Source organism: Aythya ferina (assembly GCF_964211825.1).
Source record: "Aythya ferina genome assembly, chromosome: 2".
Classification (NCBI taxonomy): domain Eukaryota; kingdom Metazoa; phylum Chordata; class Aves; order Anseriformes; family Anatidae; genus Aythya; species Aythya ferina.
In genome coordinates this window covers 107593166-107737344 of record NC_140297.1, presented here as the reverse complement: position 1 = coordinate 107737344, position 144179 = coordinate 107593166, and the positions used below count along the sequence as shown (strand labels likewise).

At 42.2% G+C, this 144179-nt stretch overlaps 2 protein-coding genes and 1 long non-coding RNA gene across 9 annotated transcripts in view; 2 read left to right on the top strand and 1 right to left on the bottom strand.

Annotated features, from left to right (window-relative positions):
- The window catches only part of RAB12 (RAB12, member RAS oncogene family), a 22654-nt gene extending 13472 nt beyond the window's left edge, over positions 1 to 9182 (top strand). The window contains exons 3-6 of the mRNA XM_084507829.1: positions 5579 to 5717; positions 6262 to 6351; positions 7316 to 7420; positions 7945 to 9182. Of these exons, the coding sequence (XP_084363955.1) occupies positions 5579 to 5717; positions 6262 to 6351; positions 7316 to 7420; positions 7945 to 8058 (448 nt within the window). The 3' untranslated portion in view covers positions 8059 to 9182. The remainder of the gene's footprint in view (positions 1 to 5578; positions 5718 to 6261; positions 6352 to 7315; positions 7421 to 7944) is intronic.
- Positions 9183 to 27506: 18324 nt separating this feature from the next.
- Positions 27507 to 37317, bottom strand: LOC311431018. The gene is made up of 2 exons (XR_014689190.1): positions 37082 to 37317; positions 27507 to 35480 (listed from the first exon to the last, which is right to left on the bottom strand). It is a non-coding gene; the product is annotated as an uncharacterized lncRNA (long non-coding RNA).
- Positions 35921 to 140359, top strand: MTCL1 (microtubule crosslinking factor 1). Of its 7 annotated transcripts, XM_084508116.1 has the most exons (17): positions 35921 to 37087; positions 47619 to 47847; positions 49341 to 49495; positions 87410 to 87469; positions 89547 to 89624; positions 93482 to 94807; positions 95759 to 95914; positions 104081 to 104173; positions 107420 to 107650; positions 109328 to 109516; positions 115808 to 115975; positions 122138 to 122392; positions 126600 to 126905; positions 129554 to 129585; positions 130909 to 132469; positions 136007 to 136064; positions 139089 to 139228. In XM_084508116.1, exons 1-16 carry the CDS (start codon positions 36251 to 36253, stop codon positions 136043 to 136045), a joined length of 5715 nt encoding a protein of 1904 aa, XP_084364242.1. In that variant the 5' UTR covers positions 35921 to 36250; the 3' UTR covers positions 136046 to 136064; positions 139089 to 139228. The 7 variants fall into 7 exon arrangements, with proteins under 7 accessions (XP_084364242.1, XP_084364238.1, XP_084364239.1 ...); XM_084508112.1 differs by lacking the exon at positions 136007 to 136064 and having other exon boundaries at positions 35923 to 37087; positions 89550 to 89624; positions 139089 to 140359; XM_084508117.1 differs by lacking the exon at positions 136007 to 136064 and having other exon boundaries at positions 35938 to 37087; positions 139089 to 140359.
- Positions 140360 to 144179: the final 3820 nt, after the last annotated feature.

Below are 144179 nucleotides of genomic sequence, written 5' to 3'. Positions count from 1 at the left end.
GTTGTTAGATTAAAAGAAGAAAACAATTTACGAAGTCAGGCATTTGAAATTTAGAAACACAGACTTGAGTTTGCATGGTTAATGCAGTCTCCTTTCACACCTACACAAAGGCAAGGTTGCCTCATATTTCCTGGCGGTCCTTACATACAAAGATCACAGTAACTGCTACAGAAACATGTGTTTTCAGTAAACAAATGATTTGTAAATTTTTTGCACATCTGTTTTCTAAAAATGACTACGGTTGCATTTTGAAGCATCCAAGTTTGTTTATTTTTTTTTAGTTGTGATAATTCTACTTCAAAAATCAAATAGGAACAGGTTGGGATTTTTGTTTGTTTTATTTTTGGTTTAATTTTGGTATTTCAGTACCGCCTTTTTCAGTGGTCACTCGACCTGTCTCTTCACTGACTGCCCTGCCAGCAGTGCTCTCAACAGACCTCTGCCATTTAAAGTTACGGAAAAAACAGCAGAGAACTGTGAATGTATCAGTCAACTAGGTGTGCAAGACACCCATCTGAAAGCAGCTTTCACCTGCTTGCTGTTAGTACAGCAGCATACAAATTGGTCTCCCATGTTCCTTTCCAAGTGGACACTGCGCACTTGAGGATCACGGAGGCTTCTGCTCTTGCCTCTAGCTTATTTGTTCCTATCCAATCACTCCTAACTACAGTACCTCTTCCCCTATTTCTGCCTTTCAGTCAGAAAACAACCTGCTACTCATTAGGATATAAAATAGGAGAGCAGCACTGAAGATGTTACGTAGCATCCACCTTCTCTGTTCCATCTGAAGGCAGCAGCGCCCCTTGGGCTGCCAGGAGCAGCAGGTGCAATAGTTCTGCTTCTGTGCTGCAGTTCTGGGCCGAAAGGAGTTCGTGTTCCCTGAGAAGCAGTGTGTGGTGCAGTCAGGCTGTGGGTAAAGTAACTGGAGCCATCAGCTGAGTTGGGAAGCGACTCTGAGCAGCTGAGCTTTTTCAGAGCTTGAAAACTGGAGGAAATGTAGGAAGCACACCTTGATGTGTGCCAGGGGTTGCTGAGGAGGACAGCAGGGGATCAGAGCGTGCCCTGTCCCCTGAGCCATCTGGGCACTTGCCTAAAGCAAGAATTAGCCAGCCCTGGCTACCTGTCTGAAGGCACCTGGCTGCTGGAAGCGGCGGTGCTGTGCCGCTGTGCTACGTCCTGCCAGTCTGCCAGGGGAGCTCTCTGGTAGCTCTACAAATTTACTGATTTGGCAAGAAAACTGTCCAATTTGCTTCTGAAGGTAGTTTGGGCTGCTGCGTTCTCATAAAGAGTTCTGATTCTGCCAGCTCAGGCCTTCCTAATGGGCAATTATCCTCCTGGAAAATTTCTGAGGAAAAGATCATCTGTCCTGAAACGTAACAGAATGCAGTTCCTGCTGTTTAGTACCTCTGAAATAAATTATTCCATACAATAAAAGATTGTAAATCTATATATATATGTATTAATTTATGGGAAGGAAAAGCTCAGCATGACAGGTAGAATTAACCTCTAAAAGGGCATAAAACATTCTTAAAATGTTGCCTTCAAGTTCCATAAATGCACAAAGCACGAGAAAGTGTTCTTTTTTAACTTCTGTTTAAAAATACATCCCCCTCTATCACTACTTCACACCACTACTCATTAAAAAATGAATCTAACTTCCAAGCCAAGGACAATTTTGAGTCTGTCTTTCAAGCAACTATTCTAGATAGAGAATATTTATGTAAAACAAAAATTATCCAAAAGTATCTTAATGAAGATCAGCTGTATTTGTATTGTGTTCTGTGCAGTCTGAAATAATGAGAATGCAGCAAGTCAACACTTGAAAATGGGCTTCGTGTGTTTGTTTTTTTTTAATTTGCTTTTGTTTGGTGTAACATTTGTTTGCATTTTTGGAGTGATGTCTAGTTTCTGTTACTTAAGCAGAAAAACAAGCGAGGATTTTTTTTTTTTTTTTTTTTAAATTACAGTGTGTAGTTGGTCAAGGAGTCATGTGTTGTGTGTTTGTGAGTATGATTTGGAAATATCAGTGTTTTTTCCATTAAAACAAGTCCTTGAAAAATCAATAAAAGAAAACTGGTTTTAGTATTAGGAAAAAAAAAAAAAGACTCAGCTGGTGTATTTTCTCAGTGACACCAAATCATTGATCAAGTTGTAGTAACTTATTGTTTGGACTTGTGTTTAATGACATTGGACTGAGTGATTCTTTTCTGTTGATCCTTACAGAGAAGAAACGAACTAGCAGCGCCTAGTGTCATTCACGAAATTCGTGAAGTTGAATACTGTCAGTCAGTGCAGTTACATAATTCTTGTTTTTTCTTGCAGCTTTCTATTGGTTCTTTAGTAGCTATCCTTACTAAAATGCTCTGGCTGTGGGAGTGAAGTATATTGATGAGAACAGTATAACAAACTTAATTTCTCCAGCACAGCACATGAAGGAAAGGCATTTAAGGTAGATATGCTTTTAACATCAGCTCTGCTTTTGGACTTATTTTTTTACTGAGTGCTGGAAGAATTTACTGCATATTTTTCCTTTTAAAAGAAAAGGACCATGGCACCTGGTAGAAGACAAAAGCTTCCACGTGTAAGATCAACTTGATGCTCCCTCTGCAGCTTACTCAGCCAGCTTGGGGTTGCATTCGAAATTAGCTGCCCGCTGTTGATTACTGCTTATTCCAGAGATAATTTTCCAATTTTCTCTAATACAGTGTTAAGGTAATGTTAGAGACTGCAAATTCAGCTTATTTTCTTCCAGTTTTTGAAGGAAACAAGGGTTGTAAGATCATGCTTACAGTGAGAAACCTGCTGGGGGGGGCTTCACTTAAATTTGATGCAGCGGTCAACGCGTTGGTTACGTGAAGTGTGTGGACATCTACGACTGCTAGAGCAAGGCAAGGAAAGTCAGCTATGCTCAGTACGACTGGCAGGTGACAATTAGTGGCCATCTGGCCATTTAACACATGCAGTGGGCCGCCAGGATGTCTGTGGCTTTTTGAACCAGCCACAGCCTCTTGTTTAGCCAGCAAGCCAGACTGCAAGGTGTGGGATATTTCGAGGAGTGCAGGGCCTGAGGGTACGGCAACGGAGAGGAGCAGCTGCCAGGGAATGCTATAAACATTTCAAGCACCTGAGGTTGCGGGGTGAGGAGAGGCTGATAACACCAGATAGACTTGGAGATAAAGCACTCAGCAGGCTGGGGGAACGTGGGGCTGCAGACAGGTGGAGTGGCGTTGTGTAGGTGACTTCATTGCTTACACCTCAGCTTATCTAACGTGTTGATTAGTCTCTTCAGACAGGGTAGCTGAGCATTAGTGTATTTATTTTCCCCCTGTGTTTTTCTAATGTATGAACGAGTGCCTTGGTACTTCAGAAGCAGCCCCTCTCTGATGGAATTGCTACAAGTCCTCGACGTGGGCCTGCAGGCCCAGCCAGGCCACTCTGAAACAGCTCCTCTATTTCTTTGCTCTGAAAAGGGCACACGGAAGAGGGGAAGACTGGCCAGCAAAAGAGGCAACTTTTTTCATTAGTCTGGCCACAACCAGGCTTGATGCATCCCTTCTTCCCCACGGGGAATGCCCTGCCACCTGCCAGCTGGTTATGTCTGTGCAGAGCGATGGAGCTGGAGGGATCCCATCCCTACCACACCTGGTCAGTAGGTTGGGTGAGCAGAAGCTGGCAGAGGCTGCTCCATGAGATCCTAATTCTGACAAGTCTGTGCATAAATACTGGAGCAAAATTATCCATGTGTGGAAAATCAACAGTTCGTAATAGGGTTCTCAAGTCCTTCACGGAAGGAACCTCCAAAGGGCCTGTCAAAAACAACTCTCACCATAGCAAAGAAGGGAAGAGAAAAATCAAATTACTTGCTTTGAGTAATGTTTATCTGTGTGACCTCATCTGCCAGAACTTGTATTGCTTTAATGAAAATGCTTCGTTAGTGATAAGAAAGCAACCAATTAACCATCTAAAACTGCTCTGACATGCTAAGAGCTTGGCCTTTTTGAAACAGGCTACCCGTTTTCACCTTCTGTAGGGTCCCAAAGGTTTGTTTGAATGTAATTCTTACATTTTGAGTGGAGAATGGTATATGACTAAAAATAAAACAAAACTGGATGCAATAGGAATTTGTTCTCTTCAGCCTCCCTACCCCAAGCTCCACATCACGATGATGTTGACTTGCAGTGAAGTATTAGTCAATATTTTTCCACAGGCTGTGAGGCAGACGTTTCAAACCTCTTTCTAGTAGACAGTGTTTACTTTGTGAAATGGCTAGCAAAGTTTCATTGCTATCAAGCACACTTGTGGCAATTTCAGAAGAAAGTCAAGTGCTTCATTTTTAAAGCTGCTTATCTAAGATCCTTAAAGGTTTTGTGAAGAGCAAGATAGGTTTGTGGTAGTTCATTCTACTGCTTGTTGTGCATAAACCTTAAAAGAATTCTTCAGGACAATCAGTGTGGTATTTTGTGAACATAACTTTTTTTTTTTTTTTTTTTTTTTTTTTGTAACAAGTGTTTTCAGCTCTCCATTGTTAATCTCATTCCCAAATTCATCCTCCTTTTGTCTAAAATGTGGCTGTTGAGTAGAGTTCCCTCCGAACTTTTCTCCTATCCGCTCTGAATTTCAGCCATCTTTTAACTTACTCCTACAGTAAAATTTCAAAATTACCTATTAATTCTGGGGGCTGAACTCAAGCACCGAATACTTGATCACTTTGTAGCACTGTATAACTTACTTTCCACTCATGATAGCAGTCACATTTTAAGACTTACAGTACATGCAAGCTTTTTTTTTTTTTTTTTTTTTTTTTTTTTAGTATATCTGCCAAAAATCTTCCATAATGGTGTTCAGTAAAAAATATGTTTGTATCACCTACTTTGGAATATAAACTATAGCTAGTACAAGCAAAGCGCTGTCATTGATGGAAAATAGTCTCCTGTGTAAAGTGCAACCTGATAGAAATGCCTATAATGATGAAAATGAGGACTGGAAGTGCTATTCAGACACTTCAGATGAGTAGGTCGAAGTGTGAAAGCCAGTAATCCGCTTTCAGAAGCCACGCCGTGTGGCTGCTTGCTTCTTTCATTCACTTCTGCCGGTAGCCTCTGCATTAGTCTTAGAACCATGGCTGAATTGCAGTGGTCGATCCAACAAGACCGTGAAAGCTCAAATCATAATGATCAATGCCTTGCTCATTTTATAGTTGGATGTCCAGCTGTTAGTTTGATAAGCATGTTTCCATTTCTTTTTTCATTTTTTCAGGGTTATTAAAAAATAACAACAGCAACAAAACCCACAAAAACAGCTTCATTCCATTGGACAGCTTCATTTTCAGACGCATGTAGAACTGTTTGGTGGCCTTTCTTGGTGAAGTTAGTATGGAATAAGTAGTTACGATGTGAAAACTTTTTGTGATTGAAAGTACTGCTCCATTTTTTTGCCTGAAATTCACACATATAGAAGGAGATCTTCAATATAGTGTGTAATGAGTGGGAGGGGTGTTTTTATTGAAATAGAAACAAAGTTATTGTGTACTTTGCAAATCAGTGAAATGTTTGTGCCAATGTTTGCTGCTGCTTCTTAGGGACACAGCAGGTCAGGAGAGATTCAACAGCATTACCTCAGCTTATTACAGAAGTGCCAAGGGAATTATTTTGGTGTATGATATCACCAAGAAGGAAACATTTGATGATTTACCAAAATGGATGAAAATGATTGATAAGGTAGGCTCTGTGTATTTTTTTTCTTTTTTTTTTTGTTTGTTTTGAGAAGCCTTTTCTCAAAGGAACTCTGTAAGACTTTTAACAGTGTATGTGTAGGATTATTAAACTAACAACTGCTAATTTATGTTAGATTCTTTTAGGAGGAATTTAATAATTACGTGTTTTGTTGTAAAATGGTTGTCAGTCCCTGCATCCTTGGACTGGAATTGTCCTAGTTAGAATTGCCATTGGAGATCTGAGACGTTATGCATTTGCCTATGCGCTGGAGAATGAATAAATGTTTTATTTTGGTCTGTGAAGTAAGTCACTACGTTCACTCAGACAAACTGGAACAACCATTTCTCAAGTAATGTTTTAAAATCGATATTTAAAAGTTGAAGATGAAAATTCTTGAAATAATGTTTGGGAAGTACTTTGACATAACAGACTGTGTAGAATGTATCCTTATTTAGTAAAGGAATTGCCCTTTTTGTTGTTAATATTGCATTGGCATTACAAAGTCTTACATTTATAGGTCTAGTTAACTAAAATGTTTTACTTGCAGTATGCGTCAGAAGATGCGGAGCTTCTATTAGTTGGAAATAAACTGGACTGTGAAGTTGATCGAGAGATTTCTCGACAGCAGGGAGAAAAGGTAAGAACAAGTATAAACAAATTCTGAGTTACAGCTAGAACCAAAACTGCTGTGATATTCCTGCTGAGAGTCCATGGCTGTTCTTGCTCAGACTGTTGGGTCTAAGGAACATACTGAGTGAGAGTGGTGATGTTCTGTCAAAAGCCATATGGTATTTACTACTTTATATTCAACGTGCAATTACCTTCTTTCTTATTGGAGCAGTATGGCTTTGCTGTTTAAGGAAAAAAAAATAAAAATCCTACAAATCTGGTTGTTGGGCCAGTACACAGTAGTGTAGGGGATACCTGTCTTTGGCAAATAGACTCTGATAAAGGATGTAGTAAAGATGTATGCTTTAAGTAGCAATATGCCCATTCAGAACATCTTTGTCTTCTTCCAGGGATTTGCTTTTCAGTACTATTTTAGGATAGGCAAGAGTCCTACTTGATTACTTAGCTCATCTTTGCTTCCATGTTTTTTTGATCTCTTCCAACTCCCAAAGCGGTAAGAAAACTGAAAAGAGAGTATGTTATATCATGATACGTATAGCACCATCTTGATCAAGGCACTGTTCTATGGACATATGCATTTTCCTTCAGCTACCCATCATACATTGGAAAGTTAAGAATTTTGTTAGGGAGTCAAGGCTGATTGAGTACGTCTGTACTCCCCTTTTGTGCATTTAATAATAAGGTTGAGAATGAAACTTCTCAGAAGCTATTACTCTTTGGCAATCTGCGGTAATCCATGTCAGCTGAAGACATGAATTTCTCAGATTTAAGTCTGGAAAAATGTAACATACTTTTCCTTAAACCAATTCTAAGTGAAAATTAGCTATATCTGGCAATATTTGCTATACCTTAGAGATTCAGGATTATTAATTGAATTTAAGTCCAGTCAGATTTCAAGAAAACTTTTTAAAGGCTTTATAAGGAATGTATAGTTGCTGTTTGTGTAGTTACCTTATTTTCTCTTCCATCAGTTTGCACAGCAAATAACTGGGATGCGGTTCTGTGAAGCAAGTGCCAAGGATAATTTTAATGTGGATGAAATATTTCTAAAACTTGTTGATGACATTCTGAAAAAGGTAAAATACTGAAGTGGTAGTCTCTGTGACCACATAAATGGGTCAGAGTTTAAATACTGAATCACTGATTGTATTTGTTGGGAGGACACAGGGTAAGTGCACACTGTCAGGCGAGGCTAATGTGTAGTGGGCATGATGTAGTTTGCAGACTCTGATGTATGTTTCACTTAATAAATACTGATGTTGAATTTGGTTAAAAATTGCTGCTATTTGCTGCACTTCCTACTTCCTATAACTTCACTTATATCAGTGTCTGACTGTTCATTTGCCTGCTTTCATGTGCAGGCAGTTCTGTTGTAATTTGTCTTTTATTTTTTTTACGAAAGTGACTTTATTTTGATAGGGTCCTGCAACTTCTTTCTGAAAGGAATTGTTAACACAATTTGCTCTAATGTAGTTCGCTAATTAATAAGAACCAAAAATCCTTAAGTGAAGGCTTTGGCTGGCTACGCTCTTTAAACTATCTCATCCCGCTGAGTTCTGTACAGATGATTGTTTACAGGTGATTTTTTCTTTTCTTTAAGATGCCACTGGATGTTATAAGAAATGAGTTGTCCAACAGTATCCTGTCCCTGCAACCAGAGCCAGAAATCCCACCAGAACTGCCTCCTCCAAGGCCACATGTCCGTTGCTGTTGACTTGTTGCTCCGTACAGAGTGAAAAATAGGAGTGGGAGGGTAAAGAAAGTGTCTATAGTACTCTGCACTACAATCATTTGGCAGTTTCTTGTTGCACTTTGTTATTCGAGTCAGAGCTACACACTAACTTGTAAATATGCAAATATGCAATCCTGTGTAGGATTCAGCTATATAACATTTAATTATTACCCCTCTCCCTCACAATGATGTTTCATTCATTGCCCCGGTGTTATAAATACTGTACAGTTGGTTGGGATTTACCACACTTCCAGTTGAGGAGGAGGAGAAGTTAAATCTATACTTATTCTTGACATAAATGTTGTAATAGTTCTTGTTATTATAAACAGGCAGGCAGAAGCTCTTCTGGTATGAAGATAAGTATATGGTGCTTTGCTAACTATTTTAAAGACAAATTTTTTTAAAACAGAGGACTTTATGTACAAAGCTTCCATAATCAGCATTATGTTTCATTTTAATGTAGTGAAGACATTTTTGGCTGTAGCATCCTCTGCTGACTGGATTTATTGAAAGCTAAGTTTAATTTTTGGCAGCCTTATTTATTTTGTTTAATGCTGAACCCTTTCTTTGTGTACTAAGACATCACATCTGGTGCAGATCTAAGATTGCACTCTCAAATTGCATATATAATTTTCTGCATAAGCATAAACTTAATTGCAAGAATCAATAAGTTTAAATAAAAGAATGGAGATATATTCAAGCTCTAAAAGAAGGTATAAAAAGCAATGCTGCTGTCCTAGACAAATTCTTTAAATAAAAAAAAAAAATACTAAGGTAATGCATTTTCCTGTGTTAAGGAACATATGTGTGTATTTGTCTGGACATCTGTAGGGTTGGGGGAGGGGAAACTAAGGTGAAATGATTTTCTTTCCTAATGGTGGAAAATATTCCCATCAAGCAAATACTGTGTTAGGTTTTTGTCTGATAATGAATTTGTGAATTATATCTTTGGTATATCTTTTATTAAAATGCACTGTTTAGTTTAGCTGTGGTAAATCAGTAGTTACATATTTGAATAACTTGGTGTGTCCTGAATGTTGTGGTATTGAAAAACATTGTGGTCTTTCTAAACTAATGAAGTGCAAATAAAATTTTGTATTTATGAATGACAGTGGAACTGCACCTGTTATTAGAATGGCAAGTATCAAGTTATGGGTAAAAGGTAAAATCTAGAATATGGAACGACTCTTGTTTTAATTTCTGTACTATTTAACTTTGTTTGACAGTTCCTTTAGGTCTAGTTAAAAGAGCAGCAAGCATTAGTTGTTCACCATGATACTTGCTGTCTTGGGATGACCTAGCCCAGCCGATATCTTCAAGTAGCATGTGACTGCTTGTCATGCCATCTTAGCAGGCGGTTGCAAAGCTATTAATTACACTGGCAACACAAATATTAACCAGTCTTTTTCACACTACAGCTTCTCTACTTCTCATTCTCTGGTGCTGGAACCATTTTGTCACCTTTGCCACTCCTCTAGCCAAAACACTGGCACTGAACAGTAAGCTATACCACTGCCTGAAGCAGCTTCTCTGTGTTTTGGGGAAGGAAAAAAGACACACAGAACTGTAAAAAGCATTTTAAAAAGTAATAATAAATTTTTTGATCCCTTATTTTACTGAGTGAGCTCTGACATTCTGAATACAATACCATGCAGGTCTTTAGCACATTTTGATTTATACTTACAGATTAAGGAAGCATGGTTGATATTTGTGCTTATGTCTTCTGCCACCTTGTGCCTAAACAGTTTGCTTTTTTACATAGTAAACTTATGGTTTACTATCATATTGATAAGATGAAATCAATTTCTAAAGCACTTGTAGGATTTCTGATGATACTGTGGGCAATAGCAGGGAAGGAAAATTTATGGAAATTGAGTTTTAATTTGACAACCATTCTATTTTAGCTGATTTGTTTTTATATGTACTTAGAAACTTGTGATTTTTTTTTCCTGCGGTTTTTGGATTTAATAAAAATTAAGAAATCTGACTTAGATAAACTTTCTTCTTGTAATTATGTTCTGTATGTATGTAGGTAAATTGGGATCCCAGTCTCTTGTATCAACAATGAAAAATCATTGCATTTGAGACACCTATTTATCTAAGAGTGTGTGTATGTGATTCATTGGAAATCATAAAAAGTTCAGGAAACTTGTTTGCTTCACATCCATTATGATACAATCCTGAAGTGGGTTTTGTCTCCTAATTTGATCTCTACAACTTTTACACAAGATAAAGTTAATTTACATCCTAGCAAGCTTTTGCAGTGTGGCATGGAAGGATGGGTGGGGGGGAAAATATTATTGCTGTCCATTTCCTCATACAGAAGTTCATCTGTCAGCCCAACCCTTGTAGATCTTTAATGATGGATTGCTAGAATGGCCTGCACAACCATTGAGAGATCAAAGGAGGAAGAAAAGGGGAGAACTAGCTGCAGTTGTAAATCTGTTCTAGCTTGTGCTAGCAGATCATGGTTCTTCAGGAGCCATGGTTTGGAGTAATCCATTTCTGTGCTTCTGGGTGTTTGTGGAAATGGTTTTCTTCTAATACTGAGCCCAACATGCTTTACCACTATACTTGTCCCTGGCAGTTTCTTCATGCTGACAAAAATTCACAGCAGTGTCTCTTGATAATCTAGCATAGTGATCAGAAATCAAAGAATTGTCTGAAGTAGGACAGTAACATCTGCTCCAAAGTAGCACTGGTTTCTTGATTTTCATGAAAAAATGGTAGGTAGGTCATGGCCATGTAAGGGTGTTTTGCCACTGATTTCAGTGCGGTTAGGATTTAATCCAGAAAGTGATTGAAATGGCACAACTTGAGTGGTATGTCCAATTAGCATTGTCTTCTACCAAAAATGAAATTCATCTCTATCCAGAGACTGATGTGGTATTTGCATGTTTCTGAAGAGTTTTAGATCTGCCTATAATGGGCATTCAACCAGTGGGCTGAGTTACCAGGTCATTTCTTTATAGATGAATAGAAGAAAAGTAGAAGGGCTGGAAACTTTTCTTTTGTGCAGCAGTGAGTCACAACACAGAAAAAAATGAAAACTGTTGGCTCACTAGCACATCTTGATTTACTCAGTAGGTGTCACGGCTATTTTCTGAGTACATGTACTGTCATGCTGTGTGCTGCTTGAGCAGTGACAGTTGTTTCTCCCGTTCACCAGATCTTTTGCCTCTTCAGAACAGAGATACACAACTGATTTCAGTGTTTGCAGCCTCTAAAGAAAGAGGAAGAGAAGGCAGAAGAAGAAAGGACTGGGAGTTAAAAGCCAGGGTATGGTGACTTTTTAAAGCAAATTTAGGACTGCACGTTTGTGCCATTGCTGGAGACTTCGACATTCCTTCATTTATGTCAAACGCTTAATTTATGTCACTCTGCTGAAGGGGCAGGAGTTTTTGGCAGTGAAGGCTTTGCCATAATTGGTTTGCCTTTTTGTTGTTATCATTTGTGAAAGTGATGCTGCCAACTGATCACTACTTGAAGTGCTAGATTTAAGCAAGAATGGGAATGAAGTAGGTCTGAGTATGTGAAGAATTTCTTATGAATCCAGTTAGCCTTGGAAGCCAATAGTTATCTTATGGACTACTGTTGTAAGTTGTCTAAATGGAGCTTTGTGACCCTCTTCTTCGCTGCCTTTACCCCTCGGTGTGTCAAAATCTCAGTGAAGTGGGGAGATTTATAGCAGCTCCATTTCTGAGGTGGGAAGGTAGATAGGAAAAGGGGAGTAGAGCAATGAAGCTAGTGAAGAAAGCACATGAACAGAAACTTTTGCCTGAAGAGGAATAGGGAGTGCGGACCATTTCCAGCTTGGTTGCTTTCCTCTACTGAGAACTCATTCACACAAGTTCATCTTTGCTGTTGGTGAATGAAAGAAAGGAATTGCTCCAACCAGCATGAACTTCTCCCTTCTTGTGTTTGCTTTTTATTCTTTACAAATAGTAGTAGTTGTACTGAAGCAGAGAATCCTATTCATGTCATGAAAACTGCTCATTGCCATACTATTGGCAGGTGTAGTTACTTACGGGAGAGAAGGTAGAAATCTTTGCACTCTTTCAAATTACTACTGCTGTTCATAAAGGCTCTTGATTGTGCTGATTGCAGATCTTCCTTTTAAAATGGTATAAATGGATCCATTCAAAGTGTTGATTAGACCTTAACTTTTTTTTTTTTTTTTTTTTTTTTTGGGGGGGGAAGATGTAAAACCACTGTGCTCTCGTTTTAAAAACGTTGAATTAGCCTTGTCATAACCAGTCGCCAGAATGACCCCATTAAACGTAGGATTTATTCACCTCTAACCGTATTCCTCTTTGTATTTCAAATATCCAGGGTTTGAAGGTGGTATCCTAAGAGGTACACTGGTCTTGGATGGGAGCTATAAATATGTCAAAGCGGCAGAGTTCATATTAGGCTGAAACAAGATGTTTTCAGTACTGTGTGTTTTTGCAGCGTGGCTTTGGTTTTTGTTAGGGGCAGGCGCACTGATGGAAGTTGTCCATTAGGGGTCAGTGAAGCTCCGCCAAGGAAGAAGTCAGAGACCTCTGCTGTAGGGTTAGCTGCTGCTTTCTTCCTGCTCAGTTAAGGTCTGTTGCCCAAACTCCTTTTTCAGAAGCAGCAAATGGAAAAGTACAGTAGTAGTGAATAGCTGAGGGCACTGAAAATGTGGCTAAAGAAATGCATTAGTGTTGCATTGATACCAGGAAATAATTATATGAATGATTAAAAATAGAATATTTTCTTTCTATATTCAAAGTTGTGTATGCTTAGGCATCATCTTTAATAGAAAGGATACTTTACCTAACTTCTAGTGATCTGTATGATAGATGTAATTTGCTTAGTTGTACTTCTTGAGTACCTACTTCTATAACTTCCTTAAAAATCATCAAGATTTCATACTCACTTGAGCCTTCATTTTCTAATAAATGAATTGAAATGTGCACCCTCCCCACAATGTGATTTATGCTTCTGTATTATGACTCCTACTAGAAACACACACACATACACACACACACACACACACACACACACACACACATATATATTGTTTTAGAATTGCCTCTAAAACCTGTTCTTTATGCTACTAACTTGATTAGGTGTTCTTGCATGAAATTGTTTTTACTTCCAGCTCTGACTACAATATACATGAATGTTTCTGGTGAAGAGTGTTATTCCTTAAAATCATATTTTGAGTTTTAGGGGCATTTCAGAGGTCCATTTGTTTGTTTAAGGACATTGTTCTATTGTAGAGTATCACAGGTTCAATGCTATTAAAACACATTTTTTTGTTGGTCTGGGTAGGTGCCAGCTCTAACAGAAGAATCAAGCTTCCTGTGGATCCTAACAGATAGGAAATATTTAGATCTTATTTTATTTATAATCTTAATTTTGCATTTCCTGAAGAGGATTTTGGTCTCTTAAAAATGAGGATTCCTCTTTGGTGTTGGCTATGATTTTTTTTTTCCTACGAGGAAATGAAGATGTCTTTTAGATTAAAATAGTTGTTCTCCTCTTAACCCAGAGTCCTTTATCACATTCTCTAAATGTTGCACACAGGAGCTGTAAAATCTACTACATGTATCTCAGTGCTGTAGCACTCACAATCCTCCGGACACCTTCCCTAGCTGGGTCTCTGAAAGCTGGCTAGTACTCAAGCAGCCAGTTTTCTTTCTCAGGGACAGTGATGAAAATTCCCAGTAGCTACTTGAGCACAGGCTTTATGGAATTGTACAGGCCTGCATTAAAAGCGGGGAAGAAGGCAGTAGGGCACCAAAAATCTGTTTACCTGCCAAATTATAACATGACTTTATACTACAAGCTTCTGAACATAGTCACCCCTCTGTGGAAGATGCTGCAGCTGCTGCTGATGGGGTCTCTGGTGGTGTGTAAGGAGGGGCACAAAATCCAAAGAGCTCTGATAACCACCAGAAAGAGGAGACAAACATCCATCTGCAACGAGTGGTGACCTACACATAAAAGGGAGTGGCTTCCTTTGTTCCAGTACAGTTTTGATTTTTTTTAAGAATAGGGAATTGGAAGGGATGGCTCAGACTGCTTTAACTCAGCCCCCCATGATTATAGACAAACATAAAGTTGTTGTTTTTCTTCCTCACTGCCATCCTCTAACAGACAAAGATTAAAATAAAGTACAGTTTTTTTCCCAACTGCAGAGGACAACTTGACTTTAGACTTCTGCTGTCCCTCACCAGGAGTATCTTAACAGCACAATGGATTTTTCTTCCAAGAACTGGTCTGATCAATTGCTTACAATTTTTTTAGACCCATGTGGGTTGTTGATACCTGCAATGTACTGTGATTTTACAGTGTAACTATACACTAGGGGAAAAAAAAATGCTCCTCTCTATTTTGGACCTATCGGTTTCTAATTTACTTCATTCCCCATCTTTCTCCTAGTGGAAGAAACAGTGAACAATTGTTTCCTTTTTACCTTTTCTAAGTGACCTGTAATTTTCAGATCTCTTAGCAAGTTTTTCCATCAAGTCATATCTTTTCTAGTCTTGACAAGTCATAACATCTTCAATTGTTCCTGTTACTGAAGTCATTTCATTCTTTTAAGTGTCCTTACAGCTCTCCTCTGTACAATTTTTTTTACCTTCTTTTTTCAAGAAGGCTAGGATTGCTTTCAAAAATGCGTTTTCAGCATCAATGTACACAATAACTTTTTATCATTTAATCAGGAATCTATTCAAAGGAGTACTGCTTCTTTTATCCTGTGGTGTCTTAGTATATCTAAGAGCCTTCAGGGAGGGACACGGCTTTGGTAAATCCAGGTAGGCTACATCAAGTGGATCTCCCTTTTGATGCAGTCTATGATGGCTGAATATCACAGATATTAATAGATCCCTAATATCATTTTATTACCTGTCTTCCTTGATTACAGGACTTACCAACCACCCAAAATCAGCGTCAGCCTGGTGAGCCTTAGAGAACTCAGTGGAATTTGCATGGCATTATAGACAAGGTAAAGGAAAGCACAGGCAGGTTGCACTGTTTCTGCCAGTTTAAAAAGCAGATTGAAAGTGTTTTAAAAGCAGTGCAAATCTCCATGCTGACATGTTTAAAAGTTTAAACTTACTTTTGCTGATCTTGCATGACTGACATTGTTCTAGATACAAATCCATAACAAAATTACTCACCGTCAGAGGTTCCTGTGAATTCTCTGTGTCCATACAAATTATTTGAGATAGCAACAAAAAAAATCTTAATTGTAATCAATTTGATAGTTTCAGAATCTTGTTATTGGCAAAAAGGGGAACGTACCTTATATGCAAAGCCAAGAATTTATTGTTGGTCTAATTGGAAACCTTTTTTTAAATAAAATGCAGATGTTGTGATTAGTCCAGTTACTATATTTCACTGTCCTCATCATATAACTAATTCAAAATGCATCTCTACTTTTAAAAAGTCAGTTTAAATTTGCACAAAAACACATGAGCACATGCAGACACATACGGTAGAGTGATACCAGTGCTGGGGTTTGCTCCGGTTCTTTAACAGGAGGTGTGTGATGTTGGTGACTTCTTTACCACCCTAGGTTACACTGGTGGCTGTTTTCACATTTCATACGTACTGGCACATCGTGTCCTTTCTTCACTGGTCTGCAAGTGTCTTTCAATATACAGTGCATTTTGCATGTGTTGGATTCTTCTTTACTGCTGGAACTTATTTTGTCTTTCTTATTTGTACTTCTCTTTCATTGACTAGTGGTGCATACTTACATCCTGAGCATTATCCTGAGCCCCCTCTGTCATCTGCCCAGGGCTGTGTTTGTCTAAATCACATCCAGGGCTTTCACTTCAGAGGCCTGTGCTGTCATACCTTGCCTCTGTGTAACTGCAATGTTCACTGTATTGTTACATATCAACCTTAAATAATTATTTCTACACAGAGAAGTTAGTGATATTTATTGTATAAATATCAGTATATCACATGCTTCAAATAAGCTTAAGTGCACAGATTGGGTAGTAGCTGTCAGATCACTAGAAAAGCTGTTTTGACATTTAAACAAGCTAAACTAAAGTTTCCAGTCAGGCTGAGAGAAGTTCAGCCAAAGCCTGCCAAACCTCATTTGTGATGCCTTGCAGAAAAAAGCACCCAGGAACTCTGTGAGCCTAAACAACGTGGTCTCAAAAACTATGGGAAGAAGTGCCTAGAAGAAGCATCCAAAATCCCATGCATCCCTTTTTTTCTATCCCAGAAAAAGTCTCATGTCACAAAAACTGATGTGATGATATATTAACAGGCAAAATATAAGAACTACACAGAAAAGCTCCTGAGCAGAAAAACAAAGTATGCGTGACTTACCTTAGGGAGATGATGGCTTCAGGAAATCGTAAGTCTCTTTAGCACTCACAGTTGCTCTTCAAAAACACTTGAGGATCTGAGAGGTCCTGGAAAGTTATATTCATGTCTGTCTCTGATCTTGAAAAGAATAAGAGGAGAACCTGAGTCAAGTTGACCCAAGTCAAACATCTTATTTAAGAGACAACATCATTTACAACAAAACTATCAGTGGAAAAATTGTGTTTTAGATCCTCTGTTGGTTCTTGAGAGGTGTCATCACATTAAAATAGGAGAAAGTGGTACATACTTATATATGCCATGGCTGTTATGTCAGTCTGAACAAGAATTGAGGTCTAAAGTGAGCAGATCCACATGGACTTGGTGCCTGTGGCTCTGCCCCAAGCACATTGCTAGGGAAGGGATTACTTTGCACTTGCTGTGGTCTGGCTCTGTATTTTTTTTTCTTTTTTTGTTTTAGTTTCCTGTAGAAGAAATCCATTTCCTCCAAAACAACTCTACCACGTGAACTCTAGTGCAGTAAGAGGGGATGATCCTAATCTGAATTGAAATACTCTCATAGGCATGTCTTTTATGGGATCAGAACCCTGGTGATGAAAGGTCTTAAGTGGCATTTTGTATTTCCTGGAGCATGTTCTATGAGCAAAGGGAGAAAGAAACAAAGGGGGCTGGAACCAGGAAAATAAACAAAACAAGCTGAAGAACGTGAGAAGAATATGAAGTCACATAATAAATGCACTCAGCCAAATACTGAGATGTTTCCACAAGTACCGTGATGAGATACGTAATATAGCAGTAAGAGGCCAGGGTCATCTATACTTAAATTAGATCAAGCTTAAAAATGCAAAAGCTCTGCCCAGAGGCTTGGGAAAAATACATTGAGGGTTTAATGGGAGGGAAAAAAAAAAAAAAAAGACACAATGTTAAAAGACAAGTGTCCTTAAAACTAAATCTCATTTTGCTAGCTTCAGTCCTTATTTGTAATGCCTTGATCTCTTTCACTGCAGTTGGAGCAAGTTGTGCTAGGCTATATAAAATGTAACCAAATACCTTGAATTACAACTCGGGAAGGCAGGGAGGAAAACAAGATCTGATTCTGTGGTGAAGCCATCTACCAGAACATGCTTTTCAGTGCAAAAGTAACATTTGCATGCTATTATCTGTAAACTGTAAACCTAAGCTTATGTAATATTGTAGTTATTGCCACTGTGTTCCTGATCATTTGCATTTCTTTAATTTCTGCATGTGTTCCTTTATGCATGTTCCTTTTTGCTGCTTTCTTACTTGCTGTCTGTGTGCCAATGCCTTTTTCTTAAGCATGCGGGATTATCTCTTAGCAGTATCTAGCACTGGGTGGCATTTGCATGCTACTCTTACTCAATTCAATTACTGGCTGTCCACAGGGCGGTAATTGCAGCTTCAGGAAGCTAAGGTTAATGAGTAAATTGAGTTTTATGTCTTCCTGGGTCATAAGATACTGAAAGATAAAATGTGTTTGGATAGAACAGATTGAAATTGTTGCAGTTGTGCTAGGCTGTGCTAGGAGCCTATGAAGAAAGTTTAGGTGTCTGCTGAAACTTAAAATATTGCTGATAACAGAGCTAAAAGGAGGATGAAGGAGAGATATTGAGACCAGTTAAACCTTTCTTTTCCCCATTAATGCAAACACCATGCAGTGAAGTCAGTAAGACAAGGAGGGTTACAGGTTTTCTGCAATATCACCAACTTTTGCATGCGTTGCACAGCTCTAAATAACTGGAGTAAGTCTTAATGTTTGAGGCTTACAAGAGGGTTTTGACTCAGGTGGTAGACCTGAGGTAGACCTGAGACTCAGGTGGTAGACTCCAGGTAGAACCTAGAGTTGCCTCCAGGTTCCTGCCAATATCTGAAGAGGTCAGATTGCATTTATAGAGGCACAGAATGGCTGAGGCTGGAAGGCATCTCTGGAGGTCATATCTGCCCTGATTCACCTGGGGCATTCTTTGCCTTGTGCTCTCCTTCTTCCTTTTTGGGTGGCTTCAGTGATGGTGACCAGAGGGAGCTGGGCCTGTTGTCTTCCTCCTCTGCATATGAGACACGTCTGGTCAGCCTGATCTTTGATCTCCCATGACAGCTCTTCATCAGAAAGCATGTCTCAGTCATAGCTACCACCTTGACCTCTCTCCCCAGCACGTGGCCCATTGTGTCCCCTTCTTTCTCATTTAACTCCATACTGCAAAGGAAAAGGCTTTTTCAGTGAAGGCTTGTGAGCTCAGAAACCATTTATATGTACTTGAACTGCTCAGTGTGTTTGGCCACTCTTGCTTCTTGCTCCAGGCAAGAGAATTAGAGGAGCATTTGGGGAGAAAACAAAGAGAGAATGGAGACTGGATATGAGTACATCACCAGTAGATTGAATGTAGATGAGAGTGGAATTGGGGAAGCAAAGGGAGAAGAATTGTGACTAAAGAATCAGATATTAATGAGATACTGGAACGGGAAATTGTGCTCATTAGTATTAAACCAGCATTGTCAGCCTGTCAGATCGAGCGGGGGTGATGCCTACCTTGTCAGCACGAGCTGAGCTGAGCCGAGCTCCTGGTGTGCCCAGATGAGCCATCAAAGCAGTGTCTTGCCAGTCAGCAGAGCACTGTGCAAGCTGCACACAGGCACCCTCCAGCATCTACAAAATAGGGTTCACAGGAGCCTCCAGAGCACTGGTGGATGTCAGAGCATGAGGCTTTATGGGATTTCAGCAAGGAAGGAAAGATTAGGGATTATGGGGTAGGGATAAATTAAATATAAATCTGAAAATGGTGTAAGAGGCATGTCCTGGGAATACAGAGAGGACAAAAGTGGTGAGAAAGTTCCAATGGAGCATTCTACAAGTGAAGGTCCTGTGGAGTACAACTAGGAGGTAAGCAGCCTGGGGTGGGATGAAAACCATTGAAACAGGAGGAAAAGGATTAGAAGGGATGGATAAAAAGGAAGAAAGAAGCAGACATTGAAATGGAAGAGAACCACTGGAACAAATGAAAAAGAATATGGTCTAGGTCTTGCCAACAAAATTATTAGTTTATCACTGGAAGCATCTTTCAACGAGAATTCAACTGTACTTACTTTTGTTGTTTCTGAAGCGTGTATGTAGGGCTAGACCTCTAATTTTCTTAAAACTGTGCCAGTAATGGTAGCAAAACCTCTTTTTCTAGCATTGAAATATTTAACTTGACATCCCATCTGCTGCACAAGACAACAGAACCAAAAGGGAGATGGATTAATGTAGATAAGTATTTTCTGCATGGGATAAACCTACATAATGCCATTACATTATACCTTATTATTCCTCCCCTGCAGATACACAACCACCTAAACATATGTGAAATACTGCGAAAATGTTGATGGTAATCACAAGGGCAGTGTCCTTGACCATTCACCTCTGGCAGAGGGCAGAGCCATAAGGAATTCCTCAAATTCTTCATTGGAATTATAACTGCCTTTTCTCCCATTTATTTGTATTTTATGGCACTACAACACACACACACACAAAAAAAAAAAAAAAAAAAAAAAAAAAAAGGTCTCTCTTGGCCTTTCTTTGCCCCGCCTCCCCCCCCCCTCTTTTTTTTTCTAAATTTCCAGATGATACTGTCTGTATTTCACAACTCTCCTAGCATGTGGTGAGATGAAGGTGCTCTTTCTTAGTGACTAGTAGTTATTTTCTAATAACCTTAATATTTCCATATCTCAGATGGATGTTGCTAAGGGAATGACTACATGAGTGCTTGCAGCTGTGTTCAAAACATAGTACAGCCACGCATGGCCTTGAGTATGTGTTACACACCCAAAACTCAGTTCCAAGTAGTGTTGGGGATGCATTTTAAGAGCTCATTTTAGTTTTAGACCTCTCCATGAAAACCAAAATTCTTGTTGCTGCATGACTAGTTAAGACCCAGCTGCAAGGTGCCTTTCCTCCCCCTGAAACTGTGGGTGGAGATCTGGGTTCAAAACCTTACTAACTGTTCTCTGTTCCTGGCCAAAGCAGAATGGATTGGGATTGTGATCCCGAACCTGCTAAATAACTGTTTAATAAGGTTCTGGTTTTGTTGTTATAGACACATTTCAGATCTGGGTTTCTGACGTGTGCAGAGCTCTTTCTAAGGCTATCTGTGAATGTATTCGCTCATGACTGTAGTCATGAAGAGAGTGTAATTTCATCCTCACATTTCAAAAGGTTAATCTCTTGTCATTAGCAGCAAGAGGTCACACCACACGGTTAAAAAGTAAATAAATAACATACATCTGAATTTCCTACTTGTGAGCAGTGGAAAAATGGAGTGAGAAGGAGTCAGCGCACCATACACTTAACTCATCTAAATCTGAGTGTTTAAATTGTGTTCCTACACCAAGTCCTTCTCAGGAGAGAGATTTCATATCTTTCACTGTCAGGAAAGTCAAGAGAGATTGTGTTCATAATTGATATATCAAAATATTTGATTATACCTGATTATGTATCAAGTAACTTTAAAGGGGCTGTGAGTATCTCTTCTTCTTCCCAGCCTTCAGCTTCTTAAGCTGCTAACTTACTGATCCTGCTGAACTTTCAGATGTACACCAGAATGTCTTCTCTTGGGCTCTAGATAAACCATGACCAACAAAGAAACTTCAAGAAACACAAAAAGGTGATTTTTTTCAGGAAAAAATCCAGAGCTGAAGAGAAGGAGCAGCAGGTGTGCCCTGTGTGCACAACAGGAGCTGCTGTGGGCTGAACTCTCAGCCCACGTGAACTATCAAAGCTTAATGAGCAAAACTGGCTGTGCATTTAATAAATGGGCTGAAGGACCAAAGAACAACATGAGGTTTTGAAGACTTAACTACAGACAGTCTAATTGTGGTGGAGGAAATGATTTATTTCCATGAGGGCAAGGCACAATTCTGGCAGAGCCAGGCAAGGTGCCACAGAAAGGGCTGTTGAGCCCATGGCCAAGCAGGTGCCCAGCGTTCCCTCTGGGGCTGTGAGGGACCCCATGCTGCTGCAGCTTCACTGCTGCTGGCTTCAGCAGCCCCAAGGCTGCAGAAACCTTTCATCTGGCTCTAGGTAGATGACAGCTGCTGCAAGTATACCTAGCCACGCTTGTAATGGCAGCTTGGATTACAGTACAGAAGATCTCGATGACTGAGATTGGGATGTGGTTATAAGAATTATAGGCTTTCCCCAAAGCACCAAGGAAAACAAAAACAAACCAAATGAGAAACCCATTGATCCTTCTGTTCTAATCCTGGTGACCAGCTGCATCAAAATACCTGCCAGGAGCCGGTCCACAATAAAGGAAACCCAACGCAGTGGAGGCTTACGTTCGGTGAGTCGGCAGGAGGCATCGGAAACCTTCACAGATGTGAGAAAGGAGGTAAGGAATGTGGCACTGGCCTCGTTGCTTCTCCTTTGGCAAATGACTAGCTCTCAGAAAGCATAATTAAGGTTCTGTCTTTAAAATGAGATTTCCATTTGCTCCCTAAGGTTTAAAAATAGCAAAATGATTTCAGCAATTGATTACACTCTCAGCTAAATTAAAGCATGGAGGAATTAGAAGTTGCCTGTGTTGGTTTCACTTAGTAATGGGCTGCCCTTTTCTTCTCGCCCTTGCAGCAGGACACTGCCCTCCCAGCCAGCTGCAGCGTGCCAGAGAGGCCAGCCACCCACCCGTGGCGCATGGTGCTCAGAGTAAGTTTTCTGATGCTTTTTGATTCACATAACATTTGGGACCCTTAGACCAGTTTTACCCATGGGCCTACACCTCCAGACCTTTCTTCCCTACGTGGCCTTGTGAAATGGAAACCATTTTGCCTTTATGGACATTTTTCACAGCATTTTAACTTGGCTGGCTCCAGTGGAAATCCTCTAGAGTTGCACTGCTGTGAACTGAGCCGGGCTCAGGGGATCCATGTGTGTGGGTTATGCATTGCTTCAATGTATGTGGGCAGTGTTGTCCTCTGACTCAGAAATATCTCTGTTGTGGGAAAAAAATAATGTAACAAATAATAATTCACAGACTTCACCTCTTTAATGTTGCCCAACATTTGTCTTAAAACAATGGATTGGAGATATTGATATTGGATGTACTGGATATTGACATTAAAAGATTTATCAGTTGTCTCCAGTGAAGGCCATGAATGACAAACCCATGTTTTGTTGCTGTATACTAATTGGGCATCCATGTGATTAAATGCTCCCTGACTCCAAAGCATATCACCTGCTCTTGATATGACAGCAATAACAACATATCTGTGTATGGTGATTCTGGCACAGTTTCAGCCCTTCCACAGAACTTGAATCGTGACCGTATATCCCGGTTAGCTTAGGCTTCAGGCTCTAACAGCTCACTGTGGGTAATGAGGAGAAAGCAATTTGATTAGCTGGTGGAGCTGACTACGAGGCACCTTTGTTACAAAGGAGGTAAAAAAAAAGGAATAAAGCTACACAAAAAGGATTAAAGGTATAACAGCAATAATAGTATCAAGCTGCATAACAAAGAAAAATGTTTGCCTTCAACTGAAACTAATATTTAATAGATGGCACGGTGATGTCCATGGCTTTGTATTCTTCTGTTTTAATGATCTTTACCACAGCTGGAGGTCCTTTGTCTTGTCCCCTTCTCCTGACATCAGCTGGAAGGGAGGGAGATTAAAACAAGGGTAATTTCCCCATGGTCACTGCTTGGCACTGTTTCTGCTTTGCTCAGCAGTGAAGTGAAGTTTAAAGGATGAAGTGCTGTCACTCAAACTGATTTTTCCCTCCACCCTTTCTTACCAGGGTTAACCACTCGGCCGGTCACCAAGGAGACGCGTGGCTCCCTTGCCCATCTTATTGCCACCCTACAGCCTCATATTGAGGACGTCCCCATAATCTCATTAAGGGGTTGGATTTGCCATTGAAGCTTGAATTCCCCTAACAGGAGGGGAGTGGACTAATGCAATTAAACAAATTAGCGTTTTGAGCCATTGCATGATATTTATCTAATGCCATCAGAAAAGACGAGGTAGTTTTCTTTCTCTGATGGAAATGTTAACAAAAATACAATAAAATGCCCCAATCGCTTTCCCTTATGTTACGTTCAGAGAAATACTGCAGCGCTCTCTCAGCTGTAAAGGCCTTTGCATATGTACGGATAATTATCCACTTGACTGAAATCCCGAATTGTCTCCCCCTCTTTTTCACAAGCCTCCCATCACAGTGGTTCTGGTTATTATTTTTAGCTGTGTAACATTTGTGGTGTTAAAGGTAATGTAGGTAAAAAAAGAACTTCGGAGACTTTAAATAGTATCTAAATTATACTGGTTCTGTGTCCCGGTGTGGCTTTGTGCCTCTCTTGTACGTCTCAGTGGGCGCTGGATCAGAACAAAGCTCCTGTTGGTTTTCAAACTATTTTAGGGTGAAGTGTTTTTTAAGTGCTGTGAATGACTATTTTAAAATATGCCAACTTTTCTGGAGATAAGGCAGGCATATTTAGTAATTCTGTAGAAATGTAGATTATTAAATGCCCGAGGCAGAGCTTTTCTGCCTTTTGTCGTGGGGTTTCGAGGCTAATCCCGTTCCCTCCTCCCTCCCTCTCCCTGCCAAGTAAACAAAGCAGCAAAGTGAACTGTAGCAAGAATCAGGAGCCATAAATCTTTAATATCCTGGCATGTGGGTTTCAAAGGCAACATATTTCTCTGGGAGCCTTGGGGAGGGATGGGGGCAGCCTTACCCTCCTGCAAATGCTGCTGCCGTTTCTGTTGTCGTGTCCCTTCCTGGGAAGGTGGACTGCTGAGTGACAGGGAGAGGACCCAGGAGCTTTTTATGCATATTGATTACCAAGGAGCACAGGAGGCTACACTGCTGGCTGCTTGCTGTCCTCAGCTCCCAGTAAGAAAGGCAGCAATAGCGAGTGCATTTCAGTAGATGTTATTGTGCTGTCACTCCTGTTCTCTCAAATAAATCCCAGTCTGCCACTGGGCGCTACAGGCAGGACTGTGAACATGGTTTATTACTAAATAAGGGCATTGGTTATAAGCTCTACTTCATATAAAATATGGTCTATCTATCCTAAGCTGCTTACAAAATACACATACATTATGTAGACAGCATACAGAGTCCCAAAGGATAATGTAATGTTAGTCGTCTTGCCTGAAAACACAAGTAACCTCAAGACTGAGTCAGTACTGAGAATATCTGTCACTAACTTAAAGGTGGAATACAGTACAGACAATGCTGTGGTTATCTGAGAAGCATCGTGGAGGTAAGAATTTCAGAGGTGACAAGCTCCCCAATGTTAGAGCTGAAGCACAGAAGAGAAATGTGTGTGCTAAAACAGAAAAGATGTGGCCAAGCCTTACAAACAAAATGAGCTCGCCACTATGATGACAATTACCATACAGTTTGGATTAAAGTATTTCAGTATTTATGGTATCAGATTAGATAAGGACAAAAAAGGGGGGAGGGAGGTTAATGCTTTAAAATATCTTTTCTCCTCCCAGTACCATTACAAGATAGAAATAAGGAATGAATTATTTCCCCATCTAAGTACTTACATAACATCAATATAAAGTAATCGTGTTTTGCCTATTTATTTTTTTTCCTTTTATCATGTTTGGATTTAAATGTAGCCTTAATCCTGCATATCCTGCTTTGAAAAGCTTAGATCTGTAATGTGTTGTGTAGTAGTCTTTAAAAGGTTTCGCTGTGCAGTGTGTGGTAGCCTTGACTTATCAGTATAGATTTCAGTTCTTCAGACTTGATAGTTTTGCTTTCTTCATTTCACACTATGTAGAAATGGTGAATACTAACTAAGACTGAAAAGAGATAATAATACCTTTATTTAGTATCACTCATTAGGTGAAATATGAAGTAGTAATGCAGCTTTATGGGTAAATTCACTAAAACACCAAAGATTGTAAAATAAAGCACACCATCCAGTAATGCCACGTTAAATCCTATGATTTTTTCCTGTATTCAAAAGAACATTTAGTAAGCAGTTGAGACACGGTCTGTGAACATGGGCTGTAGCTTAAGAGCTGATCTCTGAGATTGCAGGACTGTTGCAGTGGGATCAATACTACATGAGGTGAGAGCAGCAGAGCTTGAGTCCAAGCTGTCATGGCTGTGGCTGTGGTTCCCCCAGGAGCGTAGGTCACCAAAGGGACTCTGGGGCTCATCAAATGGAGCAGAACCGTCAGGTGTAGAGGGGCAAGTGGCTGACTTTGATCTCACAGTGAACATTGAAAAGTTGCCTACACTCTTGTGCTGAACCTGCCCACAGTGTCTACAATCACAGCGATTAGCCAGAAGAGCCACTAATGTCTTAGCAGAACTGCACCATGATTTCTCTCTATATATCCCATGCACTTGGTAAAATTAATACTATCTACATGGAAAGGGGATGTGTTACTCCATTGTTGCACATAATTTGAAGGCATGAAAAAAGAGGTCTCAAAAGGTGGTTTACACAGCCCACCTCAACTACAGGTCAGGCATAAAATATACACCAAAATGCAGCTTTGCAGCTGCATCTCTGCCTCCAGATGGTTTCAAACCTCATGGGCTTACAGCATCTTCCCTAACCCAAGCTGCATTTTGTGTGCTGAAGGGAGCAGAAAACATGGGTAAACCCATGAAGATGGGAGGATAAGACCTTAAAAATTATGCTGCTGGCAAGAAGTATTTGAAGAGAGCAGTGACCTGGCCCAGAGGGCAAAGGTGGTTTTGATACTCTGGATGAGCAGGAGTTAGATGTGAAGGGAGAGCAGGAAATAAAGAAAGTCACAGGCATACATAGGGGAAACAATAGTAAAAGAAGAGAAACTTTATGCCTAAAGCAAGTCTGCCTTTTTTTGCTCTGGGTGTGGATTTCTGTCATGCAGTCACATAAGCACAATAGGTGTTTGCCCACACTGCAGGATTCAGTTATATCTTTTTGATCTCTCCTGGAGTTTGTTAAAACTGTGCTTGAATTGAGATGATGAATGCTTTTCTTGAATGGAGAAAGTATGGTGTACAGAATCTATAATTAGAGCAACTAAAGAGACTTTAAAGTTACAAATGATGATAAGCTTAAAAATAATTAGTGACAAGTGCCAATTTAATAGATATTTAAGATCTTCCTCATGCTTCAAAGAACAGAAGTGTTATAAAAATTGATGTACATCTCCGGAGTGTGCTACTGCAGATTCTCAGAAAAGTCCAAAAGAAATGAGGACACAACATGTCGTGTGGCATGCAGAAGCACTGCAAGATCCCAATATGTTGCTGTTGAGAGAGAGCAGAAAGAATGAGTCAGGTGTGTATTGTTCTCCGCTCAAGAGATGGCTGTCATACTGTAGTGCTTCACATCATTGTTCCCTGCATATTACCAAAGGGAAGTGGCCCCAGTTTTAATATCAACACTTGGTCTAAATAATCCCAAATGCCTGTTTTTTGAGAGAAGCAACACTGATTCATGTAGAAAAGGCAGAAGTGACTAACAGTTAAACAGAAGAGGATTGGAAAAAAAAAAAGAAAGAAAAAAAAAGATAAAAACAATGGACAGTAAGGGATCCTTTTACAGGGAAGGCTCTATTTATGTTGCAAACGATACACAATTCTTGCCTCTGTGATGGTGGATTAAAAACGAGAGGTGGCACAAGTATAAACTTGCCGTTGTTAAAATGAAGCTGCGCTGCGGCGCTGCTCATTTACTGCCACATTAGGCTGGCAGTCCTCCAAACGCTGCTTGCCCCTACAGGGGGGGCTGGCTTCTTCACCACTTAACACAGAAAGCAGAGGGACATCCTGGGATCTGTGGGGTAGGAAGTGCTGTCCTGAGAAAGGCAGCAGCTATTGCACATGGCCATGATGTCACATAGCCTCTTGTACCCCCTTTCCTCCTCCATCCTCTCCTTCTCCTGGTTCCTTTTTGTCCACTGGGAAAAGACCTGGGAAGTACAGGTAGAGAGAGGGGTACAAGTCATTGGCAGGCTGCACTGGGATAATTTTCCAAATATACTGTAATACGAAGTATGTCCTAGACCTGGTCTGTTTTTTTATTAATCGTTGGAAGGCAATTTGATTTGTAAGCCCACTTCTCTTTTTCTTGTCCAGATTCTTTCCTTTTTCACCAGAATTTTGCACTTTGCAATGTGATGCTAAATTTACAGAAATCTAGTTTCATAGAGTTTCATAGAATATCCCAAGTTGGAAGGGACCCACAAGGATCATTGAGTCCAGCTCCTGGCACCACACAGGTCTACCCAAAAATTCAGACCATATGACTAAGCGCACAGTCCAAATGCTTCTTGAACTCTGACAGGCAGTTTATAATCCAATACTAGTTGTCTATAATGTGTGCCAAAGCAGGGTTAAAACAGATCTTTTTGAAATGAAAAAAGGTTGAACCAGTTCTTCTTTCCAAACTATTCTCAGCACACACCGTTAAGATGCCCATTAGCCCTAATGGCTGGGTTTTTAGGTATTGTTGACCAGCATAATTTTCTTTCTTTTTTAACACGTAGAATAGTTCATTTTCAAAAGGAAACTGAAGTTATGTTCTTAACTGTGGAAATCTTTCTTGGCCGTCCTGATAAAGTGACAACACTGAAGAAGCCCCAGTGATGATAGACCAAGCATTTAGGGTCCTGTAAACTCCCTGGGTTTCTCTGCATTCTTTCTCTGAGTTTCCTTTAAAAACATCATTTTTTCTAGTATCGATTCCCTTCCATTCAGTATTTACTCATGTAATTGTCTAAAGCTTATTTTGTATTTGTTAGCTTAGTTCTCCTGAGTGCTGCCAAGTTCTGATGCAGAAAATTCTGTTGAGACCAAAACATCAGAAGAAAATCTGATCCATATTCTAAGTCTTGTAATTACATCTTCTACTCTACCATACATTTCTCTTTTACTGTCCTTAATTTAGCTAATTTTAAACTTCTTTAACTAATTCTTAAACTTAAAGGAAGGGTGCTCTGGGTCTATGAGCACAGAAATCAGTTTGCATTGCTGTTTCTAGATGCCGCCAACCTGGAACTAGGAGTCAGGGCATGTGTTTTGAGGTGAAATGGCCACAACTAGCTATAAGCAATTTGTGAATTGAGAATTATTCATAACAATTATGTTAGGAATGACTGAAATAAGTAATGAATTTTGGAAAACCATAAATAGATCTTGAGCAATTCCCAAACATAAACAGAAGCTAAATATACTGAATACATTTTAGAAATAATTATTCACTCAGCTCTAGTCCCCAGTCTTGCATGGGTATAAATTTAATTTACCACAAAATTGTCTATTACCTAATTTCATTAAGGTCTTCCTACAGCCTGTCACAGTCCTGAGCTATCAGCATAACATTTTGCTATCAGCAAATTCGGTGAATGTGGACATCCACATCCTGTTATAAATTGTTAATAAATAGATTGCAAATGCCAATTATATTGTGGTAGTCCTTGACAAATTCAACAATTAACTGCTTTCCATTTTGCCAGTTATTCCTACATACTTCCCACCTTGCAGTGAGTTTTCAGCTCTTTACAAGATGAATCGTCAACAGCCCCCGGAGACAGATTTTATCAAAACTCTTCAGAAAATTTTCAGTACATTGCAGCTGCTGTTTGCCATGTACGTTGCATGTTTGCCATAAGCACTTGGTATTTAGAAGAAGGGTGGCCATTGTATGACAGCATGGTTATAAAAAAGATGGCAACATGAACTCATAGGTCCTCCCAGACCAAGCCACATATCCAAGAAACTGAGCTGTTGTTTTATTTTGTCTCTAAGGCAAGAAGATCTTCATATGAATATTGGATCAGTTATACACAGGTAAGGCACTCAAATACATTTAGCATCTTAAGACCAGTCAGTGCTGACACCATGCTGTAGCATCACTGCTTCAAATAGAGAATATTAGAGCTTTATTTCCATTACCAGGCAAGAAATTGAATGAAAAGATATTTTTTCCTTCAGAAGCTAGTGAATGGAGTCCAAACACTATTACGAGACAAGACATTCCAAAAACTGCTCTTCCTCACCTGTTTTTCCTGCACTGGCATTTCAGCATTTTTCTGAGATGAACCCTACAAAATGAGATGTGGGAATTCAATTATTTATCAGATTATATCTTATTCTTCACAAAATGTGGGCAGTTCCTTGTACTGGCTAACATATGGAGCAGCTTCAAACCAGCCAAAAACAGAAGAGCCTCAAAGTGTTGTGAAGCCATAACAGATGTGTCATTGTCTGATTTTTGAGTCTTTGTTTTCTGAATTCTAATTATTCAGTGTTAAGAACATATCTTCCTGGTTATGCTACATATCTGGAGATATGTTTTTGCTCTTAAAACATGTATATTTATATGTTGTTATTTGTTATTTGTTTTGTTTATATATATATTTATTGATCTGTGAAAGTATGGTTGCTGATCTGAATATTTTTATTTATCTGAATATTTATCTGAATATTTTTAGTGAATATTAACTACCTGTTTTAGTGAAAAACTTTATATTGGACCAGTTTAGGGAAAACTGACCACTGTTGGTTCTGCTACTGATCAGACAAAAGCTGTAGTACGCTATGAGACATATTGACAAAGCAAAGCTTTTCTTTGTCTTCTGACTCGGCAGTGCTAACAGTATTTATTTAAGTTCATGAATTAAAGTAAACGACTGATTTGCTAAAAGAGCCTAGAATCCTGAACAGACAAGTAATACTGTTTTTGGAGATTTCTGTATGCCTTCGTACTTCGATTGTGCTTCCATCTTGTCCTGCAATCAGTGGTCCATCTCATGTGTATCTTACACACGGTCCATCTGTGCGTAAGTCCACCTTACTTGCTTAGTCTTCTTTCTGTGTCAAGATAATAATTCCTACTCATTGGCTTCTGCTTCTTCCAGGCCTTTGGTTTTGACCCATAGGCACTGTCAGGTGGGTGAGAGTCTGCATGTTTCTTCAAAATCGTTGATTTCTTGACTGGTTGTGGAGCCTGCTCAGATGAGTGCAAACAGCGGGAGGTAATTTTGTGCTTGCCTCAAAGGTGGTGTGTAATCCAGGGCTCGACTGTCCCACGGTGATGCCGTGACGTGCCCCAAGCTTGGATGAGAGAGTTGGAGAGGAAATTGCATGTGAAAGCACTGCCAGGGAAGCAGACTTCAGTAATCAGCTTTCCTGAACCCCAGCAGAACAACAGATGCACTGAGGACAAAGCCACTCCTAAACCACCACAGCCAGAGTGTTTGTGAGAAGCAATTGTTTTGGGGTTATAGAGACAGAAAAAAAAAAAAAATAGGGAGCAGCTGCCTCAAAACCCAGACTTAAATCAAAGACAGCTACAGCTTTGAAGGAACTAACAGTAAAGCCTGATGTCCTAAAGGTCTAGGATCAGTTGAAGGTAGATTAATTGAAATTACTGAAAAGAGACAAATGCAGTGTGTCTGCTTGCAGCATCTCAGGAGGAACTGAAGTGGCAACAAAAAAAAAATAAATTTGGATTTGGTTTCTGCTGGGAACAGCCTCCCTGATCGGGGTCAGAAAAGAAGCAGTTGAAGAGGTAATAGAGGTAGGAGGAAATAATACAGTGGGAACGAAGCACTGTGGAAAAATACTGATGCTTTAATTGCTAAATTTGGCAAAGATATATCTGGGAAGCTAATCCTATCGAGTGTTTGCTATATTTGGATATTGGTTGGTTATCAGGGGTGTGTGTGTGTGCAGAATATGATATTTTCTGCAGCTTCCTTCAGCCAACTGTACATTACAGATGGATAATTTATAATATTCTAAGACTGATGCTTTGCTTATTGTAAGGTGACACACTCCTTGAAGAATATACAAATTAATAGCACTGCCAACCAACAGTCAGCTTATTAGTCTGCTTCCTCTGCTTTTGAAATATGTTTCATAACTCTGTGAAACATTTCTGGTGCTGAGGTGATGTCAGACTATAACTTACAAACAGTATATCCAGTAAAGTGTATCAGTTGCAACAACCAGAAGCTGTGAAAAGCTTCTGTCTTCAATAAATAACAAGTGTATGACTTTTCCTTCTTTTCCCTTATTGAATATCTATAAATTAACACTACCTTTCTGTGCAAACGCCTTAATGGCTATGAAGGAAGAAACAAAATGTGCTGTTTCTCTTTTGGTGACTCTGATCCAAGCCAGCCTTTGGTTCTCAGTGATATTTTTTACTTACTTGGTATGCCTTTTGAATGCCACCAAACATTCAGAGCTTCAAAACAATCAGATGTTTTATGGCTTTGAAAGTCTTGATTTAGTAGAGTCAGGAAAAAACAAAAACAAAAACAAAAAAAAAAAAAAAAAAAAAAACAGTAATTTTAAACTGAGCTGAACAGCATGTAAGGGTTAATCAGAAATAGCAGAAGCTTTGTTGTCTCTATTTTAAAAGACAAAGTTGATGAAATGCAGTAAATCATCCCTTGAAAGTTAAGAAGCTAGAAAATGAGTGGTATACAGTAGTGCTGTGCTACAGATAATGACAATACAAGATCCTAGGAACTTGCACCTGCAGTGGTGAGCGGATGATAAATTCTGAAGTGTGCACGTGGGTGTTTAGTGAGGTCGCAGGTGGTTTGTGAGAAGGAAAAGTACAAATTCATTAACATGGGAAAGTGCATGTTTGACTTGCTTAGTTCTGAACCCTGTACAACCCTGATAGGATGGTATGTGCTGCTTGGTGCTTGAGATTTAGAGATATCCTCTAGTATAACAGCATGATATATTAATTTTGGGTGTTTTTTTTTAGCTCTTTATTTGTGTTTTTTTTTCTCCCCCACTGGCTATGTTGGACATATATTGGCTGTACTATGCATGCAGTGAGGCGGGAGGGCAGATTTCAGCCCGGGCAGGGGCGCCCAACCCAGAGCTGGCTGGACAGGGAGAGGGGGCAGCTCCGTGCCTGGGAAGGACAGGAGGGCTTCATCCCTGGGGACCCAGCATGGGCACCCACAGGGGGACAGCTCTGGTCATTCATGGGGTTTTACAGCCAAAATTAAGGTGGCCAGCAGGGCTAGGTGCCTGTGGGGTTGGTTGGGTGGTGGATTTTGGGGAAATCACAGCATTGGATGAAGGTGCTTAAATTCTGCCTAAGCCCTTCTCCTGATACTGAGGTCCTTTACAGGAGCCAGTTCATGCAATTATTTCTGTTCCCTGGTTGAATTCTGGCTATTGGTAATATTGTAACAGTAAAGATCTAAGACTTTTAATAGCGGGGTTTTGTACAAATAAGGAACAAGCAGTCACAATCTAGATATGAGTCTGGGGACTAGGAATAAAGCTTTAGAAAAGGTCTTTGGAGCTTTGGATCCCCCAAGGAGAGAGAGCAGAGGAACAGATTGGGGAAAAAAAAAAAAAAAAAAAAAAAAAAAAAAAAAAGTGAACTTCCAATGTCACACATTTTCCTGTTGAAGCTATTCATGGGTTTTGTTGTCAATGTGTTACTGTAACACCTGCTGGCCACGGTGAGGATTCCTCTGGGAGGGTATAATCACAGAGCACAATGTGGCCACAAAGAAATTACAACTCATGATCTGCAGCATATGAAGGGGGAATAATGACAGACTCAAACAGGTATATGCTGTTTTATCCACACGAACAGTCTGGGTGGATGCGTTTGTGTCTTCATTTAGCATTTGCGTTAGTTCTGTACACACGAGTGCTCCCTCACAGCTCCGAGTCTGGCCATTACAAGTCGGCTGCTCTTAGGGTATCATTCAAGTAGATCTGAAATAGGGATTTGAAATAGGAGAAAATAACAGCTTAGGCTTAGGCCACTGTAAGCTGGGCTGACTAAGGGACAAATTTACATTTAGATTGAGTCTCTTCACATCTCCTCCAAGTAATTGTAAACTCTCTTGTGCCTCAGCCCTACAAAGGAATTTAGGGAGCCCTGCACTGCCAAGCTGTGCCTTACACTTTGTAAAACATGTGATAGCTAATCTAAGTAGTCAGGCTTAGCATCTACTTTTCATAATTATTTGTGCAAATACTACTCGGTTATCAAATGTCTGCATAAATTGGACAAAGGATATCAGCACTGCCAAAATAAATTTGTTGTAGAAGTGTTATGTCTGATTATTTGTATTATTCAACCAACACCCAGGCGTCCTATTATGTTAAGAGTCACACAAGCATATAAGAAACTGTTCCCCCACCAGGGAGTGTATGACTAATTTACGATAAGAGACAACAATTGGACATTACAAGCAAATAAAAAGAATGGGAGAGGAGAATTAGGTTAAGCGTGATAGTCGGTGCCTGCACGTTCCTGTGAGAACCATCAGTGAGATTTAAGTAAAGGGAAAAAATGGTTTGATATAAATAAATAAGAAATATGATATCAGCAGCCCTTACTGGGCATTTGCCTAGCCCAACAGAGATTTCTGTGGTATGTACTTAGCTGTCATGTTAGGGTCCTATTCTCACTCTTGCCAAGCCCATTTATGCCCCTCTTCCAGGGACCTCCAAATGGTGTTGGACACAGACAGCAGAGGACGGAGGAACCCAGCCAAGCTGCTGCAGCTGGGCTCAGGCCACAGAAATCTGCCATCTGCACCCAGCCAGGCACGTGCCCAGCAGGGTTGCTGGTACTGCACGGCTTTGTTACTGAGTGCTTTATACCGCCAGAAAAACCTAAAGGGATCTTGGCGTGACCGAGCATTCGTCTCAGCGCGATGTGTGCTGCTGTTGTATGTTTTTGGTCCCAGGCTATTTTGTGCGAGTATCAATGTAAATGAGGCACTTTATTATGAAGCCTCCTTGGACTGGTGCTGCCTCTGAGTGCAGGGGATAACCAGCCTGTATGCTTCGAGGAGAGGAACACAAGGGTAAGCATTTATGGAGGTATCTGCTCTCCAGTTCCCCTCCTGATCCAAGGCCACCCTGCCCGCTGTGAGCCTATAATTGTTCTGAGCCTGGCTTCTCTTTACTGGGGAGCCAGACTGAGTTCAGCTCCTCATCTTCACCTTTGGGAGCTCGTGGCTGACGATGCATGGACATACAAAAAGACCCTTCAAAAATAAAGCATTTGGTGGGGAAAAAATCATAAAATAAGCAAAAATAATCTATATTTTGGTATTTGTGATGTGAAATTTGCAAGGTAAATTTCCAAAGCAAACTGGACTCTGTCAGGCACTGAAGTGTCTCGGATTAACTCTGCCAGCTAATTCCAAGCCTTTTGTGAATGTGCTCCTTTCTCCACCTCCCTAATTCTCTTCCCCTCCAGTGCAAAGAAGCCTGGCACTGTCTCTCAGCTATTGTTTGCAGGAAAGTGGCTTATCTTGAGCCATACTTTTTCCTTTCATTTTCCTTTTGATTTGAAGTGTTATTTTCGTGGGGCAACCGAGTCAAACCAGAGTACTCATAAATCAGTCCCGAGCAGTTCCCCTTTCATCACAGGACTAAAACACATTGCAAAGCTAAGAGAAGCTGGAATTATGGCGTATTCTTGAAAGTTGTAACTGGACCCAAGGGAGAGTGGCGACATCCTTTCCTATCATCCCTAACATTTAATATTCTCGTAATAATATTTCTTCGGATGAAACACAGCATCGCTCGCTCCAGGATTTCAGAAAAGGAGGCTTGTTTAGCTTCTGGATGGTTAAAACAAACCGAAATAACTCCACCACCACCCCCGGCACGCCGCTGCTGCCCCGCGGCGGGGCGCTGCCCTCCTGCCCCCGCAGCCCCGGCTCTCCCTCGGGTCTTTTCTCCCCCGCTGCAGCAGCTCTCGCCAAACGACGTCACTTGTTGCACGATGACGTTGTCGGTGGCGTCACCAGCTGCCCGTGACACACCGGGGAGCCGAGCGGAGGAGCCCGGAGCATCCCCGCCGCTTTCCCACGCTCCAGCTCCACTCCCTTGTGTTTTCTTTTAGGGGCTCTCCGGGCGTTTTGCAAATAAACGCGAGGGCTCCGACCCCGCGGACCCCGAAAGGACGGCCCCCGTGTTTTTCGGAGCCACAGCCCGGAGCTCGCTGGGTGCCCGGGATGCTCGGCGCTGCCTCTGGGCGAGCTCGGTGCCTGCCGCCAGCGAGGAGGTGATGCGGCGGCTGCTGCAAAGCGCCGGAGAAAGGGTTTTCGCCAAGTCTTAGCTGGAAAAAAAAATAATAAATAAATAAAACGGTAACAAAAAAAAATAAATCAATCAACGTGCAACGCCGATGGCTGGGAAATACAAACTCCCCGCCCGAAAATGAGGGTTTCTGGCAGCAAGCGGCTGCCGGCGGCGCCCCTGTGCTGAAGGCTGCGGGGAGCTGGAGGGGAGAAGGAGCTGGCAGGGAGCCTGGCGCCGTGACAGAGGGGGCGGATCCTGCGCACAGGCGGGGAGCGCCGCGCCCGAGCGGCCCCGGCAGCAGCGGGGCTATTTCAGGAGCCGGAGCCGGGGCCGGCACCGGGACCGAGCGGGGCCGGTGGGCTGAGAGGGGGCGGCCGGGCTAAGGGGGCTGCGGGCGGGGTGGAGGGGAGAGGGAGGCTTTTGGGGTGGCATCATAAGTTGAGCTGAGCCAGGCGGAGAGGGGAGCGGGAGGGGAAGGAGAGGAGGAGGAAGAGGAGGAGGAGGAGGAGGAAGAAAAGAAGGAGGAGGAAGAGGAGGAGGAGAAGGCGGCGGCTGCCGCCGCTGAGGGATTTGGGCTCGTTTCGCCGAAGCAAATCAGTGCTCGGGAGAGAGCGGCGAGGAGGAGGAGAAGGAGGAGGAGGAGGGGGTGAGGGGGCAGGGAGACGGGGCTCGGGCGAGAAAAGTACGAGGGCTGTGTCTGGGCGAAGCAGAAGTGATGAGAAAGCCGGCGGGGAGGCTGCAGGAGGCTGCTGCTGCCGCCGCCGAGCTCCGCCGCCGGCCGCCCCCCCGGCGCCCCCGGCCCTCGCCATGGAGGCGCTGAACGGCCCCGGCCCCGGCCCCGGCGACTCGCTGCGGCCGCCGCCCGGCCACCACCACCCTCACGCCGACAAGAAGCGGCCGCACCGCGCCCCCTCGCCCGCCAGACCCTTCCTCAAGGACCTGCACGCCCGCTCCGCCGCCTCCAGCGCCGCCTCCAAGCCTCCCCCGGCTCCCCCCAAGTCCCCCGGGCTCCCCGGCCGACCCTCCCCGCCGCCGGCCTCGCCGCAGCCGGGCGCCCACCACCCTCCGGCCGCGGGGCTGCTGGCGGCACAGGGCCGGCTCCCCCGCCGCCCCGCCGCCCCGGGGGCCAAGGCAGCCCCCGGCCCCGCCGCCCCCGCCGCCCGGCCGGGCTCCAAGGCCGCCCCCTGCGCCAAGCGGGCGCCCCGCGGAGCCGAGCCGGGCCCCGGCGGGCGGCCCGGGGGGCGGCAGCCCGGCGGCGGCGAGGGGGTGGCGGCGGGGGGCAAGGGCAGGAAGGCGAAGCGGGGAGCCCCGCCGGGCAGCGGCCATGCGGCGGCGGCGGCGGCGGTGCTGGCCCGCGTGGGGCACACGGACAGCAGCTCCGACCTGTCCGACTGCCCCTCCGAGCCGCTCTCCGACGAGCAGCGCCCGGCGCCGGCCGCCAGCAGCGACGCCGAGTCCGGCACCGGCTCCAGCGACCGGGAGCCCCGCGGAGCCCCTCCGGCGGCCGGGCTCCGCGGGGAGCCCCCCCCGGGGCCGCAGCCCGCAGCCGGGAGAGCCCCGAGCCGCGGGGAGCCGGCCAGGGCGGCCCCCGAGGAGCTGCAGCGGGAGGTGGAGGAGCTGCGCTCCGAGAACGAGTACCTCAAGGTGGGTGAGCGGCGGGGCCGGGGGGATGCGGGGTAGCTCGGTGCCGGCAGCCTGGGCTCGCTCGCTGCGGTGGTGGCTGGGCAAAACTCTTCCCGAAGCGGCGGGGAGCGAGGCTTGCTTTCCAGGAACTGCTCGCTTTTCCTCAATTCCGCCCGTTAAATAAGAAGGAACCGGTTTCCCCGTTCGGCACGGGAAGGCCGGCAGCGCTGCGTCCTTGCTTCTTCAATTTTTCTTTCTAGTTGAGATGCAACAGCACCCGCAACCCAAGGTGCGCCCTCGGACAGCTCTGTGCATGCATCCCCCGAGAGGCAGGAGAGCTAAATTCAGGCGCGCCGTGCTCCAAGCCGGCTTGACCCGGAGAAACCTTTGGTTGGGCTTGTCCCTAGAATATGAGCTTTTGGCACAGCGGAGAGGCTACATCCATACAGAGCTATAAATAAACAGAGTCGGATAATCGTGTAAGCGTGGGTACTGCGCCGCTTGACGCTGCTGCTGGTGACAACAATGTTTGTTCCCTGATTTTGCAAACTCCACTTAAGTCAAAACAACCGCAGAAATCTAGGGGAGTTTTGCTCGAGTGAGGGCTGGAGCTGGGTGTAACCTTGGGAGAGAGGAGGATGGCAAAGATGTGAACTGGGCTTGCCGAGGGGTTTTGGCTAAGGGATGAGAAACGATGCTCAGCATAGCAAAAGGTTAGCAGCAGGGGTGCCGCAAGGTTCTCTGCTGGGGCTGGTGCTGCTTAATGAACTGGAGAAAGGAGTGAGCAATGATACAGCAAAATCTTCAGACGGCGTGAAGTTTTTCTTAATCTGAAGTCAAGTCCAGCAAAGACTGGGCAGAACGTGATTGGAGGCTTAGCCCTGGTGAATGAGTGAGAAATGAAGGCAGAGGACGGGAAATAAATCTTAATATTGAAAATCTGAAGCACTCAGAGAGAAGGACTGAACGTGCGCTTTTCTAGGTTTTAAATGCCTTGTGTTGGCTCAGGAGCATCCTGAGAGAAGGAGCAATGCAAATTGCTGCTCAGTGTGAGAGTGCAGGCAAAATCTGTTTGATTTCATTGGGAACTGAACAGAGAATAAGAAAGAAAATATTCTAATGTTTTATAGAGCCATAGCTGTTATGTGGACCAGTGGGTGTACCTGAAATACTGTGGGCACCACTGGTCATCTAGAAAAGGATAACACAGAAGTAGACCAATAACAATGATTGGCAGATAGCAGAGCCTTTATAGCACTCATTTGTTGGAAAACTCTGGGGTGTATCAGGGAAATGTAAGAAAAGTCTGTAAAATGATGAGCAACATGGAGAGCCTTTATTAAAAGCTTCTGTTTTACTTTACAGCCCAGAAAAAAGAGGATATGTAACAAAATCTGGGTTGGTAATAGGAATTGCTTTCAGGAGTAGGCAAACTGGCATTGCCAGCAGAGGTCCTGGAGGCCAGGAGCGTAGGAGTACACAGAAAAGCATCTCTTTGGACATCTCTTTACATTAGAGGATTTCCACAATTGTGCTTACACTTTCACCCAGTATGAAGAATGTGTTAATCCTCCTGCTTCATTTTGAAGACAATTTGTAACTGTGGGAAGCTGAAAATAACATTTGTCTGAATTGCCTGGGACCAGTTCTCATTAGGGTTTGGCAGTGGCAAGTCCTAGGTAAAGAACTTTATTCCACATTGGTTGAAACATCTATCTCTGTGTGGCTTCAAGTCTTTCACCTTGGTGTCTTCATCACCTGCAGCGGTCAGGTCCCAACCCTCCTTTGATTTGGGCTGTAACCTTTTCAGGCCACAAGCATTTCAGAGACCTGCAGAGTAATGCAGGCTGCTTGCTTAGGGATCTAGTTGACTTCCAGTGGGCATTTGCTGGTGTCTAGAAATCCCTGAGCTGGCACAGTGAACTTTTCTTCTCCCTGGCCACCCCAGTGCACAAAGTCTTGGAAGCACTGCTTCTGTCCCAGATGGGTTGGAATCAGTCTGACAGCTCAGAAGCCATCGGGAGAATTCCCAAATTTTCTTTTCCTTTCCTAGGGAAACTTATTAAAGCGCTTCTCTAGTCTTCCACAAATTAAAACCACAGCGTTGCACGAGCTGTTGACGTGTGGGTTTGTTTCTTGCGTTTCTTACAAGGCAGTTCTCTTGTTTGGTGAAGGAGTGAGCTTTGTTTCTTGTTTAACTGGAGGGGGTTAAGAAATAATGGGGAGGCCGTCAGCTGCGAATAGACAAATGATTAGATAAATCCCAGAAGAAAACACTAATTTCCTGAGCGTGTCCGTATGCTGAGTTTTGTAGAGTTCACTCCTCTTCCCTCCCTACATCTGGAATGCAACAGTAAGTGCACATGATTTTAGAGCCTATTCCAGGGAAATTTCTCTTTCACATAGAGAGGACTTTCACATCTCTTTCACATCTCTATAACAGGATATAGAATGTACTCTCTCTGTGTGTATATATATGCACACATTGCATACAAAGACTTATTTAACTGTAATGGTTACTGGAGATAAAAGGGCTTCTAGAAGAAACAACGTGAACACAATCACTTGTCTTTGTTTCTACCCCAATACTAGACAGTCTCCCAGAACTCTCCATGGAAGCCTTGCAGAGCAAGCTGTTGGTGCTCCAGTTGTCTGAGACTCCATATACTGTGAGCCTGATCTCAACCTGATATAAGGTTGCCACCCTTTATTTCCTGGCACTGTGATTTCATGCTAGATGGGGCTTTGGCTCCAGAAGTAGCGGACTGTCTGTAAAGTGAAGCATATACATGAAGCAGCTCAGGATAAGTGTTCACATGGTGCAGTTTCCCTTTTACTACCTCTGTGAAATTTCATTGTTGATTTCAGTTTCAGGAGTTTCTTGCATAACCTTCCCATGTAACATGCTGAAAGGCTGTAATACTACAACAGCAATTAAAAAGGTGTCACTTATTTGCTGAGGTGAAAGAGTGGAATTATGTCGTGGTGGCTGCCTCTGTAGTCAGAAGTTCATTGGTAAATGCTAGTGGAAGGTATAGGTTTAGTTACTTCTGTCCGGTCCCATTTGTAGGAGCAAAATACTGCCTGTGGAGAACCATTGTGGACTGTGCAAGTCCTGGGAAGCTTTGAAAGATTCTCCTTGTGGTGCAGATCCCTCTAAAGGATCAGGGTTCCTAAGGGAGAGGGACTAAATTTTAGCAATTAAAGATGTTTTCGCTTTATCTTGGCATAAGTTTGTTTCAGGCTGTTTTAATTAAGTAAGCTTGTTACCAGAAACAGCAGTGATACTTGACTTGTGAAATACAAGTCTGACACATGTTTTTCTCTTTACATCCTTCACGGACACTATTTGGAAAAAAAAAAAAAAAAAAAGAAAAAAAAAAAAGCCTTGTCCATGAAGTGTAACACTTCTTGCTGTTCTTAAATGAAACTGGTGCTTGCTTTGCTTCACTGAGTGTTTGTGAGTGTCTTGGTACAAGTTCACATGCCCTAGATGCTATTACTGTGCAGACTAGCACAAAAATGTATTCTAAGCTACCCAGGATATCTTAGATAATCACCTTGTTTATCTTGCTTTGTCTTACTCTTTGTACTTTCATTTTTATCTGTGACACAGGGTGTATATAAGGGGAATAAGTGGCCACTCCTGGCACCTTACTGCACCCTGATATATCTACACAAAGCTCATTTTTGTTTAAAACTGCAGTGTGTGTCACATGGGGTTATCTTGTATTTCCCAGCTCCCTTGAAACTGTAGGTCCTTGAGTCTGTATGCTTGAGGTGAACTTCACTTGTGTACCTCAAAGGACCTTTGCCAAGCAAAGAACGATGCAAAGTGACGGGACCAAATATTTCCTTTAGCGAGGGTGACAGGGGTCAGCAAAACAAAGCACAAACAGAGGTTCCGTTGCCATCTCACCTGGTACCTGGTGTTCCTGAAGCAAATAGCAGCAATAATCCTGCCCTGGGCTTGCAGCCTGTGTGATGGGCCTTGGGCCACAGCCAGCTGCTGGAGGGAAACATCACCTTGGGGGGGAATAGGGGAAGGGGACGGGGCCTTGGTGGCCCCAGCTGCGTCCCCACCAAAGCCCTGTGCTGCCTGGAGGGTAGAGGAGGCGATGTACCAGGACATAACCTCCATCTCCAGTGCTCAGGAGGTTTGGTGGTGGTGGTGCATCCGTCAGATGAGTGCTCCCAGGGCTTCAGATGCCCCATCAGAGGAAGCGTGCTGGCACAGTCACAGGCCCGGTGCTTGAGTGAAACAGAAAAGCTGCCAGACGCTCCTCTCTCTCTCACATCCTGCACACTCCAAGCAGCCCTGAAGTCAGCAGCTGCTCACAACCATGTGAGTTTTTGGTTCTCATCTTGTTTCACACCTCCAGTGTTCTGCCTTGGAAAGTCATGCAAGCTTCAGGCAGCACCGGGTCAGTGCAAGGCTATGTTAAAGTAGTTTGGTTTGAGAGCTAAACAATACAATCAGGGGCCCAGGGGCTTTCGGTTCCTTAGCGTATTTTGCAAGAGGCAACAATAATGGTTGTTGCTTTCTTCACAACCAAAGCCTTTTAGAGCGTATTTATCCCTACTGCAGCTCTGCCAAAGCGGGTAAAGTGATAAGGGGGATGTGTTTATTCCTTAGCAGTAACACCGTCTCCTACATAAAGACGGTTTGAGATATTTAAAATACAAAAACAGAGATTACATAAAATTGCAGTTCGTGAATCTCAGATTTTTCAAGGCCTTTCTAGAACTCCTGGATTTGCCAGTACCATAGCGGTTACCCACTGTAATTTCCACCCATCCTTTCTTCCTCGCCCTCCCCACATTTGATTTAACTTATTTTAAATAACCTTTTATTTAGAAAAGCTACTGGCATAAGCTATAAATGTGACTTCTGGCTAAATTAAACAACACTTAGACTTTTTACATAGACAATTGAATTTCATGCTTTGCTTGCATTTGCTTAAATGCTGTACTTATTGGTTTTGTATGTTTGTTTTTCTACTCCTTGTTTGCAGATGTTACCAAGCTAGTATTTAACTTCTGGGCACTGATACGTTCCTAGTTTGCAAATATTACCATCTAGACACTGACGTGTTCTACTTCAACAGAGCCTCAAAACTTTCAGTTTGTTGGTATACATAATTGTAAATGCATGGGAAATAATTCAGTATCTATACAACCTCTACTGAAGTTTCCTCATCCTTACTGAGGTTTCTACATCCACTGGGTTTCCTGAATAAAACGTCTCCATCATGCTGGTGTTTTAAAGCTGTCCAGAGGATGCAAGAGTAATGGAGCACATTTGGAGCACCCTTGGAGCGTAGTTCTCTGGGTGTTTTATTCCCAAAGGAATACAGTTCGTGTGTGCTCCGCAGGCTGTGTGGATGAAAACAGGAGGTGGTGGGGATGACTGGAAAATTTGCCTTCAAACCTCATTACGGATCTTGGCCAGACTGGCCAGGTAGACACCACCAGTCAGTTGTGCAAGTATTCCTGTTCCCTTCACTGGGAATGACTCATATGTATGAGCACAGGTTACTCAGTGTAATAGCTGCAAGACCTGGCTCCTCTCTCTCTCTCTCTTTTTTAAGAATCCCAAACAGGGCATATTCCTATAATTTACTCTTAATTATACTTTGTTATAAATTAAATCAATATTTAAAAAGTATGACATCAATAAAGGTATTAATGGGGTAATGGCTTCTCTTCTGACAGGCAGGTCTTCAATTTGCACGGTGCAGATGTGGAATTACACCATCAGTATGTATTTGGGCTATGCAGCAATGTAAACTGCACACATTCTTTCCCCTTTTAACCAGTTCACCTTGGCTTAGTGCGTGGACGTGGCAACAGTGAATCCTAATTGTCTTGCTTTCCCACTGGAGTCTAGGGGAATCCCTCAAACGGAGCAGCTCTTTATGTGTGTCCCTGCATCCAGGCAGATGCCCAGATGGGTGGTCCCCATTAGACCCCAAACAGCTGGCCTTTAGGAAGTCATCTGAATTGGGTTCCTTAAAGCATAAGCAGCCAGACTCAGGAGCAACTTGGATTTCTACTGCAAATTTAGAAGGAGCTGCCAGTTAGAAAGTGGTTTCATTTCCCACACTTTCCGCTTTTCCTTTCTTATGACCAGCGTGACATCTGGAAAGAAAAGCAGTTGAGCTTTTTCCTAAACAATGTTCTTTCTTGCAGGACTCTCTGCCTGCTGCTGTTCTTACTGAAGTCAATAACATAATTACCAGTAAATTAAAGGGGATCAAGAGGAGGCTCTCATCCCCTGCAGGAGCGTACAGCGAAGTGAAGCTGCTTCTGCCTGCATTTAACCTTGCAATTTCAATTGCCAGTTTGGGATCTTGGAGCAGGTCCTCCCTGTTTAAGGCAGGGTGCAAGCTCTCAGTTTTTTACATGCACAAAGAGGGATGCCTGCTTTCTTACTTGTTTGTTTATTTTAATTACTCTTAAGTGCCTATTCTGGTCTCTCTTTTCAGTTCTATGAAATTAAAGTCCACGGTATGAAACTCAACACCTCTTGAGAGAAAGAGCTGCAGTTCTCACTCACAATAATAATAGTAATAATAACAATACGTTTTAATGAAGTCAGGGATTGGGATTACATAGTCTTTCCAACTGCCTTGCAGTGAAAGCACTTTGTTTTTTCCAGACTCCCGAGTTTGGGTTTTCTGAGGTTCTGCTTTGCCTGCATGTGTCTTTGATTGAACGAATGACTGACATGTTTTCCTCCAGAGTGGTGGGGTCACCAGTTTAGTAAGTAGGACCATCACAGTTTCAATTGTAATTTCCACTTCCCTGTGTTGTTTCTCCGTGGCTGTTGTGAGGCCTGCAGATCATCACTTTCAGTGTTTGCTTCCTCTTGGTGGTTTTGAATAAAACTCTTTTCAGCTGGAGCCTCTGGCCTAACATCCTGGCCAGCCTTGCATTTGTGCCTGGGAGATCCCACCAAGACAGCTGCAAGGACAGTGAGGTGACTAGAAAATATCTTATTTCCCTTCCCTGGCATTTGGGGCAGTTTTTACATGTACAGGGGTGTTAAAAAAATAAAGCAGACTTTAATTGAGCTTCCACTCTTTTCTGTGTACACATCACTTCAGAACAGGACCGTAAGCTGCCCTGGTTTTGTAGGTGCAAGTGTAACAGCTGTGACTTAGTGGATGCTGATACAGGTTTGTGGTACCTATGGCAGAGTCACAAGGACCCACTGAGGAGAATTAGCTGTTGTCAGCTGAGAGCGTCTGCACCCTTTCTGCTATATCAAGAGCAAGAGTATGTCTTTGCTGTAACCAGTAAAGACTACCCCAGTAACCACAGTTGTGTGCTGTCATACAAAGATCTGAGTGACCTACTGCTTTCCTGCATTTCAAGAGATGATAAACCTGAACCTGCTCCCATACGTGTATTTTTAATATGTGAAAATACCTTCATCTTGCTCCTCAAAAAGACCCAGTCTGACCCTTTTTTATTTTTTCTGCGTTGGCTGGGGAGACCCAGCAGGTATGAGCTTAGGGCAACACAGCAGTGCAGCAGAAGGCAGGCTATCGGCGTGTGCAGCCTGCACAGCCAGTTTTCTGCTCCTTATATGGTCAGACTTGTTTGTTCCCTCGTTGTGTTTGCATGGATGTTGCCGTGTTTTAAAACTCCTCCAAAGGCTGCTGTATTCCAAAATATAAGGGCTCAGGGCACATTCTGATTTCTAAATAAAAGTTTGGGGAGCGGGAAAAAAATGTGTACGAAATAAGCTCAATTCAGTTAAAAAAAATAAATAAATAAAAATGAGGGGAGAACCATGAATGGTTTTAAAATACAGCTTTCTTGATTGTATCCTCAATTTCAGTTTATCTGCCAAATTGCACTAAAGAAAAGGAAACTGTGTTTATATAACCAAAGAAAAGCAAACTGTGTATTTATATAACCAAATCCAGAGGCAATCGTAAGAAGAAAATCACAGATTTGCCAAGTCAGAGTTGTGCTGGTAAGGGAGATGGAGAAAATGGAAGTTTTACTGGGGGTAAAGGACACGCCTCTCTACTGAAATACAGCTCCTGCCAGTGCTTGCAACTTTGGGGGGAACTTCTTTGGTAGGAGGAAAGATATTGGATTCAAGTCTGGATTGGAGGCAGAGTTACCCTGAATGCTGTGAGAGATTCCATGCCCACCGAGGGGATTTGAGGCTCTTCAGTTTCAGTGGGATGCTTTTTTCAGGGGACTGGGTTGTTTGAAAGGATGACAGATTCCCTTTCCAAATTTGACTGTAGTAAATACTTTGAAGTCAATTGGAGTGGGCTGTTTATCTTTAGAAACTGGCCAGATTTACTAATTCCAGAAACTGATACAGACAAGGAGTAAGTTTAAGAGATCAGCAATAAAATTATAATTACTCTTTGCAGACCACTTAATATACTAAAGCCATTGTTTGTTCCTTGAAGTATAAACATAGTAAACTTGAAGTAAACTAGATCCCATTAATTTGGTGCTAACAGATATTTTTCTTCATCGTGGAACTGTGTTGCAAAATTCTCAATTTGCAACCAAATTGTCAATGTAACATTTGAGTTCTGAAGATGCCATTAAAAGATGATTGAGCTTAAATCTAGTTGTACGTGATTCAGTTCCTGAGTCTGCAGACAGCCTTAAGCAATAACTCAGTTCCTGTTCATGCCATAGGGCTATATTAGCTCTGACAGCTACAGATTGCAGTTTTGGAATCATCTCCTTAGCCAAAACAACTAGCTAATATACTGGTAACACAACAGTGTCCTCCTTTTCTCAGGTTCAAAAGTCACTGCTATTCTCTAACCAATTTCTAAAACCTTGCTCATTAGGGAGTCACCCAGGAGCTTCTCATCCACCCAAATGCCCTTCTCCTGCAGCTGTCCCAGGGAGATTACAGGGCATGATGTACCTTAGCTTTAACGCTGCAGAAATCCGAATATAATGAGAATGTATAGGGTTATTGAGGGGTTGGGAGAAAACCTTTCTCCCAGTCTGTCCTTTCTGAGCTTTAAGGAGAATTGCATGGAGCTCAGAGTGTTTGTTTTAGAAATAACAAGCTTTGGGCTTACCCAAAATTTGATTGATGCTGGCTCAGCTACCTTGAGTTAAAATATCATTGTGTAAATACTCAAGTTTTTGTATATTGGTGGGATTGTTGTGGGTGTAACACTCCTATTCTAACATAACCGTGCCAATGAGGCTAAAGAAATTGGACAAGTCTTCTTTTAGTTGATTTGTAAAGCTTGAGGGGAGCAAGACGGATATGGGGAGGAGCAGGGCTGTCCACCCAGTGTGGCCATGGGAGGGGGCGAATGGTGTATCTCACTAGAGGGGGGATGTTGGCACCCCACTGTGCTAGTGGGACTGGGCAAGGACGGTCCAGCTCGGAGTGGGCTTTGTCATCAATGTCAGCTCCATAGCTGTGTCTTCTCCACCTGTGAAATACCCTCCAGCTAGCGTATTTCAGGTATTTCAAGTATCAGTTACAAATCTGAAGTGAGGTGGCAGTGCAGCTAACCCCAATGCAAGTTTTCCTTGAATCTTATTTATGTTTTCCACAGAAATGTGGTCTTTATAACATCAAATGCAATTTTAAAGAAAAAAAATAAAATTTGCTGCTTAATTTCAAATATTCTTCTCTTGTTCTTTTCCTTGATTTGTTTTCCCAGCTTAGTAGAGATTTCCTCCCATGCAGTAGTTCAGTGGCTTGTACCCCTGAGCCTGGAAGACCTTTATAAGAGTTTTAACCCTGGAGCTTCAGTCGTGCACAGATTAAACAAATGAGAATGATAGAGCTGATCCTGTTCAGCCATAAATCTTTAAATCTGACTTGAGAGAGCATGTGCTGCTCATGGAATGAGGTGGCACTGGGATAGCTCAGGGTGCCCAGAAAGGAATGCCCAGGCTATATTCCCATGGGCACAGGGTTTATTTTGTCCTTGTGATCCCTGTTATTCAAATGTACACACACAATCAAAAACCATTTTCTCCCACACCCAACCCGTCTGTCATTCAAAATGTCCATGGCGCTGGGCTCAGGTGGGACAGCATTTTCATATGGAGCAGTTCAATATTTGGCAGAAAGTTCCTATGTCAAAGAACCTTTACAGTTTTAAAGAGACAATTTCATTTTTAGGAATTGCTTGTTAAAAATGCTCGTCACACAGAGATGTTGAGGTACTTTGTTAGGTGGGTTTACTGTAATCTGAATAAAGCAAGGAATCAGTTCAGACAGTGGAAAAGTATTATGCATTTTTTATTTTTATTAGAGATGGAAAAATGAAGGTGCTACCAGTTCCAGGAAACAGATAAGCATCTGGTCTGTTTTTAATTATTAAAGCAATTGTAAGAAATGTAACAAGCATTCGTTGGTCCATCATAATTATTCAATGTTGGGATAAAACTTTAGTTCCTATGGCTTCTGGAGATGCTTGTTGCAATCTGTATCACTCTATTAGCTTGGTATCCTAGTGAGCATGTTTCCTATTTGCTCCCACGGGTGAGATTTAAAGGTATGATGGAGCACTGTTTTCACTTTTCACAGGATGAGCTGGATGAACTTCGAGCTGAAATGGAAGAAATGCGTGACAGTTATTTAGAGGAAGATGTTTACCAGCTGCAGGAGCTCCGGCGAGAGCTGGACCGGGCAAATAAGAATTGCCGCATTCTGCAATATCGTCTCAGGAAAGCAGAACAGAAAAGCTTGAAAGTTGCACAAACAGGCCATGTGGACGGAGAGCTCATTAGGAGCTTGGAACAAGATTTAAAGGTAGGTGAGAGATTCATATTCACAGCGAAAGAGAGCAGAGCGGGACTTGGCTCCCTATAATGGAAGCAAAGGTGACATATGAAACAGGCAGTAGTTCTCAAAATGTCAGGACCAATTTCCTTCTTCTGTTGTGGAAAACAAATGTTCAGCTTATCATCATAAAAAGATGTGTTAGCAAGTGAAAAAACATGTGCTTAGCCTCAAATGAAAGAAATGCTGTCGAGTTAGATTTGTGCACTTGAAAGATTTAAAGGGCTTTGTTTTACTGGCTTTACTCAAAACTTTAGATGTCCAAAACTGTATAAACAAAACTTGATATGCTTTTCCCAGTTCATACTGTTTCCTTCCTTTCATTTCTTGCTTAAGTCAAATAACTGAAAAAAACTTGTCAAAGGCACATTTCTTCTGGCCTAACAAGCTATTCTTTTTGAGTCTCATACAGAAGCAGACTGTTACAGCAGTTTAGGAGGGGAGATAGAGAATAAAAATACTATTCCCATAACTCAAATTCCTGTAAAATCTGTTCATACTGAAACAGTCTTTATGTTTTTTCAGAAATGTTTCTGTTGAGGCTAAGGTTTGCATAAGCATGATGCTTATCTAACTTTCCTTGTTCTCTTTCTGACTATTGCTATCATGCAACTGTTTTGAAAATATCTTACTGCTGGAATTATTAAGCACCTGGTTCTCGAAAATACAAAACATAAAACCTTCTGAAACTGGAATTATTGGTTCCCAGCAGTGGAAATCCACATGATGTATCAAGCAATCAAACCTTTCAAAATGCCAGACATAATTTTCTCTTTTATTGTATTAAACAAATGATAACCTTATCATAATATAAATAATGCATTATTCAGTAAAAACCTTTTATGTAAATCCAAGTAAAAGAGATATTGAGTTTCTTTGTCTGCTTTGTTTTTGCTGAATTGCTGTAATTCAGTAATTCATCATTTCTTGTGATGAATCACCATTCTGAATGTTTTTGGAGTAAATATTCTTTCCTGTTAGGCTGGACTCAGAAAACCTAAGCTAGCATATATTTCTTTCTTATCACTCTTGCCAGGTTGTGATTGCTGCTAGAGAAGCAAATTTGGGCAAATGAGACCTTTGCATGGATGTGGCTTTGATCAATGACCTGTCAACTTTGCAGCACAATATCTTTTGTTTTATCCGTGTGTTATGCTGGGACTTTGATGTGCTTAGTATCTGCTTCGTATCTGCTTGTTTCCTCCTGCTGTCCATGACACTGCCTTAGCATAATGTGGAGGGAGAGCTGGAGATGTGTAATCAAATATATTTTCATCTTGGATTTATTTTTTAGAAATGAATATTCATTTTAGTATTTGGAAGGCTTGAAACCTTTCATCAGCAGTCTCATAATTGAATTGAAAATCTCTTGGCTGTCTCTTGGATGTTTTCTGCTGTAGCAAACATGCTGTAGGTGTTGCTCCTCATGGATCTGCTTCATGTGTTTGTGCTTCTCTGACCAGGTAGCCAAAGATGTTTCTGTCAGACTGCACCATGAGCTGGAGAGTGTGGAGGAGAAACGTGTTAAAGCAGAAGATGAGAATGAAGTCCTTCGACAGCAAATCATTGAGGTGGAAGTATCAAAACAGACACTGCAAAATGAGCTGGACAAGTTAAAAGAGGTAAGCAATAATCTGGAAAATCATGCAGAACGGTGTTGATGGGTTAGATGAGAAATTTGGCACTCAAGTGTCTTAGACTAATTCTTGCATGAAATGCCTGCAGATATTGCTTGTACAGTTGTCTTGAAGCTCTCCTTGCCTTTGTTATACATCCCAAGTGTGTTGGTACTTTAGAAGCAATAGAGAGGTAGGTGTTGGGGGTTTTCTCCAGGGCTTCTCACAGGGCTTCTGTCCTATTTTAACCTAGTTCCTCATGGCCTCTTCCTAATGGAGCAAAGCTAACTTTGATTCAAAGCCAGCAATCTCTGACTCTCCTTTACCCAAACTGGGACTTCCACCTATTTTAGAGTCAAATGAAGTGTGCGTGACTCATCCCTCAGAGGTTAGTTCAGATAGGCGAGCCGCCGTTTTGGCTGGTGCTCTTCAGTGGTGACAGTGGGAGCCACCAGCATGAGTTAGGCGGCAGGAATGTGGTCTGTAATGTATAAATAACATTTGCACTTCAGGAACAGAAACTCTGTCTGTTGAGACAAGGGATCACCGATGGGAGCTGACAAGTAGTCGTACTGGGTGAAGTGAAGATCCTTGGAAGCAAGCAAACTGAGGTGCAGGAGACAATAAAGGAGAGCCATATAATAAATGTGGCTCCTTGCTGGAGCCAGTATCCTAGACTGTAGCAGTATTTCTGTTCTCTTACCTGTACAGCAGATTGGCAGCTCATGGTCTCTGCTCTGTTTTAAACGAGATTGAGGTAGAACATTTAAACTTAATGAGGTAAGGCATTTATCCTCTGAGCCCTGGTCAGATTTAGAGAGCCAGTGCAATTATGTCTTATTTTAATCTTTCAAACTATGTTTGCAAGTCAACTGGCACAAAGCCTGATTCAGTTTTATAAGGACAACCCCTATTTTATTTCTTTGTAAATTTGAGTTATGAGGATGAAGGAGCCCAGAGCAGGAGTTTTGGAGCATTTTGTACATAATGCGGAAGATTATCAGAAGGTGTTGTTATAATAGTTTAGATTACTTAGGAGTAATCTAGGAGTGTCCTCTAAGGAAGACACAAAAGAAAGGTCTGGATGATGTTTTATCTATTCTTCTTTCTCAATGTTATTTGTGAATGTTGTGCTTAATGGACGTAGTGCCATGTTACAGGGTATGCAATATATATTCCACACAAAAATGCCGGTACCTGATGTATTGTTTGATGTTGATTAACTCACAGCCTGATAGATACTGTGTGATGGTCTTTGGGATTAAACCATTCAAGAAGCTAGTTTGTGGGTGTGCATTCTCAAAGTAGCTCTGGCCAGGCTAAATTTACCCTGCTTCCTAGGTTACTGCAGCCAAGCAGAGGAGGGAGGCCCAGCTAACTCGCCTACCTGTCCCTCTGCTGCTCTGCAAGTAGAAATGATGTATTCTTATTTAGGAAGCAGATTTCCCCACCTAAGATGTCTTTGCATCTTTGCTGGTGGAGAGCTAGGAAAGGAGAAGCAGGCAGGTGTAATGATGATATGCACTCATGTCGACCTGGACACACAGTGAGGCATAAGATGTAGTAGTCCTTAAAGATGTATTCTGCTTTTTCATACCACAAGTGGTGTTTTTTCTGGGAGGCAGAAAAAAAATAATCACAAGGTCACTGTGGGTTAGAAGATGGAAATTTAGATCCTTGGCAGGTCACACAAGGACAGATGAGCCAAAAGTTTGAGGAGCATGATGACAGTTGTGCCAGATGAGTGTGTAGTTGCAAAGCTGTTGACATTGCTGAAAAATACCCTAAATAAATAAAGAAAGAAAGCAGATTTCTTCCCTCAAAACGTATTCAAATAACTACCAGAAGTGATTCCTCTTTAGAAGCATTTAATGTGTACACAGCCCTAAAAGAATATGTAACAGATGTGCCAGTACAAAAACTAGTTCTTTATATGTCAGGAGAAAAGTGACCCAAAGGCCATATAGCTTCTTCCCATTCCACTCTGCCTGTGCATCTTGTCTATCCAAAGGCTGCCACTTTGAAGGGATATCTTTCCTGCTCTGTCCTGGAGCATTGCCCAAGACCCAGTTAAGCAGTGCTTGCTCTCTCCATATGCCCGTTTTCTGTAATATCCTTGACTATTCACAGCCCTCCTCTATCTTCTGATCAACAGAAAGGTTTTCTCACATCTGCGTTCATGTTCACTGTTTAATTCAGTGAAAAACTTCTCCTTTGTCCTGTTATACAATTCCCTTAGGTCCAATTTCTTACTGCTGTGAAAGGCACATATGTTGGTTATCTTTAATGTATTTTTCATGCTGAAATATTTTTAAGAATTGTACACATCTCTGAAAACACTCTTTAAATCTATCTTCATTTGTATTGTAATCGTTTGAGGAATTCCTAAACATTTATGATGTTCAATGGAGTTACATATTCTTTCATCCCTGTACCTATTTCTACCTTCTGTGATACTTTCAACAAGATTTTTAATCTCTCTCAAAAAAGCCTTCCTGTTTTAACTGGGAAATTAATTTTAGTCCCATCCAGAGCATATATTTTCAAATTGTCATATTAAGTAGATATGAGACAAGCTTTCCTCTTTAGTCACTAAATAACATTTCTCAGTGTGTCTCGGCTTTGCAATTAATAGAAGCAAAATTACTACAAAGAGGAAGGGTGACAAGAAGTCACCCACCATGTCCATCACACTGTTCTTATCTCCTGCTCTGCTGCTGTGTTGTAGCTAATGCGATTCTCTTCCCAGTCCTGGACACTTCTGAATTCCTATTTCATGATATGCTTTCAGAAGCTTTTGCATAATCTATCAAAAACACATCTAGATTGTTTTGTTTTGTTCTGGCACCTGCCAGGTACCTCCTGTCATCAAAATATTCTGGTTTTCACTGATTGTTCCAATAAAGAGCTTCCAGATCACAGGTGAGCTATGGGTTTTTAAGTAAATGCCACCTCTCTTTCTTTTTCCTTTTTTCATAAGCGTGCTCCATCCCTCCAGTCTTTTGCAACATTTCCCGTAGATGTGTTTTGAGGTAAAATATAAATCAGTTAGGGCTTTTGACCAGTAGTTGTGTATTTTATCCAGTCCTGAGGTTTGCCAACTAGATACCATTCTTATTCTTCTCTAAATATTTTCATCAGCACCCTGACATACACTTTGTTTAATCATGTCACTCTACTTCATTATTTTCAGCCCTCTTAGCCAAAGAGCCATAAGGTGATAGGGTGCTTTCCTTTCCCATAATTATTTTCTCCCCCTCTCCCCTTTTTTTTTTTTTTTTTGGCTACTATGTAGCTCAGCACTCTTGCCCAAAATACTTCTACTGGTTCTTTTGAAGCTATTTCTTCCACTGGGTAATAATATTTCTCTGAATATTTTTTAACTTTACTGACTGTGCCAAGTTGTTCTAATTCTGTCTGTTCCCAGTGCTCCAGCACTGTGGTTCATTGATTTTTTTTTTCCACAATTACATTCACCTGCTTTTTCAGTTTCCCTTCTTCAACTCTTCCTTTTTTATTACCATAGCCTTTTCAGCTGGTTTTATGCCTCCCTCTGACACCTTTTTTTGTGGCAGCTGCTTATTACTTTCTTCATCAGAGCTTCAGAGTTTTTCTACTGCTGTGAGCACTTCTTTGTAGTACGTCCTTTGCAAAATCGGCATGTCCCTAAGAGCTGTGTCTTCTAGGAAATCTGCTAGGATCTTCTGTGTCTCACCAAAGCTGCTTCTTCCTTAGAGCTTTAAAAGCAAAGGCAGTGCACCCTCACAACTCGGATAAGCATGCATGTCATTGCCAAGGTTTGTATGCTTTTTCCTCTTGTTGTCTAGGTTATTAACATGGACATTTGAGGTAATAGGCAGCCAAAAGAGAGAAAAAAAAAAAAAGTTACCCTATCACTGACACATTACCTTGGAAGCAGCTCTTCAATTGTTGTTTTTTCCTTCCTAGTTTCCTAATTCAACTCATAAGAAATACTGGTGTAGGTTAACAATCTAACTTGATCAACCATCAAGCATTCAGAAAACACTTTGTAGAGGGATGCAAAATCAATTTTTTAGAAGTTATGACAAAACCAAATCAAGGTTGCATGTGCAACTATAATTGTAAATCTTCCTGTCTATTTATTAGCATGTGATTTTTAATTGTATCATCAAACATATTTACTATGGTGTCCCTGTCTCACATGGCTGATGGTCACTGGATGGTTTCTACTCATATGTTAAATATAAGATAAGCTTTCTTGTCTACCAGTGGTTGTCCAACTCTGGACAAGCTATTTGAAAAAATTACACGAGGAATATATTATCTATGCACCAGAAAAAGCCACCATTGCTTTAAAAGCTGCAGTGATTTCTACCAGTTCAGTGAGCTGAATTCCTTTTAAGTTATGTGAACAAATACATACATTGCTTAATATTCTATTAATTTGAATAAGGCAATTTTTTTGTGTGTACACTTAAACTTAGTTTTACCTAAATCTCAGGAGAAATCATTTCCTTACTCAAAGGCCTGTGCCCATTGCCACAATGGCCCCACTAACAATTGTGAGGAAATCCTGGTTCCCTCCCTGCAGCCCCCAAATGGATCCTTCTTAATTGCTCTGTGGTGCAAGTGAAACTTGACATACAGGAGCTATGAGGAGAAGGTGCATGTCCTGTAGTCAGGGGCTATAAAACTCCAATATGAAGCCCACACCGGTTCTCTCCTGAGCAGCTGCAAAGATGCTGAGCCTTCTCAAAGGCTCAACTTTGACAAGGGCACATGGATTTTCTTTGAGATGTGAGCATCCTTCACTCAGCAGCTAACCCGTCCTAAATGCCCCTTCCTTGGAGCCAGGAGGGCATCCTTAGGGGGAATGTCTTTCTTTTAGGGAGGAGGGTGAGTTGGTCTCCTACCCGCAGCTGCCAAATGTGTATTTTCATGTGCCCTTTGTCTGGGCTTGGCGTCGCGAGCAGGGGAAGAGAAAGGGAGGCACTGCTGTGGGTTGGGATGGGCAGCCCTGCTGGGCAGACAAAGAGAGGGGAGGATTAGGGACGAGGGCAGCAGCTGCAGGAAGATTTGACGTGAGTGCTATGAAACGGTTTAACAAGAAATGAATGAGAACTGTGTAACTGGGAAGAAAGGGGCATTTATTGCTTGGGGGACAGCCACACCAAGCAGGTGACAACCTCTTTATTGCCATGGCAAGCAGCAGGACCAGAGGGGAGCAGCGTGGAGGTGCTGCTTTCTCTCCCACAAGGACATCTCGCCTTGCTGCCATCTCCCCTGTGATGCTGAGGCTTTCCTGGCCAGCAACTCGCTGAAGTCATTTGTGCTTCCAGGCTGTCAGGACTGCTGCAGGCGCCAGTGCTCTTCTCCAGGCACAGTCGTTCAGGAAATCACTTCCAGTTGGTGGAGAGGCATTGCTGCAGCTCGTGTCCGCTGGTGGTTTTACAAAGAAAGGCAGAGGCCAAATGGGAAGGCAAGAAAAAACATTCCCATTAATTTCTGCATGAGAGGAGAGAAGTGAAAACCCACTGGCCTTTAGTAATGCCTCTAACATCTCTCTAGGACACAGACAGAGATGAGAACCAGCACAAGCAGTAAATGGGATTTCCCAGGTTACCCGTGGACTTTTCAGGACAATGGCTTCTCCTGAGGCTCTGTGATCCAAGGATCACTTGCTAATGGGGATACTGTCATGCCTGAGCTTACACTCTCCTCCTCCCCTGCAACACTTGGTTTTGGAGGCACAGTTTGAGAACTGTTGTTTCAAACTCATTTTTTGTTTAAATATCTGTTCCTTTTAACAGAGTAAAAAGCTGCATTCAGATGCTTGCAAAAATGGTAGGTATATATGAGATGAAATATCTTTCAGGCATAGTATTTAGAGACAATTTTGCTCCAAAATACATGTGCACTACTCCATTTAACATCACTAGAGGAAGAAAGCATTTTTTCTGATAGAAGGCTATTGCTCTCTCCCTCTATAATATAGCAAAATAAAATCTGGAGGCTATTTTCTGAAGCTGAGCATGACAGCTGATTTGCATTGCCTTGAACCTGTTAAGTAGGACGCAATACATACAGCATATGTTTAAAGCATAGTTATTCCAATCTGAAATCACTTTTTTCCTCTTCTCTCGCTGATGTAAACACATAGATAGAGTGTGAAGTATACACAGAAGGTAAAGAAATTATTCTTAGCAAAAACATACTTGTTTGTAGAAAATATTGCCCATATTTTCATTAGCTAGGAGTTCATTTGTGTTTACTAAGGTGGCGCATAATGTTCTTCAGTCATTCCTCAAATTAAACTTTCTTACTCATCAGGGTGAAATAGGGCTATGCTGTGAAGTATCTGATTTTTCTAGTGTATGGCTCTTCTTAGTTGTCAGTGATTTTAAATGATGGGGATTTGCTGAGAAATGGGGAAAAGAGAAGATTTTGCAAGCTACAGATTAAAGTAGTATAAAAAGGGCTGAGCAAAATCAGTGTGTTGACTCAGTAACCCTGCTTGGAAGTTACTGCTTCTGACAGTCCTCAGTAATGAGTTATTCTGCAATAAGTAGAGCTAAAACCATTAACTGGCTGAAAGTTTTACTGAAGCACCACTTTGTCTCCAGTCTCTTTTTTTAAATAATGAATTGTTACCTAAACAACAGTGGATGATTTATAATCATTATGGCAATTCAGGAGCTATGCTACTAGTAAAATTCTCTGCTTGGTGTTGATACTCACAAAGAGGGTGGAGGGAAGGTGAAGGAATGGATCTGGGTCAACTCAAAATGTGTAGCAGACAGGGAAATAGTCTCTGTGAACAGAAACTTTTTTTTTTTTTTTTTTTTGAGAGGAACTATACTTTACATCTTCTAATGAACTCTCTGTATTTCTTTTTTGGAAATTGAAAAAATATATTTAAACAACAACAACAACAAACATTTCAAAAGGTTTTGTGCCAGAATCTCATGCCAAAATGCTTAGTGCCAGCCCCATGAACATTACACACACAGACACTGTAGAACTGTGTCTGCACCTGAATTTATGGCTTGCCAAATAAACTACCACCAAGCTCTATCTAGTCTCTATCTTCTAACTATCTGTTATTTGACCACACTTGCCAACAGTCATCTGGCACTGCTTCCAAATCCTAGTATGATGTTTGAGGTGAGGGGTTTTGAGAGCAAGTAATAGTAATGCTGCTGATCAGACCCAGAGTTTTACATCATGCAGAAAACCTACCCTCCACATCACCCCCATCATCGCCCTGCTACCGAGCACTGTGGGGGACCTCACTTGGCCTTTGTGTATGGAGAAATATCCTTGAAGTGCTGCAGGAACCTACCACAGCTGCGGGACTGAACAGATAGTTGCTAGAGAGTTATAAGGAAACAGTCTTTGTATAGTAACTAAATATCTCTATGCCCTGTTAGTCACAATTTTTTCTTAGAATATAGCAGAAGGCTATCATTCGCTGAAAGACTGCTACTCTTGCAATAGCAGAAGCTGGCATGGAGATAACCTCTGCGGAGCTCAGACTGTGCATCCTTCCCCCATCCTCCACCCGGCTACCAAAAATAATCCTGCTGTGTGTCACATGTGCCTCAGCAGTGACAGTGCAAACAAACTGTAGCCTGTGTGACATCTATATAAAACGTTCAGGGGAAAAGTACAGGCTTATTTTTAATTCTGACCCTTATTCTATCAACAGCATAATTAACAGTTTTCTTTAGCAAGCCGTTGTAAAAATTAAGTAGCAAATCCACAAGTGCTGGTTTTTGGGGGAGGGAAAATAAGGCATGGTCTCCAAATTCTGAATCACATTTCAGTGGCTGAAGGCAGCACTATTTGCTTTCCTTGCCAAGGTGTGGGCAAGACTTGGTCCCAGGGCAAGCACATTTTCAGTTTTTGGATGAGCACAAGCTAGGATTTAAAGATGGAATATCCTCAGCTGAGCATACACCGACGCTAATGAGGAATATCCCTCACCTTGACACTCTCTGGTGATATTCAGACCAGCAACTGTCTGGCAGCTGCTGGCATGGGATGCATCATGCGGTGTTTGTGGCGGAGATGGGCAGCTGGGGGATATGCGTTTCGGGGATGCTCTCACACCCGTCTCACACTCTGTTCAGAGGAACCAGCACAGATCATGAGTGAATCTGGCCTCGAGCACATCAAGGAGCTACAGTTGAATGAAAATGGGAGTTGGAAGCTGTAAAAAAAAAACACTGTTGGTTTGCTGGGTGAATTTGGTGACGCTGCTCCTGCGACACATGGATGCCGTGCTGCACTTTGGCTGCCTGGCAGCGAGCGGACGCCAACTGTTTTCATATCACGTCCCCAGGAATTTCATCCTCGCATCCAGAGCTCTGGGGAGAGGGATGGAAAGGAGGAAGAGGCAGTCTGTCAGAGTGAGAACAGGAGCTCTGAGAGATGCATGTCTTCGTACCGATGCTCCTGGTGCTGGCGGGTGTTGTGGTGATGCTGCACGTAAGGCTAGGTGTCAGCTCGGGGTGTTGGCAGCCATCGGGCAGTGCTGCCTGGAAATGTCTGTGCAGGGAAAGTCAGCGCCATTGATTTTTGTCCTTGCTTGGAAGGGTTAATTGATTATTTCTCTTCCCGGATGAATTATTTACACTTGCTTCTCCAGCTCCATTTTTGAAAGGAGGATGTAACTTATTGCACAGAGAACTTATCTATTATTAACATCACACTACTCGAGCTGTCTGAGCATGCATGAGGGAGTAAGATCTGACCGCCTTGCCGAATTTCACATTGCCACATGCTACGGCGTTGGGCTTTACCACTTTCCTGTGCCAGGCACTGCACTGCTAAGCATGGCTCCACCACCAAACCCTTGCATTTCTTGGATGCCCACTTGCTTTAAATTCAAACAGGATGGGGCGAAGCCACTGAAAGGAGCCAAGTAAGTTGCCAGTCAACTCAGAAATACTGGGGCTGAACCACAGTGCTAAGGCTGTTTATTCCTTTGCCCTTCCCCACCCTGATGCCTGCAGTAAGCAGAGTGGAAAAGCAGAATCAATCAGTGCAAGAGGGGCAGGAAAAGGGTTTAAGTGGCAAAGAGGTGGGACTGAGCAGCTGGCAGTCTTAGAGTAACCAAGAAACAGCACATTTTACTGCTGTCTGCAAATAACCCGTTCCTTTTGTGCCAAAGCTGAAGATACACCCATCCCACTTTACACAGCCCAAGCACGTGCCAAAGTGGTGACATGTGTGGTGCTTCAGCCCCTTCCCCATCCCCACGGGAGTGCTTAGGAACCTGCACACACCCCACACATCCCTGCAGCTGGATCACAGGGCGGTCTGTGTTTTTAGCCCATCCCCACACACGGACTGGGGAGAAAAGCATGGGATGGAGGCGGATCCTGGTGCAGGGAGGATGCAGAATGAAGGCTGTGCCTCATTTGGCTTGGGTTTTGTGCCTTCATGTGAGAAAACCTGCCGTTTCTTTTAGTACCTGTAAGGGAGAAGGCAGTGGTTCATTCAGTCTAGAAAAATGGCACCATCTGGGTATATAACCATGGGTATCCTACCCTGGGGTTCATCGTTTCCTTTTCTTTTTACTGAGTATGTGTAGCAATGCAGCAGCTAAAGCCCTAGTGAATGTGAACGTTTTAAGATATTCGTACCTGAATATGAAGATTTTAGATTTTGCTCCAGTGCTAATAGCTGCAGAGGGTAAATTGCGTTGGTATTTAGGGACGTCAGCATAATGTCTACGTGGGCAGAGGGAGCACAACGATCCATCTGAGACTGCCAGACGTACATATTGGTCTATTTAAGGCCTCTTTCTCAGGGATCACTCCAAAATAGTTGCAGCTCAATCTCTTCAGCAGGCTCTTGCTGCAGTCCTCTGTGCTGGAAGAAAGTGGGGCTTGGGTGGAGATGGGCGAACGCGGCTCTTCTTGCCAACACTTTGCTCAGCGTTCAGAATAAATTCCCGTCCCTGAGTTCAGTTGTGCCAAAGCAGCAGATTTTGAAGTGACAAAGGAGGGAGTATAGCTTTTAAATGGCGTGATGAATGCTTGCAAGGCAGAAGTGCCTTGGCCATGTGTCTTTTATGATGACTTTATTCATTTGTTGATTGTTCCCAAACTGGAAGATGTAGTGCACATTGCCACAGATAGCACAAACAGGTCTTTTACTACAGGGAAAAATTTTAGTCCTCAGGCCCCCACACAAAGAGTCTCCCTTTTGCTGTGCCATGGGTAGGGAAGGTAGAAAACTAGTGGAGGGATGAAGAGATAAATCATTGTTGTGCCTTGACCATTGTGAATCAGGATTATGGGAAGACAGCTCCTAAGTTCTTCACTGTGTCATGCTGTGGTCAGCTGTCAGGGGTTGTAACTATAGTTTCTGAGCTGTTTTCACAAGGAAAAGGGTCAAGAAATTAAGGTGAGTATTGTAAAACAAACAAAAAATTGGAATGCATCTTTGAAATGCCCAGTGCACCAGTGGCCACCGCTGCTCAGGTCCTTGTGTCCTTCACCTGCTCAGGTGGCCAGCCATATCATCCCTCCATCCTCCTCTTCTGAAATTGCCTCCTTGGTGGGACTCTTGCATGTTTTGCTCCTTTCACATGTGCTTCTTGGCTTCACTGATGTTGCCTGTAGAAGTAAAAGCAACAGAAAGGCTGTGGATGTGACAATCCACAAGTGATACTCCACAAGTATCCACAATGTAATGCTCCATGTGATGAACAATGCTTCTTCAAAGAATCTGGTGCTAATAGGAATATCTCAGAAGCACAATGATATGATTTTTCACAGCAAACAACAAATGAAGAAGAAAAAAAAAGGTCACTCCATTCATTATACGTTCAGTTTCCTAAAGCAATCAGCATGTAATTCTCAGTGTATGAAGACTGACAATGCTTTTCACATTTCACTGCGACTGCTTGCTAATAAAGGCATTTTCGCAACTGAACCTGACAGCCTGTTAACTAGCTTTAAATGTGGGTGTTGATTGGATCCTGACACTTTTATTCCAGGTCATCAGCTGACGTAATTGAAGGGGATGGGAGCACTAATTGGAATGCAAAGGTTGTCATTCTTGTCATATTACAGTCTGGTCTTCAAAACTGAAGCTGGCTTTTTCATCCATTTCACTTTTTTTGGTGCTTCACTTGGTCATCCTGCCCCTTGCTCTGAGGCCCTGCAGTTGGGTTGGACTTGGCTGCTCGGAGAGGGGAATGGGAAGAATATGAGATTTCCGGAAACGCTGGAGCAATTGTGAGAGGAAATAGCTCAGATACATCGCCCACCACCAAAGTCTCATTTTACTCTCGTCTCACAAGCAGGGGCTGCAGGGAGAGGAGGATGCGGTAATAACCACTACGGGGCTTGCAGGGGAGGAAGAGAAATAGAAATTCTTGGAATACTTCTGGTTTAGTCTTAATTTTCTTTTCAGGGGCATCTTGTGTTGCAGTTACTCATAGCTGACATCTATAATCAAGATATTTCATACAAAGCCATTAATAGTTGTATTTCTACTCTCCCTCCGAAACTCTTCATAGAGGGTTAAAACCTGAAACCAGCTCGTCAGTTTGACGATTGCAAGAAAAATTGTTTTTACTGTCTAACTCTGCCAGCATAAATGAGAGTAGGCATCATTAAGGATTTATTGAGTTTCTGTTTTCTCCATGAAAGCAGTGACTATTATTTTCAAATGAAAGATTTACCACAATGAAATCATCATAGTGATGGTGCATTTAGGGGTAATTGACAGCAGTCCCAGCTATTATAGCAGAATAGTCACACTCTGCCTCTACAGTGTGCGTACCAGGGAAAGTTTACCTTTCCATTTTTATTTTCACCAGAAGTGAGCAGATGTCCAAATGGTCATCACTACCTGCAGGTCTTTCAAAGCTCTTGGTGTAATATCTCCTTGGATTTTCACTTTGTTTTGTTTCTTTAACTGAAAACCTAGATTGTTTTGTGGTGGTTTTTTCATGGTTGAGTGTGTGTTAAAAAGTCAGCCTTGGGTGGTGATGTGATGAAGACATGCAAAGTGAAATACCACGTTGCTGCCTAAGCGAGGAAGTTCACTCCATGTTAAGCTTTATAGGCTTTAGTATTCAATTCATGTGAGTGTTAAAATATGGGAGAAACTGATGACAGTACTTAATGCTTACAAAGGATTGGAGATAGGGGAATTGGATCCCTGGAGCTGTCAAAGGTCAGATCACTGCCTCTTTGCAGTTTGTAAGAGAAGCTGGCTCTGCAGCAAGGGCTTGTCAAACCTTCCCAAGTACGGCCGCAATCTCTGGAGGCAGATTGTGCAATAAAAAGTGTTTTTTTTTTCTGTCTCAAACAATTCATTATTCTTACGTGGCCTAAGGAAACGTTCCTACTAATACATAGGTATCCAAGCACCGATTATTTTAGTTTGGCATTCAACAGCAAAAAAGTGCGTGAGGCTTGATAGGGTAATTTGAATACAGCCAAATAAAATGTCAAGGTTTCAGTATCTTGCAGCTGTGAGTACTCTCAAGTATTGGATTTACATGGGCATTTCTGATTTAAAAACCTCCCATTAGCATCTTCTGGTGGAGTGCCTACTCTTACCCCCATGGTGTGGGGACCAGTCCCTTTCCCGGGTCCGTGGTACAGTTTTGTCTGCTCTGGACTGTCAGTTCAGATCTGTGGCAACAGGTAATGAACTAAAATGTGGACTAGGTGAGGTTAAGCATGCTGGTTTAAAAGAGTATTTCTGTTCTTGAGACTTGTATATAAAGCAGCCTCTGGGGCTCACTGTTTGATCCAGCAGGCCTTCAAAGTAAATGTGTTTAGTTTACTTTCTGATTGCCAGTCCCAGATCCTCAGCAAGGGATCGGGTTTGTTCACAAACAACAGTAAAAATGACGCTCTGCCAAGCAGACTGTATTCCTTGGCACAGACCTGCTGCTCTCCGCTGTAATCAGCAGAGGTAGCCTGTTCTTGCAATCACACGTCTGAGGGCACCGGCCAACCCACCAGCTTCTGCCTTTGGTGGCAGCTGCATAAGTCATTTGTCTGCTGCGAGGCATGGAAGAGAAGACGTGTCCTTGCCTCTGCTTGCTGGAGATCTGGGGGAACCAAATGTCCCAGTGCTCCCCTGCAGAACAGCCATCCTGGCGGCCATGCAGCTGGTGCCAGGGGCATTTGTGGGACACTTTCCTATTTACTTTTATCCCAGTTTCAGGTTGCTGCCTCTCTTCATCTGTCTGCTTCTGCCTTTCGGTATTTTGGGAGCATTTATGGCTGGAGTGAGGGATGCTGGAGCCAAGTTCATAATGAAAATTCACCGGTAACAGTGAAAGTATGTCTTAATTCTCGGATTTAATAGCTATCCGGGATCCTCTGCATTTTTCTATCACAATTTTTTGCAGAGCTTTCATGAAAGGGAATCAGGTGGAGGAAGAAGATTATAATGCCCAGATTTTCAGAGGCTGATGGTACAAAGAGTGGGATTGTAGAATCAGAACAGCTCTTCAGATGTAAGACTTGATAAATTACATCAGCATAATGATGCTCAGCAGAAGCAAGTGAGTAGCAGAAAAGGAATGTAATTTCAATTATGCCATAAATTCACTTTCAGCTGGCACAAAAAACTATCAGAGGGCAGACAGAATTTCCTTCCTAACTTTAATGAAATACAAGCACTCTGTTTTTCATTTGCAACTGGTATGTCTTCTTTGGTGCAGCATGGGCTGGAAGAGGCCTCCCCTATTTTCAGTATGAAGATTATTTGCATGGAAGCACTCATCTGTTAGTGCTATTCATTCCCTACTTTTTTGCTACGTGAATTTCCTGTGATGATCTCATAATGTTGACAGCATTCCTTGTGATGGCATAAACAGAGACTGATGCCTTGCTTTCATATTTGGGTGTGTTAGGGAATAGCCACATCCAAATTACTGCTCAGGCACATCCAGGGAGTCTTATCTAATGGCAGAGTGAGGCTCATTTCAGACACAAGGTAGATCCTCTGCTAATGCCATCACACTTGAGGACAGTCTGCACTGAATTTCAGGGGGATTTAAACAGTAGTAGGAAAAGATACCTGAATAAAGAAAGAACATCTTGAAAATAAATTTAAACTACTATTTATTACTATTACAGCTACTACAAAGAAAAGAGTCATTGAGAAAAAAAATCAGGAGTGCACAGGGCTGTCTTGTATTTAAGAATTTCTAACAATTTTAAACAGATTTTTAACAATATAACTACTTAGAGTATGACTAGCTCTCTCACAGTCATAAAAATGAAAAAAATACAAAAAAATATTTCAGAGTGTTTCCTGACATTTAGTATTGTACATGTTTTTAATTGAATACCTTCGCTACAGTTCACAGAAGTTAATAAATTACAGCATACAGTTCTTGGTGTGATTTACTCCAGGCTTACTGACGAGTAGAAGTGAGGCACATAATTATTTTAAACATATGCTATTTTTGTTGTTGTTGTTGTTGCTGTTGTTGTTCCTGATCTCTTGAGTAGGGAGAGGCATTGGGCTTTGAGGCCCAGCTAATATGCAATGAATTCTTTTGCTGTTAGTGCAACCACTCAACTACTAAGTTTGTCCAGGGGTATGTTTGAAAGCAGCTTTATGTTTTGTATTGGTTTTCAGTTTGCAGTTGTAATATTACGTGTGTATGGCTAAAGAGTTTGTGCCTTGTTTTGTTCTCCTTGCATTGACAGTGTTTCAAATCACAGCTTTTAACAGTCTTTAAATCCCCATTAGTTCTATTCAGTGTTTACTGCAGAAAAAGTGTTTCTGCTGTTCCTTACCAAGACCAAGGGATTTTTCTACAGGCGCAGAGGGTTGCCAGAGGCAGAAACGATTCCAAAAAAACTTGTTTGGTAGACAGTATAAACAAGTCACCAGCCTTTGAAAGTCACTGCTACATGATTATTACCCCAGGGTAAGGATTTAGGGAGACTCATGAGAGGCTAGGCATGCATCTGTATGAAGTGAGCAACCGGACCTGTAAAACAAGTAAAAATATTACCACAAATTTTACGAATGAAGGCAGCGCTGGATTTCAAATTTCAGTGAATGTCAAATTTTGAGATTTACCTGGCATGCGAAAGGGATTTCCTACTGGATTTTCTGATGCTTTTTCTTTGGGGCACCACCAGAGATTATCCCAAGCTTATTTCCCAAAAGGAACATAGAATCATAGTGTCATGTGGATTTCTCTCTGTTTGATATACATAAGCTTACTAAACAAGATAAATGAAGCTGAGTAGCTTCCCAGACCCAAAGTCTCAGTAGAAGGTATGGTGCATCTGAATCAACCCTAGATTGAAAGCCCAGGTTTGTAGTCTTCCTTCAACTGAGTTACTAGAAATCCTTATTCAAATGTCAAAAGTCCATCCCTGTAATGTGTTCTGGCATCTGTTTTTTTATTTGTTGTTGTTGTTTGTTTTTTATTATCCTCAATGCAGCTTCCAGACATATCTGGTTTTCTTGGTTGACGCTTATGTTCTCCTTGGGAACTTTAATTAAAATTAGTACATCCTAGTAATTCAGTTGCTCGTATAATTTTTCTCTGGCAAGAGAAATTAAATTTAAGTATGCTGTATCATCTTGCTGCTTACTATTGCATTTTTTTTTTAATGGAAACCGCTAGATGAACATATAATTTGTAATTCAACCAAACTGTGGTCTTTAGTTTTAATATTTTCTCCCAGTGGTGAATGAATCAAAGATAATATTATTGAATTTCTAGGAAGTCTTAGAGTCCAGTTTTTAGCTGATGCATGACTTTAACAAGGCCTTTTAGCAAGATTTAGATTATTGTCATGGATGTATAATCTTAATCCTGACTATAGTAAAATAGGATTTAGTGCTGCTCTGTACCTTCCCAGCAGAATTGGAGTAAACAGGATTTGTGTGGGTAGGTATCTGAAGGAAACAGCTGCAAAACAGATCTGCAGTCACTTGTGGGCTGCGGCATCACGGGGGAGTTGAGCTCTGGCTTCACGTAGCAGCAGAGCTGCTGCTCAGCGCCCCATGCTCGGTGCCAGGCATCTTCTCTGGGACATGAAGGGATCAACATGGTGCAGCAGAGCTTGGCACAGCCTGCTGGGCACTGCTTTTTGTGCTGGGAGTGGAGGAAGTGGAACCTAGCTGGGGGCAAACTCCACACTTGTGCAGTGTAGTCCTTTTCCTTGATCATTGACATGAGTTAGAAAGTGTCCACGTTTTTATCTCCACTGGATAAGGTTTATATAAAGTCTATTGATCTCCTCGTTACACTTACTAGATCTAATTTAGGAAAAACAGGAATATTAAATGTGACCAAAGCACAGGAGTCGTTCTCACACGGGTAGAAAGTGGAAGGAAAGAGTTAGACAAAGCAGGTGGTAGATGTATCGGTTGGTGGCACTGCTGGGGAAATGAGGACAAGAACTAATGACATGCCACCTCAGTACTGCTTGGAAAACTGAATCAGGAGGATTTGGGAATTCTATTTTATCTTTAATAATTGTTATTCTGATTTCATACTGTGTCCTGAGTCACCGGGAGAAAGGACTGGTGGCGTTACTCCATATCCTCCTCAGGCTAGATGAGCAGGTAGGACTGAAGGAGGCGTATCTAAGTTCAGTAAATAGAGCAGTGCTTAGCTGCTTCCCACAAGCTGCAAGTCTCCAGGCAGAGCTTCACAACAACTCCTTGACTGCCCTATTCCTCTCCATCCCGACGAAGCAAGTAATGTCATCAGTTGGTCCCTTGGTTGGCCTGTCACTCTACCAGGTGCTGGAGTGGCTGGCCTGGGCTTACTGGGATGGCTCCTGCAGGAGGCCACACACCTGGTGGGTTGGTGCTGGTGGGACCAGGCCTGCAGGACACAGTATCTCCAGGAACCGCACCCATCCCCACAAAGGTGGCATCCAATGTGTCCTCCTAATGCCGCCCTTGTTGAAGCATTGCTCTGTCAGGAGAGGCAGCACTTCCTGAGGCTTCTTCCCTCACCCACATCAGTTGCACAGGAAGATGGAGCAGTGCTAACGTTTGCAGCCAAAATGGCTCCAAGCCCAGGCTGGAATCACTGTTCCCTGCAGTAGCAGGGAGCTTGGAAATAGACAATCTTGAAATGAGACTTCTGGCCCCAAAAAGTGGGTAGGGTTTATTTATAAGTCCTCGCTTGCACATGTCAAAGAGTAGGTGGTGGCATGGAGGATCTGTGAATTGAAGGCTACCTAAGAAAGAAGTATTCACTTCCTATCACACCCCTGCTTTTGAATCGAGTCAGATGATGAGGGATTAATCACTTACATCTTTAGGTTAGTAGTGAAATTGTTTTTCAGGAATTTTGGTATGCTTCATATGTCTACTTCTGGCTCATGTTCTTTGTGTTCAGTGGGAATTCAAGTAGCAGATGGGAAGGTAAAGCTTTACCAAGAAGCTGAAAAAAAGCAGAAAAAATGGAATGTTTGAACTTCCTTGCAAGCTATTCCTTTGAGCCAGCATTCAAGGACAGGGATTAGCACGGAGTTACTGATATCAACACTGAGGCTCTTTTGACCTTCTACTCACTAAAATATGTTTGAAAAGTTTGTAAGGTTTGAAAGTGCTTAGAAAGATGCCTGTATTTGTACCTGTATGTTCTTGAGGGATGTGACTTCCTTGAACGCAGGCAAATCCCCACTGAGCTGTGCATGTGTCACCTGGACATCAGCTGCGATGAGCTCTGCTTGGGGAAAGTGAAAAACAAGAAAATGAGGAAACACTATTTCTATGCAGAGAAATTCTGTGTGGCCTTCTCCAGGTGAATACTGAGATGCATACTAGAGGCGCAGAGGAACTCGCGTGAGAACCATCCAGAGCTGTTAACAAACTTCTCATTCTGACATTCCCATTCCTTAGACCTTTGCAAACACTGAGAGTATTCATCTGAGGACACAGAGATGAAATTAGTCTATATTCAAGCAAATCTGTTACAGTATGCAGTGGATGCTAAACAAGAAATTCTTGAACAACTGGAGGTGGAAGGTCTTCAACATTTTCCATTCCAAATGTTAATGTATGTGGCAGACAGAAGGAGCATTATATAAAAAGTTAACGCTTTCAGATTTTTCTGGTGCTGACCTATGGCAAGAAGGCCAGTATTTGCATTATTTCCTTGGTATTTTTTTTCATAAGGAAAGGAAGAAAGCAAAGAATAGGGATTTCAATTTGAAGCCAATTGTTCCTGTGAAAGTATCATTTAAAGGAGAAGTGAAAACCTGTTTAAAAGCTGAAAGGGATGAAATCAAGAGCTCTTGAGGTAGAAATTGTTTTGATTATAAATAAAAATTCCAGTTAAATATATTTATACCCAAATTCTTCTGGAACAGTTTTTCTATCAGAGAGACCATTATAAGATGCTAGGTTTCATTACCTTAATTTCAGAATTTTTAGATCAGTTTATGTGGCCTCCAAATATCCCAAATACTACATAGAAGAGGCAGAAGCCAGGTTCTCCATCACAAAGATCCTGCAGTTTAGAAGTGAGGCTTACATTAACTGTTTTAACTGCTAATCTGTAGTTTTCTAAACCATCAGTAGCAGTATAAATTAAATTTTAGTAATGATAAACCTTCTAATGTTTTCTTGAGACATACAGTGGAACATAAGTATAATGTAAAAGAGGATGTATGCAGAGAAGACAAATTTGTTTATGGGTATATGCTGAAAGGAACGTTAATAAACTCTTGCTCAGAGCTGCTACATAGACTCATACTGTGGGCAGGTCTCCTCCATACATATGTTTCAGGGGAATTTACTGCCAGCTGTGAAAAGGAGAGCAACATTTGCAAATCTCCATCTTCCAGTGATTCTCCTGTAGCACATCTGCTGCATTGTTCTCCCTAGAAGACTATCTTTCTTAATTTAGCAGTCATAAAGTACTTCTGTAAAATAAGAATTTTCATGCTGACCTCCAGCACAATGACAATGATAGCTTTAAAAATGTAGTTTCTTGTATTTATTTGCTTTTTCACATTCTGGTAGAGATCATTATAGCTGTTTTCCAGAAAGCTGTGCATATACCGAATGTGTTGAGATTTGCAGCCACATGGCTGTGGTTTAGATAGTTTGTGCTGTTTCCATGGTTAACTCTGGGAGGCTCTTGTCCAGGAAGAGCAGAAACAAATGAATCCAGGTCAGAAGCAGGGACAGTGCTCATGATAAAGCACAGCTGGAAAGCAGAAGGTGCTTTTCTCTGTGGACACTAGAGTAACACCATGTGGACTGTAGCAGGGGCACTTGCTTGCCTCCAGGACACTTTCAAGTGTTTGAGATAGCAGTTTACCAAGGTGTGAAAAGAAGGCTCCAGGGAGACCTTATAGCAGCCTTCCAGTATTTATAGGAGGCCTACTGGAAAGGTGGGGAGGGACTTGTTATCAAGGAATTTAGAGATAGGACAAGGGATAGTGGTTTTAAACTAAAACCGGGTAGATTTAGATTAGATATTTGGAAGAAATTCTTTGCTATGAGGGTGGTAAGGCCTTGGCACAGGTTGCCCAGAGAAGCTGTGGATGCCCCATCCCTGGAGGTGTTCAAGGCCAAGTTGGATGGGGCTTTGGGCAACCTGGTCTGGTGGGAGGGGGTCTGGGACAAGGTGGTCTCTAAGGTTCCTTCCAACCCAAACCATTCTGTGACTCTGTGATGCTATGAATGACTATGAACTATTCTGTGAATGTCTTATGGGGTCACTGTACACAGATGCAGAGAAATCTCCTTAGATTGCATCTCCATTTTCAGGCCAGAAGAGGTAAAGTCCTTGTTATTTCTCTTATTCTGACCATAATAATGAATTAAGTGGAGAGAGGTTCAATTAGTCTTTTCAAGTTAAATCAGTCCTTTCAAGTTGCATATCCTCTTAACCTACTGTAACAATTCTTGATTCACAGTCCCTTTGTAAGTTGGCATTCATAACCTGAGGTAACCTGGTTATAACCCGAGGTAGGGGATTGTGTTTCGTTCCTGTCTGGAAGAACAGAAACTTCAAAACAGGATTTCCAGCCCAACATTTTGGAAACAGACATATGCTCTCCATTCATTGTATGCAAATAATAGCCTCAATTTTGTTTCTTCCAATTAATTTTCATTCCTGGAAACTTGTATGATAAAGTCGTTTGCTCAGCTTGAGCACAGAATAGGTGAACCTAACTGCAGCCCATTAGTATCAAAATCAGATGCTCAAGTGAAGTTGAGTGTAGCTAGTAAAGACTGTAATGGGTAAGTAAAAGTATCTGTGCTGTCTTATTCAGCCCTGTAAATAAAATACACAGATGTCGGGCATGTAGGATAAAGAGCCATAGTGCACTTTATGCCTTTATGGACACATCCAAGGAGATGTATAAGCAATGCCTAGTTAAAAAAAAAAAAAAAAAAAAAAAAAAAAAAAAAAAAAAAAAAAAAAAAAAAGTGTTGTCTAGTGGAACCATCTCTCTCACTAGACTTATTTTTCTTCCCATTTTAAGCTGGTGAGTCTGCAAAATTTGGTATTTCATCTTCTCAAACTGGCAAACTGCCAACTGGATCTGTTTTACACAATCCCCAGATTTGCTTCCCTCTGCATACCATAACAAGCCCAATGCTCCTTTAGGCTGTAACCCCCACAGTTTGCATGGCAGTCCAGGAAGAAAGTTCCTTCTCCCTAGCTCTTTGTGGGTTCCCCTCCAGGGACAGCTGTTTAATTCTCCTCTTTGATGGAGTGCTCCTTGTGCTCAGTTTTCCCTGACAAGATTAATGGGGTTCCTCCACCTATCATTGTTCCTCTTATCCTCTCCAGGTCTTTATGTTTACGGTAATACAGCCTTTAGTCAGATAACATTACACCCTCATTTTTTTTGTTTTATAATATTTCCATTTTGTGAGGTGTAGCTTTTTTACAACAATAATAGCCTTGGCATTCCTGGGTCAGCCACTCTCAGATCAAATAAAATTACCAATCTGGTGGTGGGTTTCAGTGAGTAATTAGTCTACCTTTAATCCTTTTCCCTTCCATGTCACACTGCCATTGGTACTGTTTGGGACCATCGCTTAATGAAAAAAATTAAATTGGCATGTAGTTTCACGTTCCCCAAAGGAAAAACTTAGAATAGAGCTGCTAAGACATACTCTGGGCTATTGTCAAGGTTTAGTTAGGCCTTTATCCTCTTCTAGTAGACTGTAAAACCATAAATATGTGTTCAGTCGTTTGAAGAACGCATGCCCCTGAAGTATTGTCTTTACTTAGAGGAGCAGGAAAATTTGCTCTATCGGTTCTCTCTCAAAACTCCAGCGTTGCTACTGCCTAAGTAGCATATTTGTAGTTTCCATTATTGCAGCTGTTCACGCCTTCAGCTGCATTTTCAGTACTTAGAGAGACAATAATAAGGGGAAAATGTCTGTGTAGGAAGTACATTTTCCCAGATCTGTTCAGACTTAGCATTCAGTTGCAGTAATGAGGAACAGATGAATGTTAAGAAAATGTTTTCTGAAGTCCCTTTTTCAGTTGGAGCAGTTGTCTACAGTGCCTTTAGATGCAAGTGGACATATTCAAGATGCTTTGGATAAACAGCAAGATAAACAAGAGTTGCTTAAGCATTACTCATCAGGATAAGAAAAGTTTGTGCCAGTTTGGATGCTTTTAGCAGTTTCTGTTGAGGTGTCTTAGGCTGCTTGATCAAAGAAAAAGATTGGTTAATGTTAACATTATGTAGTGCGTTAGCACACAGTTTAGCACACTGTATAAAACAGGGGTGAGCAGCTTCTTTCTGCTAATACAGTGATCTGATCCAGCTTCCTGCTCTGTGGGACTGCTTTTGTTAGGCATAAAGTTATTAAAAGAGCTGTAGCCACTGCGCCATGGTGATTTCTGCATTTGGATGTCACGTGCTGCTGTTGATCCCTAGCAGCTAGTTTGCATCTCAGAGACATCAGGGCTTATTATGCCTCCTTTCGTTGTGTGTCACAGACATCTCCAAAGCTGGTGGGAAGGTGTCAGGCTGAAGGAATACGGGCTGCATGTAGCTATGAGCTATGTGTTCTTGTGAGCCCCCCATTCATGGCCCCTGGATGTGTTGGTTCTTTTTCCACACATCTCTTTGACTCCGTAAGTCTTGCAAACTGAACTTCAGCTTAAATAGCACAAAATGTTGTTGCTGACAAAGCTCCTCTGCAAAGTCTGTTTGTTTGGGGTAAATGCATGTCTCACTGATGCCCAAATATGAAAAAAACAGTGTTCTTCATTATTACCTGAAATAAAACCATGTACAAAGATCATCTGGGTTCAGCTGAGATGCAAATGAACAACAGAAGGAGGTCAGGGAGATGCTATCAAGTTATATCCCATATTTGGGGATGGAACAAAAAGAGCCCTCCCTGACTTCACTTTTGAGGTCTGAGTTACCGATTTGGGACAACAGGTCAAAAGGTGTGTGGATCCAAAATAGCCACTCATGTGTACTCAGCCCACATTTTGCCATTCATTTTACTCTTTTTTTCCACATTTTAGTATTCGCATTTTAGTATTCACATATGAGTATTCATATCTGCCAGAAGTGCATAGATGTTGCCTCTCTGCTAGTATTTGGGATTGTAATGGCACTGCCTGAAAACAGTCAATTAATTTTAGGTGAAATTCCTAAAAGGGCCATAAAACTTCATATTTGAGATCTGAAACTAGTCAATAGCTGGTAAGAAATAGCAAGTGAGGAGACTTCCTTGCTGGGTAGGCTATCCCTATTAACTTTCTACAAGGCTTCTTATCCATTTGTCTGAAACAGCTGGTGTTGGCTGTACCAGAGACATGATACCAGAAGATGGACGGACAACCTGATTAGTCTCCATATCCTCTTCTTACATTTCTGCTAAAATGGTGTTCACATTTACAGGCATTCAAGGACAGTCTGCTGTCCTGAAATGGACCCATTCCTTTGAGAGACCTAAATTGGGTAAGACAGACCAGGGAGGCTCCGTCCCAGTTTATGTATTTATGATAAGCTTTTGCCAACAGCGAGATTTTCCTTCATTTTTTTTAAATTTATATTCAGCGTTTTTTAATTTGTGATAGAAGAATTATCCCATATAAAGAATTCAGGGCTGGTCACTCATTTCACAGCTGTGGCCACGGTTCTCTTTAAATGAGTGCAATTATTACCAGCTAGGTTTGTTTGTGGTAGGACTTCATGGCTTGGATAGTTTGCATCTGCTTTATCTTATTGGCCTTGCACATTTTTATTTTTCCAGTTGCTAAGATAGCTACAGATATCTTCAGTGCTATTTTTTTTCTACCCTGACAATTGCAAGCATTAAAATTAAATTACATTACTTTAAAATAATAAGGTCATCAGCAGAGAATGTGTTTGGGGAAAAGGAAATGTCAGAATAAATAGCCAGTTTTCACAAAGAAGACAGACAGATGGTTCATTCATTAGCAAGAGTCTCCTGAAATGCCTTCTCCCTCTTCTCCTTTATTCTGTAGCTGAGCACCCTACTGTTTGGTAGATCAGCATCTGGGGGGCTGACTGCTGGTCTGTAGGAACTTTACATTGAATCCTGTGATTGTGCAGCATTCAGGAGAGCTCACAGCCACTGGCGTCCATCCACCTCCTTCTGTCAGGTGGGAGGAGATTAATCAATCAACTCCCAGGCAGAAAACCCCTGGGAATCCACCCAGAGCTCCGACGGCCCAGCCCAGCGTGGGACTGATGTCAGACTTTGGTCCACGGATAAGAAGGAAGAGCGTTTTGCTATTCCTGTGATGTGGAGATTACATGGTGTGTTACAGGCATTCGTAGAGAGCAGAGATGGCACATTTCCCTACCAAACGATGTGTTTGAATAATGTACTCCCTAGCTTCTCCAGAAGTGGCTTGGAAGAATTGGTAGGACACGGGGCAGCTCATCTGCTTATGGACTAGCTCAACAGCAGCTGCTGTGGAGGGCTCCAAGTAGCCTAGTTAACTGTTGGTGAGAGTGTTGTTTCCAACATATAAGGCTGTTTTTAAGTGTTCAATGTCTCCTACTGCCAGATAGTACTTGCTGCTGTCGTGCCACACTCTCCACTTACACAAGTTCCTGGTTTCTCTTGCCTTTGTCATTAGGTTGACCTTACAACTGATCTCCTCTTGGAGTCTTCCATAATGTGGGTTTCCAGACCATAGGCCTTTCCCAGACTGGACTTTTCCCCACATATCCATTTCCAGATGAAGGGAAGGAACTTTTTGTATGCATGTCCCACTGGGATTTGGACCCCTCAAGCTCTTGGGAAAGCACTGGTAGCCATGAATAAAAGGGACTTGAATTAAATTCCTCCTTCCAAAGCAGCCTTTAAGCCCAGGGGTAGAGGTCATCCTGGATGTACTGCACAGGCACAGGGTCTGCAGCACCAAATTCCCTTCACAGCCAGCTACCCTTGCAGCTCCTCTGACGCCTGTCTCAGTGGCATCCTTTTTCCCCCCTGATAGCATACCTGTTCCCCTGCGTGAGTCTTCATACCAGTGGCAGCATCTTTCACTGAACTTGTCCCACTTCTCATTTTGAACAGTTTTGTCTTCTGTCAGAGCTTAACAGAGGGAGACCTGAGTGGCCCCACATGCAGGACCGCAGCTCAGAAGAAGGTCCTCAGAGCTATAAACCTGGCTGTTGGCTTTTGTGGGAAATCTTACCCATACTGCATTTTTTGCCTTTTCTCTATGCAACTGCTTTTGATTTAGTGCTTTGTATTCAAGAAATCTGCAGTACAGCATCAAATAGGGGAGCAGAATTGCACAAATTCATTGTACGGGTGTAAAACTAGCACATTCCTGGCTTGACAGAGCTCTGAACCGACTTCATCTCTGTTGGAAGCATCTGTGTCATGGCTGGCTTATGCCAGGCTGCACCTATTAGCACCAATGCTGAATTTGGCTCTGTTCCAGGAGAGCTGCCATGACGTGAAATGACATATGTGTTTGCAGTGTGTGGTAACAGCAAAGGGAAATGAAGAATAAATTATGACTGCTATTTGTGGAACTGTGAAATCAGCTGAGGTACACTTATTTGTGATACCTGTCTGCTTTTTAAATGATGCCAAATTATGCACAAATTTTATCCAAATATAATAGTTTTTCCAAATGCAGTGTAAGTTATTATATGATAGCTACCAGCTGATCTTTTAGTTTCTATTGCCTGGAAAAAGTGACCTTAATGATATTTGTTATTCTGAGTATAATATGCAGAACATTTCAAACCCAGATTTAAAAATGTAATCCTGGCAAAAATTTAATCTGTGCAACAATCCTGTGAGATGCGCATGTGGGCAAACTGCAGTCCAGAAATTAGGCAGTGCGAAAATTGGTGTCAAACTAGAACTCAGTGTTCTTGCAAGCACAGATGTGTGCTTGCATCTGCTGCTTCAGTGATCTGTCTGTATGGGGTGGAAGCGGAGCTTTAAAGGAATCTAAATTGTGATTTCTCTCACAAATTAATCCACTTGTTCTGCTCCAAAGTGGGGATAGTCCCAGGACATTTTTCTTCCTTTTTCTATGTGTCTGCTGACCTTTACAGCTGAACTTTTGGACTGTGCTGACTGTGCAGCCTCTTCAAGGCTTTGCAAGAAAGCCTACATATTTTAGGGAGTGTTTGCATCATAAATATCCAATTGTAATGAAGAAGAGAAAAATCCATCTTTCTTTTTTTTCTTCATTTAGCAACTTCTTACAACTCTACACAAAGATCCAGACATGTATGCACAAACATCCAAGCGTAGTAGGGTGTAAAAATTCTGTGGTTTGGACAAATTTACATCAGCACTCTGAGCTCTGGAGCACTTTGTTGCCAGTTATCCCTTCTTGTTTGAGGTGCTGTAATGCACTGGTAGTAGCATATGGGAAAGGACGAAGAGACTTGAGTTGATTCTGAAATTTCAGCTGATCTCTCTGTTCATGACACATTGCCAAATAGGAGAGCAGGGGTGGGATTGTAGGGAAATAAAAGCGCAAACTTAAAAAATGCCAGAAGAGCTGGAAATGCCAGCCTCTCTCTAACCTGGAGCAGCCATCTGACAGGATACTTTCAAGCTAGTATCCTAATAAACTCCTCAAAACCACAGGATTTTCTACACTGAGATTACTCTGTTTTCACTTAAAGGCAAGTGAAATATCCAAGTAAAAGAGATGATTTTAAAGACTAACCCCTTAGGTGACATTATCGCAAGATTGTAGCTGGGATGTTGATTCGGAAAGGGACGGGTTGTTTTGTAGGTTCTGTTTTCATGATCAGTGGCTGAGAAAAAAAAAGGCTTTTGAATCCAAGGATTTGAATAGAAACGTTCAGCCTACAAAAGCCTATATGCATTTGCATTCATTGTTAAAATCCAGCCGAAAGGAAAACACTGCTTCTGCGGATTACTCCTGCATTAGACCCCATGCAGCTTCTTGCTGTGAAATATATCCAGAAATACTGAACTGCTTTGGAAATGTGTTAGTGCAGCTGCACTGGTGGAGGCATCCATACCTCTGTGCAGCCCGGGGGGACACCTGGCATTGTGGCCGGTGTCCAGCGCTTTGGGTAGCAAAGCCTTATTATTCTTAGGAAAATCCCTGGCTTCTAGGGGGAGCAGTGTTTGAAAAGGAAAATTTTGGAGGAATAGCAGTTGAATCAGAGGAAAGCTTTTCAAAGCTGCTTTTTAAAGCATTTTGTAGAAGTGCAATCAGCTGGTAGCCTGGAGTATTTTCAGGCTACTGTTTCCAGTCTGTAATTGCAAAGTTTGAAAAGTCTCTTCCATTGCCTCAGCCCTTACCCTGGGCTCAGCTCTTTAGCTCTTGCCAGCAAGTGTCCTTCCACTGCAGGTTCATTGTGTGACTGAATATTTTGCCCGGGGTCTTAATGAATATGTCTAGGATTCCCTGTGAACACTGAAAAATAGTATATGTGAGGTTGCTGAGAGGCTCCCTGGTTAAATTCACACTTATTATGAAAAGCAACGTAGACATTAGAGGGCAAAGGAAAGAAAGAAGCGCCTAAAGAGGAGAAAAGCAGGGCCAAAGGAGAGCATGTCATTCAGACAGGCCGTGTGAAATCTGACAAGTGTGCATAAATATTGGTCCTGACCATAATAGGGCTGTGATTCTGCAGCCCTCACTGAAGAGAGGCCAGTGGGATGCCTTGCATGACTAACAATGAACCACTCGCATTAGTACGTGCAACACAGCTTTTAAGCCTAGAGAGCTGTGAATACTATAGCATCACATTGCTCTATAGAAATAAAAATGATTATTGAATTGGGGAATTATTATTGTTGTTATTGTTATTATTTGGGGGGGGGGTAGTGGTTGTATTTTATTTTATTTTATTTTATTTATTTTTTTATTTTATTTTTATTTTATTTTATGCCTCAGTACTGGTGAGTGGTGTTCCGAAAAGTTTATTTTCAAAGAGAATCCCTGCCAAATCATTTGAAAGGAGTGTAGAGCCTGGTGATTTCATCCTGCAGAGTCTGCAAGCCACTATTGGAATCATTAGCAACAAGTGATACAATGATACAGATGCATGATGCTGAACAAAAAACAAGGCAAAAACAAATTATCTTCTTTAAGCACCAGTCAGAATCAAAGGTTTATTATTCCACCAGCATAAATAATTTTATTACTTTAAGGTGGAAGGGGATTTCAAGTAAGTATGTGCCTTCTATTATAATTGATACTTTATACCTCTTAGAATCTAGGGTTGCCACCAGCTTTCCTTTTAGTTTTTGTTATAGGGGGAGAATTTGGTCAAAGCATGCCAGCTTTATGGTGGCAAGGAAATGAATAAGCAAAGCCTGAAGAGGACTCATCCAAATGATTTTTAGTTCCAAGTCATTAAAATAATTATCTCAATTAGAATTTTTTTTTGTCAAACTCTAGATCTACTTTTGCTTAAAGTTCTTTGGTCTCCTTCTGGGGCACAAACAGCTTTCTCAGGTTTTCCCATGTAAATGAAAATGTATTCAAAATTCTTGGTTGTTACTTGCAAAATAAAGAGAAAATAACAAAGCCAAATGGGGCAATCGCGTGTTGTCTGGGGCATTTGGGGTGGTCAGTAGGAACTTTTCTGGCATTTCCCCTGGTCAAGCCCCACAGCACGCGGTGTACTTGGGACAGGAGCAGTGCCTGGCTGCTTATCTTCTGTGGGCATCATTAAGGGAATTGTTTGTGCTTACTTTAAGCGCTGACACTGTGGCACCCTTTGGGATAGGGTGGGCTCTCAGCAGGTTACCTGTAAGGAGCTGCTTTTTCCAGATGGATGAAGATGCAGAAAGAAAAGAGTGACCAATGACTTCAGTGGTGGAGAGACACCGTTTTTGCATTTTAATTAGAAAAATGAAAAGTGCATGAATTTCCCATTTCAGCAGTCTCTGTCATCTGAGAAATAATGATCTGAAAAAAAATTGCAGGTCTCTGGCAGTCTCTCCAGCAGGCTGCCATTATTCACTCTAATGCATACGTGTTATTCATCATCGTTAATCTTCTGCCCCCGGGTTAGGATATATTCTATTTTGCTGCGAGTTGCCATGTTTCAGGTCAGGAGCTGGTCCATCGATGGGGCTCAGCTGCCTCTGCTTCACAGCAGGGCGTAATTTTGAGGGAGACCCTGTAGGAAGAGGGGTGCTGGGGCAGCAGCCAGCACAGCATCCCTGCGGCAGCCCCGTGCCTAGCACGTGATGGCCGATGGCTGGTCAGAGATAAGAGGGGAAGGGTTATCATGTCCCCCAGAGAATCTGCACTTGCTGTTTCATCGGGCTTGACAAAACAAACTTTGGTTTGTATTATTGCCTGACAGGCTTAGCAGGGCTTTGTGACGTGACTTGGTGATGTCCTCTTACCAGGCGTGACAGTAGGCATGGACCAGTGACCATCAGACGCCTGTCTGCAGCATCTGTGGCACGCTGTCTGGTCTCCTAAAAGCTTCAGTTTCAGAAGCTCAGCTTGCACTGCCTGAGGCCCTAGTCCAAGACTTGCTGGAGTTAATGAAAAAACATTAAAAAATGGAGTTTGGAGTGATTTTGGCACAGAAGTATATTCCTCAGTAGTATCTGTTACTTAGCTATTTGTATGTGGTTAAATCCCTGTACTTCATATGCTGATTTATAGTAAAAAAAACTTGCTTCTTTGGCTTTTTTGGGCCAAGAAGTATAATAAAAAGGTATTTTCCCAGAATATTTTCTCAGCCTGCACTCCCCAGCAGGAGCTTGCCATTGCAGCTTCACTCTTCCTGAGTGTTTTGCAAGGATTTCCACATATGAAGAGGTTCTTTGTAGTAGGCAAATCAAATACGAAATACACGAGGACGTTCCTTCTCTGATGTACCTCAGCATGCCAAGTACCCAGAGATCAGAAGGACTTCAGAGTTACTGTCTAACAATTATTTTTCAGAAGCTGCATCTCAAGTCGTCTTCAGATACCTCTTTCACCAGGCAGCAGCATCAATACGATGTGCAGATGGGATCAGTGAGCTCCTCCCTGTAATTTATGTATTTTGGTGCATGGTTCAACCTTAGGACACAGCAGCTGGCATCAACTGTCAGGGTCGTGTGAAGGCAACAGCGCTGCTCAGCTTTTTTATTTCATTCTGTATTTGAGCCTGGGTGTGCAGCATCACCAGCCAGATAGCTGTAGTGGGTTTTTTCCACTTCATTGAAGAAACATACATATTCTCAGCAAAGTGTGCCTTTTACAACAGGTACATAAAAGTGCAAAGAAAAGGGCATAATTTTATAGCCTCTGAGAGAAAGTCATCAAAACCAAGTGCTGTCAGTCTTCACTTGTTATCATAATAATTATCATAATAAAAATACTGTGTAAAACGTGACTAGGGTTACAAATTCAGTCAATTGAAAGGTTAGGGAATGGGTGAAGAATTGTTTCCCAAGCAGCCTAGCACAGTGCAGACACTGTCCCTTGCTGCTTGCTGCCTCAGACCAGGGCTGGTCCTGCCTATGGTGACTTTCCTCTTTTTTCTAGCAGGGCCTGCAGTTTCTGTAGGGCATGAGGTTTCTTAAGCAGAAGAATCTCCTGAAAACCAGCCACAGTTGTGTGCCAGCAGCTCACCCCACACAGCGAATGGATGTTTTGAATTAGACTAAACAAAAAAGAGGAGTAATACATAGCAAGGAGACAAAGCACAAAGATGTCCTAGTCGATTTTTCTGATGTCTGATTCATACAGGAACTTAATGTAAGAGGTGATGATCCAAGTCACTTATTCCTGTATCCTAAAATCAATATTTTGCTTGAATAAAGGTTGTTGCCTGGGGTTGTTGCTATTGGAGTGGTCTGGACCGGTAAAACTAATCTTGTGGTTTCAAGGGAGTATGAGCGGGTTATCCTCTTTCCGTCTTCTCTTCTGTTTTGCCTGCAGATAAAATGTTATTCTTGGTAAGGAAGTCTGTATCCCAAGGAAGTACAGCAGCTAGGCCCCACGTAGGATGCGGCTAGGGAGGGCTGAATACCAATAAAGATGAAGTAGCAAATTCCTCCCATGGGCAGGAGCTGATTCCCCCAAAGATCAGCTCCCCATGTGCTGGGGAGGGCTGGGAAAGCTGAGTGTCTTGGGCAGGGTCTACAGAGCAGACCGAGGAGCATTATCCCACCCCACACTTTCACCCACCTTCCTAGGAGCTGCTCCGAGAGGTCAGAGAGCTTGAAATGGGGATTTTGCAATTATACCATCTTTCCTAATTCATAATTTATTTTCCTACTGGCCATTTCCAGCTGAAATTGGGATCCTAGGTGGCCTAACACTTTTCTCCCATGATGGCAACTCTAACTTGAATTTTATTTGTATAATTGATGGCCTTGTTCTTTATTTGAGAACTAATATTGTTTGTGCTCAAACTGTGACTACTCCCATGGCAAGCTGAATACGTGTGTCTTTGGGGTGACGCATCACCTGTCAGTAAACTGTTACGTGCTTCGGATTATATATAGGAATGGGAGTTACAGGTAACGCTTGTCTGAGGGTCAAAATAGTCATCAGTTACAACTGTATACATTTACCATCTTTTTGTTGTATCTAGATGAAAAATGGAAACCTGTTTTCTGAGTGCAGTGTCCTTGAAATTGTGAAATAATAGATGGGCACCTGAGGATTACAAAGCCTATCTGGGCCATGTTCACTGGAGATCATCTCAGTTGGCCTTTAATCTCTCTGCTTCTTTAGAATTTTATTTAATACTTTATAGAAACAGCAAGTTGCTCTAATCCAGGGGCGATTGAATGTACTTGTAGTTATAGTTGTCTGCTCATGGAAAAAATATCTTTCCATCCCCAATGACAAAGACAATCCTATAGCTGTTGATCTATTAGTACAGAAAGTACAGATGCTGCACAGCTTTGTATATGTTTCTCTGCTAAAAGTTCTAAAAATACTCTTTTTTTTTTTTTTTTTTTTTTTTTTTATTCTGTGCAATTTGCTCTTTACACCTATACCCTGGGCACTACAGAGATTTCAGATCTGTGTGTTTTCTTCCTCTCCTAGTGCTGTAAATTGCTGAAGTAGCCTCGTGACCCCCTAAGAGCTTGGAGCTTCACCCAGCTCCCCTCCTCTCCTTTAACAGCACCATCCAAACCACAGCTCTCTGCTTCACCTCATCACCCTGAAACTCAACTTTTTGCTTCTCCAGTGCACTGAAACCTGCTCAAAACCTGAAAACCCAGGACCATCAGTCATGTAGCATTGCTTTTAAATGCTCTTGGTGGCAGGGAAAGGATGAAGTCTATCTCTGCAAGCAATTGGGAGAGCAGGTTGCTGTCTCTGTGGGCATACCACTGCTTTAGTCTTCTGAAAAAAAAAAAAAAAAAAAGAAAGAAAAAAAATTATGCCAATAATAGATCAACAGTTACAGGAAATGTGATGCTACATGTGCATTGATCAGCAGTAAATGCTCTTATGTTGTCTTCCTTCGGAAGCATCAACTCCTAATCCCCTTTCTGAGCACTACCCCTGTGATGTTGTAAATCCAGCCCAGGCTGACTGCTGCTCAGCAGCTCCCAGTGGAAGGCCTGCAACAGAACAGCAGGATGCTTGCTACAGCCCCTCAGAAAGGATTTTGGTTTTAAAGTGTTTTTCAGGGAACACAGGAGGAGAGGGCAGCTTTGTTTCTGTGTGTGTACGGCACCCGGCACGTTTTCACAGGCTGCCTGCTGCACTGTGATACCAGCAAGCTCAGTGTCAGCACAGCACATACCTCTGGGATTATGCCCCTGCTCCTGAATGAGCTCTTTTCAAAAGGGTGCAAGCTGACGTGGCTCCTGTCCTGTGTGCAGGGCCAGTGGCAGGGTGATGCTCAGCGACTGCGGCTCAGCTGACGCTGGTCTGGTCTCAGCATGTTAAAATCCCCCTTACGTATTGTGATAGCTGTGATGTAATTTGGGTATTTTATGTCTCAACAAAGTAGGACTCGCACACAGGGACTTTTAAAATACATTTTAATGAATTTAAGAAGTTATTAAAAATAGCAGTAGTGCACAAGACAACGACACCAGTCAGTGTTTGGGATCTCAGCTGTCTGCTTTAGGATTTCAGTTATTGTATTAATAACATCTATTACATCACTGTGCTATAACTGCTTACCTGTTATTGCTATAACAATTATCATATTATTATAGATGATTACATTAAATTCAGGACCCCTTGTCAGCCTCAGCGGAGCAAATACTAAGGGAAGCAGCCTGTTTTGAGGCAGCCTGGCTGTCTTTCCCATCCCACACGCTGCCCTCTCGGCAGCCTGGCCTCCAGGCTTCCCTTGCACAGCACCTCCCAGATCTGCCACACCGAATTATTTGCAAACACCCCTCCAGCTGGTATCACCAGGGGATCAGTCCACATGCAAGAGGCACTGGGAAGCTGTGAGAGACAACCGATGCCATGCGCTGGTCATAAGAGGCAAAAGAAAGAGACTCCTCCAAAGCCCCCATTCATAAACTTAGCACAATAGGGTAAAGAATGGTTAGGGAAATTTAAGCTGGTGCTGAAAGCTGCTCTGCTTTGCTGCTTTTTTACTCAAGGGATGGCTTTTATTCTGAACCGTAATGCTTATGATATTTCAGACATGGCTTGCTTCGCTAGGTCATGTGAATGATGAGTATCACCGCATTTGGAGATTTCCAGTAAATGAAACACACATGGGGGTGAATGCAGATACAGATCACTTGCGTCAAACCCAGTGTTATCAGGGCTCGGTGAGATATTCTTTTCAAGGACCTACAGCAATTGAAAAGTGATTAGGGTTTCATTGTATTTTCCAGTTCCATCCCATAGGTACGTATGACAGCCCACATGGAAAACCTGCTGCCATGCTGTCACTGAGTGCCCTGTGTAGTATGGAGGTGTGGGATGGCAGCTAAACAAAATTTCAGTTGTACACCTGGTATTTTGAGGTAGTTCAGGCTTTAAGATGAAGTGGAAGCCACCCTACCCTACCATTACAAAGAAGTGTGTTGCTGCAGAAGTGGGAAATGCTTCCTTTTCAAATAGATGAGTAACAGGACTGGAAAGAAGATGCACAGTGGAGCATTTTTAAAGAGTTCACTCATTAGTGGTTTGAGAGCAGTATCCCTTGGCTTTGTCACCCTCTGCCATAACCTCCCCCTGTGGTCCAGCACGGTGCCCAGAAAACATCAGCATGAGTCACTCCTGAGCAGCAATTAGTGCTGCAGTTAACGAGTGCTGCTTTACATTACACGGGGACAAGTCCCCCCTCTGACGGTATGTTGTGAGTGGGCCCTTCCTTCTGATTCACATTCATGCCAAGCAGAGTTGCCTTCATCTAAATCACTGCTGCTTAGCAGGATGTAACTGTTGTGAAGGGGTCGGTAGATTGCCAGGCTTTACAGTCATCCACATGCTATGGGGCAGAGATTACATCTTGCTGGATGTTTTGCTGAATGCTGGACCTGCGGGGGCTCAACACCTAGCAAGAAGTTAGCTCTCACTGGGGAGTGCCAACGTGCAACTCTTAAGCTTTTACCTTACAGATAAACCAGTAATCTGAAAGCAGCCCAGGTAAGCTACTGGTATATTTAGAGCCAGTGGGTTTGGTCACTCGTACATATTTTTTTAGAAGTGCTGTCAGATCTCTCACAGGCAGTATTTTCTAATGAATGCAAATGAAATTTGTGATAATCCATTTCAAAGCGATCGGTAGCAAGCCATCATTGCGCAGGGAGAGAACATTATTTATACAATTCATAAGCCACAGTAATGCTCGTGCATAATTCTTCACACATCACAGTGACAGAAGTGGCCTTCAGGCCAGACTTTCCAAGCCAGCCTCTGTGTTTTTACATTGCAGACATCCTCACTTCAATGGCTGACTACTTGATTTTGCAGGCTCAGTTTGATGCACATACGATAGCAAGCCCACACCTGCCTGCAGATGCCAAATTACACCCAAAATGACTCGCTCCTCTTGGTAGCAGTGAATAAAATGACAGGGTGGTTGCTCCAACAGGCTCTGAATTCCCTTTTTTTTTTTTTTTTTTTTCCAAGTATTTGTCTCCTGCCTCCTGTCCACAGCTCTATTCCCAACCTTCCTAGCGCTTACCTCAGTGTTGAGACTTGGGGCATATCTTGTGTTTACATTTGTGATTCCTCTCAACTCAAACTTTATTTCAATGTCTTACTCAGCCTCTAATTCCAGTGCACTGCCTACCCCTTGCTGTTCCCCACGTGTTGTCTCACTCTCTCCTTGTTCTCATTGCTGAGTTTGCTGCACTCCTCTCGGATTTGCTAAAACTAGAGTTCACTGAAAGATGAAAATAGTCTCTTCCTGTCCTTGCCAGGCTTCTGGGAAAGTGGAAATAATTGTGTCTCTTCCTGCTGATAATACTGTACTCACTATATCCAGTGATCTTTTGGGGAAGTTTAACTTTTAAAATACCAGGCAATTTGTTAGTATTCATTGAGTAACCTCTTTCCTGAGACACTAATATTAACCAAAAGACTAACGAAACCTTGTTTAACCATCATGGAGAGACTTTTTAATAGATGGCCAACTCTGGTTGGTCTCTTGATTATAAAAGGTAGCACAGAAATGTTCCTTGCAGCATTAATTCATATCAGCTTCTGATACCAATTTCCTGCGCATCAAAGAGAAATGCTCCTCTATTGTACCACTTTTATTTTTAAATCACTTAGGCCTGTGGTGTGTTCCACCTATTTCTTTTTGCAGTGGCACCCTCTGCCCTTAGTCCTACAGAAATATGATCTATATTGGTTAGCGTTTCCCATGCACGTGCAGCCTAGTCCCACAGAGGTACATTGGAGATCTTTCATTGCTCTTGTATAGGGGCTAGGGATTTTTGGTTGGTTAGCCCCTTGTGCTCATCCCCCTGCTTCCAGTCCTGCACTGGCCAGCGGATGTTTCTCCCTATCATCCTCTGATAGCTCCCAGAGGTAGATATTGCATTCTTTCTCTCGCACCTAGCCTAAAGTTGAGTCCTTGCATTATGGAAATACAGAGCCATCTCCCAGCCCAGCACTGATCAGAAGGCTGTTATGCAAATCCAAGCAGGTTGGTGTGAAAACGTGCAAAGTATGGCCCTGACTGTGGCATTACGTTAAACACTTGGTACTCTGGATCTGTGAAATCCATTTTTTCAGCAAGAAGCAGAGTTTATAGCTCCCAAAGCCAGATCACTACCTGCCTGTTTCTCATCATGTGATGCATCTTTCCTACTTATATTTTATTTCTATTTCTCTTACTTTCCAAGTATTATTCCTTGTAACTGAGCAAAGGTTGCATTACTGTCCATCCCACACCACAACCCACCATCCTCCTGGCTTCTCAGGCTGGATGTTTCCAACTGTAGCTTTTTGTCTTAGTAAAAGCAAGAAGTTTTTAGGATTTGACAGAAGGTTTTGCATCTCTAACATGATTGCTACTCCTATGCTGCAGCAGTGTGTGGAGGCCTCTGCAGAAACTGGTAGGCTCATCTGTGACACCAAGGGCTTGCTAAGTGAACGCAACAACTGGAAGACATCCTCTTATTTGTGCTACTCTTGCTTGAAGTCACACAGAAGAGCAATGGATGTGAGTGTAGAGCTGTACCTGCAGCTTTTCAGCTGTATTGACTTGTCTTGTGTACCAGGGCAGGTACCATGGCTGGTGGCTGCTTGCAGTTGCATCTCTGTTTCCAGAATAATGCCACACTGAAAATAGAAAAAGGGGAAACAGTAACTGTTTATCCTGGCTAAGATTGTGTAACAGGTTTTCATATGATGTTTGCAGTGTTTAAAATCTTTTTTTTTTTTTTCATTAAACCGTTTCAGTATCCAGAAAAAAAAAAAATCTCTTACTCAGCTTCATTAGTTATAGGAATTCATGAGATTAGAGTAGAGAGCAGATTAGCAAAAACAAACTGTAGTATGTTTTGGGCATATGGTGCTGCACATGAATGGGTTTTAACTACTTAACGGTGTATAACAAAGACCAGAAGAGGAGATTTGTCTTAGCATGGCATAATTATAATTCGTAGTAGCTGCATAGCTTAACAGTCAGGAACCACAGAGGCACGGAAAGCTTTTGCTTAGATTTGCATGGTGTGTGTCCGTGTCCCTGAGCTCACACCATGAACCTGCAACAGCTTAGGGTTCACCTCAGCTGGCAACCGTCCCTCATAGAACAAATATAAATAGAAGTAATCAATGAAAGATGCCACAGTGTCAGGTCGATCATTAGGGATTATCATCCTTCAGACTTCCTTTGCCTTTCTTGATGGAGAAAATTCCTGTTTTCTCTTGGGTTGTGCTGAAGCCTGCTGTGCTGCTTGTTGGAGGGGTAAGCATGCCGACTAATTTCTGTGCCCAAAAGTGTTACAAGCCACTGAGGGCCATATTAGAAGCAGTGGCCTAAACCACTGCAAAAGGGACCTTGAGCTGACAAAAGGGGAGGCACTGCTAGTTGAAGTACCCAATATTTCCTTCTCCTGTGTGTATGGGGCAGGTTCAAGGGAAGCTGAAGCTCTGGATGCCAACAAAGCATTGCAGCAAGCTTTGAATTCAGATGACTCCATAGTTTCCAGCTTCTTGCTTTTTTGCCTAACATCTGCTGTTCTCCTGTGATACTTAGATACTTCAACCTACGCAAGTCAAATTTTTGCCGTTTCTAAATAAATCCAGGTCACACTGGTTTGAGCTTGGTCCTGAAACACAAGCTTGAGAGAATGAGTGCAAATACCAGTAAGGTGGCTGTGCTCCACTGCCCCTCCTGAGGAAAGCTGTGCGTTTCCATTTGGTGGTGGGAGGTTTCAGAAAACCGAGCAGGGGTGATGACATCATTTCCACATCTTAAATGTAAAATTGTGTCTTAAAAAAACTGCTTATAAAGTGCTGTGAAGATTTGCAATGCCAATCAAATCAAATGTATGTAGTAAATTCCAAAACACACAGAGAGAATTTTTTTTATTATTATTTATTTTATTTTATTGGTGTTTATCTGGGCTCTTTGTGTGTTTGCTAGCAAGGGCTAACCAATGATGTTATGCCACACAGCTTTAATGTGCGTGACCTTCCATTTTTTTGTGCTGCTTTCCTCCAAGGTTTCCACAATGTGTTTCACATCCACTGTAAGTAACATTCTTGGACTTCTGCCCTGGACTAATCAAACATAAATCATTGCCCCATACTGAAAGAAAGTTTTGCCAAAAATTGTGGTGGTCCAGAGGAGAAGAAAAGTTGTGGGTTTTGTTTTTGTTTGCCTCTGTGAACTTTTGACTGATTTTATTCCTTTCTGTTTTGTGTGTGGGAAATAGTGTGCACACTGACAAGGCCCTGATCATCTTGTTTTCTCAGCGATTAATAACAAAAATTAAATCCCTCGTTGCTCCGGAGTATATCCCCACTTTCTCCTCAATTAGTTTTATGGCTGTGAGCTCTGCCAAACTTGCAGGCTTTGTGCTTAGCTTATCAATAACCCAGCAACACTTCTGTTTCAGAGTTCCCTGAAGAGAAGAGGCAGCAGAGAAATGCACAAAGAAAAAAAAACACTCACCCAGGTACGTTTTTCAAGAACGTGCAATTTGTAGCAAAATCGCATGACGGAACTCAAAATTTCATTCTGCGGGTGTTGACGGGGCCATCGGGCACATTAACTAGAGTGCAATTAGGCCTTAATCTACTGAGACTTCCCAGAGATAATGTAGAAGCAATTTAGGACGCAAGCACAGTCTCCAAACCACGCAGCATCTCGGGTTCGTTGTGCACGTTATCAGCAGAGCAAGGCTGACGGTTTCGTACAAGAAGAGAAAATCACCTTGCCTCACAAAGTAATTGGATCACAGCTTAGGGACTGGCTAAATTTATACGTGGTGCCCAAGTTGTTGCACTAACGAGCGGTGAAGCAGCCAGCACGGTGTCACATCAGGGGAGCCACTTGTGACACTGTGCTTCTCCCTGCTCAGATAAAGGGCAGAGCCCGAGCCAGACCCTTTGTCTGCCTTTGGACACTGGTTTTATCGAAGTCTCCTGGGCTGGTCCCCCTCAGGAAAGTGCTCTGCACCGCTTCCTCTGCTCCCTGTGCTGACAGTAGGAGTTGAAGCCTTTCCCAGTACCCACACGGTTACTGTTTATAGACAGGGAGATGGGGATAGTGTTTCATCTCCCTGTGAAAGGAGCCAAGAGTGGCATCATTATCTTCGCTACAGAAAGGTTGAGCTTCCCCTGCTGCCCCTTTGGCAGGCTCGGTGCATGCAACCGAGACGTATGGCTTTTCTCAGAGTCGATGGAGTCTTAAAATCCCATTGATTCGTAATAATAGCTGTAATAAATTAGAACATGCTGCACTTGAAACGGGCTCCATGGGCGGCTGAAGGGCTGGGGGTGGCCAGACTGGGGGCTGCTGCCTCCATTCCTGGGGCACAACAGAGCGAGCATCCCTGTGGAGCGAGGACAAGTACTGAATCAGACCTTAAAATGGGGCATGAGACTTTCTTCCTGCATCGCCTGTTATAAGTAATTATTTAAGTCACCACTGAGGTCAGAAAGTTTGTTTTCCTATAAGTATGTAAGATATACATATGAAATATATACACATGGAAATTACAAGTCAAGATACATGAATGCATGGTTGGGTCCATTGGGCTTTGTAGGAGGCACTGTCCTTCCCTTCCTCATTCCTGGAAATACAGAGAAGTGCAGAGAGAATGGATTCATGTGCTTGTATTTTTCCACCCAAATCCAGACACTGGAACTCCAGAGCACAGGAGCAGCTCTACTTTGCCTTGAAAAGCCTTACAAAGGACTTCATAAAATTAATGGGGTAACCCTGGATCACCTCTGTACCATTCACAACATGAGGAAGTGATCCCGGAAACCACCCAGGAAAAATAAAAACCTTTACACCATACCCACACGTGTTTATACATCATGAAAGCGAAGGATTTATGTTCAAAGGTTGCTGTTCAGTTTTATTCAGCAATTCTTTAGGGTAGGAAGGATGGAGAAACAATCTGGTATACTGACATGTCCTAGCCACCTCCCAGCTATGGGGCATTAGACAGAGCAGTCTCCAAACCCAGGTATCCACTCAGAGTCACATTTTGGTTGAGACCAGAGCACACCATACCAAGTGCCTGACCCTGGTTCAACAGCTCTGGGTCCTGGGGCAGGGCTCAGAGGGGTAAGTACAGACACAGCCAGGGAGGTTTGAAGTGCTGCTTTTCAGGAGCAGCCACCCTAAACACCTAAAAGAGGTTCAAATACCTAAACTGAGACATCTTAGGCCAAACGCTAAACAGCTTTTGAAATGAAGGCTTGACTTACTCAAGCCAACAGGAAGAACCTTTTTGTCTTTCTTTTTAATCCCCATTACAAGTTTTTCGACTGAAAAGCAGCCGCAGACTTACATTCTTTAAATCTGTGCATCTGCATACTTACAGATATGTATAACATACAGCAAGACCGGCGTTTTTATGTACTGGGAGCTCATCATGAAAATTAGTGGGAATGTCACATCCACTGCAGGGCACATCGTAAATTCCTGTGAAACTGATTGTCTTGAAGTCATGTAAAAGCAGAGTTGTTAGTCATGCTTACCCGCCTCTAGCAGTACTGAAGAAAAAAGTTTTTATTCAGCAGAATTGCAAAGTGGAGCTTCTTGGGAAGTACCAGGCACCAGGCAAAACACAGAGAAAAGTGGTTCTCCAGCGCAAGGTAGGAGTGAGTGCTGGTGCTCACCTGGTGCTTGGGTGCTGGTCGTACTGCCCTGTCGTCAGACTCACAACCCCAGCACGCTTACCCATCTTCTGCCTGGCAGTCCCATGAGACGGTGGTGGTAGAGGAGATGGTGGTGGTCTCTACCTATCTTTGTGTCTTCTTGCCAGAAAAGAAATATCACATTTGGGAGTTTTTGATCAGCTCCTCATTCTCATTGCATCATTTACATTGCATAATGAATTTAAGTTCATTTCTTTCATTTAAGTTTCATTTGTTTATCTCAACACTCTACATTTGCCTAAATTAGACTGCAGACTCTTTAGGGAGGAATCTGGGTTTTTTCTTTCTGTATTTTTTTTTTCCCATTAACATCCCTCTGTAGTGCTATACACAGTTGTGGTGCTATAGCATCCAAATATGCACTACCAGTAACCATTAATTTCCCATTTATCCTTAATGATCCTTTAAGTCAGTGACTAACACCATTAACAACTGAACATTTTTGCACTTTTCCTTCTTTTCTTTCAAGACAGTCTGCCCTACATACACCTTTTAGGAAAGTGTCCACATGCTGGATGTGAAATACAGAAATACAGCCAGGCTGTGCCATAGCCCAGCTTTCAGCCCTTGGGATTTGAGCCTCTTGTTTCTACAGAATGATGTAAAGACTGTGTTCTCCTTTTTTTTTTTTTTTTTTTTTTTTTTTTAACTTTTTAATTTTATTTTTGGCTTTCATTTCATTTGTGACAACTTGTAACAAACTATTCCTAATTCTGTGATTTGGCCTCACCTTAGTTTGCCTTATATTCAAAACTCTACTTGCTTAAGTGGGTCTTGCCCTTTTGCTGTTTCCACTTGGTTTCAACTGATCAAGAAATGATTGATATTTCTGTACACAAAGTTTCAGAGGGACAGATGCATGAAGGTTGGGGTCCTACCCTTCTGGCATGCTTAGATCTTGCTGATAAATCTCTCCTGACCATTCTTTTCCTTTGGAAAAAACCTGTCTGGGGAATGGGATTTTCAGTAGTCATGTTTCCTGGCAGAGAAGCAGGGAAGATCTAGAGCTTTCTCACCTTTCCAGATGGGATCCATATTTAGTAGGCGAGATAAACATTCATCTGCTCTGTTGTTTTGTATAAGGCTTGTGTTTGTTTAATGAAAAAAAAAATCTTCTTTGTTTCAGCTCTTGCAAAAGACAAAACTTACAAATGCAATACTTTTTTTTTTTTTTTTAACATAGACAAAACCTAGCAATAAGGAACTGCTATTATAAGAATAGTTAACTGTTTTTGTCCTGCTGTAATAACATGCTAACTCCATATAATCTAATAATATAAGTTTGAGTTGTGCAGTGATGCAGAGAAAAAACATTGGGGGCCTGACCCCAAACCCACTGAAACCCTTCCCTTTTCCTCAAAAGCTTCAAAATGCACAGTGCATTGTCTCTGTGAGACAAAGTATGAGGCAGTGACTGCTATTTGTATTGATTGAAATACAGCCAGGAGAAGCTCCTGGGAGAAGCTGCCCCTACTGCTCACAGCCATGGGCAAGGTGTGCAGGCAGGCTGGTCATCATCAAGGGCATCAGTGCAGCTGCCTGCAGGTGGTGGCACTGATTGTCGGGCTCTTGCAGCCAATGTTAGACAGCAAGCATGGAGAAGGACACTGGATCAGAAAGACATAATAAGGAAAATGTCAGATGTGATTATTTCCAAGCTTTTAACAGATAAATAAAGAAACTGAAGTGAGCACCCCACCTGTGAGTGCTGATTTGCAGTGCTGGTCTGGATGTTACTTTCCTTGTAGTCTCTGTATTTCCCTAAAAGCGAGGCCTACAGCAGGAGCTGATTTGTGATGACAGGAAACACAAAGGTAATGTATTGTTCAGCCCTGACCAAAGATGATATTTTAATCTAACATCAGAGCAACCAACATTCAGAGTGACTCCAGAACAAGCTGCATTGAGTTTTGCAAGGTTTTAATGTGATACTTAATTTGCAATGTAGATCTATAAAGAGAAAAGCAATTTGCACATGGATTTTGTAACAGCGTGGAAAGGAGGTGTGCATGTGAGAAGACGGAAAGAAAAAAAAAGCCCGTCTCCTGGAGGCTCTGCTTGTAGTCAGTTATATGCACCTTGTCTGCATTTGTAGAAGACTCACGTTACAGGTGCCAGAAACACAGTGAACAGAGTTTCAGTCAGTCAGCTGGTTGCAGTTTTCTTTAGACTCCTGGTTATCACTGAAAACAGACTATTAATGGAAACTTTGGCTGTCTTTTAGCCATGTCTTGTTAATACAATGTAGGATAACTTTTTTTGCTATTTAAGGTTTAAAAGTCGCATCCTGCACCAAGCACAATCAGTAGGAAAGCTGACTGAATTCAGAAACATGCAATCAATTACTTCTCTGTTTTTGTATTAACAGTCGAAATGAAGACATAATTTGTAATTAGTATATATTTAAATAGAATGAGGAGAAATTAATCCAAGTAACATAAAAGGCACCATTACCAATGTGCAAGGATGTGTACTTTAGAAATTAAATCATTTCCTCAGCTTGCTGAGCCATAATTAGTTTTGTAATTTATTATTTTTTTAATAGGCTGATTTGGGTGAACAATTAACATCAGTCATGTTTTCTTCTGGATTCGGTTGCCATTAATAGGAATTGTAACAAAATGGTGCTTGTGAAAGACAACAGTGCTATGGAGACTGAAATGAAGTTTCCATAGACAATTGCACATATGTCCACATGGCCTAACAACAACGATGAAATCTGCTGTCTCAAGAGATCATCTTTCAAAGCCTGCCTTCCATTATGCTGCTAATGCTGATAAATGTGTCTCTTATGAGGCCAAGTGCCTGTATCTCCATGACAATTCATGAAAGTGATTCATGCAAAGAAATTGTTCACCAGCTTAGAATTTACTTAACCTCATCTCTTATTTCAGCACAATGCACACTGGAGTTTTCATCTGAGTGAGATGCAGGACTTTAAAATGCCCAAGTCCAGAAAAAAAGAATAATAATTAAACTCCCATTTAATACCCTGGTGCTTCCAGGAAAAAAAAAAAAAAAATGCAGGTTTTCACATGGGATGGATTTGGATGTAACCATGGTTTAATGATTTTTTCATTCTTTTTTCTCATGTTATCACCAATCTCCCTTGTGAACAGTTGTCCATACCAGAAAGAGTGATCATGTTCTGTTCCATCCTAATAATAACAACACCAATGACAACAGTAGTGCTGTCTATTCTGAAAGGGAATTAGGTACTCCAGCTATTTCACAGTGTTGTGAGATCCAGTAGTTAAAGTACAGAGCATACATTTCTTCACTGTGCAGGGCAGCTGTGAAGCTTAGTGCACTCTTTTGTGCTCCGTAGCTGAAGAAGCCCAAGATGCGGGATTATGACAAGGAAATTTGTTTGAGCAGTCTTTGTTTCATGATGCTAATAATGAGCAAATGTATCATGAAAGATAAATGGAACAGAAAGCGCCAACAAATCATGGCCCCTTTTCAATATAGTCATTCTCATTTTCCACAAAATTTATTCAATATCTGAGAAAAAAATAAACATTGAGCACCCTTGCCCTGGCACTCCTGCATCACTGAACACTTGGACCAGCACAACGATTTTTTTTCTCTGTAACTTGGGTCAAGCTGCTTTGCCAACTTAACCTGGACCGAGCCATGAAATGCGCCAACCGTGTGGTTTGTGCAGCTCTGTCTGTGTTGTTTGCCTACCTAACAGACATGGCTCAGGGGAGTGGGGAGGTGAAGATTTGGAGAAGCAAGCAACTTCTTGTGCTTTTCTAACATTGTGTGTGGGGGGGGCTTGTTCTTGGCAGGAGGACAGCGCTGATTTGAAGTGCCAGCTTCAGTTCGCCAAAGAGGAGGCAGCGTTGATGCGGAAGAAGATGGCCAAGCTGGGGAAGGAAAAGGATGAGCTGGAGCAGGAGCTCCAGAAATACAAGTCCATCTATGGAGATGTGGACAGTCCCCTGCCTACAGGGGAGGCCGGGGGACCTCCCAGCACCAGGGAGGCCGAGCTGAAGCTTCGGCTGAAGCTGGTGGAGGAGGAGGCCAACATACTGGGCAGGAAAATAGTGGAACTGGAGGTGGAGAACAGGGGGATTAAAGCTGAGATGGAGGATATGAGGTGCCAGTACGAGAAAGAGTGTCTCAGCCGGGACCACATTTCAAGCATTCCTACCTCGCCCTACGGTGACTCTGTGGAGTCGGCCACAGAGCTGCGCCGGCACCTGCAGTTTGTGGAAGAGGAAGCAGAGCTGCTGAGGCGGTCCATCTCTGAAATTGAGGATCACAACAAGCAGCTAACAAATGAGCTGAGCAAATTCAAGTTTGAGCCCGGCCAGGAGCCAGGCTGGCTGGAGGATGCAGCCTCCAAGTGCGGCGGGCCGCTGCAAGAGGAACTGAAATCAGCCAGGCTGCAGATCAACGAGCTGAGTGGGAAGGTGATGAAGCTGCAGTATGAGAACAGGGTCCTGATGTCCAATGTGCAGCGGTACGACCTGGCCTCCCACCTGGGCCTGCGCACTTCCAGCCCCAGAGACAGCGATGCCGACAGCGATGCTGGGAAGAAGGAGAGCGACAGCGAAGAAGGTCGGCCACCCCAGCCAAAGAGAGAGGGGCCGATCGGTGGGGAGAGTGACTCCGAGGACATTTATGAGAAGACGTCAGGTTTTGGGAGTGGGAAGCCATCGGAAGTCAGCGACCTGTGCTCCACTGAGCTCATGCGAGTGAAAGAGGACACTGAGTCTTTAATTAACATCAAACGCGAGGCTGAGCGGCTTGAAAGGACCGTAGACCGCCTTATCACTGATACGGACAGCTTGATTTATGACGCAAAGGTGCATATAACCAGCAGCCCGTCCACTGAGCAGGACTTCAAAAGTGATGAGGGAAGGGGGGAAGATAAACATGAACCAGAGCTTCTGGACACCATTAACTCCAGGATGAAAGCTTTCCGGAAAGAGCTACAGACCTTCCTGGAGAAGGTTGATCACATTGGGGAGGGCCTTAAGGAGCAGATGGAGGACCTGTCTCCTCTTCCCCACCTCACCGAGTCTTCCAGTTTTCTATCCACAATGACGTCCATGTCGCGAGACTCTCCCATTGGTAACCTGGGCAAGGAGTTAATCACAGACTTCCAGGTAGGTTGACCCCTTGTATTCCTTCTTTCTGTTTATCGTTTCTCTTTCTTGCTGGCATCGCTACCCTAGAGCTAATTTTCCTCACAGCTGCTTTGTTATGATTTCAGACCTGCAATGTTTTAAAGTGTGTAATGTTAAACAGACACTTTATAGGTTTTTCTTTTGTTTGTTTGCACAAATCCTTTGATTTAGAGGCGGTTCCTCATGGCAAAAAGGCTAATCCACTGGTGCTATGGAGATCTGTGTTCTTTTTGTTTGTAACAGCAGTGTTTCCCCATGAAAGAGGAGATTAATTGAAAAAAAAAAAATCTTAATGAAAGTAATTTAGCAGCCTTGCTAAGAAATACGTGGAGGTCTTTATTATGCTCTCTGGTAAAAGGGTCAGGCGTGTTCTCAAAAGCCTTGCCAAAAGAACCCAACCAAAACACCGTTTTCTAAGTGATCTGTTTTGAAAAGCCTGCTTACAGCTCACTCCCCTAACCGAGCAGCGAGTGAGAAGCACTGTAGCCAGCGAAGGACTGCCTTGCGTAAAGCGTTGCCAATGGGCGCATGCCTAAACTGCCACAGCTGCCACACTGGATATGGCTTTTCTGCACAGCACAAGTAAGGAAGGAAGAGCCTTGTATCCCATATCCTTCATGACTTGTATGCTTGCTGTTGGTTTGACTCATGCATCCTCATTGCATGCGCCTCATAACCAGTGTTTGCCTTCTTTTTTCCTCTCTTTCTCTTTTTTGCTTTTCAGATGTTTCAGCCCATCATTTTGCTCATCCTCATTTTGGTTTTGTTCTCTTCACTTTCTTATGCCACTGTATTTAAGTTGGTTTTTCTGTTCACGCTTTTCTTTGTCTTGTAGTTTTTCAGTCGTCTACCTTACCCATTTTTGTTTTCTTTATTCCCTCCTGTCCTTTTGTTTTTTTTTTTGTTATAAACCGCCCATGCACCTAACAGTCCAAACTGAGGGATCAGATGGAGTGGCAGCTCAAACAAGATCGTGGAGAGGAGCGAGAGATTCACCACCAGCGAGCCACCACCGACCCACACCGCAGAGCTGATGGAGACATTAAACTCTACAGGCCAGGAGACAAGGGCTGTTTCAGTCTAGAGGTCAGCAAAGCAGCCCCTCTTGCTCACTGCCTCCTGCTGCCTTAGCCAGGATATGAGGAACAGAAGCCAGGGGTTGGGGGAGTAAATTGGGCAAAACACAGCACCCATGTTGTGCAATTTTCAGTGACCTCCTTCCCCACCCTTGCAGTTTCAGAGAAGCAAATTGGTCCTGACTGTGGACTCATTGCCCTGCTCCCAGCAGCTTTGCTAAGTGGAAAAATACGGCTCAGGGACCCAGTGCAATTAAGGATAGTAGCAAAAAATCTCAGGAAGAGGTTGTGATACCTGATGTCAGATCATGCTTCTGTGACTCCAGGTTTCACCTTGTTGGATATTTTCAATCTGGAAAGTCTACAGATAGCAACCACTTTGCATTTTACCTGACAGTTTGTGTAGGAAAGAGTTTGATGCTGGCATGCACGCTAATTCTCAACAGGGAGCACAGCAACCTGCAGCTTCCAAAAAAAAAAAAGCTTATTTAAAGCAGAATTCTCCATTGTTTTGGTTGTTGAGTATTTTTCCATCCATCAAAAACATTGATCAGTTTTTATTTAATTCTTCATCCATGCAGAGGCCATATGAGCCTCAGTAAACATCTCTTCAGCTGGTTTCTCATGAACATAAATTGTCCAGGCACAGCAACTCATCTTGAAAAATACAATTTCCAGTCTGTCTCCATAAAGGAGAACACTGAAAAACTTTTCTGCAGGCCACTGGCATGCCAAATCCACCTTGAAACTGCTGGTTAGAATAGCTTCTAGTAAGGGAGGAGTATTAATATGTTTTCAATTCTAAAGACACACACATGGAGGCCTTAGTAACTCTGAAACCTCTGATTAAGACTGGGAAAAGAGAATGCTGGCTGGGACAGCTGTGTTTGTCATTAAGCAATAATAAACACTAGAAAGAGGGAGCTTCAGGGTGGCTGGTAGCCAAACAGCAAAATGCTGTACTGAACACTAAAGAAAGAGTGGCCCATCATCTTAACGCAGGTAATTCTTTGCCTTTTTTTTTTCTTTGTATGTGTGTTTTAAACTACCCTGACAGTGTAGACTTCTGGTTCTATTAGAATAATTAATTTGTTCAGCAGCTTCTCTTCCAACTTTTCACATTTACAAGTGATAATAAATGTCAGAAAGGATATCTGATAAATCCAGGACACCATAAGTCTGAAACGCTGAAAAGTAAAGTCTTTCTTCTTCAGCTGTAAAATGGGAAGATGAGGTGGAGAAACCTTCCAGTTCACCAATTTGATTGGTAAATAATCATGGTAGGTTAAGTCAGAAAATGACCAAAGCAAATGTTTACGATATTTCTGTTTTAATTCTGTCATCTTTATTAATTCTCTGTTACCTTAAATCAGCCACATTATTGTATTGCTGTGTACATGAGAGACCTTTTTAAGATTAGGGAGTTGGGTAATATGGGCACAATCTCTCTTTTTTTCCTTTCCCAAGATGAGATAGTGTGCAACTGTGGACAGAACTGTTTAAACACAGATTGGATAGTTTTTACACCATATCCTGACAAGAAAGAAGCCAGGAATTATAATCAAAGGTAGAGAATTTCTAACCGAGGTCCAGATGTGCTCAAAAACTGAGTAAGGATGCAGTTTAAATGTCCCAAACAAGGAAAATGTTTAAAGCTGATGTGTTTGTTTCAGTCAGGTTTACTTAAACAACAAAGAATATCACACTGCTTTACATTGAAACTTTTCAGTGGATGGACAGCCGGTGGAAATCATATAATCTGTAATAGTTAAGACCGAGTGAAGCAGAAGATCCTTCCAAATAATTTTGTATGTTATCAATTTAATTCTTTTATTTTTTAATTGCATACACTGCATTAGCAAAAAAAAAACAACATTTTTTTGTGCCAGATGAAAGACCAAGAAAAAATATTTTTCAAATACCAAAGGGCTTTTTTTACTACCACAGAAATTTCAGATGGAGACTCAAACCATTCCGTTCCCACAGTAGAGATGGCTGCATGTAAGCCGCTATCTGCTTTAACTTTTGAGGTGAAAATATTCACATTGTCCAGTGGGTCATATTGATTGATGATCTTCTTACTGTGTATGGACTTTCAGCATGAGAAGAACACATTTCATTTCAGTTAGGCAAATGATTTCTTTATACACAAGCAAACCCATTTTTCTAAAGCCCTTTTTTTTTGAAACTGAATTTTAAATTGAAAATGTCCCAAACAGTGCTGAGCAGCTTCCAGTTAGCTATTTTCTCAGTTTTTAAAAAATGAGCATTGTAGGAGCCTAATTGTTTGATTAAATACAATAAATGCAGACTGACTTCTGCTAGAAACTACCCTGTAGCCTAACTGTAAACATCTGCCTTTGTTTGGTCTTTGCACTGCAGTTGTTAGTGCAACAGTATTATTAGAATGTATTTGCATATTAAAGAGGTGGGTTAGAGTCACAGTCCAAGGGAAATTATATCTTGAAATTGCCTTAAGAGCAGGGCTTTGTTTTCTTGCTGAAACGAGCTGTTCAGCTGCTGTCGCAAGAGGCTGGAGCCCATTGGGGTGGATGTTCAATCCATTATTCATGATTTTAGTAGAGCTGGGTTGTGGTGGGTGGGGGAAATGATTCCTCACCATCCAAAGAAAATACAAGTGAACAGGCAAGAATCTCCATAACTGAAAGGCATGGCAAAACTAAAAAAGGTAATGCAATGCTTTATGGAGCAAATGCCTGGTACAAATCAAAGGATTACTATGGCAACAAATGGAAACCTGTGTAAAATATGATTAAAAAAAAAATCATCTGGTGAATTTTACCCTTTCCACCAGTGGAATAGCCATAAACAAAATGCAGCTTCCTTAAAGCAGGCTGCAGACTTCTCATGTTTATTCAGAGGTAATAAGATATTCTGGAGAAGAAAAAACTCTTTCAAAACTCTTTTTTTTTTTTTTTTTTTGGATTTAATATCACATGTTCCAAAACTGAGCTGTATTTCCTAGCAAATCCTTATTTTCCAGTGACAGGGTGTCATTTCTGCCCTTACCTGAGTAAGTAAGTATGTATCACCAAAGGCAAAAGTACTCATCTTTGCATTTTAGGTTTGAATATTGTGATTAGTTTTGTACAAGCATTTTAAAAACTCACAGATCTGTTTCTCTGTACAAAAATGACACAAAATTTCAGTTCCTCCAGTTTTATGGAAAAAGAGTCACTGGTTTGATTTAATTTAAAAAGTACAATTTATCACCAGAGAATTAAAATAAAAGCAGATACGACAGGAAAGGTGAGAGCATATATTCAGAAGCAATTTTTTTGCAAGTTCTATTAGTAGATAGGAAGAGGTCACATTGAGGAATAATTTCTTCTAGGCCATTCTTAATCTGTTTTTCCATTTTTCTTACTTATTTTGCCCATAAGAAATATGAAGCAGATCAATTAGTGTAAATTAATTTCTGGGTTAAATGTGAACGAACCAAATACAGGGATGTGCAATTTAGATAAGTCACTTTATCACGTGCTTTGAGTCAAGTCTTCAGTATGGATACATTTTGGACATGTGAGAATTTTGGTCTATATTTTGAATATTCTATTTTTAGCTTGTTTTGGAGGCTGTGCTCCTTCTGTGCAACTTTCACTGAGAAATTTTCAGCTGGATGGCATTCACAGCAGCTCCCAGCCATGCACTGAAAATTCACACGTCCTTTCTCTTGCCCTGATTTAAGATATTGTTTTCCCAGAAAAGAAACAGTGAATGTTTTATACATTGTGACTTTTCTTTATTCTAGACAGACAGACAAAAAGAAAGAGAGGGAGAGAGAGAAAGAAAAAGGGCACCACATAGAAAGTTGTATCTCTTAGTGTGCACTATCCCTCGAACTCAAAGTTGTGGGAAGAAGAAAGACAAACTGGTGCTGACAGTATTCCTTCCCACCAAGATTAGGAGCAGCAAGAATAATTTACTTTGATGAATTGTATTCTTTCTTGCTAAGCAAGATTCCCTAAAGGTTGACCACATAATGGCATAAAAGACCCTTTATGATGTAAATCTGGATATTCCAGTCCTAACTGAACTCAATGAGACTTTGTATACTATCCATACAATGAGATGGATTTTTAAAGACCTGGAGCAAAGTGTTCTGTGTTTTCATAAAATCAGAGACTCATAAGCACAGACAAATAACCACAAAACTGTCTATTTTACACTAGTGAATGGAATATATGTCATATATTTTTAAGTGGGAAAGGAGAAGAGTACATCTTCAGAAGTAGCTTCTGAGGATTCAGTTAGATGTGTATTGCATGTAAAAAATAACACAAAAGGCATTGGAAGTTCCTGTTGAGTCTGTGTTTTTGTATGCAAGCAATGGTCAGCTGTGAAGTATAAAAAAAAAAAAAAAAAGTAGTTTTTAGACTGTGTGGTCTAAAACATTATAACATTGCATCTGGTGGGCAGCATAAAGTGTTCTTCTTTTGGCTTCCTTGGAATTGCACACAAATGCTGGAGAGCATCTTTCTACCCTGCCTTATTTTGCCCCATCCCTCTTGAAAAAAAAAGGCTAAAAAGAATTGTTGCATATAAATCAATTCAGTTTCCAGGCAAATTGAGGTTTGAAATAGGTATGGTAATATAGAGACTACAAACAAGTAAAACCCAGCCATACCTCGTGGTGCATGGCACTCATAGTAAACCAGTTGTCATAAAAATGTGGGGTTATGTGAGCTGAAAAGTAACCTGAAAAGCCTTCAACGTGCTGAGAGGGGCAGAAAGATGTTGGTGGAGTGAGCTGTGGTGAAGCCCCCAAACTGTGCATGACTTTCCTCTGACTGTCCTCTTGAGGTAAAGACATCGGCGTGGATTAGCTTATACTGGAGTGATAACAGGTGAGATAAAATGACTCGGCAGGAGGACTTGGCACCATCTGCCCAAGATGATGAGGGTGAATGTAGATCTGGAAATGAAATAATTTGGGTTTCATTTGAAACTTTTGGTCATTGTGGAACTACAGAAGAGGTGCACCTGTTTCCGTGACACTGTGTTGGAGTAGCAGTAGCCTGTAGTTCTCGTTATAGCGTGTTTCTGTGTCTCGTTGTAGTGAGTTTGTGTCTTGTTTCTGTGGTGTCGGTATGTTGTGTGGTAGCTATCACATTTGGGGTGTTTTCTGTTCCTCCCATAGCGCATCCATTAATGAGAAAAAAGGAGAGAAAGAATGGAAATTAGCAGGATATCAATTTTCATGTTGATTTTGTAGCAGTGTTGCTTTACGAAACAAAAACACAGTTGTGCCACAGACCGCATCCTGCTGATTAGATGGTAGGGGCTTGATTTCAACATATAGGCAAAGAGGCATCCACCAGTGCAATGCCAGGTGCCTGAACTGCATATACAAATATGTATGCATTCTATATTTATGATCCAGACATATAGCAGCAATCCATTAGGCCCTTAAGCAGCCTTATCTCCCTTGATTTGAGCAATACTAATCCCACTGCTCTTACTAGAAATTGCATTATATGAAATGATAGACTGTGAAGAGCCCTCAGGTTGCACTGGAAGAAAAAAGTTGTGCAGCTCTGCATTCATGCATTAGCTGATCTTCAGCATGTTTGCCGCTTATAAAAATATATCATCCTTGAACAGGCAAAGCAATTGTAAAAGGATTTGCACTGTTAAGTGTGCATGTAATAATATATCTGCCTTTATGATGTATTTAAACTCTTCCTGGTAATTCCAGAAGTTATCATGTAATCCCACTGCCCCAGCTTCCTGGAACTTGGCTTTGCATGGGCTGCATGTTTTAAAAAATTTACACAAGTTCATCATTTTCTTGTCCTAATTTTGCAGACACGAGATGTTCTCAGTGTTTATGTAACTGTCTAGTTCCAATTAACAGTAGTCTAAATTGCAACATATGATCTCTTAGCAAATTGTTGATTGGAAAACACAAGGGTGAAGTGAACAGTGAAAAATTCAAACCTTGCAACATATGATCTCATAGCAAATTGTTGTTGATTGGAAAACACAAGAGCAAAGTGAACAGTGAAAAATTCAAACCTTGGCTTCCCAGGAAAAGCTTTTGCTGCTCTGATTCAGCTCCCAATTTCAGGAGTCCAAAAATGAACATTATTTCTAGCTGCCCAAATATGTAGTCCTATGGCTCTAGAAAGAGTCACATTAAGATCAGTTATAGATTAGTTATATTTCCTATATATTTCAAATTAATAACATATTAATTTTTGCAAGAATTGTGCTGTCTCCGTTTCTTGAGGCACATTATAAGATTTTTTAAGTGATTATTGGCAACAGGAAAGAGTTGCCATGTTGTAACTGTGCCAGAAAGACTTTGCATGATTCTGATTAATTTTAAATACATAGAAAGAAGGAACACCCCTTTTTAAAATTACACCTGAATTAACTCGGTACATTGGCACTTATTTACCATGTTCCTAAAGAAGCTTTATCAGAAAAGAAAAAAAAAAATGAATGCAAAATTACTGATGAAAGTAATTTTTCTTCTGTTGGATGACATGTACCTGAATGTATCACATGATTTACAAATAATTGCACAAAACTCACAAATCCCACCGCAAGCAGTTCTTTCCAAGTTATATGTGAGACCAAATTGGTCTTGTGCAATAAAACGTGTCTGTAGACCTGTTAATGCCTCAAACAAAATGGGTGAGGCAGATAATGTGGTAGCTCACTCTCAGTAACCTTCTGCACGCCTTTCTGAGTGCTGGAAGTGTCACTTCTTCAGGTACAACACAGACATGCACAAGTCAGTAAGGGTGTCAAGTGAAGAAGGAACTTAGAGGGCCCGGAAAGTAGATGTAGGTGACTTCTGTTGCTCAGTGGAGTATGGTCCTGCGGGTGGTTTTGGGGATACTTCTGTCTGCTTTATCTCCTTCTTCCCTAGAGGAGGACAGGAGCATCTGTTCCAGGGGCAAATAGTTTTTTGTATTTTGAGTAACCAAGACTGCTTTGAGTAACCATGGCCCCAACAGCAGCAGGAGCTGGTTTTGCTCTCCAGAAGGGAGAGGGGAAGGATGCTGGGGCTGATGCCAGTGCAGCCCCTGGGAGCCAGCATTAAGTCCTCGCACCTGCTGAGGTTGGAGTGTGCTGGACATCAGCCAGTGGAGAATTTGGGTTTGTGCTTCAAAGCCTGAAGGGACCCCTTCTTTAACTGCTTCTTTACTCTGGAAAGCAGGCAATTGGTGCCGCAGAGCTTTCTGTGGTCGCACTCCTGGTGCGCGTGAAGAGAGCCTGGCTGAGCACCACATTGCTGCAGGCAAATCAAGTCTAGCTCCAATGTGAAAAAGAAAATGAAGGATGTAGAAAGCGCTGATCAGGAGTGTAAGTGCCACGAGATTAATTAGCACAGTATAAATAACAAGGGCTGTGACTCTGCCTTCTTGGGTCTTTATTTTTGAATTAAGTAACTGTCAGGAACAAAGTGGATGGGATCCCAAATTTATATTCAATGTAAAATTGAAATTATTAAGATAAAAATAGTGTTGGACCTGGAAGGGGAGATACTTAAGCGTAACGGTCAGATCTCAGGCTCACCTAGCTCATCACCATGACTTTTATAGAGTAATTATTTTGAGTGGAAATTGCAGAATGAAGTCCACTTGTGCAGAGAGCTGTTCTGTATCTGAAGAAAGGGACTTTTTATGCTCAGTTGGTTTAATAAATATTATCCCATTAGCTGTCTCCTCAGAAGTATTGCACATGAATAAATGATAAGGTGCCATATACGTACGTTCGATAAATCTTGTGCAGAGATGTTTAAATTTTAAGACGTTGATTATCATAGAAAAATCTGCCTCCAAACGTGGAATCCTGTTAGTAGGAGCTGATCTGGCAGACTCCATTCAGGGTGAGCTGCCTCACCTGCTTCAGTGCAACCCTGGAGCAGGGGCCTGAAGGGAAGAACACAACGAGTAACACCAGCATCGCAGCTTTAGCCTTCAGAAGCCACACAGGCAATTCCCACAGCCATGTAGGGCACTGCTGTTTATTTGCACACTGTGCTTTGGTTTTAACTATCGATAACCGTGAGTTGTGCAGATGCCTGTCCTGCGGTTCTTTTCTTTTTCCTCTTTTTTCCACCACTGAGACCCGCTTTCCGCTCTGCCTACCCCTTTGTCCTGCTGATCAGCTGAGGGGTTCCCATGTTTTACCTGTACAGAGTGTATCGATACAGGAGCTTCAGGCTCAGCTTGAGCAGGAGACAAGACTTCACCGAGAGGAGCAAGAAAAGTTTACAGAAAGGATCATTCAGGTAAATACGAAACCCGGCTGCTGGGAGAGACGCGTGACCCTGCCTCGTGCACCTTGCGGTGTGCACCTCGTTTGTCAGGAACATGGGAGCCTCAGTCCAACAGCTGGGCTTTTTTCACTGGGTCGATGTGGAGAGTTTGGAAGCTGGGGAGACACAAACTCAAGCCTATTTTGCAGCTTTGAGTCTGGTTTCTCTGATTGTTGGAAACGAGTTTTGCCCTCCCCTGCGTGTTGCCCATGTTATGAGGAGGCCATGGCACTGGCAGAGGAAATCAAGCTGTATGGGTTATTTCCTGCCAGACAGCCTTCTCAAGAGATGAGTGCAAGGGGAAGCTGAGGCAGGGATGTGAAACACTGCCCAGGGAGTTATATCAGCCCCGTCAGTTCTCCATGAGCGAGGGAAGAGTACATTTGATCTCCAGGAGCATGGTTTGGCTCTGTTCCTTTTTCAGACCCCTGCTAGTCCAAAGAAAATCCAGCTCTTCTCTGATGTTGGAGGAGTTGTTGCACTCTTGGATCAGAGACACAAACCAGGATCTTTTGTTCCTTAGTACATCGTGTTTCCAACCCTCTTATTTGTAATTGGTGAAGAAATCATATTTTGTTACATGAGCTCCCCCTGCTTTTTTGAAAGTTGGAGCATATTAACCAATTGTTTCATGACCTTGAGCTTCTAGAGAAGAGAATAAATAAATAAATAAATAAATAAATAAATAAATAAATAAATAAATAAATAAATAGGTAGATAAATCTGTTGCACATTTTTGCAGGCTGGCTCTTAACTGAAGTTTTCTTTTTAAGTTTACTCATAGACTAAATTAATCACAATTGCTGCATAGTATATAAAGCATTTATCCTTGTGCCAGCTAATCTCATTATGTCCAAGTATCTCTCCATTTTTCATAAGTAGCTTTAATTTTCAGTTGATCTCGGTAGGAGCTTTCTCAAGGAAGCTTTTGAAGGCAACCAGTAAATTGATTTCCTTCCTAGTTGCCTTGGCCATGAATGCTTTTTGGAAGCTATGCCCTCCTCCGATTTCTTTTCTTTTGCAATAGCTGTCCATTGAAAAAAGCACGAAACTCTGTGAAACTACCTCCACCAGGGTCTTCTGCAAGAATTTGTGGCCATAGGGACTTAGATCATAACAGCTTGTAAAAACAATTAAAAATGAAGCAGAATCAAAGCTAACAATTCATGCTAACAGCCAATAGAAATAGAATAGTAAAAACATCTTCTGGATTTTTCATTTTTTCCAGATTATGCCCATCCTGTTGATATTATTCCTTTTTTATCATCTTCCAGGATTTCTGGTGGAAATGACTCATAGATCTTTGCTGTATTTAACCATAGCTCCATTTGGTGGAAGAATCTGCATCAACACAAAATCTACTCATTTCTTCCCTTTAAAATGGAGTGTAAAAGAACACCCTTTTTTAATATATATATATATAATTTTTTGAAGATATTTAATGGCATTAGATGGATATAGGGTAGCAGTGTATAACCCCCATGACAGTTATCAGGAATTGCATGTATGTTTTGGGGGCCATTACATCTAATTTTTTTTCAGAGTACTTTTAAGATGCATTTAAGTTAGAAACTACTGTGAAAAAGCTTAATTTTGTTCAAGAATATATTTCTAAGCTTTATAGTTACTTAAAGAATGATTTATTTGCAAACTTTATTCTAAAAATCTTCCAGATCATCTATATCAATGTTATGGATATATGTTGAAGAACTTCTTAAGGCATGGTTGCATAAATGCTGAAAGTTTGTGTTATGCCAGAACACCTCATTTAAAGGGCAGGAGAACCATTAGTAAATTACCTAGTGTGGGATGGTAGCCTGTGTCACCAACATCAAATGTTGCTGTGAAAACCAAGCATATATTTATTGGCAGTATGGAGTGCTAGGTGCTCCATGCTCCTGAAGAAGAATCTCTGAAGCATTCTTCATTCCTTAGTGAATGTTGTTTACTGCAGGAATGTTCCTATATTTAAATTGTTGTGGTCATTAGTGGCTTTCGCAGATGTCATCTGCGAAGCTCGTCAAAGGAGATGCTGTTGTTCCACAAAATGGAAAATAGTAGAAATTGGCATTGGCAAGTGGTTCTGTATTCTTGTTCTGGCTGCCTTTTCTTGATCAATCAGAACTACAACTTGGTTGAAGGGGAAATACCATCTCATCCGTGCAGAGTATGAGATGCGGTACAACAAACTTGTACAAGTGCTGTTGGGCCATGGTCATGCCATGGTTTGATTTTTGACATATTGAGGGAGAAGTCACTTTTAAAAATATTGTTTCAGGTGAGTTTGTGTTGAAACAGGTACAATTATATGTGTGCTTCAAACCATGAGCTTATTCTGGTGCTTCTAGAACTGAAACTGAGACACTGTGAATGCCAAGTTGCAGCCTATTTTTGTCTCTTCAGTTCCTGCATGTCTCCCTTATCTAGAAGTATTTGTCTTCTAAGCTCAGATACCTCTGAGTATGAACTGTGAAAAGTGAAGGACCAGTAGTTGTACCTGAGGTACTGGTGTGGGTCCTTGGGAAGCATTGCCCTTCCCGAAGGAGAAGGAGATGTAGTCACAGAGGAAGGGATGAGTCTGTGGCCAGGGAGGGAAGAGGTGAAGATAATATTGAACAGTTTGCCCAGAGAAGCTGTGGATGTCTCATCCCTGGAGGTGTTCAAGGCCAGGTTGGACAAGGCCTTGGGCAACCTGGTCTAGTGGGTGGCATCCCTGCCCATGGCAGGAGGCCTGGAACGAGGTGATCTTTAAGGTCCCTTCCAACCCAAGCCTTTCTGGGATGATTCTGTGAATATTCCAGACTGTTATGAAGGGCAGCTGCAGTCTCACCTCCTAGGAATAGCTACAAATGCATTTAGCAGGTGTGATGTATGCAGCAGCACAGGGTGGTGCCTGTGCTGGGATACAGTCAAGAGAAGAAAATATGAAGGGTGTAAAATGTTTAAGCAGCAACAGAGCTCTCATGCATCTTTAAAGTAAACAAACTGTCCACTTTCACTGCAGATTACTTGCATATGGTTATCTAAGCTAAATTTATCAGCTGCTGTCCTCTAATTTCCTCAGCATGCCAGTTATGACTGCTGAGGAATCCATTGAGCCAAACTCAATAGCAACTCACTATTGATGAAACTTAGAGATTGCAGTTTGTCTCACCCAACAAAGTTCAAATCCTGGAGGCCCCCCAGCACACTGACATGGTGTCTGTTGTTCCATTAAAGCTGGAGGAGGAGCATATGCAGACCCAGCGGATGAAAGATTTGGAAGTGCAGAGCTTGACTTTGCAGAACAAACTGGAAGAGAAGACCTGGAGCCAGGAGAAGAGCCTACTGCACCAAGAACTCAGGCATTTCAAGCAGGACACCTTCCTCCTGTACGTCAAACTGAAGTGGCTGCTGAAGCACTGGCGGCAAGGCAAGCGAATGGAGGAGGAAGGGGAGGACATATTAGAGGTAACCAGCGCACCTCATTAACCCAATGAAATTGCAAGCAGTGGGGTGTCCCTTCTTTGACTAGATTTTAAGTACAAAGTGGCATCAGAAACTCTATAATTACTCACAGATTTTAAGGGGACTCAGATCAAACGTGTCTTTTTGTTTTAAAGGTTGACTTGTGCTGAAGGATATTTTGCATGATACCTTTATGTTACAGATCACCTCTCTTTAAATCTAAACCCTTAACTAGTACAAGCATCTGGCCTTGAAAAAAATCTCACATAGTAAATTAAGAGTTAATTAGGTCTCTATGATAAGACTCCTGAATAATTTTGGGGAAGAGAGATACATTTGTGAGCTGGTGGAATCAAATCTGTTTGGATAGATTGAGTGCTGTCATTTTTGTCATTGTGTGCACAGTGTGTTCTTTATGAAGCCTGCAGCAATACAGATGGAGGGAAGCTCTGTTTTCATGTTGGCAAGAGAATTGTACAGTTTCTTGTGGGAACTTACAGTGAATCATTCTTGTTTGTTCCTTTTCCTTGTACACACGTCTATCACCGTCAGCAGCAGTACACCAGTAGTCATCTAAGTAATTTTCCAAGTAGAAACTAAATTAAGATCAGTAATTTCAGGAGTACATAACAACCTGGAATCCCTAAGCTGACACATTTTAGAAAGGATATAATTGCCAGAACAGGCACTGTAAAAAAAAAAAAAAAAAAGGTGCTGCTAAATTTTGTCAAGCTGCATATCCAGAATTACCATTTGATTCAAAAATCTTACCTAAAGAAAACAGAAGTAGAAAAATATGCTTGTCCATTCTGACACTTTAACAAAAATTCTTGAAAATCATACCTTGATCCTGCAACCATTTATTCTGCAATTCTGAAACCCTTTGCTAAGGCACCTAATTAATTTATTTATATTTTCTTTTCTTTTCTTTTTTTTTTTTTTCCAGTATTTCATGTATCTGTATACCTAGTGTCTTTCAGTGTTTGCTATATTTGACAGAATGAGTAACCTTTCAGCTCTGGTACGAATATGCTTAAGTAGAAAGCTCCAGTGTTTTGTATTCTGGATAAAGGGTGGGTGAGCATCTTTACCTTTATCAGCTATGGTATAATGAGTCAGAAACAAGAGATGAGTAGCTATTTAGAAATAATTTCATTCTGCTTCACTTCAGCAGTACTAATTTGCTTCTGTGTAAACTAGCTCATCTTCTAATATCAAAACAGGTTTCATTTTTTCACTGTTTTGATTTTTTGACTACTTAATTTACAATCAGTCCATCTCCAGTCATTAGTGGTGTCAAGCTCTTTGCTAATGCAGTAGAGAGAATAAAGTGCTAGATAGGGATACTCCCTGATCTCCATGTTTTCATTATGCAATACCACCAGTGTCCTGTCTAGTCTCACTGATGCATGGTGGATTATATCCATCATATTGCTCTGCACTACACCCATCCTCTCAGCTGCTTAGATCTCCTATCTTGCAGGCCTGCATTGCATGTTCTAATATGCAACGTGTCATATGATATCACTCACAGACCATTCCCTGTACCCTACAGAAGTCAGTATATCCCACCTTAGAGCCCCAGGAGAAAATAATCCCTTCCCTTAGCCCATCAGTAGATTTATGTGCACCTAGGTAGGTGGCAAAAAATGTTGATGTGTCCCATCTCTTACATTTCAGATTGAGCATCTCGAGGCCCTCCCAGAATTTGGCATTCAGTCTGAGCAGAAGGCGGATGATGCAGAGCGAGAGGAGGAGGAAGAGGATGTTGTGTTCGCACTGACAGATTTCTCCCAGCGTCCCACTGCGGAGAACAGTGATCAGAGACCACAGCTGCAGACTGCAGAATTACTACAGCAGCAGAAGCAGGTACCATACTATTTGTATATCATGCCCTGGGAATGGAAACTGTGGATTTTCCAATTGAATTCATTTTCTTCTGCTGGTGTGTTCAAAATCACCTAGAATCACACTTGTAAAAATACTGCTAGCTACACAGCAATTACAATGGATTTCATCCGTTATATTTATATTTAATCAGGAGCCATGTGATTACTGTTCTCTTGTTGGCAGTTGCTATCAGTGAGAAATCCTATTTCCTCTTGTGGCTGTTTGCCCAGAAACATCTATCAGTATTTGATGGTTTGCAGAATTTACATGCTCCTCTTGCCTGAGCACATCTATTGTATTCTACTGTCAAGCTTTTAGCAAGAAGAGGTGATTTTATTTCCTCTAAATAATTTAAGAAACTAGTACATGTATTTGATGTTTCCCTTAGAGATGATGAAAAAGCAATTCAGAATTTCCTTCCTGTCATTGAACATGTTCTTAAATACCTAAAAGCAAACCAATATGACTTTTCCCTGACATCTCCATTTCCCTGCTTATGTGTGTCAGAGCACTACCATATATCCTAACTTTTTGTTTTGTGCATCAATATACCAGCAGTCCTACCACTTACAATAAACATACAAAGGTGACAGCATTAAGGCTTCTATGAGTTCTTCTGGTGCCCCTTGCATTTTTTAAGTGGAAAATGTGCAGACGACAGCGTCTTGTTGCATGGAATTATTTGCAGTTAGAAAGAAAATGGAGTGAGAATTATGTGTAAAACGCAAATTCAGTGAAAAAGGTCTTGAAGGTTTCTGTTTTATGCTCAGTACCTGTCCAGGCCCCTGGCTTGGGAGCCCAATCCACACGAGTGCTCTCAGACAAATACATCCCAATGATCGCATTACTTTGCTGGACCCACTGCAGGCTCTTGGGTTGGTGTGTGTCTTTGCATTTCAGTTCTTTGCCTTGCATTCTCCACACTCTTGGGACCATGTACAATCTGTTTACTTATTATCTGTATGGTCTAATAGATACACAGCAGACAACAGTAAATCTCTGTCCTATAATAAGATAAGACGTGTAGGTGCTGGAAGATGCACAGGCTGCCTTGCAACCAGGCTCACTAATTCAAGGTGTAACTTCATATAGAATTTCAGTGTGAATAAAAAATAGTAGAGAACAAAAAACTGTGGTCTTTATGCCACTTCATATTCCACTTTACGTTTATATACTCTTTTGCTTTCCTTTTTAATTGTACTAGCTGACAACTCTACTCTCTAGCTGACTTTCTGTGACATGCTACCAAGGTAACAAAAAGTTGATCATTTTGGTATTTGGAAAGGACCTAACATTGCTAATACTGTGGGAGGTAAGACAATTGTTTTTTTCAAGGACATACCTTACCAGCCACCCAGCACCATCACAATCATCCTCTTGGCAAACTGTTCTCTCATAGAGGCTGAAGAAAGCCATGGAAGAAATGCCCTTGACTACATCATTTAACTGTATTTCATTTGTAGATTGACGTAAACTGAGTCAAATAAATGTAAATCACCATAATAACTTAGTACAACCTGTGTCCTATACTAACTGTCCATATATATCTCTTAAAATGACCAAGAACATTCAAATAAATTATGTCCTCCTTGAAATAATTATTGCTTCAACATTAATTGCAACTAAAGCAGCAGAAATGGGAAGCAGAATTTCATATAATTAATTTTTTATAAACTTTGCTAGATGGTCTAATGCAGCAGTTCCTGCTAATGTTGCTTAAAGAAATGGGCCATAGGAACAGAATATGTCTCACCCCTCTTGATATTGAATAGTGCATGATATCCAAATGGACCTGTGAAGATGGAATAGGTTTCTTGCTTTCCCACAAAATAAAAAAGTGGTACTTCAACACTGCAAGAGTGAGTGTGTCTGCTAATTATTTCTCATTTCAAGTACTATTAGGTATTTTGCCTGCTCACTCTATGTTATAATGTGCTAAATCTTCAAACAAGCACTGTATGTACTGACTAGCAGGTAAAAAGGAGTTTCAGTGCTGCAGGGCTTGTATTTGTGAACTGCAAGAAAGGATTATTATTATACTTTGTCACAGAATCAGAAAGCCTTAGTGTAGGTTAATTCTGATGCTGTCATGGATTTAAGCATTGGCAGTGTCTTCTGGAAGATGGTGACACACTTCCTGCGCCCTCAAGGCTCTGCCAGGGCCTTGCTCCTCAGTATCTTTTGTGCTTGAATTGTCCTTCTCACTGTCGTGGACAGCTTGGCTCTGAAAAACCTCATGTGTGCAGGACCTTCACCACACTCACCACCCTCACAGAACCCTGTCTTTGCTCTACACAAATTACAGACTTTCTCCTACAAATGCCGGCTCCACTTAATTCATTTATGATCCCCAAACACTAGCTTGTTAATACATCTATTAGCTAAACAAAACTGGAGTGAGAAACCACTTCACTTGTGTGATTGCAGGTCTAACAGCTCTGAGAGTATCACAGACCCAGTGCACATCCTTCCTGAAGGGGTGGATGTCAGCAGCACTCACCTCCCAGTACACCACTGACTAGTCAGACTGTGCTAAAAAAAGCACCCAGGTTTTTGGAGGAGGTCTTCTGGAGGTCCCTTAAGCTCTCAGCTGGAAATAAGCACTGAAATTGGGGTGAGTGGTGAAGCTAGGAGTCTACAAGTTTTGCACCTGCCCAGGAGAGTGCTAAGTTGTTGGTTCTGCTTGGTGAGCTCCAGGATGATATGCATCAGCATTTGTTTCACATTAGGAAGGAAAATTTTCAATAGTCTAAGAGTGGCTGAGACAACTAGGTCAGAAAAAAAGAAAAGGCTTCCTGTAACTTGAAGTAACCCATGCTTATTTTTAACACTTAATGTTAATATTTAATGACTTGTATTTTCAGCCTGCATTCTTACTGCTGACTTTCTTACCTTGCCTGAAAAGTGAAATACCTTTGAGAAAAATTATAACCCTTGAGGCCTTAATTTCAAAAAGCAGCCTTTAATGTTATATTATTATGATTTGAGTTACTCAACTTAATGGAAAGTACATGCCTCACTTGCCTAGGATTTTTATGTGGCTGGTATGTGGAGGGATGAAGGTACAGCAGAGGGGAAAGGGGAAATAAAAGAGTAGATGATGAGAGGCAAAGTATGTGCAAACTCTGAGAGGAGCCAGTTTGTCTTTCTCTTCATGTTGCTCTTGCTTGGGTGCCTCCTGTCCCAGCCAGACCTTTCTGACATAACCCAGATCCCTGGAGCTGGCATTGTCCCATAGCTGATAGCTGGGGCACATTGCCAATGGGTTGGGCAAGGAACTGGCAAGGTTCAAGAGCCATGAAGAAAGTCTGGTGAAGATAAGGTGGCAAGTCAGGCTGATAGCCCTGCAGAGGAGGTCTTGCTGTAAATGAGCATTTCAATGTGTGTAGTAAGAAATGAGGGAGAACTACCTGCAGAAAAAGAGATTACTTTGCTTCAGTTGAGTAGAAAGAGTGGAGCATCAGTTGGATGGTGTAAATACAGGGAAGTAAGAAGAAAAGAAATATTTAAACATATGTGATACAAAGGAAAAAGCACTGAAAAGCAATACACTCATCTATTGCCGGTGATTGGGGGGAGATCAAGAAAATTCCCAGTTAGATCTTTTTTTTGTTCTTACATTATTTGTTTTCAAAGCATAGGTAAGGAAAAAGCCCAAAGGAATAGTAATTAAAACTTATATGTACTAAAATCATCTACACCAAGACCTAGCTTCACTGTTGCATAGATCTCTGCCTACACAGAGAAAATCCATGGTTCTTGTTTTCTGTTTAGGCTCCTGACCTTGTGGTTTTAATTGACTACTCTACTAAGCTGCTTGTAATAGCAGACTCTGGCAGAATTCTGAGGTAAAATTCTCAAAGAAAAGAGAATTGTGATTAAAAGCAGAGCCAAGCTTCAGACAACGGCTCTGGTCCCAAACTTTTCTACTGTTGGAAGCTCCCATCTCTAGGGGTGACTACTTATCAAAGAGTCCAAAGACCAGAGGTTTACTACATTAAGTTTACTACCAGAGGTTTACTACATTAAGTTTTCATTTCTTGTCAGCTCTTGTTTTCTTCACCTATAAATCCTGAGCAGTGGATGCAGTGAGACTTCAAAGCACTTTTATAATTTTATTGTCTTAGAGCAGTTGTGAGTCAGTTGGGTTCCTCTATGCTCAAAAGTATGGTAAGGTACTAAAGAGCCTCCTTGCATGGGAGGCTGCCCAGGGGGTCACAACCATGCTCCATTTATTCTGCCTGCACAACATCCCTGGGAGGAACAGAAAGAACATAATAACCTTTATTTTGTATCTGTGGGACTTATTCTCATGCAGAAGCTGTTTGGCGGTTTTAGCAGCAGAAATCTCAGACGTGTCTAGATGTAAATGTTGTATTTCAGAACACATTGTCTCAGAAGTACTTCATCTGTTCCCTAAAAACACTCTGGTTTGGCAAACCAGAGAAATAATCTCACAGACCTCTCCAACTTCAGACTGTAAATACAAAGTCATGCAAAAAATAGCATTCTCTGCAGGAATTAGAAGTATGTAACCAAAACTGGATTTACATTGGCAAGTTAATTAAAATCCCAGCAAGCCCGGGGGGCATCTGGGGTACTTGTCTCATAACAACGACATTGATGTAATGCCTCTTGAAATGAGATGTGTCCTTATCCCAGTAGGCTACAAACCTGTAATTAGGCTCTTTTGGCTCCTCTCTTTATTAGTCCATCACTTCTTCACAAAACCTTATTTTACGGAACTCTAAATCTGAAAAAAAATATGTATGCACAGGAATGAGGGATGTAGCTTGCTTTAGTCTTGCTTTTAGTCTTGGTTTTATTTTTCTTCTGCCTCATTTCCCTTGTGGAGCCTTTTGATTACTTTGCCAAATAAAGCATACCAGCAAGCACAGAATGTGGTTCCTGAATAAAAGCACTTAATAAACTTGTGGGGTCAGGCTTTTCAAAAGAGGGTGAGGCCATATTTTGAAGCACTCAGTATCCAGCAGCTCCCATTGTAACAGACACTAAGGGCAAGTCTTCAGAAGAGCTCTAATTCTGATTGTTACAGAAGGATCTTGAGATGTTTGGGGAATCTAGCCTTAATTTGATATCAGAATGAAAATTCGTAGAGAAAACATAAAATCTCATTACATATTGAAAAGTAGGAGATTTTATATGTAGGATGAAGACTGCTGCTGTATAATAGGAAACTGCTAATTGGCATAAAATGTTAATGGAATTAATTCTGCTTCTGTGAGTGTGTTTCTTATAAAACCCCACATTGTACACCATCACATTTCATTAGCCCAAACAGATTATAGGTCAGTCAGTGAGCACCTGCAGTCATCCCGCAGTCATTTCCCCGTGTCTGTTTTGGTTTTGGTTTTGTTTTTCTTTCCTAATGAATCAAATGTCTTGGAAAAAGTAGAGCATGTCTGTTTGTTTTTAAAGAAAAAAGGTGCCCTGGCATGTCTGACTGGTGATTACAAAAATGGGTGAGGTGGGTTCAGTGATGCCAAAAATCTGATGAGGACATGAAATCAGATTAGTTGTATGTATACAATTCTATTTGTATTGTCATTAAAATAAATATATATATATATATGAAAAATTATTTAGATTTTTGTGTATATCTGTTTGCTTGACTTGTCTAAAAGAAGTCTCTGTGTAGGCACTTCATGAAACACCAGATAAGAGGAAATGCAGGAAGCCTCCACTTGAAAAAAATAAATAAAAATTAAAATGAATTAGATTATCGTGCAAGAATCAAGACAGCTAATTTGAGTTAGGCCTTTCCAAGGAGACTAACACACTCATGAGAACCAGGTGATTAAATACTGAGGGGAAGTGCAAAATGTGTTCTAGTGAAACACCTTAGCAAAGATACTTTGGTCAAAACCTCATTTTTTTTCCTGAGTAATTTTGTCTGATAATAAAAAGCTTGGAAAATTAATCGCTTTCCTTTACATGTAGTTTAAAAACATATGAGGTTTGATGCTGAGCAATGACTGTAAGTATGAGATGTACAGCTACCCAACAAACCTCAGCAGTGATACCCTATTTTTGCCTTACAGTATTTAGGGTGACATTATTACAGATGGCTTCAATCCTGAAAGTTGTTTAATGCCTTTTTCAGTGTGACTTGAGTATCCTGTAGCAAGGAAAAGTAGACACAGAAGACATTGCCATTGCAATGGACATGCAGGCATTTTTTCCTCTTACAGATGAATCTGGAGCCTAAAGCCACCCGATGACAACTTTTGTTTTGCTTTGTTCTGGCAGGCAAGTGAAAATCGGAAACTGTTGAACGCTGTGAAGGGTTTGCTGGATGACTTCCGCTCAGAGCTGCGGGACGACGAGCGAGAGCGCCATGGGCTCCAGCAGCAGTATGCCCTGGACAAGGCAGCCTGGGAGGTGGAAATGACTGAGCTGAAGTGCCACCTAGAACAGGTAGCGTCCCTCCTGCATCCAACACCCTTAAAGGATGGCACATTCACTTAACGAAACAGGAAATCTTTGAGTGTCAGGAGAGATGCCACGTTCACTCATTTTAGCCTGGCGCCTGAAAGACCCCCAAAGTTTCCTCTTGGGTTCTAGGTGTCCCAATAAGAATATTTGTGTAGTGGGTGCTATGTAATGTACGTGGGGATGAAGGAATTAAACCTCTTCTAGCTGTATTTTCTCAGAAGTGCTGGCTGGTAATGCATCAGCTGCGATAATGAGACATGCGGGTTTCTGTATTTATTGGCACTTATAGGAGAGAAAATGTCTTGATGTTGGCATGCTGACAACTAGCTTGTCACTGTGCCTTGGCACATAGGAACTGCAGCATTTGATGCATAGGCAAGAAAAGAGTGATTTAATAATTCTGAAGCATTAGATCTGTTTCTTAATATTAAACCAGCCAGTCAAAGCTGCTGGTTAGTGATGGATGGTACCCCACTGAAGAGAGAGCTCTAGCATACACCATAACTTACTATTAGAAGTATGTGTATAAAATCTGGGGCCAGGTGCTACAGTGCCACATACTGCTGTTCACAGAAGATGTACAATTTCTGAAGCAATAAGAAGACAAATAAGGAAAAAAAGAAAAAAAGAAAAAGAAAAAAAAAAAAAGAGAGGAAAAAAAATAAAAGAAAAAAAAAATAAAAAACCAAAGATTCATTTCCAAAGCTGATGGCGTAAAACCTCCACATTGAAGAGAGGAGGAGTGGAAGAATGATTACGTTCAGATCCTGAGAAAAGGATTTGCAATTGTAGAGCTCCTCTGCAGAAGACAGATATAATAAAAATATTCACTGTTGGGAGGGTGGTATATTTAGGAAGATTCACTGAACATCGCAGCACTGTCTGGAGACTCACTGTGACGCACAGCACTGAGTTGTGAGCACTTATTTTTCTGCCCAGGTACTCTAGGCTTGTTTCCCAGAATGAAGGAAGAAGCTTTCATTTTAGCAGAGTTTTTTCTCAGTGGATTCAAATTCTCAGTTCAGATCAGCTGCTTCTTAGTGCGCACAAATTTCCAGACAGCAGATCATTTGAAAAGAGAAACAAAATCAATCCCCATTTTTGCTCCTCCCAAAATAAAGCCTTGGTGACTGTTTTACCTTAAGCTAGAGATGGCAACAAAGAATGAAGCCTAAAGAAAGCTATTTTGAGAACCAACTGCCAGTTTCAAGCTTGCATACTTTGCATTTGCATGGGTGATTTACTCCTGGACTGCCGCTTTGGCTGGTGCTTGGCAAGCAGGACAGTGCTGCTCTTCCTGCCCAGGGACAAGATAGATTTGCACCCTTCCTTCTGGTGACTTTATCAGGCTTCTTGCCATCTCCGCTGCTCTATTGGTAATAATCTGTAACATATGGTAATTTCTGAGCCGTGGGTGTTACTTTTTGCATTTTTTCAAGCAAGAGAGAAGAATAAAACTGATCAATATTTAAGACGTAAAGCTGACTTTCTCAGCAGATTCCCCAAGCCGCATTTATATTTCACAGTAAAAATGGGTCCCTAATGAAGTAGCAAAAAGAGAGTACATAAATCATGAGAGTGTCAATTAGGATAGTGCAAACAACGCGAGTGTCCCACTGAGGTCTGTTGTATGTGCTCACAGTTATAAGGAAGCAATTAAAAATGAAATATACAAATAATAATATGATAAACATTAAATAGAAATGTAAATATGAAATTGACTCAAACTGTTGTTAATGATTCCAAATATGGAATTTATTTTTATAAACATTTATTTTTATAACCTGTGTTATACATGTAGGTCAAGTTTCAGGATCGAGATGGGAGGAGCTAGTAAATAACACCTAAATCATCAGCATCACATAATGTCATGTTAACATTTGCTGCTCTGTGGCAGTATGTGGAATAACGACATCTTTAGCTAGACAGCCAAGCCTGTCGTGGCAGTGTGGGTAGGAGGACCTCTCAGGATGTCATTTTGTCTTTTTTACTGGGAGTGATGAAGCAGCGGGCTGTGCAGCACTCCCACCGTAGGGGGGTATAAAGCTGCCCGACCCCTGACAAGCCCATAGAGAATCAAGGCCTTTCTTGTCTCTACTGTTGTCTGTACTGTCACTGCTTTCCACTTTTTTGTGTGTGCGTGAAGCAGTAGGTCAATTAAGAAGAGCATTTTCCTCAAGAGAGTCACCTCCTAATTAATAGTTACTGACAATGGTTTTGCATTTTGATGCTTGAACTCTCTGTATAGGAAAGACAGAGCAAAAGGAAGGAAGAAAACTACTTTGTTGCAAGAACACAGCATATCAGAAATGATAATGTACTGTTCCCTGCTGCTTTTTGAGCTTTAGCACTGTGTATGTCATTAAAATAAAGGTCTTGGCTGTCAGAAATGCATGTACATCTTATTTGGCAGAAGGATCCTTCAGCATTGTTTTTAAGTTAAGAAATAATGAGATTGCTCCTAAGTATGGGATCTTGATGACTGTGACCAATGGAGTCCCAGTAATTCCAGCTGGAGAAGTGAAAAATCCCAGTATTCTGGGAACTGGGACCAAATCCTGCATAAAACAGAAGGGTGGCCAGCAGGGCAAGGGAGGTGATTGTCCCCTTCTGCTCTGCCCTTGTGAGGCCTCACTTGGAGTCCTGCATCCAGGTCTGGGGCCCCCAGCACAAGAGGGATGTGGGGCTGTTAGAGCTGGTCCAGAGGAGGGCCATGAAGATGCTCAGAGAGCTGGAGCACCTCTCCTATGAAGAAAGGCTGAGAGAGCTGGGGATGTTCAGCCTGAAGAAGAGAAGGCTTCAGGGAGACCTCACTGCAGCCTTTCCATATTAAAAGGGGACTTATAAAAAGAGATGGAGAACAACAGGCAGATAGTGATAGGACAAGGTGGAATGGTTTTAAACTAGAAGAAGGGAGATTTGGATTAGGCTTTGGGAGGAAATTCTTCACTCAGAGGGTGGTGAGGCACTGGCACAGGCTGCCCAGAGAGGCTGTGGATGCCCCATCCCTGTAGGTGCTCAAGGCCAGGCTGGGTGGGGCTTTGAGCAACCTGGTCTGGTGGGAGGTGTCCCTGCCCATAGCAGGGGGGTTTGGAACTGGATAATCTTTGAGGTCCCTTCCCACCCAAACCATTCTGTGATATGCACTGAGAATTGGCATATAAGGACACGAACCCTCGCTATGACTCCAATGAGTGGTCCAGCTTCGGGATTCTTGGGGGAAATGCAAGCCATGGTGCAAATGGAGAGACATCTAGCCACCTTAGCAGTTAGCAGGTTTGGAAAAGACACATCTAGACTTTAATGCTAAAGAGCCACCACTGGACCCTTCCTCCATGATTTGAGCCGTTTCATAAACACAGAGGCAAACAGTCTCTTTGACAGCAACACTCTTCTGCCTTTCACTGGCACTGAGAACTGTCCTCCAAGTGTAAAGGCACCACCTCTGACTGAGGAATGCTGTAGGTCCCAAATCACAGATCACACTTCTGAAGCATGTTCTTTTGTCTCATTGCCTCTTTTGGCTTTCCTGCTCAATGCAGGCAACATGGCCTAGGGACCACTGCCTTTCTTGTTTGCAAACTGAAAGGCTGAGAACTTGCCACATGGTGGTTACGAATTCAGTGGTGTAAGGCAAGAGAGAGTCTTGAGTTCAACATTTTGCTGATTTTATTAGATTAAAAAAATTGAAGGAGAAATTTGCTTTATACCATAATCATGTAAACTGCATATTGCAACATTTGTTTGCCTTATAGGTTGCTTTTAGCATTTTTTGGACTTCATGCCAGCTAAAGAATTTGTTGCAGACATTGGCGTGTCTGTCAGCTTAGCACGTTAGCCATAGCTACTACTCAATGTGGCATTATTCCCCGGGAGACAGCACTGTTGTAAGGTTGAGTTTGCACTCCAGCCTGGCTGGATTTACTCCAGACACTCCAGCAACTTCTGCCAGGAGCTCCTATTGCAGGATGAAAAATGAGAAGTCTGCAAGGGCATTAAAAGTACTTGAAAGATCACATAGATATATTGCAAAGGACAAATTCTACATAATCCTCTGTCAGGCTTAGATGTAAGGAAACCAGGTAGAGTTTATATCATTTTAGAGGCTCTTACTATTCTGGCTGATCTCAGCTCTGCAGTGGCACTCCCAAAATACATGATTATTCAGTGTCACAGCCACTTAGTAAACCCAGAAGGAACTTGCAAGGGCAACCCAGAGGGGCCAAAGCAAAACAAACCTAAAAGAATGGATGTCAACCTGACCAGACCCTCCCTTTGGAGCTGGGGACTTGTGGATGCACAGAGACAAGATGCAGCAAGGGGCTAGAGCCCATTACCTTAAGTTAGTGCTGAGTTTGGAAACCAGCAGTGTCTCCATCACCATCAAATCAGACACCATCAAACCAGATGGTGTATCCCATGGTGGATCTGCAGCAGAGATGGCCAGATGTCTGTCCCGGGATGTTCTGCATTTCTGCCCCACAACACCTGTGGTCCATGACTGAGCTGTGCTATTGTGCGTGGGACAACCCCTGGCACATCGCTGCAGGTCGCAGAAGCAAGGGAGGAGATGCCTGCCTCAGGACAGCCTCAGGGGAAGAAAAGACCAACTGAGAGACATTAAACACAGAGGCACCGCATCTGGCCGAGAAAGCCCAAACCAGTCCGGATTTATCTTGTTTTACTGTTTGTCATATGCAAATTGATTTTATTCCATAATACACGGAAGGGAATTGCTACATTTGCTTTAAAAACAAGGGATGTAGAAGTATAATACATAACACTGCTTCCAAAGGCCAGGAGGGAAGTGTAGTAGTTGGCAGCAAGGTTATTTTGGGACTGCTCAGTGCAGCCCCCATGTTCCCATCAGTTGGTCCATGCTCCCACACCCACCTGCACCCAGGTGCCACTGATATCAGTGGGATTTTTACCACTAACCAGGTGGGACTTCAGTAAAATAATGAACTCAAGCAAACAAAACATGTTTGAGTAATCTGTAATCAATTTGTCCATTAATCCTTCGTGCTGAACCCCACCTTTATAATGCTCTTAATATCTATTGCTTTTTAATGATTTTTTTTCATACAGTTGATATTATTTCTTCTCCTCTAAGTCTGGTATCTGCCTTATAGTTTTTTTGCTGATAATGTGAGTTCTTGAGTTAATACTGAAGGAACTACCCCACTGCTGTCAAATCTGACTTCTGGAAGGTTTTACAGGTATGACTAGTTACAGACAGAGGTCGATCAGTATCTGACATTTGTGCCTGTACAAAATAACACACTTCTGAGTCTCATCAAATGTTGTCAGCACCGTCCTGGCCCCACAAATTTACATTGCATAAATAGGTTCGGAGAGAGAAGATAGTGTCGTGTCAACTTCCATAGAATCATGGAATGTTTTGGGTTGGGAGGGAACTTTTAAAGATCATCTAATTCCAACGTCCCAGCCATGGGCAAGGTCATCTCCCCCTAGATAAGGCTGCCCAAGCCCCACCCAACCTCACCATAGGCGGCTGCTTTTTTTATAAATGATTTTTCTGGTTGGTTGGTTGGTTTGGAGAGAAAAAAAAAAAAAAGAAAAAAAAAGAAAAAAAAAAAAGACTTTGGAAATTAGTGCTAGAAGATGCAGGTGTTTAAGGTCTGCAAGTGGCTGTAACAGGCTGTTCTCTGCAGCTCAGTAAATTCTGTACCTCTCTGCCCTTTACCTGTGGAGGCTGTTCCAAAGACAAATTACCCTGATCTGGCCTGAACTTCCCTTTGCTCAGAGAGTTTGGGATTATTTTCCACACTGGACTGTTTGAAGGTACTATCTTTCTCTCTTGCTAAAGGAGCAAGTTTCCCAGAAAACCTGATGCTTCTGCTTTTTGAAGAAAACTACCTTCAGAGGCAGAAATGAGTTTTCACTACTTCTCACTCTTGGTTGCTTGTGACCCATTCTGACTCATCCACACACCTACTGACTTGTAAACAAAAGGTGAAGCTTTTATCAAGGGATGTTTATCAAGGGATAAATTTTCCCCTCTCTTGAACTTATACAAAGCCATCGAGTCTCTTCAAGTCTCTCCAACTAAAATTCCTTGTCTGACACAGGGTTTTACCTGCAAAAGTTTGGTGTCCTAATAATGTTTTATTTTAATGGCAGCTGGAAGGGAAGAGTGAGAACACCCCAGGAGATGTAGGCCTCACTTCTGATGCCAAAGGAGCTTTTAAACGGGAAAGAGAGGAACACAAGAAGCTTCTGGCTGAGACTCACAGTGTGGTGATGGACCTCCGCTGGCAAATCCAGCACAGTGAGAAGAATTGGAACCGGGAAAAGGTGGAGCTCCTGGACAGGCTTGATAGGGACCGACGAGAATGGGAGCGTCAAAAGAAGGAGCTGCTCAGGCGGATAGAGCAGGTAAGGAGTGGGCAAAGGCTGGTTGCAAAGCATGAGTTGTTGCACCACTACTACACGCAGTCCAAGGTCAAGAAACTGTAGTAAGAAACAGCACAGGAACAGTTTTGGTTCCTTGGCTACATCAGTGTTTCCCATGATACAAAACAATTTACGTGCTCAAGGGAGTAAAAGGAAAATGCTCATAAGCCCTATAAAGGACTGCTTATGAGAAATCAGGTCCAGGTTAAAGGCCATTTCCTGCCTTATTTCAATTACCCTGTACAGGCATGGTCCCACTGATTCACTCTGTTTGAAAGCTTATGTGCATCTCTTCATGCTGAAACACTCAGTCCCACATGCAGGGTTATTCAAGGTTGGATATACAGCTTCCTGCCAAAAAAAGTCTGTTCATCTGTGAATTTGCCACCAAAGATGCAGCTGCTGTGACTATTCAGTCTCAGCTGAATTCTTTTTCTCTAGCAAAGGAAACCAGGAGATAACAATGAAGAGTCCTGATTGATACTAAACAATCAGCTTGCAATGCTAAATATTCAGAAGACACTTTTGGCCTTGATCACATGAATTTTGTACACACCTCTTCTATCATTTGCAAATCTGGTAATTGTGTATCTATCCCCTTGTTTTTCATGCCCATCATCTACACCGCCGTGTACTTCCATCTGCTTAATATTAGATACTGATTTGAAAATGTTGATCCAACTTTCACCTAATGGGTTTCTGTCTGGCTGGAAACCACACAAAATATTAAAATCAAGTTTAATGATGGAGAATTAATACACCATTTTTGACTGAACATTGCTCAGCTCTGAGTCATGCATTCCAGGAAGAGTAAGAAAAACAACTGAAATTGTGGGTCCTCAATTAACTGAATACTTCCTGTCCTTAGGACATCAAAAATGGAATGGCACCAGATTTGTGCATGCTCTCTAGGGAGCACTTCGCTTGAATGAAGTACAAAGTAGCTTCACATGTTAAGCTTAATGAAAGCCTGGGGTGACTTCATGACTGATTTTTGAAAAGGGTTCTTTGTCTGTATCTCATGTTCCCATGCTTGGGCTGCAACAAGAAGCTAGAGAAAAGACACCAGGCTGTAAATATTATCAGACTAAACCTCAGTTTTAGTTATGGCTGGTAAGCCCACTGGGAAGCACTTAAGAAAATGCTGTACCTTACAGATATTTCTAAAATCACTACCAAAAATGTAGGTGCGAGTGGGTGGTGACCAATATGAAAGTTTTACGGAACAAGAAAGGTGATTTGAGCTTCTTACTTCAAAATATCAATAAACAATATTCTGGCTTTTTTAAACTCCTGTTTATCTGAGGGTTTCTGAGAATACTTCATGCAGCTTCTTGAACTAGCCTTGCAAAACCTTGTAACGTGGAACTATAGTGTGTCTCTTAAGATAAAATAACCAATGCACATGAGATAAAAAGGGTTGTAGCAGAGCGATTCATCAAAGTTAATCTGGTTCCAAGGCTTCACTGGCAGAAGATGCTGATTTCTCCCTGTTTTGTCTGGGCTGGTTTCTAATTCTTGAATTTGAGTGGCCAAAATACCTCCTGTGGATTCTTCATGCAAAATGAGAATTAAAAAACCATCAGAAAATTTCCCGTTATACTAAGGACATGGGCATAAACTTTTGTTTGGAAAATCACTGGTACCTCTTTGGATGTTTATAATGCTGCCTATGAACTGTATTTTTTGACATTATCTCTTCAATGTATCCTCAGTAGCCTGAGGGATCTAACCTGGTTCAGGATTCCTTATTCTGTTCCCTGGGAACAAGACCCATTGAAGGGTGGAGGAGAGAAATCCCTGTTAATGTTACCTAGCCTTTAATTCTCTTCAAACCTGAAATAACCTCTCAGAGTCATCTTGGGAAAGTCTACAGAATAGCTCTTAACTAACCCTGGAACTGATTTCTTTTGTTACCATTCTGAAACTTCTAGGGCCCAACTATCTATTTATGGTACAAGAGTTTTACACAATGTTAGCCACAGATAGGGAAAATAAAAAAATACTATGTCAGTCTAACTCCAGAGGACAAGATGATCAGAAATAGCATTGGAGAGCTTGGCTATCTGCCTGCAAAACTTCATAATCCCATCTTTGCTTATAATCAAACATTTCCGTGTGTGACAGGAAGCTCCCAAATATTTGCAGGCTTTTAGTTGAGTGTCTTCTCAGATTGCAGTCAAGTCCAGCTTTATATGGAAGCAATTAGTATTTCTCTGAAGTCCTTCTCCCCAGTGTTCTTCTGTGTGTATTCCATGTATGGCGATACGTAGAGGATGAGGAGACTACACCAGTGTGTATGTTTGAAAACCAGTCCAAGAACAAACTGAAGCACGTGTGCCAAACTTCTTACTAATGCTTTATGCCTGTCTGCTTTCACAGAGCTAATGAATAATACATGTATGATAAGAGGGAAGCTCACACCAATGTATAAAATATATAAAATACTTCGGTTAGTTATGGGAATACCACTTGCATGTAAAAAACATGATGACCTACTTTTTTTTCAGAGCTCAAAGTTGTATTTTTTTTTCTTTCTTTTCAAGTACACTGTCACTTTGTTTTCCCTTAGAGAACACACACACACTGTGTTCTTTAATCTAATTCTGCAAAGATCACACCAACAAATATTTGAAACCACAAGATCACCTATTTGGAGAGGTGTGTTTTTATAGGTATAAGCAGATTCAGGCTCAAAATCATTAGTCAATTGAAAAGTTAGGCCAGTATTTCTCATTTTAATTCTCCTGACAGTAGTTTGACATCCAGAGAGTGAGCCAGTACTCTGTGCTGTTTTCTCTTAGAGGTTCCCAGATAATCATCTTGCAAGGATCTTTGAAAATCAGTGGTGGCTTGCATGTGGATCTGTATATACCAACAATGTGCAATTACCATTTCTCCTTGCTTTGGGTCCTGCCCATATGCTGGGAAATGGACTCTGGAATCTCTTCAGATATACCTCCCAGCCCCTACCTTTATAGGATTCCTAAGCTGCTTTTAATAAAACTGTTTCAGATTTTGTGTATAATGAGCAAAACACTAAAGACGCTTTCACCTTCTTGTAGGCCTGAATCAAGCAAAAATCTAACTGACTTCAGCCCAAGTGAAAATTTAGTAATTTAGGATCTGGCCTAAAATCTGCATTTGATCTACATTAAGCGATGTGATGCCCATTGATTTTTTTCCATACACATGCAGCAGCATTAAAAGCATGTTTTGTAGGAGGTCCTCAGTCCCCAGGATCCCAGGAAATGACTAGCATTTGCAGGTTATTGCCAGTAACCTTAGCAGGCTGCTCTCACAAAGCATCAGAATTATTTATCGGATTCCTGCTGTCTCTCATTGTATTTGAAAATGTCACTCACTTCACTTAACCTGCTATATTCATAATTAAAGGAAATGTTGATCACATAACCTAATTTTAAGACTGACAGAAGTTCAATTTCAGCAGTGGTTCACTGTCTCTCTGTCCAGTTTTTCTAAAGTGTAGAGTTAATAGCTTTGATGGCCCTTCTATTAAATATGTATTTTCTTCAAATGTGCTTTGCATGCCTAATTCATCCCCTTGATAATTCTTTTATTACAAATAGTCAACTTTCTAGCTCTGTGTTAGGGCTAGACCACCTTGAAGACAAAGCTTTTGTGTTTTGTTAAGAGGGATTTTCCCCCTCTGGAAACAAGGTGAGTGATATACATGAAAGTGCGATCCTTGTATTGCTGACCAGAAGAAAGTTTGTGTATATTTTGATGAGACTCAAAATCACTCACCCTTATTTGAGCTTCTACTTGTTTTGCTTTAGGATCTTATGTCAAGATTGCTTTTAAACAACAGTGTTGATTTGTTTCTTTAAAAATCAGATTACAAGCAGACACATGATTTTGTGTGTATATATACAGAGCGTATATATGTATACATATAGGCATAAACAAGCAAAATTAAATACGTATTTAACCACTTGAAATCCTCTGAGTAATAGCATCAAAGTCCTTAATACATGTCTTGTTGTGAAAGGGCCAAGAGAGCAAACCCACCATGCCTGGAGCCAGGCGGTGACCTCAGGCAGCCCAGCGGCATGCAGCATTGTCTCCCCAGGCCACGCGTGCCTTGCTCCAGGAGAAGGATGAGCAATGCAGGGTGCCATAGGCTACACGAATAATTGCTGATCCTTCCAACTTGCCTTGTTTTCAGCTTCAGAAAGAAGTGAGCCCACGAAGAGGAGGGAGCTTTCTGTGTGACCAGAAGGAGAGCAACCTGCGCCCATTTACGACCCAGGGGAACCCTCACGTGCCTCGCCCGATGGGATCAAGATCCTACTCCGACTCAGATGCCATTCAGTTTGATGACCGGTCACTGTCCAAGCTGAAGGAGAGCGATCGGTGCAGCGCCACAGAAAACCTCTTCCTGGAGTCGCTGTCCCTCGATTCTCCCGATGAGTCGGAGGAACACCGCTCCCGGCAGCTGGAGCGGGAGAAATTCTTTACCGGATTAACAGAAGTATGCGCTCTTCTAACTTTTGTCAAGCCTGCATGTTGTCTCTTGTGTCACAATTTGCACAGCATCCGTGCTCTAGAAGTGAGATACTGTGTCATGGTCACTGCTTTGCAGCTATCCAGCAGTAAATTTGGTATTGATGTGGTTTGTCCCTTGTTATGAGCTGATTAGACTGGTGCCAATCACAGGAGAAACTGGGAGCCAGTCTAAGGGTCCCAAAGATTACCTCACCTGCTGGCCATTCATATTAAGTACTGTATTAGATATATTTATATGGGCTCAGAAGGTCTCATCCAGCTGTAAATACCTACATACATATAGAGGCACAGGCTATGTATTGCTAGTAAGGAATTGAGTGCTGTAGAGAGATACTTCAGGTTGTTCTATTGTGGTTGCTCCTCAATAGATTAGGATGAGAATGTGAGATGAGATGTTGAAAAAGTAAAATTGTTCTTCATCAGCAAAGCATCTGCCCTCAGACTACACCATAAGGATACAAAGATCCAAAACACAGTGCTAAAAGATGCTATTGACCATAGTGAATGTTGTCTGTGTGCTGCTAAAATCTGTACAACACACTTAGTTTACCTGGATCTGGGTCTTCACAGTTTTGTTTGGGGTTGTTACGGAACAAGATGCATTGTGAAAGCTCTGGAAGTTAAAATTACCAAGCGGACAGCATGCTGCATGCTGTTTACCAAATGCAAGTCTGGAGTACTTTCTTCTGAACTGAAAATTCAGATCTGTGTACATGGGTTAGACATTTGGCCTGTGCTCTGAGCACGACTGTTCTGCTTGGGTGGACACATTATAGCTAATAGAGAAGCAGAGACTTTCCAGTCTAAGATGTACCTGTGTACTCAGGCTTGAAAAGTTGGCCACTTTGGAAAAAAGTCTGTCAGCAAGTCAGATCTCAAACTCCCTGTAGGTGTGACAAAGTTTCACCAGTGTGCCTTGGCTTGAACGTGCTAGCCTGTGAAAACTTGACCCAAGCATTTCTTTGAGAGGTATAGCATTGGTCCTTAGCTAAAGGACTGGGAAATCAGATTCTTTGGGAAGAAGAAAAAAAAAAAAATAAGGGCAAGAAATGTGGCTGCAGTTCTTACATTTTAGGTAGCTGGAGGTACATGCATGCTCCAATTAGACTTTCCTCTTTCCAGTGTCATAAATATATAGGGAGCAATGTGGGATTTTGTATTTATTATTTCTCAGCTGTTTCTTTCATACACATTCAAGTGCTCAGTAAAATATGTGATAGCATTGTCAGGGATCTATGTTTTATGTTTAATTCTGATTGCTGTTTTCTTTACTTAAAATTCAGTCTTGTAGTTAAGAATGGAGATCTCTCTAGATGCTTTCCATTTTCAGACATTGCCACCATTGACAAAAGCGTTGGCAGCAAAATTAGGTCCTTGGTTATATTTGCACAGCTTCTTCCCTTCAGAGCATGCTTTGGTGAAATGCGTACAAAGTCATTTCGCCTCACTAGGTTTATTCAAGCAAAACTGATTAGAGTTTAATGAATAGATTTACTGAGGATGCACAGAGGCAATTGCAGCCTGCTGACTATTCCTCGCCACTGTATTTTCTTTGTGGTACTAATTGTAGTAAAGTCAATCCAGCCTTCAGCCTGATTCTCCATTCAGTTAGATCAAATGTACTCTATAATCTCTCCACTGAAGCCAACAGACTTACACCAGACTAAAACTCCTATTTTTTCCCTGACTCTCGATAAACACCAGAAAGGCATTTGCCAAGTGAAACAGTACTCTTTTTGAATAATCATAATGTGAAATACACTTCGGTGTTGCTCATGTACATGATTTCATGAGCTTGAATAAGAATAATAGGTACTAATACTCTTTTGGTTCCTGATCATATTTTATATTTCCTATTTTATGAGAAATATAAACGGTAAAAACAGTGACCGCAGAGCAGTTGCTTCAGATGTGTCTGTTAAAAAAGCACACACAACAACAACTAATTATGGGATTGTCACAGGGAAGCAATTGCCATAAAAACATCTTAATGCCATTAGCAAACCCTAGGTATTCCCCCTATGAAACAAGTAATAGTCTTCCCACACATTTAATAAAGCTAGCTTAATGAGTTTCAACTGGCGCCATTTGTTAGTTCCTAGAGAACATACAATGAAATCTTATGTCAAAAGACCAGTTTTTTATCTCTTATTTCAGCACAGCTAGGCCTCTGACATAAACCAGATTAACTCCGTGAAATGAATTCACTCACAAATATGTAGTCCAAAACAATACATTGTTCTTGTGGAAAAAATCCAGTTGCAGCTTACTTCCATTTGTGATTGCAGGGGTGTGCTGGTTTTGGCAATAACAAATGGAAGTGAGCTGCGAATGTTTTTTTTTCCACATGTACAAGTTCAAGGCTATCCTAGATTTGGCATAAAGGCTTTTACCCTGTGCAGGCTGTTGTCCTAATGGGATTGACCACTTTGCCACCTACGTGCAAAGGAAAGAGTATTCCCACAGGCAATTTAAGATTTCTTATCAAGGAGCAAGATGCTTTTTAAAGACAGACATACCTGGTGGAACTACCTGCAAGTGAATGACAAAACACCCACAAGTTAAAGCCACAAACAGGTTCAGAAATGACTGTTTGTTTCTGTTTTTCTTCAGGAGGAAGAAACACATAAAGGAAATCTTCAAAGGTGAATAAAACTTAGAGGAAAAAAAACAGCAAATATTCAGCCACCGGAATCCCGGCTCTCTTGTGCCCAAACCACAGACCGTAGGCATAGCTGTGCCACCTCCTAATCAGCCTGCAATCCAGATTAATGGATTTACCCAGGGATTAATTTGTCTCAATATGCTTCTGTTCTACTCTGATTAACGTGGGCCACATTCTGCTGTGATGCACAAAGATCAAACTCTCTGAGAGTGCACGAAATTGTGTCTGTGTTGGCAAGTAGTACAGACCTGTAGGCATCGATATGTAGAGAAAAATACATGTAGTTGGTGCTGAGGACCCGTCACGCTCCTACATGTTCGAGATGCTTTACGTTGCACTAGTTCTGGTCTGATCCCGTGGGCTGAATGCCCACCTAACCCTAGAGTGCTTTTACTGTGCTTCTGGAAAACATCTTCATCCCAAAGGGATCCAGCCCATGCTCTCTGAGATTGTCTCCAGATGCAAACTAGAGCATCTGAATAGGAGATTCTCTTTCACTCTAGTTCTGCAGCTGGTGCTCTTGATTAAAATCTCACAGTGTGATTTTACTGTATCCTCCAGAATACTGCTGTATAAAAATCACCACTTACTGAATCCTCATCCAGCTTTGGAGACCTCACTGAGCTGACTCTCATAACTATACTCATTTACATTTTTAAGTAGTGCCATGCAGAAAGGTTCTTTGTTGATTTTTCTTATAGCGAAGCAGTAGGGTGACTCAGCTGAATGTCTGTGATTTGTACAAACTAGCAAAGTGTGGGAAAGCCAAGAATCCAGCGTTATCACATAGAGACTCCCTTTTGTTGAAGTATAACATGAGCTCAACTCACCAGGCCAGTTAAATGTAACAGCCTCTAGGCTGGAGATCCCACATCGCTGTGGGACACCAGCTGTGCAGCCCGAGCAATCTCAGGAGTGGGGGTAGACTTGCTGATTTCACAGCAAGCCAGAAATACTCTGTACTTCCTTTGAAAAGTGTGCCTCATATTGTCACAAAGACTCATTTTCTGTGAATAATATATTTCTGAAATGCATCCTACTGCTGCATATTTCAGACGTTTGCCCAGCAGTAACCCATGAGAACGCAGTAAATTAAGAGCCATTAATAAACCATTTGGTACTTTTAATGACACATCAGGAATGCTTACATTTCCCAGCTATTTAAAAAACAAGAGGGCTAAAACAGTTTTATATATAAGCAGATAATGAAAGTTGAGTTTTCTGAGTTAGTTTTCTGCTGAAAGTGGTATTTCTGTGAGAGCTTCCAAGGCTGTGACTGACATTCTTGTGTTCCTCTCTGCAGGGCCATGTCCGTTTCTTCCATGTCCGAATTCCAGCGCTTGATGGACATTTCTCCGTTTCTACCAGAAAAAAACTTGCCTTCCTCCAGCAGCAAAGACGACATAACCCCTCCCTTGTCTCCTGATGATCTGAAGTACATCGAGGAGTTCAACAAGACCTGGGATTACAGTAGCACTAGAAATCACGTTGGGGCCACCGAGAAGCCTGCAGAAGGGTGGGCAGAAAGGACAGAAACTGGGAAAGCCGGGAATGATCCAGCTTCAGATCCCTTCCAGGCCTCCTCGTGGTACCTCACCACCAGTGTCACCATGACCACCAACACCATGACCAGCCCGGAGCACTGCCAGAAGCAGCCAATGAGGAGTCACGGTGTCACCGAAAAAATGGGAGTTCGGGTCTTTCACAGCCCACCAGTGGTCCGTAGGTTTGATAATTCAGTGATAGCTGGAAGCGAGGGGAAAAGCCAGGTTGAGCCAGACTTCTTGTTTTCTATGACCAAAGCTATGGGGAACGTTGCTGAGACAAAAGGTGCTTCCTCAGATATGTTTGGAAGATGGTCTTGTGACCTGGCCAAACATCATAAGGATTTTCTGGAGAGTGGTCTTCATCCCATTGAACGTCCTATTTGCACTACCGTGGGCTTTGCCTCACCCTTGCACAGCTTGGAGATGTCCAAAAACATGAGTGACGATATGAAGGAGGTAGCTTTCTCTGTCCGGAACGCAATACGCTCCAACTCTAATTCAGCAGAGCCTCAGTTTAAGGACACCGCGTGTCAAACCAATGGTATGAGAACGACGGGGACGCAGACCACCCAGACCATCAGTGTTGGCTTGCAGACAGAAACCCTGCGCAGTATCACCAGCAGTCCACACAAGTGTCTGACACCAAAGGGGGGGTCCACGCCTGTCTCCTCACCATCCAGAAGCCTAAGAAGCAGGCAAGTGACCCCTGTCATTGAAAAAGTGCAGGCTAAGTTTGAACGCACATGCTGTTCCCCCAAATATGGCTCCCCAAAGCTGCAGAGAAAAATCCTTCCCAAATCAGACCAGCCAAATAACCGGACTTTGCCTGGCACACCTCAGAAAGGATTCAGTGAGTCCGCTTGGGCTAGATCAACTACTACAAGGGAGAGTCCTGTCCATACCACTATCAACGATGGCCTCTCCAGTTTGTTCAACATTATTGACCATAGCCCCATCTTTCATGAGACCTTCCAAAAATGCCCCAGGTCTAGCAGCCGATCCAGGTCAGCAGAACCCAGACCTGAACTGGGCCCGGTGCAGGAGCCATGTACAAATGCCCGTGGCAGGTCACCCAGTCCTCTCCGTTTGGGTACAGAGACACAAAAGGAAGATGGGACTGAGGTGACGAGTATCAGGCAGGACTTATCTGCTCCTCCAGGGTATACACTTACAGAAAATGCTGCCAGGATCTTGAATAAGAAACTTTTGGAGCATGCCTTAAAAGAAGAGAGAAGGCTACCTTCCCACAGCCCACCAAATCTTAGCAATGACAACAGCACAGGAGAAATTGTCAAAGTAGATCCAGGGTCCATAGAGGTAATGAGTTTGTTTGTTTTTCCTCCTATAGCTAAATGCACTCTTCTTTGAACAAATGCATTATGAGATGTTTTACAGTCCTACTGAGTGTTTACAAAAAATATCCTAGTCCTGTTGTGGTACCACCAGCGAGTCCCAGTCATGAAACTATTGGATTAGTCACTGAAGAACTGATTAAAGAATTGAGTTTCTATCCTGACAGCTTATCGGGCTTGAAAGCATCAGAAGAGCTTTGTCCTTTACAGGATAAAGATGGTTCTCCCCTGAAAGACTGGGATAAGGGTTTTTGTTACAAAACACACCGCACCTAACAGATGTTCTAGGGACTCTAGGTCTGAGTAAATGTCTCTTTTATGCTGGATGGAAAGGTAGGCTCTTTCTCCTACACAAGAGTGGGTGATGGCAAGTTTGTGTGAAAATTAGTCACTACAATAAATACCCTGAACCTAAGCTTCAGGGCCTTCAGCATACCTTTTCTGGATGTACCTGAGTAAGTTTGGCTGTGGTTTGCAAATGTGATTAAATGGCATGAAATTTGGTATTGACTGTTGGTGCCTCACAAAAAAAAAAAAAAAAAAAAAAAAGATAATCAGCTAGCCTAAGCACTATCCTACTACCCAATTTAGTGCTTAAGAACTCTTTATTGATATTTTGCTGCACTGTCAAAAGTGTAATGGTCATCATCTGTCTCAGCAGGTGTGCCCAGGCACCAGGGGTCAGATCTTCATTTACAGTAACGTGCTACAGCAAGCAACCATAAACGGGTTGTAACGGTGGACAAAAGCTCTTCCAGTTACCAGTGTCTAAGCCTGTTTCTGGTGAACCTCTATGCCTGAGAGAGCGTTGCCCTGAGAAGGCCTGGAGAAGCCGAGTTACTCCCAGCACTTACCGGTGCCTGCTGTCCTGGCACAGCACAGAAATGGCATGCAGCCTGCTGGTCGGTGGTGTTCCCCAGGGCCGGGGCAGGAGACCCCCAGCCCCTCAGCCCCGTGCTGTCCATTTAGCATCCTGGTGTTGCAGGGGGTCCCAGCCACCAGGCAGCTGCTCCTCCTTGACCCCCATGTGCCCCAGACATGCTGCCTCGGTTTGCTCCTACCAGTCTTGCCTCATAGCCTCAAGGGAATGTACAAAACCCATTTCCTTCGTCAACATTTGTGTTGAAGGATTTGTGGGAACCTGAGCACTGAGGCTTTTGTTCTGCAGTTTGCCTTGCGCTAGCAGCTTGTTTGCAATGGGCACGATCTGTTCCTCTTTTGTAGGTGCTGTTGAGAGGACACAATCATTTTTTGCCTAACAGAGCATCCAAAGCTGAGGATATATTCCCTATAAGCTGTTTAAACAGATGTAAATAAGGGAGTTTGCACATATAAAAAAGAAACCACATGCACATGATAAAAAACAGTGAATGAAAGAGGGTTTTGTGCACAAACCTCAGAATGAATTAAAGTGGAAAGCAGCCTCATTTGCTTCACTCTGTCTAGCCATCTCTGTATTTTGTCCTTAGTTTGCAATACCGGGCCTGTACTACCATTCTGTATTAGAAAGTATGTGTCGGACTCTTACGGGTTCAACTCAGCTTTGCCTTCAAGGCACCACTGAAAATTCTTGATTTCCTCCTGCATCTTTTAAACGTCTCAGCAGATTTCAAGTATGAGTAAATGGATGTCATCCCACACCTTCACAAATTGCTGCTGGCAAAATTGAGCTGGCGACAGTACCCGAGTTTGATGCATGGAGAGATCTACGTCAATGCTGTTTAGTAAAAACTCATTGACCATCAGCCCGGCAGAAAATTGCCTCTCTTCATGAATTCTCAGCATCTTTTGCCTAATTTTTTGAGTTCCAAGCCTCAGAGCTAAGACTAGCTCTTCCCTGTAGCTCTTGCCCAGTTGTTAAGGCTGCTGTCTAGATGCACAGGTGCATTGAGAAGGAAATTGGTGGGCAACATTTGCATGATGGGCTTTGCTTTTCTTATGTGAGCTCTACAAGATGTTCTTAATGAAATGTGGGTTCGCTGTTGAAAACAAAGCCACAAATATATTTAGACTCTGCAAATGCCTTGGGTTACTTATGAATTATCCTGGCCGCACAAATTACAATTTTCCAAAATTGCACTTAGCACATTTTGTACAAAGCAAGGCACAGCAGAACAACAAATGATGATCTAGCAGGAGGCAAGGCTGAGCTTGGGGCAGTGTCAATGTCAGCACTGCCCTTGCCACCCTCCTGCAGATCCCTGCTCTTGCTTCCCCATCACCTGTTTGCTTCTGGCCAAGACAAGTGACCTTCTTACCACGGAACGCCTTCTTTTATTTTCTGCAGGCATAGCATGGTATATTAATGACTTTTAAACTTGTGTGGAGCACCTGTTGGTGGCTTTTCTTTAATTTGAGCTTCTGGATGCTTTAGTTACGCAATTTACTTTTATATTACTGCTGCCATATGAAATCTAGTTCATATATATATTTATATATTCACGTACATATGTATGTGTGCGTGTGAGTGTATATGCATACATAGTAGTAATAACTCTGTATTTTCTAACTTGCCCAGAGCTGCTTACAAGTAAATTCATATCCACCCAATGCAGCCTAGAAGTCTCTTATTCTGCTGATGCACTAAACCACTATCTTACTTGCATATCATGGGATTTACAAATATTACCATTGAAAAATGCAGATTAACTTTACCTAACTAGCAATGTAAAAGCAGTGTGAGTGCTCTTCTCTAACTAGCAAGGATGTCAATCCCAGAGGTTACACAATTGTCCTGGACAGAGGGCTCAGCCCCACTTCTGAAGACAGCGCTGCCAGAGGACCATCCTCATGGACCCGTGCAGAGGGCAGCTGCAGCGTCCTCTGCTCCTCAGGGCAGAGCAGTGGCCGCACATTTGCAGCTGAACCATTCGGGGTTGGAGGGGGAATGTTGCAAGGAAGGGAAGGGGATGCCAGGAGTAAAGGGCTTTTGCTGTGGTTTGAGTCTCCCTGCCAGAGTCACTGTTAAGTAGGAAGAAGAAAGAGGGGTGAGGCAAAGAGTTTTCATGAAACCTTCAGGTGGGCTTCTGAGAGATATAAATATCAGTGTGTTTTTTTCTTGTTAGAGATTTCCTAAGCAGAACTTATCTCTTGAAGTCAAATGAAGGGGAAAAAAATAAAAATAAAAAAATGTTTTTTTCCTCTTTCACAGTAACGTTGTTTTTCCACAGCCTTAATCATGGTTGGCAAAGGATAACGGATGTCTTTCTCTGCTGAATAGAAATGTTTGGATTGTTTAATGCTATGTCCTTCTGAGACTGTGCTAGGATTGTGAAGGGTTGGTTTGTTTGCTTCCTTCCTTTCTGAATCTTCTGCTGCTGGTGGCTTATCTTTTATTATTAGTTTCCCTCTGATACAGCGGTAACATGATCTGAATGGGTAGTAACATCTGGAGACTTCTTCCTTGCTGGCATGAAATCTTCACTTAAAAAAAAAAAAAAAGATTAAAACAGTTCTTTCCAACCTACTTGCTTTCTTTCTCTTTTCTGTCTGTTCTGTCCAGAACCAAACTGTCTTATTAACTGCCCCCTGGGGACTCTAACCCTGCCTGCCTCACTGCTGTAAGTCCTTTCTACCTTGTTTCCAGAGCTTTCCGAAAGCGGTCACTTCGAACGCGTGGGTTAATGAAGGGAAATAAAATGACCACAGCTCCATGCATCCCCAGGTAGCCCGTTGTATGCGATGGTCAGGAAGCGCTCAGGGTAGGAGCCCAACCTGTTCCCTCATGGGCTGTGAGCACGCGTGGTCTCTGGAGAGGTCACACAACTCAAAATGTGTGTGGTTGGGTTTTTCATTAAACTTTTTTTTTAAAAAAAAAAAAAAAAAGCAAAATTCAAGAACACGTAATTATCCCAAAATGTAACAGAAACAATATATTTTGGATCTTTGCACGCTACTGTGCAGGGCTTCTGGCTGCCCCAGGCTGTTTTCCCTCATGCCTACTCCATAGCAGAGGCTGGAGAGGGCTGGGGAAGGGGCTCGAGCACCAGCCTGTGGCTGATGGTCACGTTTCACCATAAAGCTGCTCTCAACCCCACTGTGGCTAGAGCCAGCTGTCTGGGGCTGCTGCAGTGGAAGGAGGGAGCTGTGACCATGCACTCAGCCTCAGAGCCAGAAAACAGCCTGGTTTGTGTATCTATTAATACAGGCATAGCCACAGTGGCTGGCAGCCTGGCCTAGGAAGCAGCTAGAGACTAAAGCTGAAACCTCCTTTCCCACATCCAGGCTAAAAAGTGCTGCCTCTCCACCCAGCCCCCAGGCAGCCATCACAGTAAATAACCCACAGGATGTCGGTTTTTCCAAACATTTCTAGCTATGGCAGCCGCATATGGTAAGGGAGGACATTTGGGATTTCAGAAACCATTCCCGACAGTTTGCTTTTAATGGCTTGCTCTCCTTAACACGCTCTGAGAAAGCTGACATCCGCAGGTGGGTAACCCGCTCAGCGTCCAACACAGTGCCCTACGAGGCTGGGCTGCCGGTCCCTTCTCTGCCCTGGCAAACAAAGCACTGATAAGACTGGGACGATCTTAGTCCTGCCTTTCTGGACAAGCTGGCCAACGTCTGTGGTCCTGCCCCATCCCTGGAAGTGCTCAAGGCCAGGCTGGATGGGCCTTTGGGCAGCCTGGTCTGGTGGGAGGTGTCCCTGCCCATGGCAGGGGGGCTGGAGCAAGGCAATCCCTAAGGTCCCTTCCAACCCAAACCATTCTGTGATTCAGTGCTGTAGAGACTCTTTTCAACTGGAAGTTAGCAGTGCAAATGAATTTTATCGCAGTGCTGACTCCCATGTACTCCTGTTAAACTAGGGTGAGGCAGCCAGAAGTGAGCAGCCCTATAAAGATACCACTTTAAGCTGCTGCTCAGAAAGGCAAAGCCCACAAATCACACAGCCTCCCCTCACCACGCTGTGCTGCCTGTAAGTATTGCTGTCCGTATGGATTTCCCTGAACAAATCTTGAGTGGCAGCTTTCACAGCCCGTATGTCCCCCAGGCACGGCGGGATCAGGTGAAGTGAGGACACGGAGTCGATCTGCTCGTTAGCACCGATTTGTGTTTCGGGGGTCAAGGGCTCACAGCGAGGGGCCGGGGCGGGGGCGAGGCTGCACAGAGGCACACATGTAGGCCCCAAAGCTTCCACCCAGCTTCTGCGCCCACCCACAAGGGCAGATGAGCCCTGGTGGTGCTCTGTCCTGGTGGAGGGCAGCTGCTGAGCACCAGCTGGTTGCCCACTGCCTGAAGGCTCCGAGGTCTCGCCCTTCATGGAGGCTTCTTCACCTCTGGTGCTCTCTCCAAAGCACACACGCCTGCACAAGCTCCGTTTCCAGTACCACTGCTCTGGTCTTTCTGTCATGTAACATCCCAGTCCAACCGAGACGTTCAGCGGCATGTCACCGTGTTTGTTCACTGCCCATCATATCATGTTACCTAACCCAATATTCCCCATTCCCTTTCTCCGTCTGAAACTCCGCACTGACTGTGTTGCTTCCTACTGTGTTGTTTTACTGCTCCCTTTGTTTCCCGTTGGTTTACCATGCCAGAGCTTGTCCTGTGCATTGTATCGCTTATGATCTCTTTCTCCATTTATCACCAGCTTGTGTTCTGATTTTGAGAAAGGTTTTTACTTAACTCTCCAGGGACTGCTCATTGTATGCAGTTCTCTAGGTTGACAAACTCCTCTGATTTGCTTTTATAAACTCTGAAGTGTGCAGAGAAATCCAGAATTTTTGCTTTGGCAGTACAAGACAGGCTTGCTCCCCCAGTCATTTGTCTTGATATAGTGAGCATACAGAGCGAGGCAGGAAGTCTAGCTGTGCGATGAGCAAAGTCCATAAATACTAGAAGCAATTATCAACCTAGTGCCAGGGTGAAAAATCACAAGTGCAGATGGTTTCTGGTAGCACAGGCAGGCTACCAAGCCCAAGCAGTGGAAAACCAGTAGAGGAATAAAAGTTCAGTTTTCCTCCATTTTGGTGAATGCCATCTTTAACACACATTATCGCTGATTCCTGTAATTCAAGCAAAAGCAGCTAGAAGTAAGGAGTGATGTTCCAGAAGTTGAAATCTGGAGGTAAAATTGAAATCTGAATCTTTAATCCAGCTGAAGGTCATAACTAGTGCTGTAGTCATTATTCTTCTGCTAACGAGTCTTTCCTGAAAGTCAGTCTGCACTCTGAAGCAGACAAAAGGAGCCAGTGGTTGATCTTGACCTCTCTTGCAAATGCCTGGCCAGCACTTAAATCAATGCAGTGAATAGTGGATTTCCCTGAATTATCATGCAAATGTATTTTTTCAGCTCTTCTCTTTCTAGCACAAGGAGAGTTAGCAAATGGAAGTTTGTCAGCTTCTTCAGCTCATCCCAGACCTCTTCCTTTCATTCTCTCCTTGTCTGTTCCATAAATCATGGACATACATGCAGTTGTCCGGAGCCCACACACAGAAAGACGTTCACTGCTTGCTTTTGTCCTGTAATGAGACAAATGCTTAGCTTTAGCTTGATTTTTTTTTTTTAATTTTTAATTCTTTGCTCAGCCGGACGGCCTCTAATACAAGTCACTAACCTCTGTTTTGCTCTCTTGGCTGCCAAGGAACTGCCTTGTTCTGCACTAGCCCCGTCCCTCGAACCCTGCTTCTCCCGGCCAGAGAGACCAGCGAACCGGCGCCCACCGTCCCGATGGGCTTCACATTCCCCTACTGCCTCACAGTCGCAGTCAACCGGAGACCTGACTTCCTCGGAGGAGAGCGGAGGCAAGGAGCCGCCAGCAGAGACCCCGGGCCAGGGAGGCCCGCCGGCATGAACGGCCATGGGCCAAAGGCACCCCGAGCGGCCTTCGCCCGGCGGCCCAAAGGGGAGGTCCCGTTGTGGAGGTCAAAGAATGTTCTCAAACGCAGCTGCTGAATGTCCGACCTGTGAAACAGAGGTGTTTCTGGAATGAAACAGTTAATGTGCCTGTAATAACTTAATTTTTTCTTTTTTTTTTTTTTTTTCATAGCTGAGAAAACTATTTTTGTCTCCATCTTTTCTACACACAGTATATTAACAAAAAAAAAAAAAAAGGTAAAAATGATATAAAGTTAAGATTTAAAATAAAATGTAAATTAAGTTTTAAGGGAATTTGAATACGTGCTCGCGCTCTCTCCAAATACTGACTGCCTTTCGGTTATATTTGCACTGTTACATTTTTGATTTCGGTTTGGGGTTCTGGGGGTCGTTTTTGGTTTTGTTTTTGTTTTTCATGTAAAACTAGGGTCTTAAGTTAATTTTATTCTATTTTAATGTCAGTGTTTATCAGTTTTTAAACGTAAGGTTCTTAAAGATGCTTCAACTGTCTGAAGCAATACCTTTTAAGTAGTGAAGAAAGCCATTAAGCTAGTTCACTAGAGTTGTGTTAACTGAGATGGAGGGGAATACAGGTAAACACAAGGAAAAGTGTAAAAAAAAAAAAAAAAAGAGAGAAAAAAAAAAAAAAAGAAAGCCTCAGAAAGTCTTACAGAGTTAGCTGTAAAATACACCTACGATACTTGACTTGCATGCCTCTGGGTCCTCGCACTTTAGTGCATGTACATACTGCTACTGTACTTCTACCATCACATAAATGTGAGTCAACCTGTTCCACTGTAATATTGTTGTGAATTTACCTGTACTGTACTTTTATTGTTGGTATTCTTGCATTGACTATACAAAACGAGTTTTTAAATTATTGTTAGCAGTTCAACTGGCTATGTACAGCGTTTACTGAAATCTTTTGTTTTGGGGAAAACCCTTGAGAACTCTGGGCATACTGACTTGTAACTGGTCTTGTTTAAGAGTCTGTTGGAGACCATGTGAAGTGGAAATAAAACCCTCAGTATTTACAAACTGCCTGAGTGCTTAATGATGCTTATTTCTGATGGTACTTCCCAGGCTCATGTAGCTGGGGAATGAAGCCCTCAAACTCTGCCTGTATTCATAAGGGAAAAAAGAATGCTTCTTTATAGGCAAAGCCAAATGTTGGGCTGTGCTCCACAGGCTTGTGTAAGTACTGGAGCAGGCCATGGGAGGTTCTTTTAATTTCCTCACTGAATTCTGCAACACAGCCTGCTCACACAGAGAGCAGATCTTACCTTTTCAGACCCTCTGAGGAGGTATGTCTTGTTGTTTTCAGTTGTTTGTGTGAATGAGAAAAAGCAAGCTAAACATGATGTCAAAAATATGAAATACCCAGTCTTAATCCAGGCTTATGTCTCATCCGCATCGTGCACAGAGACCAATAAGACCAAGGGCCTGCGTAAAACTGGTGGCTAACATTGAGAACTGAATGCAGCTGAGAATTTGTGCCCTCCCAAGGCGTGGACGCCTCCCGATCTGTTTTGCCTGGTACCATCTGTCTGGCCACACACTTTCTCTGGGAGCCCCAGAAATGCTCTGAGTTGTTATCCCACGGCTGAAGTGGCTCTTCCCGCTTGATTTCCCTTGTTGAGGCTTTCTTCGGCTCGTTTATTTAAGAGCACCATCTGGGATCCCTAGAAGCCTTCCTGGTTAGCTCTGTTGAGCGATAAGTCCCTCGCATCCTGTCCCGCTGCCTTGTGGCTGGCTTTCTAGGAACCGTAATCCAGCTGCTGGATGAGAACAAACTCCCTAGCTCTTGGGTCAGCTCCCAAATAGCAGCTGGTTGAGGTCTTATTTCTCCCACATCAGTTAGGACATTAAGTGGCTATTAAGCCAATGTTGAGATGTCCACCACAGGGTCATCATTATGAAAAATGCCCCTTACCAAGACAAGCAGTGACTGAAAAGTCCTATTGTCTAATGGCCCTGGTGCCCCAGCCAAAACAAGCAGTGTCCAGTGCTGCTCTTGAGCAGCAGTGGTCATATCACCTGCTAATTCCCTTCACAGAGGTCTCAAAGCCTCACTGTTAGCATTTTTAATTAGCATTAGGTTGACCCTTCCCCAGGTATGGACCTTAAAATCGTACGTGGAAGTCACCCTACTTATTTTTCCAATGTTTGAAAATCTTCTAGCTACAACACTTTGCTGAAATGATGCCAAAGTTTCAGCTTGGGAGGGGAAGGAGAAGCATGCACAAGAACTGTTTTAGAAGGTCAAAGAAGAGTCGCAATGGTTATTAAAGAAGGCTTAAGCCACAAATGAAAGAAGGTTGTTTGTTTTTTTTCGAAATCTTAATTACTGGGAGCAGCTTTGAAGACAGAGGGGGAGGGCTTACTGCTTCCTTAAAAGCTGTTTCTCCTAGATGAAGCGAGTTAAAGTTGCAAATGAAGGAGCAGTGCTAGTCACCAGCCAGTAGAATTGTTGTTCTGCTTCTTGACAGCTGTAATTTTTTTTAATGATGTAGAAGAAAATTCAGGTGGCTGATTTGTAGCTTTGATACCAGGAAATGGCATTTGCCTTTCAAATCGAGAATACCCCAGCCTGGAGAATTAGCTGCTGGCCATCCCGAAATAGGAAGGGATATGAGGATAAGCAGCTGCCTGTGGCCTGACAGGTAAACTGCTTATGAAAGAGCAGGGATTGCTGAAGCAAGAGCTCGACAGCACATAGCAGGGAGGAGGTTTAGCACAAATAGAAATTCTGTGGATGATCTTAAAAAGAATCACATTAATTAAACATAAGTTCCTTTCTAGTCTAATTAGCAAAAACAGCGACATCAAAAATATCACGTTTCTACTGGCTCTTTGGAAACACCAGGGCTTTTATCTTCCGCTGTTGCAGCTGGTGGGGTTGGGGGACTTTTTCCCCCTCCCATTACTCCATCGCATTCCATAATTACTAACATAAATCATAAAATAAATAATGGGCCTATAGTCCATCTGAGGTTATTTTAAAAGCTTCTGAGATAAAATAGAAAGCCTTTTCAGAAGGTCTGTGGCTCACTCAGTGTCTGTGGGGTAGCTGAATTATTACCTCATGAATAATCAGGGCAGGAGAAGCCTTGAAGATTGCCACACAAATTAGTTTAAGGGGATGTGAATGCCTCTGCCATAGCTTCGCCTGATGAGGCTGAAAGAGATATAGCTGGATTTCACCCACGGGTTTGTGGCGCCGGAGCTGATGGCCTTGGGATATCACCTGGTCCTGCAACACAACTGGGGACCTGGAGAGGACTGCGATCCACAGCATCCCTCCCAGGCCAGCTGGCATCTGGGGGAGCTGTACCTTGGGCTTGGACCATCCTTCCCCATCACCCTTTCCCTCTGCACGGAGGAACCCCCTTGCGCACAGGGTACCCCAAGGCATGCGTCTTCCCCCTTCCTTGAGTATCTGGAGCCATCGAGATCCCTCATGCTCTCTTTGGAGGCACCAGCATCTCTTGTTTGCTCCCTGTTCGCCTGTTTTGACTTCCTTTGATGTAAATCACTGCAACCTGCCAGAGTACTATTAAGCCGCTGAGTACATATAATTTTCATATGAAATGACAGCTAATGTCTTCAGTCTCCACATAGCCCAGCCTGCTTTCTGCAGAGGCTTAATGGCTTTGAGCAAAGTCTGCTTCCCGTCCCTGTTTATCATCTTCTTATCCATCTTGCAGGAGGATGAGACACACTGCCTTCAGGTCAGAGTGAGAGAGAGATTACTGCCCTGCTATAGATGTCTCTAGAATTAAAAATATCACCATATGTGGCTCAGGATGGCTTTTTTTTTTTTTTTTTTTTTTTTTTCTGTTTTTCTGGTGTACAAATACCTTCTGGAGGCTCCAGCCAATATTAGCATCCCAGGAGAAACTGGTGAGAGAAATTCTGAGAGTGCTGGGTAGGGCTGGGGCTGCACAGACCTGAAGCACCTCCTCAGAGCCCCCTGGTCTGCAGCCATCAGCTGTAGGTTGGAGCTGCAGGAGGTCAAGGGGTGGGTGGCAGAAATGCCCCCCGGCGCTCAACTGGACAAAGGCCACCTGCGTCCCCAAGCTGGTGTTGGGGTGACAGGCTGAGATCTGAGGAGATAAGGTCACGGAAAATAAATAAATAAAACCCAGTGTTCTCAGCAGCTGCAGGCATATGGATATCTGGATGAGAAGAAAAAATGCAGTTTGGGTACTGAGTTTTATATGTCTCTTGGTGGCAGTAAGTCTGGTTGAGCAGCGTAAGCGGATACTGCACTGAAAGGGAAAAGTGCTGCTAGGCTACGCAATGTGAATCCTATTAAATGCCAACAACAGTAAATTTTGGTTTGTCTTGTTAAATCTTTTGATTTATTTTTTTTTTTAATACCGTAATTGGATGTTTTAATCCCTACAATAAGACTTTAGATTAAGTATACACAGAAACTGCCATGGACCCTGGTACTCTCCAAAATCCTCCTCCTGCCTCTCTCCCCTGCTGTGATCCCTCTGCATCAGGCTGCAGAAGAGAGAGGCAAGGGCACGTGGACAGGCTCATCCCAAAGGCATTGCTCAGCGGGCACATCTTCCTGATGGGTTTGGTTGGAAACAAAGTGGCTCCAAAATACCAGATCCTGCAGTAATAGGCAGCAGGGCACAATTCTGGGTTGCTGAAAAAGTTGCCACTGGTGTTACAGAGGAGAGGAGTCATCCACATTGGTTACTCCATATATTATATATATCCATATATTATATACATCCATATATTTTGGCTACCGAGAATTGTAATGCTATTCTCAGTAATGCTATGGCAATGCCTAGGCAATTAAGAACATAATTCTCATTGATTTCCTTCTCATGTAAGA

Excerpts from the sequence above, each read along its gene's own strand:
- MTCL1 (XM_084508117.1), top strand. The coding sequence starts at position 36,251 with ATGGAGGCGCTGAACGGCCCCGGCCCCGGCCCCGGCGACTCGCTGCGG. Across the intron at positions 107,651-109,327 it reads AAGGGGAGGACATATTAGAG|ATTGAGCATCTCGAGGCCCT; the intron begins GTAACCAGCGCA and ends CTTACATTTCAG. Across the intron at positions 109,517-115,807 it reads TACTACAGCAGCAGAAGCAG|GCAAGTGAAAATCGGAAACT; the intron begins GTACCATACTAT and ends TTGTTCTGGCAG.